The sequence below is a fragment of the Simochromis diagramma genome, unplaced genomic scaffold (genome assembly GCF_900408965.1).
Source record: "Simochromis diagramma unplaced genomic scaffold, fSimDia1.1 OVJJ01000514.1, whole genome shotgun sequence".
NCBI classification, from domain to species: Eukaryota; Metazoa; Chordata; class Actinopteri; order Cichliformes; family Cichlidae; genus Simochromis; species Simochromis diagramma.
The window spans coordinates 760,400-904,578 of record NW_024387346.1 but is presented as its reverse complement, the minus strand read 5'-3'; the positions used below and the strand labels follow the sequence as shown (position 1 = coordinate 904,578).

The window sequence follows — 144,179 nt, the reverse complement described above, 5'->3', positions numbered from 1 at the left end:
CAGGATAAAAATGTTAAACATACAATATCACGAGCTGATATAAGTGGTTCTGTGAAATGCATATAAACCCCCAAAGCGACCTATTTGAGTATGTCTCATTTTAGCTAATAAAAGTCAGATGTCAGATCAGACTTTACATTTTCTTCTAAATCAGAATCATGTGTAACAGTAATAAAGTTTGATTTGGCAATTTTTTTTGTTTTGTTTTGTCTGTCTTGCATCCCCTATTGGGCTCCAACCTTGGATCTTTTGCATATTATGCAAATGTAAACCACTAAAATGTGAAGCCTCTGTGAAAAATAGTAATAATTACCAAATTAAGAAATGCATGTTCCTACCTGAAGCTTGATTTGCTGTTGATTGGTGGTGTTTCCCCACGAGTCTGCAGCACCCTGTAAAAGAGACACAAATATGTACCATGCCCCATATTTTTAACTCTCCACCATTACACACAGTAGCATCCCTGGCTGTACCTTGGCTGGGCTGGCAGTGCGTTTCTTCTTAGCAGGACTGGCCTGCGGATCTGCATGATTGCTGGCAGACTGGCCTCCCTCCCCTTTACAGGCCTAAAAATGGATCACAGACAGTTTGTGACTACACACTGGACTATCAACAACAGTAAAGCTGCCCCCCCCCCAAAAGTAAGCTAAAATTTAAAAAATGAGCCCTTAAACAAAAGTATCCAAACTTTCTCCACACTGAGATCAAAGGACAGGGTCCATACTACACATTTACATGCAAAAACATTGAGCATTTAAACAATGCTTGTATGGCAATACTCTGATATCAAATATGGTTTACCTTAATCTAAATAACTGAGATGGATTAAGGTGGTAATCAGAGTATTCATACTGTGATTATTATGTGAAACAATGTGCTATTTGTTGCATTTAGGGCTGTAACTGGATATTTGATAATGAAACAGTTTTTGTTGGGTTCAGGATTCAGATATGAGGAAATAAAAAGCCTTAGTTTCTGTGCCTGACTTCCCACTCTCTCTCAGCAGTGATGATCATGTTTCACTTAACCCCAATGTTGCCAACACAGCGACTGCCACTAGAGTTCTGTGACTTTCAGATCTCTTTAGCCTTTTCCTTCCAAAAAATGCCTGGCAAACAGTCTATAGCCAGCAGTCGAGTGCTTTGCATCGGCCTCTTGTTCACCTGGCACTGACACAGCTCTCTCTCCCTCTCTTTCAGAATCCAAAAAGTAAAAGCAAGCTTGAAGTGGCTTAAATCTGCATTCTTTGTAATGGCGACGAGGGGTGATACCTGTGGTTGTGAAATGACTAGTCTATGGATAAACAGCCCTCGATCCTGATGGGTTTAAATGCTTTTCCCACGAGCTTATGGGCTTAGTCACGCATTTCAGGTCACACTGAGTAAAACAATTTTGGTCGTTTGACTAAAATCAGATTGCAGCCACTGTCTTTAATTCATGTGAATCCTTGATTATTCACAGTCTGTTACTAAAATCGTATTGAGAGCATCCCTAGTTGCTTTACAGGAAAGTAGTTTGAACATCTCATATTCTGTTCATGTAAAGTCACTAATGCAGACAGGATATCACTTGGTTCACTCTGATCAATACTTAGAATCACTGAAAATGACCTCGTTATTGTTGTGGCACAGATGAAGCATGATGCAAATATGGTGATTTGAAGCCAAAATGAGGACTTAAGGATTTTACTAACAGACAAACAGAAAAAACAAGAAGGGTTAAAACTGATGTGACAGTGGTGGAGTTGAGCCTCAGTCTTTTTTTCTAAGTCAGTTGTGGCAATCAAAACTCACGTATGCCATTCATGACAAACACAGGTCAAATCCATGCATTCGTACTAATCCATATGCTACGCTCATTAGACATGCATTTTCAGCATTTTCTGTTGCAATGTCTGCATAAGATTTGTGCATTTTTGTAAAAAAGATAAAAGCAGTGTGGCATGATGAGTTCTTTGTAGAAATCCTCAGTAATTCTAACACGTGCCTTTTGATGAGAGAGAGGCTATGAAGGGAAACTGCACTTTAGCAATTAAGATTATTGCAAAATGGGCCTCACTCCAGTTCTTTCATGCTGTTTATCTTTGGATCCATATTGAACACTGATGCTAGCCAGAATTTTGGAAAATGACTATGATGTAGTTAAATCCTCTAAAAGTATGAGGGCAAGGCTTAAACAATCCTCTTCAATTTACAGTTTAACTAGTTTATAAGAGACTGGAGTTTCCTTTATAAGCTGGATCTCACCTGCTGTGTCTGTGCAGTGTTCAGGGTCCCCTGCCTGGACGTGAGCTCAGCAGGAATGGGTAGGCTCCATGCCTCCTCAATACTAGGAAGCATTTTACTCTTATTCTGCAGACTACCTGGTTGTAGGTTACACAACTGAGCCTAGGAGAAATTGTGTAAGACACAAACTTTAGTGCTGAACTTGGGTTGGACAAAAAAAAAAAAAAAAAAAGGTACTAGAAAAGTTACTGCTCGTGTACGTGCTGTGATCAAAAAATCTTCAAAGGAGCCCATTTAAAAAAACAGAAGAAGATAAAAACACTTTGGCTGGTTTTAATTTGGCTGATCTCTGCTTCAAAGTCACCTTTTTGTGGATGTCTGAAAAGCTTGTAGCTATTTGTAGGTAAGCAGAAGTCCCATTTTGACCACTTGCACTTGCTAGTAGGGTAGATTGTGACACAAGACTATTTTCTGTAGCCAAAAAAAAAAAGTATTTTAATTTGTATCTGCACACAGCCAGATACATTTCTCTGGTGTTATAGTAGAACTCCACACCGAGAGTCTGACTCTGGTGGCCAAACTCAGGGGAACTTACTCAATACTAAAAAACTCACACGCCCACTCTGGTTTTACCTCTCCTGAGCTTTTGACATGTTGTGAATTTTCAAGTGAAAACTGAAGCTGGCCCAGCACTCAAAACCACAGTTGGATCAGTTTAAAACTTGATTGGTTGATGTTTGCCGTCTTTGCTTGAAGATCGCAGGCGTGCAAGTGCAAGACGGGACTTCCAGAGAGCAATATTACAAATGCAGCCATGCTGAAAACATTCTGACCTCCACAAAAAGATGACCTTAAAGGAAAAATTACAAATTTGGTAAAGTTACACTTTCTTGGGGCAATTCTCAGATGTTTTTGATCACACCTTATATAGGTGATATACTAAAATGTTCAATGCCATGAAGGAATGCTTTACAATAAAGTGAGGGGAAAACGCCAAAACAAAATACCAATATGAATTATTATTCATATCTCTGTTACCAGAAATCAAAAGGACAAACACGCAGCCTGCAATTCAAAAAGCTGATTGCTTTGGCAATGTTTGGCACTTAACACGTCACTTTAATACACGCACACACCAAAATGCACAACACGTAACAAAGTGCGTTGGGTTTATGTAAAGGCCAGCTCTACCTGCAGCAGCTTGATACGTTGTGTGAGTGCAGCAGTGTTGAGGCAGGCCTTGCTGCGAGTAGCGTTGATGTAGCACTTGATAGCGTCGTGCGGCTGGCCGCAGGATTCGTAGAGAGTGCCCAGATCCATCCAGGCGGCGGCGTGGCTGTGATCCAGTTGAACAGCACAGATGTAAGCCTGCAGTGCATCCATAGGCTGGTTCTGCTGCTGGTAAAGCACCCTGGACCCAGAGGCAAAGATAGGAAATTATTCTCTTGCCATCTTCCAGGATTTAGGTCATTATCCACTTACAAACTCACAGTTCTCAGGGGACCTAATCTGTTCTTCATAATTCTAACAATAGATCCTTTCACACTTTTTCCATGTCCTCTATGCAGCTGCTGCTTCTCCACCAGCCATTTTGAGTCAGACCTAAAGATCTTCACCTTCTTCGTTGTGACCTTAATCATACTTCTCAGCATAGCCAACACATGACAAATTTTGCTCTTACCCTATAGAGCACCAGGTGTCAGCACTGGCCTCCGATTTATCAATGGACTGCCGGTAAGAGATGAAGGCATCCTGCACCTTCCCAATACTGGAGTAGCACCTTGAGGAGAGGAGACAAAGAAAGAAATAAGGACCAAAGAACAGTTGAACTATAAAAATATGACTGGTACCATTCTGGTGACCAATTTCTACCCTAAAGCAGACAATTCAGGGTTTAGTCTGATGTTTGTTTTTAGGAACAAATTGACTGATATGAAAACATTCAGAAGACAGTTGGGCATCTACTGGTTATGTGTCAGTTTACGCTTACACAGCCTACATACAACAGTTTATGTTGTAGTTTAAAATACAACACTACAAAACTTCAATACAGTACTAATACAGTGGTTTGCAATGCTACCTTACTTTCCATCTCATCCATCTGCAACATTGTATAATGGATGGGTTGCTAGACGGGACATGTAAATGCCTTTGTGCATTAAATTTAGTTTAACCAACTAGTTTTTCTGTTGCCAACTAGCAAAGGGAGCAACATTTAGCTATCTAGTAGATGTTGCTGAGGAAAAATCTGCACTGAACTTTGTTCCAAAACATATTCGCTTTCTATCTTTCTTCATGCATCTTAGCCCGCTTTTAAGACACCTTTTTACACCAAGCCCCTTGATGTGCAATCGACCGAGTCAAGTTACTTAAATTAACCAAAAACTGTCCTGTAGAATTTCCTGGGCTGTGAAAACCACACAAAACAGTTTAATCATTCCTGTTTGCCCATGCATAAATGTAAGAACTCATGACAGAGACAGATACATTTCCCATGCTTTTAGGTACTTTTTAACTAACATACACACGTCTGTGAAGGTTCTCAGTCATCCAGGTCATCGTAGTCTAAGGTGCTAGGAAAGAAAAGTGTCTGGAATTCTTTACGTTTCCTTGAAGACGTTTCACCTCTCATCTCTGAAAAGTTTTGAGATCCCTTCTCATACACCTTAAAGCCCACTCACATCCTGGGCCATTTGACCTTAATAAATCACATGATAGGGTGGGGCTAGGTTTCATAATGGGTTCACCCGAAACCTTGGCTGATTGTGAATCACACACACACACACACACACACACACACACACACACGTTTTCACACCTTGGCTCGTGTGATTAGGCAGAGGATCAATAGGGGGTCCATGGCCATCTTGGGGACACTCCCAATAGGGCTTAAATCTGGGACTCTCCACCAATTGCACTTATAACTGAAAAAGCTTCTTGGATGAGAGGTGAAACGTCTTCAAGGAAACTCCAGGCGCTTTTCTTTCCAAGCTCCTTGGACTACCAAGCACATGGTCTCACTCAGATGGCTATATCAAGAGCAAGAGCAGCTTTCAGCTTCCAAGCAGTAGAAAAGCTTTTCTACCTAAACAGCTACTTGCCCTAATGAAAGACCAATAATTGGTCACATAGGCTTGTAAGTCTTTTAATAATTGGCAAAATATTAAGAATACCTGCTGTTTGCCCAGATCTGGTGAGTGAAATTCTGGTATTTATTAGTCTGCTGGTTAGCACCAATTACCAGACGTGTGTTGCTAATCTATACAGTTTACACATGCAGCCTGCTAAGCAAGCTGGTAACGCTACACACTGTCCACGTATGATCAACTGTTTTAAAGTTGAGGCTTCAAAACACAGAGTCAAAAAACCAGTGCAGATGGTGTTTTATGGTGAAGTGATTTTACAGTGTTGAATGCTGACTATTGTGCAGCAAGTTTCAACTTATTTTCCTGAATAACTAGAAACTCTTTCAGTCGGTGAACTGAACAGCACCCTGATCCAGAGGAAGGTCCATTTATGTGGGTCATCAGGCAAGGCCGATTCTAGTGCACCAACATAGTGACTCAAGTAAAGACTGCTTAGTCTAAAAGGAATATTATGCAAAGACCAATAACCCAGTTAAGGGATGCCTTTTTTTGTTTTTTCCCTGCTTAGGCTGTAACCTCAAGGACAGCATTGGCCCCATGGTCAAGACTGGGCATCTACTACATTCAACCGAAACAGCAGCACAGGAGCATGCATTTTAACATCCTGAAGCATTAGCTAGATTTTAAGGTTGCTAAAAAAAAAAAACAAATTATCTTGTGATGCCTTCTAACAGTGTTATGTCATGTTTTTGGCAACAAGTGTTTTTTTTTTGTGATGAAAAGAAGATGACAACTAAATAAAAACTAATGAATTTGAAGAGATGAGATCCGATTAAGTTGTGCAGAAAGGTGGGACGAGTTTGGAAGTGATCCAATCAGAAATAATCTTCATATACAGTAAGGTCAGCCAAAAGACTACGACTAAAACTAAATCAGAATTTGCTGTCAAATGCCGTCTAATTAAATTTCACAACACAAGACAAGATAATACGCAAACAGCCGCGTCCTTTGCTTTCGTACCTGCCAAGAAAGTACCAAGACTGGCCAGAGTTTGGGTCTGCCTCTAAAGACTTTTGCAGACACTGGATGGCATAGCTGTCCTTGGTGCCTTTATCCCCCAACTGTTCCACTGTGTGATGCATCCAGCCTGAGAAGAGCAAAACAAAACATCAGCCTTCACGATTCAACTGTAACACACCTCCTGGCTTTGTTTTTTTATTTAGTGATGATTACATACCAAAGGAGAATACAAGTGTTATAGATCAAAATCCTCTTTTTTTTTTTTTTTTTTAATGTAAGGAAAAAGGTAAGATTTCTGATAAGATTAAGTTCTGTCTGCCAAAGGAGGAAAAAAAAAACAAAACAGATCAAATAAATAAAAACTTGTTACTTCCTGAAACTTTAATGAGAGTAACAGTGGAAAAAGTCAAAGAAGCAGTTATATTCAAAACGCTTAAACATCTGATATGAACCAGCCTTTACAAACAGCTCCTCCCTGCATTCAAGCACACACACGCACAAGTACGTGTGCGTGCACACACATAAACTGGGCAATTTCAAGCAAACACAGAGGCTCAGGAAGACTGTAATGAGCAATGACAAACCTCCCACAGCTCTTCTCCTATACACCTGTGTAACCACATATGCGTACTTATGTGTACTTGAGTTCCCGTGTACTCATGATACGTCATCAGTCGGAGACCAAGTACTGTTCCAATTCAAAGTACGCATCAAGCCGAGAACGCAAAAAATTCCCGGATGTGTTCTCACTCCGCCTGTTTTATCGAGTGTGCCTTATGTATGAATTCTGGTTGTGCTTACTGACCTCGAACCTATTTTTGCGTGCAGAAATCTGTTAAAAAAATGTTTTGATGGATTGTCAGAGCATTACGGCTGCCGTAGTGAGGAGCTTCGCGGAGTAATCTGGGTCCAAAACTCCGTCGGCTTCAGGTCCCAAAGTCAAACGAACACAGAGTTAAAAACTGTCTAAATTCTTTCATCAGCGTTGCTGCTTTACCAGGTGTAACAATTAAGTTTAACATCCATGAAAACAGAATTTATTCAATTTAACGGAGTGAGAAGTTAGCAGGAAGTTAGCTCGCTAGTTTCCACCTAAACATGACATAGCATGTTCTGACTGAGAGATTTTTGAAACTAATTAAAACGTACAGCTCTGCTACCACTTCCAACATAAACAAAGACAGAAAACTAAACAGCGATGGCGTTTGCAGGGTTACTGAAGTTGGACTACCTGGTATATAATGTTGTGCTACGTGATTGCTAGCGACACAGCTATGTTAGCATAACATTAGCACAGTGAAGCTGGAGGATGAACGCCAACGTTTTTTCCACTCGATAAAAGTTAACGTGAGGGATTCTGGTGGTTAGGGACAAATGCAATCGCATAGCAGGATGCTATACACGGGCCAAACTTCAGTCAGGACAACAACTGAGATTATTCATCCACAATACGAGGTTAGTTATTAATATACTGCAACAACATGGGAACAGAACAGCTGCGAGAGAATTCAACATTAATGAATCAATGTTACGGAAGTGGAGGACGCGCAGTGTTTGGCTTTCCCCCCATTTCAAAAGTGCTTCATCTCTTTGCCATTACTGTCGCCTGGCATAATTTGCAGATGATAATGGTTGTAGCCGCTGCGATGCTTTCGACCAAAACAGGCGCAGCTTGATGACATCATCAACATGCGCTATCACGATAGAGCGGTATAGTCAAAAAGCGGTATCGTTTCTATCATATATCGTTTATATCGCCCACCCCTACTTGACAGCAATCTATGGCAATTCCTAGTGGTCTCACAAGGTTGGCAGGGCTATTGCAAGCATCGTAAATCATCTGTAATGGGAAGTTTTAGCCAAAAACCAATTTCCAGCAAGTCCTGATAGGTGCAACAGTGGCTACCACAACTATATACAAACATACTAAGCCAAATACACCAAACAAACTAATCTGTGCGCCTCACTACCTTGGTTATCTTGGCATTTTGGTGAACCTGTGCAAAGTATACTGTCAGTTTCTGCTGTGGTCTTCTGCTGCTGTAGCCCATCTGCTTCAAGGTTCAACATGTTGTGCATTCCTGCCTTGGTTGTAACCGGTGCTTATCCCGAGTTACTGCTGTCTTTCTATTAATTCAAAACATTCTGGCCATTCTTCTCTGACTTCTGGCATGAACATAGATAACTGCTGCTCACTGGATAGTTCCTACCAGACCAGTCCTCCTGGCACAAACAACCATGCCATGTTCAAAATCACTAAAATCATCTTCCTTCCCCATTCTGATGCTCAGTTTGGACTACAATAAGTCATCTTGTTCTTGTCTACATACCCAAATACAACGAGTTGCTATTCTGTGACTCACTGATTAGATATCTGCATTAACAAGCAGTTAAATAGGTATAGGCAATACAGCAAGTGTATATAAAAAATTTACCAACATCATCACAGTGTGTGTGGTCCTTTAAAAAAATTTTTTTTAATATAAATGTGTGAATTTTTTTGATTAATACTGACACACACACACACACACACACACACACACACACACACACACACACACACACACACACACAGAGAGAGAGAAACCAATGCCTGAGTAAATAAAGCCAGAATTATTTAATCAAACTAGATAAAAATCCACTTATTACAACATTTGATGTAAAAATACAACGATTATAGCAATCACTGGTTGCAGATGGTTTTTTTTCCCCCATTCTTTGCAGGATGGTAAATGAGCATGCAGACTAGGGGAAGCCGGGAATCGAACCAACCGAGCCTGAAGATACTTTCAGCCAGTTTAATCCGGTACATTTCACATGTGGACATGAGCATCGGCCTACATCAGCAAAGGTCACTCACCAAGTTGTTGCAGTGTGGTCGCCTTCACTTGTGCAGGAAGATTTTCCGTCTGCAACAGACTTTCATACGCTTCCTTCGCTGCTCTGTATTTCTTCTGCGGGGAGAACAGGAAGAGGAGGACAAGCAAGAGAAGTAGACATGGGGGTTGTTTAGGCCAGACAGGAAAGCCAGTGTTTTATGGTTTAATCTAGACAGACAAAGACTTTAAAGACCTCCTCACACTCATAGTGTCCTTCCATACACAGACAAACACACGGGGGGAGGGTCAGTGTGAAAGAGCACAGGCCTACCAGACTCAACAAGTCTGGCAGGTGTGTGTGTCTGCACTAAAATGTTTGTGTGCTTTAACAAAAAGGAACGGTTTGTATTTTGGGGAAATCTGAGCTGCCTGCTGGTGAACCAAGGGTTTGTTTTAACTTAGTGGGCTTACTGACCTTTTGTCTAGATCATCAGGTAGAGTAATGTCAGTGCATGCACAGAATCTTCTCTTATCAGGTCTAAAATAGCCTTTTAAAAACCAACCCACCAGTCTGTGTATGTGCAGACCTTGCACATACAGTCTGGCTCTAGACTCTTCCTGTCTGCACACAATAAAAACACCTCTGGGCAAACACTGACACTTGGGCACACAAGCGAGAGAGATTCTTTAATGTTCCTTCCTGTGTCGACTAATGATTGTCATTAAGGCTGAAGGCAAATACAACCAAATGAACAGCTGCATTTGGAACTCCTACAACTGAAGAATTGCAATGGGGGGGGGAGATTGTTGGTAATGAAGCCCTGCCATTACCTACAAGATCTGACATTTAGAGTCATTTAGTTTTAGATAATACTTTAACAAAACACTGTTCTGTAGTTAATTGACACATTTTCCCACAGGTCCTGATCATGTTGTTTCAACATGATAGTAACAGTAATGGTTCTTATATAGCGCTTTTCTATTCTACCTGAGCACCCAAAGTGCTTTGTACAACATGCCTCATTCACCCATTCAAAAAAGCACTTTTTTTTCTATGCCTAAGTGCTTTCTACCTGACATACACACATTTACACTCTGATGGATGCATCAACTTGGGATCTGTCCCTTGAGCAGCCAGGGATCGATCCAACAACCTTCCACTTAGTAAATAACCTGCTCTACCCCCAGTGCAGCATATTTTCATAATGGCATACTGAGGAGTGCATTAACATATTCAAACTTGGCCTAAACAAGGCAAAGGGACAGATACATGTAAATAAAAACAGTACCTAGATATAGTAACTCATCGACACCAGTGGTCTAGTACAAAGTAGGGGTGTAATGTACCTATATATGCCTAAAAAAAATACATTAATTAGTGCCTTTGGGTTTTATAAAGCACAGCAATGCTGAAGTCAGAGGTATAACAGTTTGAACAGTATGCCTATAATCATTCCCAGCAGCCTTTGAGCCAAACAATAATAGTTAGAAGTTAAAGCTTTATATTACTGGTGTCGTTCATCATAATTTTTTAATAATTGAATTCTTTTATACTTATGAATAAACAGTACAGTTGTTCTTATAAGCCACAGTATCTGAGTTCTTAAAAAGGCTGGATTACACTGAAGGTCTTCCCTTGTCAGAGAAATTGTTAAATCAATATAAAGTTATAGCAGGTGCATGATGCTATATTAATTGAGTACAACATGAAATTGTTTGGCCCACATTTATCGATTGCTTACCTGGATCTCATATAAATGAGCGATGTGGAACTGAACTGTGGGGGTAAAAAGAAGAGAAATTAGAAATTAGTGAAATAAAACAACAACAAAAAAACCCAAACAAAGAGAGAAATTAAGCTAGATAATGGCTCCATGAAGCTCAGTGGGTACAGACTGCTAGCACTATGGAGCACAGATGGGAGGGGGAGTAGGACACTTTCCCCAGAGTGTACATGTAATCTGAAATCACAGTGTGTATCTGCAATGTGCTTGAAAGCACTTCCAGCTCGCTCTCTCTCCTTGTGCTGTCTCCTAGGCAACCCCAGTCTTGGGCAGAGTCAGCAGGGAAACAGCAACAGAGAGAGAGAAAAAAAAATCTGCTCTGTAGAAATATTCCTATGCCCTTTCAATATGTGTTACATACCACTAGCAACACGGCACATCATATGTGATCATACTTTACGTTGTAGCGTGTGACTGGTTGGCTGGAACAATTATAGCACCTATACTTACTTTCAGCTTTGGACAAAGTGCAGAGTTTGGAGTCGATCAAAGCCAGCTGAAAATGCTGCAGAGAGGGGAAAAAATGAAATCATTTTAGTGTGAAAGCAAATTCACACAAATCAAACATCTCTGTGACAAGATTAAAAACAAACAAACAAACAAAAACTATTTAACCTAGTTTTTTCCGAGAGCACAGAGCACAGGAGTGATACTTTTAAGGAAATCGTGGAGAAATTTCTATTCTTCTCCAACTAATGTGCATTACCCAAATCCCCAGCATTCCTAATAAACCATAAATGAACTCCTGCCACTGCAACAAGAGAGGACACTGAGAGCTGGAAAAGCTAAGGCACAAATCTCACCCCTCCTTTCTCCTGTCTAACTTGTCCTCAAAACGAGACGCTGATATCCAGTGGCAGGCTATTAATGGCATCCAATTCCATCATCTGAACTAGGGTTTCTGGGTAAGGCAGATGTCTGCAGAGGCCAAGGCGTGCCACAGTACCAGGAAATGCCTTCTATATGGGGTCACTGAACTGATTAGCCCAAGTCACACAGCTCTTCTGGCCTTCTCGGACTCCCTTTAGTTCTTCCACAAAATGCCCAGATGTTGCTGACACACTGCTGTAATTTTAACTGTATTCAAGTTCATTATACGAGAAAGTGAAATGTAAATTCCAGCAAGATGTCCTGTCTATAAGCGGCTTCAAGGTGACAGTTTTCATTGCAGTTTATTTCGGTAGTTAACTAATCTGCCAATTTTTCTTCAATTAGTCAACGATCATTTCACTTATGCTTATCCCCACTTCCAGTGGGTGAACCTCCTCTTCTAGGCTCCAGTGTTTCACCTAGTCAAGTCTTCCCACCTGTGAATATCACTGTGTTGTCTCGGCCCACAGCAAAATAAAATAATGACCCAGAAACTTGTACTAATTACTATTCAGAATAAACACTAATAATAATGTGAGAAAAAAACAAAAAACAAACAAACTAGCATACAGGAGTAGCTACATTATCGCATTTCACTCTTTAGCTGACAAAACTGAAATGGTGTTCGCTTAGCAAGCATCATGCATGAGAAGGTTCCGATAGGTAATCTAACATAAACATTACTGGACAAATTTGAACATAAAGTATTAACGCGATGCACTGAACTCCCTAAAACTGAAGCATTCAGAGCTGACGTCACAGCTCCAGGGTGCCGGCGTTTTAAATGCTCGTGCACAGCAGTAGTCCTGTCGTGGAAGGAAAGTGCCAGTTTGGACACTCTGCAAATAACTTTTGTTTAAAATCTCAGTTTCCATTTTCTTCCGTCCTCCTGTTTTGCCGTTCGCGCTACGTTCTTCTTCGTTAGTATTGTCTGCAGTCTTGGCAGACGATATAGGCGATACTGCCCTATAGCTTCCTGTAGTGTATTGCAGTTACAAAAATAAATTTATGATATGATGCATCGACAATAAAATTCCCCTATCAATTAATTTTTATAGTTGATGTCATCGATTATTTGGACGAATCACTGGAGCCCTTTTTCAGTCCCTAGGGTTGCTGCACTGTAACCCTATGCAGTCCCAAATGATGCTTTGTGCATTTAAAAAGGCACCACTAGAATCTGGGTCAGTAAAACCTGTCAGCACCTGAGCACGAGGAAAATCCCAAAACCTTGAACTTCTTTCAATGGCACGCACACTTTTGGAACAAACTGTACTGCTGCTGTTGCTGAACTGGTCAAATCAAAGAGGATTTCTTGCTTTAACCTTAAAAGGCAAGCACCGGTATCAGCGGTCCATGCTGGGGAAAAAGACAGCTATAAGCACAGGCACACACATAAAAAGGAGGCGCCCGCTGTCTTGGAGCGACAGCAGCCGCACAGACGGTCAATGTCAGCCAGATAAAAATCAAGAGCCGTCCAGCTGGATCTTTCTTTGCATGCTTCACCCTGGGCCAGTGGAGCTTCACACACACACACTTACACATGCATGCGCACACACGCAGACACACACAGAGGACCCTGCTTAGGACAAACTCCCTTTTAAACAGCGCTACGAGCCACTAAACACCAGACTACTGCATCCACATGCTTTAATGTCAAGCAACAGAGGCAAAGACAAATGCTTTTACCTAGATCGCTTTCACATCACACTCCTCGTGGAACCCCACAGCATCCTCCAGTAGATCTCCGCCTCAGCCTCTTCTATCCTTTCCCTCCTTCCCTTTCACACTTGCTCTACCATCAGGCAGATAATGCAGCAGGATTGTCAGCTTGGCATTCCACCTCCCTCCCCATGTCTCGCTTTCCTCACTCTCTCTCTGTCTCTTTGCAATCTTTCTTTTTGTCTCTCTCCCTCCCTCTCTCACGCCACCTCCTTCCCCCTCTTCTATCCTGGTGTCACTGATTACTATTCAGCAGACGGCTGCGGTGGAGAGTGCTGAGAGATGACACACAATACCTCAAAGCTGGAACAGGCAGGGAAACACCACCTCTACATCCCCCCTCCCTCACCCAACCCAAATCTCACCTCTCTTTCTCAGCTCAAAGCTCTTCTCTATGGCTACGCAGCTCTACAGAAGCAGCCAACTCATATAACCTCAATTTAAAGCACACTGGGGCCAAATCATTTCCTCTTCTCTCATTAACCACATTAGCAGACACTAATGGGATGAAATTGTCTGCGCTTTATGGTAAATCCAAGTTTGGTGCAGTTACATGCAGTGATTCACATTGCAATGTGTTCTTAGAAACTCAAGGCATCTCAGTCACTTGATGCTCTGCGCCTTGAAACATGCATCCTTCAGGAAAGTCCATTTCTACATTCCCTCCCTCTCCCTCCTGCACGCATTTACTACAGAAAACAGTTTCTGATTCCTTTCTCATTTCTGTTTCTTACATTTATTCAATCTCAGCTCCTCTGCGTGAGAGACCACCCCTCCCTTTAGATAAGTGGGGCAGTTGTGTGTGTATATGTGTTGGCAGCGAGCCAGAACAAACAGGGAGGGGTGGCCTCCAACACCGAGTGAAGACGTGCAACGCGTGCAGCCTAGTTAGCTCCACAGAGCACCATGTGTATAAACTCTTAAAACCTTTGGTAATAAACTGTAAACTGAAAATGTCAAGCTTTAGGAAATACTTCTTTCACCATTAACCAATACAGAATATTTTCTTGATATAGTTAAGACACGTGTCATGCATCTTAAATTCCGAGTGTTGCACACTTCGTTTCTTGCACATATACAGGACTGTCGGTATTGTTCTGGAAATGTAATTCACCTTGCTGACTACATGCACATATTTACATCACTTCCTCTTGTGTCATCTTATCTGTTAATCTGATGTCGGTGTGTTTTCTTTGGAGAGAGAATTGTTTAAATGTGTATGTTGCAGCTTTTTTCTATCAATGACAAATTTATTTGAATTCATAGACCTCTGAACCATACAGCTCAAACGTGTTTCGGCAGGATTTCTACTCACATTCAAACTAGGTTACTTAGTCTGACTGAAAAAAAAGAAAGTCAGGGAGATCAGGCAACACTAACTCACAACTTACTTTTAAGAAAATGTGACCACCTCGACCTTTTTCCTTCTAGATCCTCCATGGCCATCAGAGGAGAGGAGGAGCTCCTGTGCTGCTGACTGAGATCACAGCGATATGTTTCTGAGTTTGTGTGTCTGGCACTTATTATACCTTCCCCAAAAGATGTATGAATAGGGCTGTGCAATATGACCAAAATCTCATATCCCGATATAAAACATCTATCGTCCCGATAACGATATAAATCACAAAAAATTTAATATTTTCTGTAAATTCTGTGAATCTCGGGTAGGTGAAGTGTTTCCAGCTGGGCGTCGTGTACCTGGAGTCGAGTGTTTTAACCGATGCATGAAACTACACATTTTTAGACATAAGTTTTAACGGCCGCCGTTTTCTTTGTGAGTATTTATTACACGGCATGCTGCGGGGAAAAGCCTGTTCTAATGTTTGAGTCTAAGGTTTATTTTTTAGCACCTGACGGCTCTTTTTTGCTTTTCATCCGTAAACACTCTGCATACTTTTTCACGTGATTCAGTTTATTTTGAAAAGGTTTATGTGGAAAATAAACAAGCGGACATGCGATGGTTTTACCGTCGTTGTTGCTAACGACAACCCATAAAAACAGGCGCTTGTCCATCCGTAGTGTGATTATATTAAACATAAGCGATAGAGAGAACTTTAAGAAATTAATATAGCCACTACAGTGACCATCAAAACCATGAAAAATATTGCCGTAAACAGTTTATTTTGCGATACCACGAAACAAACGATAGCGTAAAATGAAACGATAGACGTTTTTATATCGTCATCCGATATATATCGTTATATCGAACAGCCCTATGTATGAACTTCATATTCTGTAAGCCTGGAAGAATGTTACTGCAGTGCTTCCCCTGCTATTTTCTGACTGTGGTCATTCAGAGTGTTAAATACACTGATGCACCTATTGCTGCAATATTGAAACTTACTTGTAACTTATTGGAATTTAATCTTTTCTTAGTTAGTTTTCTATTCTTAGTTCTGGTTATTTGAACTTTTATTTCATAAATAATCACCATGAATAAAATCCTCTGCGATGGCAGTGTAATAAATATTACTTTTGTATAACTTGTAATATCCAGTTGGCATGTCTAAACTTCTGTAGTGCACTGGCATAAGTATGCTAGTGTGACATAACGTCTGAAACAGGACAAAGCCTAGGATCAGATAGCAATCAATCCCCAAAGGGATTCCCGACAACAGATCGGCAGCTAAAAGTCAGAATGCCTTTTTCCTTTTGTTACTGTCTCGACAACTCACAAGTATCCGGGGATTACAGACACACAGGACAGATGATCCTGCAGCCTGTGTTGATCCAAAGGACTAGGGAGGTCAGAATTATCTAAAAAGTTAAAAGGCTCTTATCTGTGACTGTACATCGGAATTCATGAAACTTAAGTGGCATGAATGCAAAATGATTCAATTGTTCCAGCACTCTCATCAGGCAAGGACACTCTGCTGATGACTCGAGTCAAAATGTATATATTTGTTCTAGCTGCACTTCTATCAGCTGTGGGTGCAGAACCTTTAGATGTGCAAAGAACAAAGTAAGACTGTATAATACACTTAAACACCCACAATAGCAAATGCTTCCAGTATCCCTCCAATATTAGCTGATAAGGTTGTTATGACAACATTACAAGATAAGATAGCTCGCCTGCTTCCCTATGGCTTTACTTCTGACTACATTTATAAAATCACGTCAGACCACAGCCAGAGATGTCACCCCAAGTCCTTTGTGATGGATAGTTCAAGATATTTAGAATATTCCAACTGAAATCAGTAACTTCATTATTAAAATGTGTGAGACAACATCTGTTCAGTAGTCCTCTACAGTGCATCCTATTAAGTTGGACATTGTTCTGCAGCCTCAGTATAGCAACCTCAGATCACCCATTTTATCTGTGCATGCATGCTTCAGTTCAGTCCAACATATTTTACCATCTCAGTGAAAATACAACAACACAAGGTGGAAGATATGACACCACTGAAATAAAATCCTTAAAACACAGACTGGATTCTGTCTCAAACTTCATATCTATTTATTAGGGGTGCAACGATACACAAAATTCACGGTTCGGTTCGATACTTTGGTGTCACGGTTCGATATTTTTTCGATACAAAAAAAAAAAAAAGTTCATGCCTTTTTAATTTGTCATTTATTAAAATTATAAATATATATTTTAACTCAAAAGTACAGTTTTTAAATTTAATGTTGCTGAAACAACAAAGTAACAAAATAATAAATCTGATTGAGGAATCACTCATCTTTGGAAAAGCGAGTTTATTACAGAGAAACGGCTCTTTCCAAAATAAAAGCTATACGATACGCTTCTTCTGGGCTATATTCTCAGCAGCATATTAAACATATCAGGTCCCCATAAGGAGGATCATGTGCTAACGGCTGTCTAAATGACTCGGGTAAAGTTTGTAGCATGCGTGCTTGTTGTTTTTGTCTGCTTCCACTTGTCTTTGCACTAGAATGATGTCGGAGTAAATGTGCAGTCATATTCGTTGTGTTCCCACTAGTGCTGTCAGCGTAAATCTCGTTGAAATGACGTTAAAGCCACAACATGTTAACAAATCTCCGTTAACGAGCTACCGCGGATCGCCCCGTGCATGGGGCTGGATGGCCAACACGTTAATGAGCTAACTGCGCTAACGCAGTAGTTCCCACCCATGTAATTGAGCATTGCGTGGCACATCCGACATACTGTTTTACTTTTGTCCATGACGCGCTTACCTTCAGGGTCATACTTCACATGAAAACCAAAATAGTTCCAAAGGCCAGATCTGAATGAGGGTGGGGGAGGTTCAGTTTGCCATGTTGCAAGGAGAGCTTAACTTCTGTCTGGCTAGCTTGTGCTGCGCTCAGTGAATCTGCGTTCGACTACTCCGCCTAGGCTGCACTGTCGAGCGCAGATCCACTGAGCGCTCAACACAGACAGCATAGTCAGAAGGAAAGTTGATAAAATAAATTAAAAATTTTGTATTGTTCGATACATATGTGTACCGAACCGAAAGCACTGTATCGAACGGTTCAATATCGATACGAGTATTGTTGCACCCCTACTATTTAGATTTACAGACACTATCTCTACTTTTAAGATTAGGCTTCAAACTTTCCTTTTTGCTAAAGCATATAGTTAGGGCTGGACCAGGTGACCCTGAATCCTCCCTTAGTTATGCTGCAATAGGCATAAGCTGCTGGGGAACTCCCATGATGCATTGAGTTTTTCCCTTTTCAGTCACCTTTCTCACTCACTATGTGTTAATAGACCTCTCTGCATTGAATTGCACTTGTTATGAATCTCTGTCTCTCTTCCACAGCATGTCTTTATCCTGTCTTCCTTCTCTCACCCCAACCGGTCGCATCAGTTGGGTGCTCCTCCCTGAGCCTGGTTCTGCCGGAGGTTTCTTCCTGTTAAAAGGGAGTTTTTCCTTCCCACTGTCGCCAAAGAGCTTGCTCTTAGGGGGTCATATGATTGTTGGGTTTTTCTCTGTATCTTTTATTGTAGGGTGTACCTTACAATATAAAGCACCATGAGGCGACTGTTGTTGTGATTTGGTGCTATATAAATAAAACTGAATTGAAACTGAATTGAATTTACCTTTAAGCTTGACTCGTAGTCTGTGTTGACTTTAAACATGAATCCCAGTCTCAGATGAATCTCTTTAGCTCTTGAGAAACTGGGATCGATGTAAAGCACCTCCTGGAATGCCTTGATTGCCCTGGAAAAAGACCACGAAAATAGGAGGATTAATAAGAACAGAAATGAATACAAACAGTTAACCTAATAAAATATGCCAATATAGCCCATGTGGAGACTTTACTACACTACCAATCAATAATAATAATAATAATAATAATAATAATAATAATAATAATAATAATAATAATAATAATAATGATGATATGGTAATAGGGGCAGCACGGTGGCACGGTGGTTAGCACTGTTGTCGCACAGCAAGAAGGTCCTGAGTTCAATTCCAACATCAGGCCGGGGTCTTTCTGTGTGGAGTTTGCATGTTCTCCCCGTGTTTGTGTGGGTTCTCTCCGGGTACTCCGGCTTCCTCCCACCGTCCAAAGACATGCAGCTTGTGGGGATAGGCTAATTGGAAAATCCAAATTGCCATTAGGTGTGAATGTGCGAGTGAATGTGAGTGTGAATGGTTGTCTGTCCCTGTGTGTTGGCCCTGCGACAGACTGGCGACCAGGGTGTACCCCGCCTCTCGCCCTATGACAGCTGGGATAGGCTCCAGCGCCCCCCGCGACCCTGAAAAGGAGAAGCGGAAGCGAATGGAATGGATATGGTAATAATATGGAGTATAAAAATCTCCAAGGTAACCAGATAAGTGTAAATACTACTTTGAAAAGAAAAAAAAAAACAAAAAAAAAAAAAACTTGGAAAATGAGTGAAATCCCATTTGTAAAACCATCTCGGAAATTAGGTTGAGATAAGGGATGAGGACCTAATATTAGCCATTTAAGGCAGCAAGATGCAACTGTGCAACTTAACCCATACATAACATAACAGCTGCTAAGCTGTAAACTATTCTAGTGTTGCGAAACATTATCCAGGTTGAGGTAGCCCAGATAAGGCTTGATGCTACTTTTACAACAGAAAAAAAATCTTAATCATTTCACTTTACAAACAGCTGCAGGCAATTTGTTTACTTCAATTAAATAAAATGGCTTCAGCAGTGTATCAGTATATTGTACTGTAGCCTTTATGGTCAGTGGACAGTGTCTTCCCTAGTATCTTCCCATTATTCTTCAAGGTGCTGCAGACACTACTGTATATTGGTATCTACCAGCCCAAATCTATGATACACATGGGTTCCATGTGAGCTTCACGCATGTGTCTTTTCCCAAAAGTAAATTTTTTTTCCTCTTTGCTTGCTTGCAAAGTTCACAACAGGGTCAACTATGTGGAGGCCCTCATCACTACAGTAAAGATGGAGTTATGTGCACTTTGTTAGCTTACTATATTCATAAGATGATTTTTCATGTGGTCTGGTGGGAGCCAGAGGCGTCTCACTTGAGCTGTTACATGTTTGCATACATATAGAAGCATAACTTGTAGGTAAAGAAGCCATTTCAGGGCTACAACATTTCATTGAGTAATTCCAAGAAAGAAAAATTTCTCAACACGAACTTTGCTTCGATGCTTCGGTTAACACATGGCTCTGTATTGCGCCGATGTGTTAAATGATGTAAACATGAGGGTTTCACGCGCATGTGCGACTAAAAATGTGTTTAGGAGCAGCGTGTGAATAAAAGGTCTGACAACATTAAGCCCACACAGGCCCCAGTTTTAAACAAAAACAATGATAACATAACAGCAGTAGTGATGATGCTGGCACAGTTTAACGTGGACCCAGAGTATGTTTACACACCATAAAGAGCAAAGAGGCGGAGCCATTACCGAGCTGGTGAGCTCGGGTAGAGTGAAAGAAAAACGTGTTTCTAGTGTCGTAAACAGCAGTGCTGTTCCTGTGATCACCATTAATGCATTTAGTGGAAAAAGGCAAGCAGGAGTCCTTCATCGAAACACCCGATCAAAAACTCTGATGCAAAGAAAAGCAAAACTTTGTAGCTGCTCCATCCACCGCTGTTTGTTTTTACATAAATAAAAATCTGCAGTAAATCTGAAGAAATTGTATAAAATTGTGCAGATGAACAGTTAACATAGTCTGACACCATGTTTAAATTGTACATTGTGGCTTCAAAGTCAGGGACCAGGGTCTGAGACCACTTGTAGTCAACTTGCCCGTCTTCAAATCAACACTGGTGTGTCAATATGGCGGTAGAATGGGGATAAAACAGCAATAAGACCGAGTCGGTCGGCTACCACTGTTTTTTGGGGGTGGTTTTTCTCTGAATCAGTTCAGGAACAAGTTGGCACTTATGACATGTGGTTTAACACATTTGTTAAGCACTCTACATGCAATCTGTTTGTGATAATACTGCAATCTCAAATCTGTTCCCGCCTACATCCGACCTGCAGAGCTGTACCCTGGGCCAGGGACAGACTTGCCAGCATTGGACCGTGCAGAATCAACTCCCTCAGGCTGGGCCAGATCTAAACAGGGCAAACAAGTAAAGACGCAGCAAACTACAAGCATTTCACCAAGAGCAAAAGTCAGGGAGCAGGTAACAAGGCTGAAGAGGAATCGGTAAATATGATACAAGTGTGAACACTTCTGTTTGAAATTGTCGGTAACTGTGTGAAGGCTTGAGGACTGAGACTCGAGTGGAGCGCAGGATTTGACCTTAGAGTTGCTTTATTGCAAACTGTTCCTCCATATAAGCCTGAAATCCATGTGTAACACCTGACATATACGATGTTTAGAAGAACAAAACATTATTTATTGTCAGTTCCAAGCTGTCCGCATGTTAATGAAGATGCTCTTACTGTGCCGGGTGTACAAATATGATTGATCAGGGGTATTCTACAGTGTGCGAAACCTAACTGATGCTATGCACCGGGGCTGCAGTCTCACATCCTACAGTTAGAAAGCCCTGCTGTGAGAGGATCTCTGATAAAATGTCATGCAAAGTTTATTGGCTTTGCAAATGATGATGCAACTGTTGTGACGGGCCAAGAAGAGCAGCCGAGTGAAAAAAACTCAACCCTAACCCAACCATCATTCACTGCACACTTAGAACTTCCAGTCCATGGTGATGGTGTGAAACTTGCTACAGATGCAGAGTAATTATACATATTTATTAACTCTCAAGGTAACTGCAGACTTACAAAATAAAATAAATAAATCCTCCATCAAAGTAGAGTGCTTTCTTAGGACTCTACTGCGGTGTAACATTAACTCTTTCTTTCTTTAACAACATCTTGCCATTACTTCATATTAAACATCGAAGTTGAGTGGCACAGCTGGCTAAGTGGAGAGGGCGTTTAATTCTTACAGATTATACTTTTGTATTGTTGCGTCTGACTTCGAGTGTCTGAAGAGGAAAGCACACGACTTGGAATATTCTGCATATTAATTTAACTAACACTGACCCTTTTGTAACATTCAGACACACTGGAACCTGCTCTGCTCACTATAATTTAAAATAAATAAAATAAAGACAGAAATTAAGCTGAATCCTTGTATGTGTCTTGCATTAGAATTCTCCTCCTTCCATTAAGTTGAGTTTACTTCTACTGTTTCAGTAAAATGCCAGCATCATTGTGGAGCAGGAACATGTGGGACTCGGCTATAAACACTGAGGGAAGAGCGACAGAAGAGAGCTACAGCTTTAAGCCATCCAGCCGTGCCAATTACACACTTGTTCTGGTAACATCTTTCCCTCTCATTCCAAATAAACAGTCCAAGAGGCAACTACACACATTGGCACAAAATAAGACATGCTTTTCAGTGCCCGAACAGTAACTCAGGTTTGTGCTATTCCATATGTGATTGAGCAAACCACTGATTAAAATTTGTTGGCAACTTGTCTGCATTTATAGATTAGACGGCAATTAACAGCAAACCTTCATCAATCTACTGAAGAGGGACTGGAGTCTGCCCGCCTTGGACTTCCCACCCAGAGGCTGAGCAGTTGCCTTGCGACCAAAGTTGGGTGCCCAGAGCAGAGGGCACTCAGCCTCTGGCCTCCCAGAGGGTAACTGCATTGACTTTCAACTGTTCCCAGACAGAAAAAACAAACAAACAAACAAACAAACACACCCAAAAGCCAAGCTTATTTACCAGTGGTTTTTCCTGGTTGCACAGTTTGCCATCCTACTTTTTTTTACTCTAGTCTGAAACAGGTTTCAGTTCACATAAACTTGACGTGACAATGGTATAATGTTCCATTAAAGCTAACAAGAGGACTTCATATCTTGGTCCCTAGTTGCCAGCAAAATGCTGAACTAATTTCTCAGTTCAGCCCAGAAAAAGGCAAACAGACTTTCCGCTGTACCGTTTTGTTTTTATCTGTAAAATAAAAGCAAAGTGCACATGCAAACCCTCCCTCCTTTTTTTTAAACAAATCCATCCTTGTAATGTCAAATACAGCACAGCCAGCAGAAAATGGAGAGCGATTATTTAAGAATGACAGTATGCTCAGCAGTTTGAAAATTCAAGTCCCCAAATTTCTCTTCAACACTTTTGCTGCAAGCTAAAAATCTGTCATTCAGTAACAGTATCTGCAGAGTGGATCTTGTCTATATCGGCGGGTCTGGCTTCACAAGTGTAGTGTATGTCAGAGCAATCGTAAATTTGCTAGCATGACAGCAGCCTTTCAACATTTCAGCACCGATCTCTCAGCAATATTGAAATAAACTAACCTACAGAGACGAGAGCACATTAAAACACAGACAAATACTAGTTTCCAGTTGAAGCCACTCACTGTGTAGCTATGACAACAATAGCAACTGCATATCAGCACGAAGCCCTTCTCCTGTATGGCAGGGCACTCAGCTCACTGCTGACTGTGTGCAACACACAGATACACGCACACACAAACGGCAGCCTGACTGAACTCATTGCCCTCCTTCCCTCCTCCCTGTTTATCTGGGCCCTCCCTCTCTCCCTCCCCTCTGTGTTCACCCTCCCCTCCCTAAATGGCACAATCCAAAGTGAAGCTGCTCTACCAAATAGGCTGTGACACACAGCATAAGGCAGACTCGAGCCAAAGGATGAACAGAGGGCGACCCAGGCCTTTAGAAAAGACCGTTCAACAACAAAAAGGTGCATATCTGAAATATGGCTACTGGTTGGTGACCATTTGAAATTGAATGTCCAACATTATTTCAACATCAAAATTAGCATGGCATTAATGACCTCATATCTTATCCTTCCATTATGGCTTTCTTTTTATTTATTTATTTTTATTTTTAATAAACACTAAGAATCAAAGGATTGTGATTCATAGGCTAGCATCCCTCTCTGGATATGCAAAACTACAGCGTTATGAAGTAACATTCACCGTTTGACAGCTCAGCATTCCTTTGGGCCTCCGGCTCAAATTGACGTAATCTGACCTTAAGGTCCCAACATGACATGCTCCCCTCCCCCATTAACATCCCCCAACACTCACAGCCGTTTTACACAAACAGATTCAAAAACCTGTCAAAACCATGGTTTCATCTTAGTGTGAATGAAACATGACTGTACAGCTCTACAACCACTGTTTGCACTGAGAGACTCAGAAAGCACTTAGGAAAGGAATTACATATGGCGAGCAAGAGGGCAAAGGATGAATATGCAGGCTCTGCAGACAACCATTTCTCTGCAATTCAGCAAACTCAGACATAGTTTATCACTTGAAACATGCAAGCAGTCTAAGATTAACCATTTAGAACTTCACGTAAAAATCTTTTTCCTCTTTATTGTACACAGACTTTTTCTGCGCAGGTCTCTCGGCTACACTAATAGCCCTTTCCAATAGTACCTTACAAGCTCGGCCCGATCCCCCTTTTGGTCGTTTTTCCATTAAAATTGAGTACCACCTAATGCAGGTGAAGCCCTTTCCCTAGTTGCCTGGTGTTAAAAATTAGAGTTTTGAATTTTGTGAAAGAGATGTGCTCATGTGACTCATCGTCAGTCTGTTGATGTCACATTTTCAGATCGCTTGGAATCCCAGTACTAAAAAATGGAGTACTGGGTACCAGTACTCCATAGGAAAATACTGTAACAGCCACCCAATCATATTTTTCTACTCCTGAAACTGATGGAGCACAGACGAGTAGTCATTTCTGATCCTAAAGCCTGACAGGTGTATATGCAGCCGGTGCACTGCAATGTATAATGTAATTTTAAATTTGATAGGAAATATCTGCCTTTGTCTAATGACCAACCAATGATAATGGTCATTAGACAAAAATGCTGGACATTACTTAAAAGTATTTGATCTTAAATCAAAGTAAAAGTTCTACAATGGGGATTCAGTGAAATAGACCCAGGAACAAGGTGGTCCCTTACAGGGCAAAAAGCACTAATGTAGTAAAAGACTTACTAAAGAAGGTTTTCGAGCTTTAAAAGCTTGGCTTAGGCTAAGGGAAAAAAATAAGATGTTCTGCTGGTGTAGCTTATGAAAGCAATAAAATCAACAGGCCCAAAGGTAACAGGCACAGACACAGCAGCAGGTCAGCCTCTACAGCCTGGTATATAAGAAAGCTACACCCCTGGTTTCCATAAGTCTGGTTACAAGATTTGTTTGATGGGACTTCAGTCGGTGCAGCAAAATGACTACACTCACATCACAGACTTATCTACTACATTCTAATGCAATAAGTGTCAGCGCTCATCACGTCTTTGCACATCAACACCAGCACAGGCGGCAGCAGAACAAAACAATCTGAATACAGTCTTAGCCTCCAAGATTTTATACAATCACAACACACAAGTGGAAAGTCTGTTGTGCTAGGGCTGTGCGATATGACCAAAATCTCATATCCCGATATTAAGACGTCTATCGTCTGATAACGATATAAATCACAAAAATGTAACATTTTCTGTAAATTCTGTGAATCTCGGGCAGCTCGACTTGCGTGAAGTGTTTCCAGCTGGGCGTCGTGTACCTGGAGTCGAGTGTTTTAACCGATGCATGAAACGATACATTTTTAGACATAAGTTGTAACGGCCGCCGTTTTCTTTGTGAGTATTTATTACACGGCGTGCTGCGGGGAAAAGCCTGTGCTCACGTTTGAGTCTAAGGTTTATTTTTTAGCACCTGACGGCTCTTTTTTACTTCTCATCCGTAAATAATCTGCTCTTTCACGTGATTCCGTTTATTTTGAAAAGTCTCAACAGGATCTTGAGCTTTATTGTGAAAGGTTTATGTGGAACAAGCAGACACGCGGTGGTTTTACCGTCGTTGTTGCTAACGACAACGCATAAAAACAGGCGCTTGTCTGTCTGTAGTGTGGTTATATTAAATATAAGACAAAGAGAGAACTTTAACAAATTAATATAGCCACTACAGTGACCATCAAAACAATGAAAAAATATTGCCGTAAACAGTTTATTTTGCGACAACACAAAACAAACGATAGCGTAAAATGAAACGATAGACGTTTTTATATCGTCATCCGATATATATCGTTATATCGAACAGCCCTAGGTTAAAAGGATTTAAGAAAGCAAAAAAAGAGTCAAGAATATTTTTACCAGCATGTGTAATTTTTAAAAAATTAAATGGCAGAGGTGGTAATAACTTACACCAATTCCACAACCTTGAGGGTCAGCCAGTGCCTCTTGGCTTACTGGGAATATTTAATGGAATACAAAGACATCATTCATAACACACAAAGTTTCTCTAGTGCAAAAGATGTAAACATTTAATGACAAAAAGTGCCTGTTAACAGCATATAAATCACATAAACACAGAAAAGTGTACTTCCAATAGCTGGGAAAGCAATACTTCAACAAACACACACACACAACTAATGCCTGACAATAATATGTCAAGTGCCTATTGAGCACTGGGAATTCAAAAAAGGATTTCTCTTACTCTTATCTGCATATTAGCTTGATACATGAAGGCAGCCTTCAGTCCAGAGGGGAACCTTGCCTTACAACTGTTCTGTCTTTCCCTGAAACCGTTCTGGTTTTATCAAGTTTCTTGGTCCTCACACAAAGTTGGGGTGACATAACGTGCGTTTATTTACCACGAGGTCAGACCGTTACACAGCAAAGGAAAAGGATTTTTTTTTTAATCCCCACTTGGTTCATGGAGAAACCAATTATAAAACTGGCAGAGATCACACATGCAATGAGAAACTTTTTTTTTCCAGAAGTACTTACCACTGAAATGCATTATAATGGAAGTAAACCATTCCAAGGCCATATAAAAAGGCAGCATTCTGTGGAGAAAACCAAAGGTTGGAAAATTGTTGTTAAGAGCAAAACAGACGTTTTTCAGCTCATTGTTTACTGTACAGAATTTAGCACTAAAGTAAGAGCTAGCAAGGATAACCTTGATGGCACGAAAACATGTTTATACACATTCAATACTAGTTAAATGTATGACTTTTCAAGGCCTTTAATACCACTTTAAATGAATTCTTCCCTGAGGTGAAACAGAGAGCAAGATAGAAGAGAGAAAGTAGCACCACATTAAACAATAGCCAAAAAAAGAAAAAAGCTTTCCATTTTCAATTTTGGGGCCCTGAATCTTTCTTCTTATTTGTTTTTTAAATGTCAAAGTGCTCTGCTTAGGCTGCTGCCCCCGCGACCCGGCCCCGGATAAAGCAGATGAAGATGGATGGATGACCATTGAAAGAATGGCAACTGAAGGCACTTCTGCCTTGGCTTCACTTCTCAGGTCCACCGTTTGTTTTGTACCATCTATAGCAACCCCATGTTGCTTCTAACTTTCTATCTCAGTGATCCTTTTATATGGAAATCTGGTTTAGGTTTTGTGTTTAACTCATGTCCAAAATCAGTCATGAGTCATTGTCTCCCTTCCCCCATATTAGTGCAGTAATCTATACATGGCACACAAACGATGCATTGTTACATAAATAAAACACCGTCTTTCTGTTACAGTATTTATTTTTTTATTTTTGCTTTGTTAAAGGGAGGCAGTCTCATTGGGACTGGCACTGAGTTGGGGAAATCGAGACTACGAGCTTACATTATCACTTCACTGTGGTGAGCTGTAAGCAGGGAGCTGTCAGGTCTGATCACAATCGAACTCTCAACACCTCTGTTTAACGGGCGTGCTGAAGCACATGAAGAGCACGGACTGGAAACTATCATAACATAGATGACTGGACAATTTGACTAAAGTTCAAATACTGCTTTAAGGAAAAAAAACTACTGATCTGGGGTTTAAGCTAACAAATTACACAATGGGGGACCATGATTATGGATGAGGTAATTGTGGACGGGTAGACAGAAATAGAGCACTTTTTGTCTCCTTCCCCTGAAGTGCTTTTGTGATCCTCTTTCTCACCATATTAAGTTTGCTTTTCCCCTCACAATATTGTCTGTGATCCTCCTGAACAATACAAATAAGTTAATGTGCTAGTTCATGCCAGGCATGATACACTTGTAATTTAGCAGGACAAGCTACGCATTGTCCTGCTAAATTAAGAGGATGCGCGACACTTCACTTAACCTTATTGCTTTTAGTTTAGACAGAATACAGGTGCAAACTCTCAGCACAGCCGCTCCACTTTCCAAAAAACTTGGGATTACTAAAAAACTGCACAAAGACAACAAATCATATGACCACACTGGAGAAAAACAAGCTTAAAACTGTCATGCTATGAACTTGCTTCAAAGCAGTTAGCAACAAAATACTGAAAAAGTTGTGATGATAGGAGAAAACAAAATCATAACAAACGTAGTTCATTTGTAGCATAGCAGTGTAAAAAAAATAAAAACAAACGAGCATCCCCAAAAGGGGATTCATTACACAGTGAAAGACTAATGTTCAACTGGGCATGTACCGATCCAGTAGCTGGACTGGATATCAGTCCAATCCGGACTTCAAAAACTGGCTCTGATACCAATCAATCTAAAGTCTATTCATTCAGTTCTACACTGCACATTAGCAACAGAGCAATGGCCGCTAATGGGACCACTAAGATAGCTTGTTTTGCAGGCATATCTTGATGCATGCTCAGTCATCCAGGTAAGTAAATCCCAAAAGGTTGATTCTGTTCATCTAGACTCCAGGAGGGGGCCTAAGGGTACATCTTTCGCCATCTTACACTGCTGTGATTGCAGCCATTCCCCAACTCACTGAATGGTTCTCATGGCCATTAATCAGTGGTCTTTCATCAATGGTTTTCATATTAATGACCAAGGAACTGACCTCACAGCCCATTCAGTGGGCTGGTTTCAGTTATTGTGCAAATGTACTGTTTATAAGGCTGGGGAAACCTGCAGTCAGCTGAGACTGAAGAAGTCACTTGGCTGAGTGACGAAACGTTTCTCCCACTGAAAATGCTACGTCCAGGTGAACAGAATCAACCTTTTGGGCTTTAAAGACATAGTTCTTCTTTAACCAAAAACTGTGATTAAGTGAGTTGATATGACTTAAGGCTCCAGCAAACATGCTTACACCACCTCTCTCTAGCTCGGTCGCTTTCAGTGCTGAGGTGAAACCAAACACCAGCATCTCTCTCTCTTACTTGTTGTGGTTATAGGAAGTTTGAAACTAGCTAAACGTAAAGTAATCCAGATGATTCCCTGCTAGCCACTGATTCCGCATTACTTTGCTCCGTTAATGAACGGTTTTGTGTAGACTTTGTCAAAAGAAATCGACATATGAACCAGAACACTAAATAACCACATTGTGGGCACTAATCTACAAGGAAAGAAGGCTGCTAGTGCTACCTGCAGCATCATGTGTCCAGTGTTAGGCACAGCACAATGAGAAAGACATTTCAGCAACATTTAAGACAGAATTTCTTTCCTGAATTATGTGACTAATGGTGGCAAAACACACATGCTAGATCTGGGACACTGTTTAACCTCGGTTAAATCAGTTATCTTGTTGATTAAATTGTAACCGTTTTCTAGACTCTACTGACTCCTTTAAAAAGCAGCTGAAGACATTTTTATACAAACGGGCTTTTAATTAATTTTAACTTGTATGTCTGATCTTATTGTATAGCACTTTGTGATTTTTATCTGTGAAATGTGCTATATAAATACATTTTACTTACTTACTTACTTATAGACTAGCTGACTAGCCTTATTTCTTTATTTTATTCCATTCAGTAGTAAATTAGTTACTGCTGTAAAGCCATGGTTATTCTTGATGCAAATTGGATGTCACTGGAACTGCAATTTAGGCAGGTTGTCATCCTGCTACAGTCTCTTCCTAAGTAATAAGCGACTACAGTAAAAAATCCCAAGTTAGAGGTGGAACAAAGCCTCCCACCAATGCACATTTAAACCTTTGACACAGCACAGAATAACAAAATCCCCTGACCTCTTAAAGGCTATGAAAAGCGGAATTGCGATAGTTCAAAACAAACAGTAGAAAGGAGCCTTTAACCTTCATGCCACAGCATTTCCAAAGTGACTCTGGTCTCTGCACAGATATAAAAAAAACACAAACTAGCTGGCAACATTTGGCAAACTTCAGCTTTCAAAACGGTTACATAATACTGCTGACTAAATGACCTGTAATCAAGCCAGTTTATATGAAATCATGTTTGCTGCTGTCTTTGCAAGACTGTTACATTTAGTTAACTGCGTGCTTCCATCCATCCACCCCATCTTCCTGGTATTGTATCCAATTCAGAGAATGCACTTCAAGTTTCAGCAGAATAACTAAACAGCAAAAAAGAATATCCACACTATATTCACACTGACATGACTACCAATCTCCAAGCTCTATAAACTAATATCAAACTGTCAATCACAGTATCTACTCCAGCAGTGGCTCTGGACTAGGAGTGAATAATCTAAAGCAGGTTGCTGAGGCGCATTTTACAGGCTAACTGTCAACCAGTCAAGCATTGTTTGGTATGTGCACACTGTTTAAGGACAATGACATGCTGAACATTCTTGCATCTGAGCAGTTGTTAGCCTCTACCGCCCCTCAGTACCTGCAGCGCATTTAAGGCACCGTTTCTGATGCTGACCTGTACCTTTCTGCCAGCTCAAAAACAAAAGCAGTAGAAAAATCGGTAATAGGGGATGTTGTGTATCCCAGAAAAAAATCAGTCCTAGCAAATTAAAAAATAAATAAATGAATACAGCTTTTTAATGGCTGTGTTACCTATAAGAGTCATGAACGCTTACCTTCCAGTAGTCCGACTGTGAACTGAAGTACCTCTGGTATGCAGATAATGCTAAATATAAGAACATAAAGCAGAGAGAGGGAAAGACTCAACAGGATGTAAACAATTAGTGACAATGTTAAAAGCTAAAGATATTTAGCTCAGTTACACTTCAACGCTTCCCAGCAGGAAAGCACAAATGACCTAATCTGAATATTTTATCATCAACATTTTTTCCAAGCAGAGTAAAGAAACAAGAGTGAAGTCAAATTTTTATTGGGAAAAAAAAAGATGTCTTAGTGGATCCTAAGAAGCAGATTTGACAGGAACAGGGAGCCATCTACACTCTGGTCTCTCACCTTTTGAATAGTCCTCCAGCAGAAGGTTGAAGTGTCCAAGCTGGCAGAAAATGTCAGGGTCCACTTTCCCCTCTGCTTTCAGGATGAGGGCATCATAGCAGCTAACAGCCTAAATAAAAGGGTGATAGCAATGAAGAGTTTAAAAGGGTGCGACTGACAACAGTAAGGTAGATGTTCAGTTTGTCCTGTGCATATTACAGAGACGTTATGAGGCTATAAAGGACCGATATGACCAATGCTTAGGTCACCGGATGAGCTATATTGGAGGTAACGTTCTGACACAGTTGACTCACATACTATCAAAGGGATATCCTTTTCAAACCTTCTAGACCTGCTTTGCATAGTACCAGCTCTGTGCCCAAATATGGAGCTGGAAAGTCAGTATTTAAACAATGGATATACAAATTATGCGCTATAGCCCGCGCTGCAGTCACTAAGGACAAATGATTGATGAGTATGACTGTGTGCGTACATGAGAGGGTAAAATAAAGGCGGAAAAACAATTGTATCATTTGGAACCGCTGAAATAAATTAAATGTAACTCAACTGACAAAAATAAATGGTAAGTGAACTGAACAGAGTGTACTGTGAATTTGGGCATACAGAATACAGTCTTGTTGAGCTGGTAACAGTCACAGAAAATAAATTGTAACTTGACTGGTGCTTATATAGCGCGTTTCTACTCTGCCTGATTACTCAAAGTGCTTTACAGAACTTGCTTTATACCAGCTACAACTCAACAATAGGGCTGCCACAAACGATTATTTTGATAGTCGACTAGTCATTGATTATTTTTGCGATTAGTCGACTAATCAGATCATGCATCCATTGGACGTACAGCGTACAGCTTATTGCACCAGCATGCGTCTGCTCTTATATAACTATCATTAGCTTACAGCTTTAAGTGTTTAAGGTATGTGCTAACTAAAAATAAAGACAAGATGATAGTTTATTAAATTTTAATGAAATTTGCAGATTCTTTCGTTGGAGTTTAATAAACTCAGCCGCCTGCTACTTGCTATCTAAAATATAACAGGACACCGGAGTATATTCTCGAGCATCTCACACTTCTGATGATCAGTTGTCTGCTTGACGTTTATTCAGCTGTGTAAAAACTATAACTTTAATCTCAGCCAAACCGATTTACTCAGGAACAAATAAAATACTGAAAAAAGCCAAACAATAACATTTTTAAGTTATCTAAGTGACTTATATATGTTTAACCTGAGTAACGAAAGACGGCTGTGGGTTCGTAAACGATTTGTTGGGAGTCCGGTGTTCTCACCGGCTCTAGTGAGCCTTGAATCCCGGCTAGCTATCGAGCTGGTGGATAACAGAAGTCTCCGAAAACGTTGGAGCACTTTTGAAAATATGTGGTGTCTTGATAAACTGAAGTTTACACAGCTACATTCTCGCCTAAAAAATATGTTAAACGTTTATTTTGTGACCCAGAAAGAATAATAAGAGTAAAATTCAAACTAACTAGCTGCCGCCATTGTTGGAAACTGAGCAGGGCCACGCTATGAATTCTGGGATAGGTTAGGCCACGAAGTATACACCCGACCCATCCTTCAAATCTGGGGAAATGAAGGGCGCATTTGTCGGCCGCATTTGTCGGAGTCTTTGAATTTGGACAGTCTTCGTTGTGTCGTTGTAACGTAATCAGCCTACAAATGCGGGCACAGGAGGATGCGGTTCCTGAATTTGGACACAGCTACGATACCGGACACTGCTTCTTCTTCTTCAAGGTTTAATAGCAGCTGGCATCCTTGTACATGCAGTGCTGCCATCTTCTGTTTCAGGCCATTGTTACACTCTTAAATCCTACTACTTATTCCTGCGTCTTTTGGGATCTTACAAAGTTTCAAATGACGCGTCAACTATTAAATTAGTCGTCGACGATTTTAATAGTCGATGTAATCGTGACTAGTCGACTAATCAAGGCAGCCCTACTCAGCAAAGAACTAACTATCACTGTCAGGTTAGGGTCATGTGATGTGACTCAGATCAATATTTGAAACACAGCAAAAATATCAGTAGTATTTATCTATTTACAGTTTAAGGCTTTGTCTTTTAGAACCTGTTCTAAAACACTGGCACTATCATATTGATGGAGCTGAAGCTGAAAGCATTGATCTCAGTGGCTATTGGAGAAGTCACTGCAAGAAATATAGGCAGAGCAAACTACAGGTATCTTACCACCTTAGTTACAATAGTAGATGACCCAATGTCTGCAAGCAGAGCTACCCAATAACTAGTTCTTAAAACGCTCAAATTGAGTCTAGAGGTCTAATGGGAACCAAGGCAGAACTGGCTACACACCAGCACTATGTTGGTGGAAAAGAGGTAGTAGTGGATAATGTTAGTGCAAGAACTGGAAATCAGCCTGGTAGCAACAGCCAACACAGAATGGTTCCTTATTTTTGGTTTTGGTTCTTGTTTTGCAGAACTCGTGAGCAGCACTCCATCCTTCTGAATCCCATGCACGTCGGTCTAGCATAGACACTTTTTTTTCCTGACAGGTGTACTTTGCAAAACAATGATATCCATCTCACTGTATGGCTATGTTGCGTGCACAATGTTGCTGCACTGTTTTTAGACAGATATAATTAACTAGCTGCACTGATCCTGAAAACCTGCATAGTGTTTATCTGTGATCAGTTCTACTGCTCTGCAAAAAAGGCAACCTTCCATATATGTATGCTGCTTGTTTACAGCAGAGGCATATTTTTCAGAGATTCTTGCAAAGTACTTTTTCAGATAATTGACTCAGTAACTCTTCGTTATTACAAGACCTTATGAAAAAAAAATTGAAAACATTATTCTTGTGCACCATGCACCTTATCTAGCGGTCTAGAAGAAAAACATTCCCGCATGATTCGTCACTGCACATACAACTACGCTAACATAAAAAGGGCTGTGATGTATCATTAACTGGTTAAAAATCCATGCACATTGAAACTATTGTTGTTCTGCTCACGAATTCTGCTTTTGGTGCAGCAGTGAAGTCTGTAGAGACGGTGTCAATCAGCAAGGACCACTTTTGAAACCATTTAAGCAAATTATATACTCTACGACGACAAATCTACTTGTTTTTAATATTCACCATTCAATGAACAGAGCATCGTGCAAAGAATTAGTCACACCACATTTTAAAATGGTAGGATGCGGAAAGAATATAAGAAGAATTAGGTAAAGTGCACTCATTTCGGAAGACACAACTGTATTTAATGGGATACAATCTAAAACACCATCACCAAGAAAGACTCAACAACCAGACGTTGTAAGTTTAACGTTATGATGTTGAACGGTCAGGTTGTCCAGCTATCCAGCAGAGTATGAAGGACAGCAACACCACAAATGTGCAAAGAATGAGTGTAATGGCTCGGCCCTAATCTGAAAGTAGACCCTGACAAAACAACGTCCCAAGAAACCGCTTCAACAAGAAACCCAGAAGCCACATGTTGAAGACACATCCAGCACAGGCAGCTCACCTGTAGTAACATTGACTGAATGAGCAGGGTTGATGTGTTTGCAACAGACACCGTGCAATCAACTGTAAACCCTTCTTTGCACTTTAATCGTGCACCTTTGTTCTAAAACACTGAACGCCAACGTCGTTGTATCTTTTATGCGAATGGTGGTTAGCCTAGCCACCGCTGCTAGTTAGCCAGTCAGCTAGCAAACCTTTGCTAGGTATTTTCTCCCTATCCCCGCCATCTTGCGCCAAGTTGAGCAGCCATTATTTTTGCAAGCTTAAATTAATACCTAACATTGTGTTTTTCATTCTTAGTGTTCTCCAGGTTATGCCGTAATAGCTAAAAGTGAGAGCAGGAAGGGGGTAGGGGGCGGGTAACCACTGGACAGTTAGCTGCTACATGCTAACAGAGTGAGCTGACGCACAAACCAAACTCTACCTGCCGTTACTGAGGAGGGGACGGACGACATAGTGCGACACTGATATTTCTGTTAACGCCTCTCGGTAAAAGTCAAGAAAGTCGGCGTTTACCGTATTATTAGGCTCGCTGTAATGCTTTTAGATACGAAACACCAAGTTGGCTTGGTAGCAAAGTATTAAATTTGTTAGTCCTACAGTTTACAACGTGTGCTTGACTATCTAGCAATACTTAACTAGTAATAACCACTGTAATACGTTTTTTCACCCATACACGTGCCTTCCACTTATTGTGAGTTTTGTTAAAAGCAATATTTTTGCTACGCCAAGTATGTTTTCAACACTCCATAAAACGCTATGTATATGGTACCTACTCTCAACTACCGATGACACCACCGATTTGAGCAGGGTGGAGATTGCCATCTCCCTGCAATCGTACTGTAGCCCTGTCGGCTAGTTTGGGCATGTTTAATACTAAACATAGTAATAAACATAGCAGAAATACACTGGAGTTGGCTCGCTGTGTACCTGGCACTGTACGTGTTGTCTTGCGAATGCAATGATGTAAAACTGAGGGCTGGTTTGTACATTCAGCCCGCAGGTTCAGCTTTAAAGTTGGGGAAATTATGGTTTGTGTATGTCGCTGCTAGCCTTATACCAAGAGTGGCGTTGGGAGGTCTGTACCACGTATTTCATATGGGATATGCACTCGTCTGTGGAGATAACGGAGAGCGGCAACTGTGATCCTATTCTGTGGCATACCTTTAACAGCAAGGCCTTCGTTCTGGCGCCATCTTCTTGAAGCCTATGAAATCCAAACAGTGAACTGCAAGTAGAGGACAGACAACACAGGCGGTTCCGTATTACTTGGAGGGGAGGGGGGGCAATTGTTGTTTCCAACTGCGCGAAGAAAATTTATTAATTGCAAAAAAACTAAGCGAATTAAACTATCCACACAATAGAGCGTCTAACCTGTCAATTCCGACCAAGCTCTCTTTCTCTTGCGCTGTTAGCTTCGGAAAGTCCTCTTCGATTTCAGTCGCTTTTCCCGACGCCATTTTCTCCTCGTCATTACCAGCAACGCCGAGACTCCGGGCAGCAGCAGAGGCAGCGGCGGTGAGCGACACTCCGCACGATTTCATGGAAAAGAACTGGGAAAATCAACGGCACCGAGCAACTCCGCCAAAATGCAGTCACAACGAAAGTGTTGCACACCTATCCAGGATTAAAACGGGGCGTAGTGTAATTCTTGCCAAATCCTCAAGGAAATGATCCCTTCAAGTTATCTTCCACACTCCTCATTGTACATCAAACTCAACGTGTATTCCAGTGCCAATTTATGCATGAAGTTGATGTAATGTTGGGTTTTAGGACTGAGTGTTATTTTATAATATCGCAAACTTCCCCAACCATCGGCTCAAAGTTGTTGTAATTGTGTCACACAGGCAAACGCATGCCGCCACCTTCGACACGCCCTCTGCTCATTGTGCCCAATCAGCACGCGGCATCCGCGGTCACGTGGTGGTCTCCTGTTGACGTGTTGCGAACACGCGAACGAACACGCGCACGTACACATCAAATCTGTTTCCAAGTCCCGCCTCACGTCCTGCGATTGGTTCTTCAGGCTATATTATGATTACGTAACTGTTTTTGTAGGTAACGTATTGGTTAAAATAACTGTCATATGTGCCAAGGGTATTTGTTGCAACGTCGCACATGTACTTTTTGACTGATAGATAGATAGATAGATAGATAGATAGATAGATAGATAGATAGATATTAGCTCAAGAAACTGGGAACTCATTTTCCTCCAAATAACACAAATAAACATGAATTTAAAAAAATGAACGACTGAAGAAACTGTGAAATGAACCATAGAAAGTAAACTAAAGTGAAGCAGTCCAGAAAACTATAACTATTCCCTTTTTGAAGTTTTGTGCCGTGTTATTTATAATATGTTTTTTAAGCTTCAGGCCAGTTAGCGAATGAACACAATGCCTTGGTGTTCCAAAAAAACGATATAAACAAATCCCCATAAAAAATAAAAAGCTATATAAAACTTAGTAATAATATTTTTAATATATTTACTATCGGTTCTTTCTTTTGTTTGTCTGTTTTGTCTTTTTCTACCACTAGGCACACCGGGTTATTACGAAACTCATTCATGGATTTGGTGCATAAGCCACGGCAGAATTTCTTCTGCTAACTTAATAGTGCAAAAATAACCTAAATAAATGAAACCTGTTATTGTCAGGAATTAGTCAGGAATTGTTTTCCTAATATCAGTTAGGAAAATAGGGGGCTAACCATCTCCACTTGGAATGCACTCATTTAGAGTTATTCTTAAAAAACAAAATAGTCACAACCAACACACCTTTAGCTTCCCATACCTGTGTCCTAACAACCTTCAGTGCACTGAGTGTATTGGAGGTCACGCGAAACCTGGATGGAGTTGCGAGACTGGCAAAATCTCCAAATGTTTCATAAGAAACAAAAACATGTATTATTATTATTATTATTATTATTACTACTACTACATAACGTATAACATTGCAGTATATGTAGGCCTGCCCATGTCTCAGTTTCTTTTTCACCGTCAAATTTATGCAAATGACGCCGGACGTGAAAGCAGCTGAGGACAGACCAGTGCACTCCAAAATGGCGAATAGCAAGGGTAAGGAGGCCTGTAAAGTTATTGCATGTTATTCGGATCCAGGACGGTCTCGACACCGTGGGTGCATTTAGTAACGTTCGCGTTGCTGCTAAGAAGCCTTGAAGACGTTTTCCCGTTTCTTCTGTAGCGTTGACTGTGTCCTGGGCCGCACCATTTACAGCTAACATTAACTTTTCACCTGTTAGCTTTAGTTATGTAGTCATGCTAAGTTATTGTTAGGCCCATGAATTTTAGTGAGTTGTAATGGAGCCCGTAATGAAACTATTGGTATCTGCCTCTGTCATGATAAATCTTAAGTAAAAAAGCAGGAAACTACTAAAATTGATCGTTGAGTTATGGATAATAGCGTCCAGAATCGTGTGTTGATTTTGTAGCATTAATATAACTGTGCTTGTAAGGCTTCTCGCTGCTGCATTCATTGTTATTTCATGCTAGCTGTCTTTTATTTTTCCTTGTATGTACACAAGTGGAAGATGAGATTTACGACAAGGTCGTGGATCTGACAGAATACGCTAAACGTCAGCGATGGTGGAACCGCCTTTTCGGAAAGAATTCCGGCCCCATAGCTGAAAAATACTCTGTGGCCACACAGATTGCAATAGGTGGAGTGAGTGGATGGTAAATATTCTCATTAAAATTATGCTGCCTTTAGCGTAGTAAATATGAATGGCTGAGAAACACCCCAACGCAAAATGAGAAAATCTCAAGATTTAGATGGTTATAAATTGCTCTGTGTCTCATCTTGTTTACAGTATATCTTCTGTTGGCTGATTGGACTCGGATGTCTTTATTTCTGTACTGTGCAAAAATCTCTAGCCACCCCACATTCCCCTTTCCTAGGAAAATATGAAATGTGTGCAGACATTATTTGAAACATGCAAACATGTATGCCATACAGTGTATATAAGCAAAACAGAGTTTATACAATACTCATGACCTTTTAAGTGATCATGGTCATGAGTATTCTTCAACAGCCTGAAGTCTCCTCAGAAAGGTATCCAGGTATGCCTTTAGCAGCGTGTATGGCAGCAGTTTCATTCTTTAGTTTCAGTTTCCAAATCAGACACTTTTTGAGATGACATTGGGTGGTGGATCAAAGAACATTTTCTGTGTTCATGAATTTATTACTTTTGACAAGTGATTTACAATCCAGTTCTTGTGTCATTTGGCATACCTCAGAACTTGGAAAGGAAAGTCCAAAGAAAAACATTAAAAGAGCATCAGAAGGGCTGGAGAGCTACTGCTCAAGGCCGCTTTAAAAAATGACCAGGAGGCCTGGCTCTTTGGAAGCAAAATATAAAGAAATGAGGAGTAGCTCAAAATGTTTTGTACAGTATTGTATTACATATAGTGCATGCTCATCTTGCTGTTCACGTGTTACTGTAGCAGAGAGACAAAATTGTATTTTGCCATCACTTAAGAAAACAAATTTCACACTCCCAACTTTATAACTCGGCAGTTAAGGTATCTTGCAAACAGTCTTAGTTACACTTTATCAGTGGAACCTTTCACATCATGCAAACCTTATGACAGTGAATGGCCACCTTACAATGGTCATTGTTAGGCTAACTTGTGTCATTATTATTGTTAGATCAGCTACTATGCTCTCTTTTCAATTTGCCTTAGGTGTGCAGGTTACCTCTTCCAGAAGGTTGGAAAAGTTGCTGCTACCGCAGTGGGGGGAGGTCTTCTGCTTTTACAGGTATTATTGCATCGCCCTGCATAAATATGTGCAGGTTAAGCTTTTCAACACATTGACATTGTTTTCATGAATCTGTCTTTCTTCAGGTAGCTAACAACAGTGGCTATATCCAAGTGGACTGGAAGCGAGTAGAGAAGGATGTCAACAAAGCTAAGAAGCAGTTAAAGAAGGGAACAGATCAGGCAGTCCCTGAGCTCAACACATTTGTTGAGAAGGTAATTTTTTTGTGAGTTGTCTGGTTGACTGTGAGATCATTTTCACCCTCCCATTACAACAAAAAAGCGACTGTGTCATATGAAATATGGTTTGTGTCTTTCAGTCCAGAGAGTTTGTGAAGAAAAACATTGTCGTCACAAGTGGCTTCATCGGAGGATTCCTGCTCGGCCTGGCATCTTAGGACCTACCGAATGAGAAGAGTTATTGGGGTTTTATGTGTTATGTTTCTGATGTTATAAAACGCTATAGGGGATAATTATAAGTCTTTGCTGAAAAGTTCTCAAGTGTTTTAACAGCAAGTGACCAACAGATACCAGTTTAGCTTGGAGCTCTGTGTTTTTACTTAAGCTGCATTGCAAACCCTTCTGTTTATAACACCATACTTGCAAGTATTGTTGATATAGACATGGGACTTATTTATTAGTCCAGAATGGCCATCTTGAAACACTCCAGTTTTAACGCCAAATAATAATACATATCATGTAAATTAAATCAAAAAAGGAAACCCAGCAGAATGTTTCTGTTATTATGTATTTATTAAAAAAACGGGACAGTGTTCCAGAAAGAAAGATTTCCCATTGTGGTTGTGCACAGTTGGGGCAAATAGATTTCAGTTCACCTACACCTGGCAGGGGATGCATGTCTTTAGGGTATTCCATCAGTGCCACTGTTAATTTTTATATTTTGGTTCAACACATTATAATCAATCATCTTCAAAGTAAAAACTGGGTTACACCAGTCTTTGCGGTCTCTGTTTTTTATGATCTATTATGTTTAGCATCGCTTTGGGTACTGAAAGCTGTGGTCTGACTATTATGTAAGTAAATAAAAATAAAGAAATATGTTGAATTGTGTCTAATTCAATTTACAGTGCAGTATACATTCATCCATGCTTTGGTTTACTTTCACTTGGATTTTGTAAAATGTTTTAGTTTGCACATATAATTAGAAACAAAAATGAGCTGCTACTCTGGCCATTTATTTTTGTATGCCCTACAAGCATAATAGTTTACAGTTTATAAAGAAACAGGATGTGTTATAATGTATTCTTAAGTCCAAGTATAATTTTTGCAGGATGTGTGTGGCATACATTAAATTATAATTTCTTAGGTAGACACAGAGGGCTTTTAGATGGCGTAAAAGTTCAAGCAAGAATTATTTCCAAATCATCAGAATGTACAGTAAACTCTAAACAGCAAGGTATTATTTACAGGGATAATTACTTAATTACCTTACCGGTAGTAGTGGTGATTATATTATGCCAACTCTGATACTATTTGTAAACTTTAATATATAAATAGTACATAAGTACACAGTTTACACTCTGTTGCACTTTTTAACTTGTAGGAAAAATAATGTGTTTATAAATTCTTTTTTATTTAATTGGCTATGTTAGCATCAAAATATACGATGAACAGCAATAATTTGAATATTGTTATGAAAATAAAAATATTTCATTGGTTCTTTTTGTTGCTAAGAGACGTGTCCCCAAAAGACGTTTCCATGGTAACAGACCGATAACAGACCGTTGGAACTTCAGGGCCGCTGAGTTTTATGGAGAAAGTAATCCAACAGTTATAAGTATTACCACCATGGCTTTACCGTTTCTGCCAGGGAACTCTCCCAATGAAAGAGTAAGTTTACGACACTTCGTATGTTTCTCGCAAATTACCGAGTTTCGTTAGCAGGCGACTTCCTTAGCTAGAAACTAACCCCAGGTCGCCTGTTAGCTAGAGAGCGCTTAAGCTCAGATAAAAGTGGTTGTACGAGTGGGTGAGTGATGTATGCTGTTTAGAAAGCGCTTTGAGTACTCAGGCATATAAGAACCAGTCTATTTAACATGTTTTTAATAGAAAGTGCTCAGATATACTTTCTCCTTTCTGTACCACAGCTGGGGAAGGAGAGATTCCACAAATCCCAACATTTTGACTATTCCAGTGGAGTCCCTATGCTGGTTGGGTCTGAGAAGCCAGGCATTGGAGGAGAACATTTAGTTGGTCAGGAGATTAAACCAAAGTACTCCGTCTATCCCATAGGAAGTGGTACCGGTTTACCACCATGGGTAACCTTTGACAAACAGGTGAATAATCAATCAATCAATCAATCTTTATTTATAAAGCACTTTTCATACAAAAAAATGTAGCACAAAGTGCTTTACATAGTTAAAAGCAGCCCACCCCACCCTCCAACTCACTCCCCACACTCTCATTAACATAAATGATGTGAATACACACATATCCCCCCACCCCCACCCCACACACACACACACATACACACACGCGCACACTTAAAGAGTAAAAATTGGGCTGGGCTCGCATGAGCCAAGTGAGGAAACACTATAACAGGGAGCCGTCTGCACCGGGAGCCGGTCACAGACCGCAGCCTCCAGGCTGGGCACACAGCAGGAGGGAGGCCAAGGAGCCCCCCAGCCAGGCTGAGAGGACCCCTAGAGACCCAGCAGCCACGGTCAATCACAGCCCCGGTGCAGAGAGCGCCCTCCGAGGAAACACTGGAGATATGACACAATAGGATATATACAGGATAAAATAAATAAGAACAGGATACAATATAAATATAAATATAAATAGAGTAAGAAGATTAAAAAATGAATAAGAATAAAATCAATAAATATTAGGTAAAGCCTAAATTAATAATAGAATAACAGGATAGAATAAATAAGCATAAAATAAATAAAGGCTAAGTAAAAGCTAAATTAAAAAGGTGGGTCTTGAGCCTGTTCTTAAAAACATGTACGTTCTCTGCGGCCCTGAGCTCCTCCGGCAGGCTGTGAATAATAGAAACTGATTTTAATTCTCCACTCAGACAGACATGGTATAGCTTTATGTTATTTTTTTTTATGTCTGTTATTAAGGTTTAAAGCTTCCAATAGCTTGTGTTACTCATTCAAGTAAAAAAAAATTAAAGCCTGTTATTTTTTAAAGCCTGTCATCATCTCGCATTTGTCATTTGAGTAATTTTAGCCACAAAATATCACTTTGTCCTTCTAGGTTCTGTGTTTTGATGCATACTTCCAGGAGACTGTACCTGAGGCTCAGTCTGAGACGTACAGAATCAGAAAGTGTAAGATCTACTTCTTCCTGGAAGACGATACCATACAGGTTGTGGAGCCGGAGTACAAGAACAGTGGCATTCCCCAAGGTGTCTGTGATATAACAGGAAATATCTTGAGAATATTGCTTAAATTCAATTACAGCCTCAATAAATAAATAAACAATGAGACACTATGCAAAATATAAATGGAAACAGAATAAAATGAGTTGCAAATCTGATAAACTCACATTTTACTCATAATAAAAACTTGTAACATTTTTAAGGAAAAAATAAGGTCACTTTTGAATTTGATGGGAGGAAGATGAAGAAGAAGAAATTCAAATATTGCATTTTAATTCGTCTGACTACAGATGCAGTCTACTTTGCCTCTCTAAATTTTAAATGAGTGTTTGCTCAGAGAAGATGGTGGCGTTGTTCACATACAGCTTCTTCTCTGCATGATTGAGCTTTAACTGTTTCTGCCAACCATTTGTGGACAGTGAACAGTGATTTCTGGAAGTGTTCCTGAGCTGATGCAGTGATTTCCATGATAAAAGCATGCCTGTATTAGATGCCTTCGGGGTGGCGATGATCATGGGCATCCAGCATTGATTTTCAGCTTTGTCTCTTGCAAAAAGACATTTCTCCAGACAAATATGGGTTTATGAGTTTGTCAGTGATTGCATTCTGTTTTAATTTACATTCTATACAGCATCCCAACTCTTTTGGGATTGGGTTTGGATTTTTGTTAATCTTATGCTTTTTCCCAAGTGGCCCAAAAATCTGCAATATGATGAGAGTTTCCAGACTCATTTGTTACTGTGTTGGTGATCCCTGTCATAGGAACACTCATTCGTCGCCACCGTATTCCACTGCCTCCTCCAAATGAAGGCCAGTTCTACAACCTGTTCCATTTCAACATCAACCAACAGATGAAGCTGTACTCTCGCACATTCACTGTGACTGACTGTGACTCTTTCACAAGGAACTTTCTGACAAAACTTGGGGTGCACGTAAATAACCCTACAACTGTACCTGAGGACCCCTACAGCAGCCTCCAGGAACAGGTGGGCACCCGAAATACATTTTTTGTTGTTTGTATTTTATTTTAACTCATATAACTCTGTCGAAATATATTTTAATCCTCCTTTATTTATTTTTTTTAAAAGAAAGTTATAGCGAATAATCTATTTGTTTCACGCTCTCAGCTCAAAAAGAGTATGCAGCCACTTCGGCCATATGAGAGACATGATACGCTGAAGCAGTTCTTGGACCATGACCGCAAAGTCCTGCGCTTCTACTGCTTCTGGGATGACTCACAGAGCATTTATGTTGACTTGCGGGAGCTCATACTGCACTACTTCCTGGTTGATGACACCATAGAGATCCGTGAGGTGATCCCCCCAAATTCTGGCAGAGACAAAGTGAACAAATTTCTTCGTCGCTGCAGACTACCTAAGGTAGGTAAAGCAGCGTGATAAGAGCGCGATAACAGCTGTCGAGAAATGAGAGAGTAAGGAAAAAAAGCACAGGCAGGGTTATACAAAAGGATAAATAAGGGCTTTTTTGAGCTTGAAGTTTTGCTATTTCTTTGTTTTTGTTAACTTTTAAAGATGGTTACTCCTAACCTAAAGGCTTGCAATGTCCCTCTTTCTGGTTGTGTTGCTTCTTTTCGTCTTCCTGCTTTCATGGAGACCTCATTCACTCTGACAGGACTGCTTTAGCACCCAGTTTCCCTCAAGCATGTAGGCTTTCTCCTCCAGTTACTGACTGACCAAGCTTAATTCATCCTGAAGGACATCCAGGCATCAATCATGTCAGTGTATAACTATGTGTTTTCAGTCCAGTAACGTTGTTTGCTCCGATGCCTTTTTATTAAATGTCAGCCTTAAAGGTTGAGCAGACTTTGCCATCCAGTGGGAAATCACCGTGTCCTTAACGACAGATCTCGTTTCCTTCTTCAGTCTTATTTTGTTGATCTGCTTCTCCCTCTCTCTTTCAGTCTTTTATCCGTCTTTTTATTTCTCTTACCAGTTGTGTGCATGCAGAATGGTATTTACTTATAAAGAATAATTTTTGTTTAACAGTTTCTGTATTTTTCCTGTCCGCACTTGTTTCCCTTTTGCAGCATGTTCCAGCCAAAGTCAAGCAGCCTGGAGAGATAACAGACCGCACGGTGCTCAACGTGCTCACCTCCAGTACTATGGGAAACCGCTACATACTGGACAGCCTCAAAGTATGTCCTGTCTCAGCCACGCTCACACTACAAACATGCTACCGGGATGTTATTTGAGAGGTCACCAAGAGGCTAGGCAGTTAGCGAGATTTTCATGAATCTCAGAGGTTAAACCTAAAACGAGCTATTAAGACACTCGATTAGAGTTAGAGGATAAAATATGCGTCAAATTACAATCCAGTAATCCAGTCTAGGGGAAGGCCGCTTCCTTTTTCAGTTAATACAATACTGTGCAAACCTCTTGTGTCACTCCTCATTTCCTCCATATTTTGCTAGGAAATTGGGAAATAGAGGCAATTTATTGAAACATGTGTGTACATATGTGGAAATACAATATATAAGGCAAAAACAGAGGATGTACAACACCTTGAAAGTCAAAGTATGACCACCTTTATACTTCACAGTCTGAACTCTCTTAGGTGGGTTTTCTTCTAATTTCTTTGACTATCCTTTAGGAATAGCTCTCAAAGACTTTCAAAGTTCTTCTTTGGATGTTGGCTGCTTTTTGTTCTGTTCTCTGTGAAGATGATGCCACACTGCTAAAATGATTCTGCTGAGGCCAGTCCATGACTGATAATGTTCCATTGTATGTTTCTCTATTCAGATATGCTTTTACTGCGTTGGCAGTGTCATGCTGAAAAAGAAGCTGTTGCTAATCAAACACAGATTATGTTTGACCACACTTTTCTGTATTAAATAATAATTCCATCAATTTTCAGTTTTGCCTGTATGCAACCATCAGTCTTATCAGAAATAAAAGGTTTCCTGAGTTTGACCCAAAATAAGGTTTTAAAATGCTTCCACAGAGCGTTAATCTTATTCCACCATTTTTGCTGACATAATTTCTGAGGTGGATTTTAATACAGGATTCTTCGATCACCATGTCCCACTCCCTGTATCCACTCAGCACCAGGCTCTTAATAGATATAACCATCCAATTCATGTGTGTTTAAGTAATTCAATTCAACAAGTAAGATTCTATATAAGTTTTTGTTTTGTTTACTCATGTCATTATCTCTATTCTCACCTGCAGACAGGAGCTGTCCACGAGGAATTCTACAAGGACTGTGATTTAATCATAGGTGGGGAAGTGGATGTGTGGGGCAGGAGAGTAATCCTCGCTGACTGTGATGACTTCACCAAACACTACTACCGCGCCAAATATGGCATCGGTACGGTAAACACTACTGCAGTGCTGTTGATTTCTTTATTTCAGTATTACTAAAAATGTTTGCATTGTTTCTTTGGACAGGATTGTCAACTGAAAAAAAAATTGCATTATGTATACACCTATGGAATAACTGATGTAAGAAAATGCTTACAGTGACATATTTTTTCCTGGGGATTTTCACTTGTGTCTTGCATTGCATTAATCTGAACACTTGGGGGCAGTAAGAGCAAGCATCTGCCAAAGCCGTCTTTCTTGTGGAGGTGATTCCTGAATCCAATGGTACAGGATAGATTTGCTTGGATAATGAAGTCTTTCTGTCTATAGAGAGCGCTTATTGCTTGACGCTTATTAGAAAAACAGAAAGTGTTCAACACCACTGATGAACTGACAAAAGACACCTGGGCCTCCAGTTAAAGTTAAAGGCACTTACTCCCCGGCAGGGAAAAACCTTATAGTGTATCCTTGCTCACTGCCACCCTGGGCAGGTTTTGGGGGCTTGCTGCATTAGTCACAGTAGGAAACAAGACAGAGGCCCCGCTGACAGGTCACTGTGATGGAAGTGTCCCTTCTTGCTCTGAGTAGTCAGGGGTCAGCTCAGGGATAGATGACCTGTTTCATTGTGATCATTTAAGCTCTCCTCCTGGGTTTATTTTCTTCTTTTAAATGTTTTGTCTCTTCTTTCTTCTGCTTCCTCTTAGAGGACTTCACCCCGTTGCAGTACAAAGCTCCGCCAGCCCCTAAGCCCCCGAGACCTGTGCCCCCCTACAACGGCTTTGGCTCAGAGGAGGACTCGCTGAGCTTCTGCCAGCGCCTCCTGCCCAAGCCACCACGGAAAGACTTCCAGAAATTTATGGCGAAAGACAGGTTCGATGAGTTTAAGTCACAGTCACAATCAAATTAGTGAAAGTTTTTTATCTCTACTCTATCTCTCACTATATGTGTGTTAGTGCTAGCCCCGAACTCTACTGTGAGCCTGTCTCCACAGGTATGGCTTGGACAGTAAAGTGCTGAATTTCCAAGCTAAGATGATTACAGCTGATCCAGTTGACAGAGAGCGGGTCTTCATCATCTCCTTCTACCTCTCCAATGACACCATCAGTGTGTTTGAACGCCCACAGAAGAACTCAGGTAAAAACTTTCCGTCCTCATTTGCAACAGAGACACTCGTAGGACCTGAGATACAAATCGATGACCCTCATGGTTCGGATACATGTAGTTAAGTATTACCGATGCTTTCTTTCTACACTCTGTCCCATGTTGTAGGTGTTCTTGGTGGTAAGTTTCTGGAGCGCGGTCGTGTAAAGAAGCCAGGCCAGGAGCTGTTTAAGAGTCAGCTGTCTCAGTACTTTACAGCTCAGGATCTGTATGTGGGAGCTACCCTCTGCCTTAACAGCATCAACTTCCAGCTTCTGGATGCTGATGAATACACATTCAAGTACATGGAGCAACATGCTGAGGAGGTAAAGAGGAAAAATAAGAAATCAGCACAAGCTGGTTTTAGTTTTTTGTCTCGGGGGCATGAAGCAGTCCGCTTTTCCTTAAGTGCTATTAAGCATGTTTTCTGTGTTACCCTTTAAAGTTTCCCAGAGCCAACATGGGCATCATCATTAGCAAACTAAGGTCCCTTCCGGAGGAGAAACAGTGTGAGATCAGGAAGTTTCTGACTCTCAGTGACCCCAGCAACACTGGCTTCATCCCTTTTGAGTCGATAAGGTACAGTAATGAAGCAAAAACACTTGCAGTTTAATCTCTTGCCCGCAAGTGTTGAAGTACGTGATCAATGTATTCAGTTCTCCAAGGGGAAATTACTGCCAGCACCTCCTGTTAGCAGAGTGTGGTAACTTGGACGAGACCGAGAGAAGGGTTCTAGTTCCCAACCATAAAGTGATGAAAAGGACAGTTAATCACTACATATGTGGAGTTTAAATAGTGATTTACTGGAGACTAATTTGTTCCTATCCAATTCTAGGGATGTAAATATAATAAGTGACACATGAAAGCAAAGAGAAATCCTGTGCACAGTATATTAAGGGTGTTTTCACATCTGCAGGGTTTAGTCAGTTTAAATCAAATTCTAAGTCGAACTCTCTTCGTTTTATGGAAAATGGAGAATAAAACAGTTAGTATGGGCCAGCTATAAATTGAATGTAAGTTCTCCATGTTATCCACTCAGCGAGAACATAACCTCAACCTCTTTCCTCTATTTACTTTTGTTGCTCCAGACACATCTGATCAATAAGCATACTACACGTTCTCACTTATTTTGTAGCAACACATTTTGGTTCACTTGCAGTTCCCCTTCGAGTTTTATCTGGTAACCAGAAACCAAATCTTCAAGTTTACAGACTCATGAGCTGATTTGGACCAGAGTAAGTGAACTGTAGGTGTGAAAACAACCTTAAAGGATTGTGAGATGTGGGTTAGTTCATTTGTCATCAGTTTTTGTGTATTTTTTCTCCCCACATAGGAGCCTGCTGCTGGGACTGGACTGCAATCTGTCTGAGCACGAGGTGCTGGTGCTGGGCCGGTGTTTCTCAGAGCGCGAGCAGACCCAGGTGGACGTGGGCTTGATGCTGGCTGTGGCCCAGGACTTCCTCAAGAAGAAGGCCTTTGAAGAATTCCCTAAAATGGCCAGAGCATTCGCGGATCACGATCGACACAAGTAAGGCAAAATACTATTGCAACATAAACACAGACACACACAGAAAAACACACTGGCAGATAGCGTCACAACAAGGCATCAATCGTGCAGCCTGTGGCCCCCATACCTCAGAGCAACGATTAGTTCCAGCAATGCCATAGCGGAGCATGGGAACCAGATGGATCCTTAAGACCTGTTTAGCCCAGTGCGCGCGCACGCACACGCACACACACACACACACACACACACACACACACACACACACACACACACACACACACACACACACACACACACAGTCTCCTGAGTCTATTATGTGTGTTTCTCATTGTCTGTCACCTTCATTTTGTTTTTGTGCATAAAATCACATATTTAATGCGCACACACTGCTCATCCATTTGATAGGACCTTTAACCCACTTTTGCTGATTTGTTTATGTGACACAAGTGTAGACACCCTTGATAGGCATCAACTTGTTCATCAGCGTCCCTGTAATAAGGAAGGCATGACAAGAACGGCGCCTCTGGACTCGCGGTCATTACTGTGGAGAATAAGTGTTCTTGCAGGACAGACATCCTCTGTTTTACACACATTGTCCAAATACGATATCACTTTAAAACGTTTTCCACTAGCACTGAATTTATGTCAGTCCTTATGGGAATTACATGTACTTTATGTTAAACTAACAACAAAGGCCAGCTCATGTTGCTGCTGATGGCACATTGTCTCTGATGTAATGTACTGGCCTCTAACCAACATGTTTTGTTTTGTTTTTTTTCTTAGAGCCTTTCTCAAATGTCTCTACAAACAGCAGGCTCACAGCCAATGCGAGTCTGAACTGTAGCTGCAGCTTTTGGCTCTACCATATGTTGGATATGTTGTGCGCTTGTTTTGTTTTTTTCTTTAGGACACAACGTCTCTCCACAAAAGCGATAAGGACCATTTGTAAAGCTTTCCACCTTCCCGTGCCCAACAGCCTGCTCGAAGGTCTTCTCAGCAAGTAAGAGCCCACAAATCAGTTTAGAGTAGAGCAGTTCAAGGTCCCCTCAAAAATGTCAGAACATTTTCAGAAGGTTTTTCAGAAAGATTTATTTTCACCGAGGTGAAGTGCAGTCCGCAGTCTGTGCCCGGGATTGTTCTTGTCATACAAAAAAAAATCTCGACCGAACTGAAAACCACAAAAATTAAGAAATGGTGCCTTGTTACAATCTTTTCAAGGACATATCTTATAAATATTTAAAGGTGTGTTCTGACCAGAGTTGTTTTTTTTTAATTGAACTTGAAATTTTGGTTTCTATTTTCAGTTGGTTTCCAGTGTGCGTTTGATTTTTTTGTTTCAGCTTGATTTATTTAGTTTCAGTGTTTAGACTCAGTTTTGTTTTTATTTGTTATTATTTGTGTTGGGGGTATTTGACTGGGTAAGAAATATAAGACATCAAGTAGACATCCCAATCACAATCTGCACTAACATCTCCTGATGGTTGAGAAAACTACATTTTAAAAATCTTAAAGACAATTTCTACATATTTTTTTGGCTGCTTTTGTCAGCCCAGAATATTGTTTGGTAGTTTCTGTTTTCTCTGAAGTCTACATTGTTTATTTTTATTCCACATTAAAAAAAAATCATACTTGGCTTTACAGTTGTTGTTACAAGTTGCGAAGAAAAGTTTTGAAGTAGTGCAGATACAGTGCAGAAATATGGGTTAAACTTGGCCCAGGTGGTGTGAATACAGTCCAATATGCATCCGTGCAAACTGAAAATATTTCAACTTTCAACAAAAAATGTATGAAAGCCACAGAGATTCTGACTCAGACTGGATTTTCCAGAAGCCACAGACAAACAGAAAGTACATGATTATTGTAGCACCTTTGGGGCAGCTGGAAATGGAAGAATAAGCAAAAATTGCAGGAGTCTGATAATTAATGTGTAATTCCATCTGTGACTTATTTTTGAAAAGGAAGCAATTCTTAAATTTTAGTTTGCAAAATGGTTCAATAAGCTCCAGCGACTGTGATCATGAAGCACAAAAAAAACAGTTTCTCAAGTGGATGGCATCTTTTATTCAGGTTTGCAGATGGAGATGAGATTGACTACTATGCCTTCCTTGCTGGTATTAACTGGTTAGAGCACCCTGCTCCACCCGTGATGCCTGAAGACACCTTAAAGGTGAGAAAAAGCAGGAACTATAAAGCAAATAAAGCAAGAAGAAAGAGTCAATTCAGTGAGAGACAGTAAGTGATTTCACAGCATGTGCACAGATTTTTTAAATAGGGGTAACTGAAAATGAGTTTACGTTCTCCTCTAACCTGCAATCACTCAGTGGATGAGTGAGCCAAAGGCAGAATCAAGTGAGCGGAAAGGAACAGTCATCGGATAAGAAGACAATCTGTGTGTGTGTGTGTGTGTGTAAGGCTTGAGAGAGACATGCATACAGAGGTGGTCAAAAAGAAGTAGCTCTTCTCTTCTTCTCTCTTTTACTTGTATCTTTCCTGTGTAATACAAATTCGGCATGCTACGCTACAGCCAAATCTAAGCAGAAACAGGTGAGCAGGAGAGATATTCACCAGACTTGCGTGAATAGAACAAGAGTGAAGGAATCTGTGTATGTGCTCACGGTGTGTGTGTGTGTGTGTGTGTGTGTATGTGTATACTGACACTGTGCTTAATTTATTCTCCATTTTCCTCTGCCATGGTTTCCAGCTGCTTTTTTCCTCGCCGGCTTCTAAGCCCAAACTCATTGCTCAGTCTCTGCTCAACTACTCTGCCGTCCTAAAAAAGCTCCAAGGTAAACCCTCGAAGAGACCAAAAATGGCCACTGCACCTTTTTAACATTTTTTAAGGTGTCAAGAACAACAGGAATGTCACGTTGGCAGGTCCAGACAAACTAACTTCTCCTTGCGTGCCTTTTTGGTATTTGCTGCATTCCAACTCGCTGTTTAGCATTGCTGATTTTCTTATTGCCTCTGCTGTTATCATTCTTTTGTTCTGTTCATTTTACTTTATCTTGGAAACAATTCAAAAAAAAAGTGGAAAGTGCTAAATGGCACTTTTGTAAGCAGGATTTTCCTTTGTTTCCTAGGGTTTAATCAGTATAATGGAGGTAAAAGACAGCCCTCAGTTTTGTTAACGTTTGAAAAAGCAGTGCTATTTTAAATAGCCCTTTTGCTACACTCTGAAATGTTTCATTTGTGCAAAAGTGCATAGTCAAGTCATAGTGCAGAGTCAAGCAAATAAAAGAACAATAAAGGAGAGCGTTATCACAGAGAAGCACAAAACAGTCACAGAGGAGAGAAAGAAATAGTAAAATAAAGCTGGACACCAGAATGATCAATTATTTACAACACTAAATATTTGAATCTGCTCAAAGTGACGTGTGTGTTCCTGTTCCTGTTTCCAGTTTGAAGTCGATGTGGGGTTTGATGGAGGCCGAGCAGCCGTGAAAAACATCAACTACTCTGCCTTCCTGCAGGATGCATTCAGCTTGCCCTCAAACAGCAGTGACACCTCAGCATAGACACATACCCTTACCCCATGGACACAAACACACACACTGCTCATTCCTCAATTAAAGGACATGGTACATCACATAACCAGCCTCTTGTGTCTTCATCATGGGTCACAGTGAAGATGTGTAAAACCACAGGAGAGGTGGTATGCATGTGTGTGTGTGTGTGTGTGTGTGTGTGTGTGTGTGTGTGTGTGTGTGTGTGTGTGTGTGTGTGTGTGTGTGTGTACAGTTTGGCAGCAGTGGTTAAAGCGCAAAGCTAAAACAATTGAGTTAACTGGAAAATTGGTGCTTTAGGGGAGAGAAGTTGTGAGAACACAGATGGTTTTTTTTATGTACTTGCATGTGTTAGTGTGTGTTTGCGATTTGGTTTGAACTTAACCAAGATATGGTTGAAAAACACATGCTGGCCAGAGCTCTGCTCACAAACATATTGATTAAACAGTATTACCTTTACAAGAAAAAGCTGACATTTGGCAGTCATTTTGTTAATGATACCATGTTGTGTCTGCCTTGCCAAATGATTAAACTAAAGGACAAGGACATAAAAATTTTAGGTACTAAACTTTATCATTTAACAACTAAATAAGGTTGTAAAGGTAAACATGCTACACGTTGTTCAAAGTCATCAGTGATACTCCTAAACCTAACCCTGGGAATTCAGAACATGTAGTTAATGTTTTTGTGAAATTCCTTTCCCAAATCTTGGCAATGATGGAATTTAGAAAACAGTCTGACACACATCAAAAACTATTCACATTTTTACAGGGTTATGGTAGGGTTAGGCTGATGACTAAGCCCTCAGAGGTTTAAGCTGCTTTAACCCTTTGAGGGCTAAGGTTAAGCCTAATTACAGCTCCCGCAGCCTCTGCAAGCTGCTTCGCAACCCTACCTCTACTCCAGCTCTTCCATTTCATACTATTTATGTTGTTTCTGACTTAATCAGTGTCATGCTTGTTGTCACTGATGCCTGCCAAAGATAAATTACTGCAGACACGGTGGTTAACACATTTGCCTTGCAGCAAGAAAGTCCTGTATTTGAATCCACCAGCTGGCTGACGCCTTTCTGTGTGGAGGTTGCACATTCTCCCTGCATGGGTTCTCTCCAAATGCTCTGGCTTCACCGCCCAGTGCTCCACCCAAGTCAGATTAACTGGTGTTCAAAACTGGCCACCGGTAGGAAAGTGAGTGTGAATGGTTGTCTTTCCGTTGGTTTTGTTGACAGACTGGCAACCTTAATTCATAAGAAGTGAACTGAAGTGAATGACCTCAACCATACAGCTCTTTACTTGGTATGAACCTTCTAGTCACTGGACCCTTTTCTATCTCCTCTAGAGCTATAGAAAAAATGTGCAGATGAGATCAGAATTATTAGACCCCTATGAAAAAAAATGTATTTCCCAAGTACTGTTAAAGAGAGCAATGGGTTTTTAACACAGCATTTTCCAAACATCCTGGTTTTATTTTGAATGCTTACATTATTTTGCTTTGCAGACAGAAACATGATTATTTAACAAAAAAGCAAAACTAGCAGCTTGCAGTCATTTCTTGTAGTTTTCAATAAGTCTCCTGACCAATCGCAGCTCACTCTTCTTTGGCAGATCTCAAGCTCCTCCAGATTTGATGGTAGTGTGGCTTGGACCTTGGCCTTCCATTCAGTTCAGTTCAGGCCAGGCCACAGGCTTTGGGGAGTCCAATCAGTAACATGTCGTTGGAAGATAAAGCGACAACCCAGGCCAAGTTTTGCTGCTGACTGCAGTTTTCTTTCAAAATCTACAAATATCCTTCTTTCTTCATTATTCCTTGCACCTTGACGAGATTCTCAGTTCCAGACATACTGAAGCACCCTCACAGCATAATACTCCCACCACCATGCTTTACTGTTCTATTGGTTGTACGCCTCAATCTTCTTTCTCTAAATATAAGCAGTGTCTTTGTTGTCGCTCTAGTTTCATCTCATCTGACTAAAGGATGAACTTCCAGTAAATGTAATCTTTCTCCAGGTTGTATTTAGCATAGCTCAGTGTGGCTTGAAGGTTTCTCTTTTGTAGAAATGGAGCTTTTCTTGGTCTGCAGCCTCACAGTCCATTCCTTTGGGGTTCTAGTAATTATCGTCTTTGACACTAAAATTCCCAACTTGGCTAAGTCATTCACTCGTGTCTTGGCAGTTGTTCTGGGTACTGGACACAAAATTATCAGCCCTCCTGTTAAATCAAAAGTTTTCACAGGGGGCTGATCATTTTGCCCTAATCCGTAGATGGGTTGTAATGATCCAAAATCCAGAAATTATATCCAGGCCTTATATGTTTATGATCAAGGCAAAAATTTTCAAAGTAGAAATGTAAATAGAGAAAACAAAATGGATGTTGTTGTTTTTTGTTGTCTCTCTTTGGCTTCAGTTATAAATTCCCTGAGGCTCATTCCGGCATCAGTGACTTATTGTCAGTGATAGTTGTGGGAATTCTTTTCTCATACTAAATGGATGAAAACATCGCAAAGGATATTGGCAACACATAGAAGTGAAGAGTGAGTTCTTCATAGGTCAGAATTACATGGAACTACACTCTCATGTTTGCCTGTCTGTATGTGGCACTGTTGGAATATGAAAAAGCACAGGTTGTTCAGGTTGAGGCGCCGTTGTAATGGGAGCCGGCGTTGCAAATTATAGTAAGGGGATAAGTCAAACATTGGGTAATGAAACACCGAATCCCCTTTGTGTAACCACACACACACACACATGTCTGTGAAGGTTCTCAGTAACCACACACACACATGCAAACACACACCATATGTACCGCCTCACCCCTTTCACACTGAGCACAGAAACAGTGCATTACATCACTCAGGGCATTATCAGGTCCTGTCCGCCTGCTTTCACACGTACTAAAATATTAACCTCCACAGTCACCCGCCACCAAAACACAACGAGTGACGGTGATGCGGTCAGCAGTGGCGGGGAGCTTCCTGGGCACATGCTTGGCTTTTTTTTGCTTTCTGAAACATGAGGTGAGAGAGAGAGGATAATGAGGGAGGAATTTCAACGCCTCCACCACCCACACATCGTCCAACACTCCTCTTCCTCCTGTCAGTTGCTATGCACCCACACATCCCATTTTCTGCCCTGTCACGGTCTGTGGCACAGCAACAGCAGATTGAATGGGTTGCGTCATCATCATTGGGCTTAGAAATATGGATGTGACATATGAGGTGCACAACGTCCTTGAGGAGTAGGCTGGGTTTTTAAAAATATAGAATATTATAGTTTCAGCTGAAGTATACAAAGTACTTGCTGATCAATGATTTTTGATTGTCTTTGGATGTATTCAGAAAATAAATTACGCTTTGCGACAAACAATAAGTTTGTTAGTAGGATGCTTCTGTTATTTAAAGTGGGGAGGAAGTACTCAGACTTACTGACATATGGGGAAGGTCATGCAGTGAAAATATCAAAGGAAGTTATTATATTCAGGACAATGTATTACTACTTTCAAAAAGTGCCCCAGGCAGAGTAATGGTCACTGTGACTGTTATGTGTACTGTATATTAGATTATAAATATGCATTCAGTTAAAAACAAGCAAATAATGATTGTGTTCTTTACAGATTAATCACTAATCATTTCCCAAATGAACCCATTAAATGTAGAATAGAAAGTAGTGGAAGACACTCATCTAGTTATGAACCAAATTTCCACTTACTGACTGCTGCTTTTTTTGCAGATAATCAGAACATCCTGAACTTTAATATATATATATGTGAAAGAACATATATAAATGTGCGGATTTATATACATCCAGACCAGTTACAGAAGGGAATCAAAAACTATGAAAAGGAGAGAACAGCTTATTGATCTCAGATCTTTTGCTTCTGTGTCTGACACAAAAGGCAGATGTCTGTCAGGTTTCAAAAGCAGTTAGGTCGATCCTTCAGAAAAGTAGTGTATCTTTTTCAGGAGTCCTTCCGTTTGTGTAGGATGGGCCTTCTTGGCACAAGTCGACAAAAGGCAGTAATGTCAGCTTGGATTCTGTTCAGGTTCACATTTGGAGGGTTTACCCCAAATATTGCTGTAATAGCAGACAGTGCAGTTTTCCCCAAATTGTAGAAAACTTTCAAAATCTTGACATCAGAAATGTTTTAAATTTGGGTACAAACAAAGACAGTTTACAACGATCACATGTAGTCTTAAGGTCACAGTAAATTTCTGTTAATTAAATAATCTGACTTTGGCCCAGTGAAGCCTGTGTATGGTCTTAAATTCGATTATTTCGATTATTTCACTTTGTGCCACTCCCATCTTTGTTTTGAAGAGTGTAAAGTTACAAGGCAATGAGCATTTATTAATTTATTCCATTGTTTCAAATGCGTGCTACACTTTGAGGACAGCATCTAAGAGAGAACTGAGGGAAGGGGGGAACACAGGTAAAAGAAAATTTGATCTAAAAAAATTTCTTTCTCCTTCATCTGTTCTCATCTGTACTGAACTCAAATCTATGTGAGAATTGTGCAAAAGAAAAAGAATTTTTTTAAAAAGGTGCAAAGCCCTCCTTTATGCTGCTTTTAACAGATTTCAAGGTGGCTGTACATTTTTATAGCATTTTTAAGCAAAAGCGGTTACACAGACCTCACCCTGAATTTATTTTAGATTCTTCTAGGCTATGTCTATGGACACATTTTAATGTTTAAACCACACTTTTGAATGATTGTTTCAGATCTCAACAACCACTCACTATGCAATGGACTAGAGTTCCTCATTCTGTAGTGCTGTCCAAATGAATTATAAGTATTATCACAATATCAACCGTATTTGTGCTTATTAATTTGAGAAAATGCACGTCTGTATTTATTTGTTTAGCAGATGCTGAGTCACTTTTTAACAATCCGACAGAAATTAATGTAAATAACAATGTTGCAAAAATAGCTGCTTCATAGTGTAGTGCTTTAAACATTCAGCTAGCATACGAGATGGTTAAAGACTGCCCATGGGATTGCATCTGGTGTAAAAATCAAATCAAATATGTGGAGCTGTCTGCTGTGAGGACCCCTTCTGTATAAGTTAGCAGCCAACAGAAGCTCATTTTGGCTGCTGAGAGAATGACAGAAGTAGTTTTTGAAAGTGTTTTTAAGGTGGTACATGAACTTATTGTATAGTCATCCGCATCCCAAAGAACAAAAGTCCTTCTAGAAGTGAGTCTAGCTGTTGGCTCTTATTTGCGCAGTTGCTTTAAAGCATTATCAGACTTGGGGTGGTGAACCTGCAGCTCCACAGCCACATGCTGCCCTTTTGCTCATCTCACATGAGACAAATTTAGCAAACACCAAAAACAGTTATAAGCTAAATAATTTCAAGAAAAATCAGGATATTGCTGTATTTACAGGTCCCACAGTTGATGACTGTCTACATGTAGCTGGAGAAAAATGAAAAGGAATCTCGCATATTGAACTAGACTGTCTACTGCAGATTAGATAACTGGAATAAATTGGATGGATGGAGTCCACAGTTGAGCAGAGTAGTCAGATGTGTTAGTAGGTTTTGATTTACACGAGTTAGAGCTTCATAGAGATTTGGGGGGTCAAAAGTTGCTCTTTTGGATAGTAAATGTACTTTATTTTCAGCGCAACTGCATGCACAGAATCATAGCAGTGAAAACAAAACACAACTACTGATATCAGTTTGCTGTCTTTGTCCTGAAACATGGCAGCTGAATATTGTGCCATGTGTCTCTCTTGCATTAGGGAGTAGGTAGTCCTGAATAAGTAAATGATAAGATTCATCAGCTGTTAAAAAAAAAGGAAGTTTCTCAAGAAAAGAAAATTACAAATTAAAAGGAAAAAACTTCTGTTTAGCTGCAGTTGTCCACACAGAAAACAAAAGCTAACAGGCATTAGCTTCCATAATTGTAATGGACCCTACCATGGAGTATGGTTAACTCCATAAAATTCTAATCCTTGTGATGAGCTTTCATAAATGTATTTATTTATTAACGTCACAATTTTTAAAAGGACTTTTATGTGAATTGATATTTGTCTGCATGCTGTATAGAAGGTTAATGTTGCTGTTAACGTTTAAGAAAGCGTTTTATCAAACAGCACAACGAGGAACATGTGACTCAAACTTTGCAGCAAACACGGAGGACAACAGTGAATCACCCTGTGCGATTCACTGTTTAGTTCATGTGGTTTGTGTTCTGTTGCCTCTACTCAGCACAAACGGGACACGGTGGCTTGTTTTAAAGAGTCTGCTCCCTTTTTTCTTTTCTTTTTTTTTTGTCCTCATTCTACTTTACTGCTGTTCTGCTCAGGACCATTGTACTGTAAAAACCGATACGCAGGAAATCCATAAATGTCTCCTGGGTGAAGAGGATCTGAGTGTGCGGCGCACGTCCAAATATGCGGGTATGTCTGCGTGCACGCACTCTATGTGCGTGATTGGCCTAATGCAAGTCTGATGGAGTCATGGCTAATCTATGAAGTCTAAACAGATATCTGAGAACAAGAGAGGGGAGTTTCTGTTTACTGGCTGGGTGCCTTTCTTTTCTCATGACAACAAATCTTAAACCTGGAACAACACACACACACACACACACACACACACACACACACACACACACACACACACACACACACACACACATCACAAAGCACCTGTGTTCAGATGTTGTTTTCTCAGAACTCTTCCCCCAAAGCAGCAGTTTTTGGCCCTGCACTTAACTCGGAACAATCTGCCAGTAATTGGTATAATCTTTTAATCCGTCCTGCTAATGATTTTCTACACAACTTAAGACTGTAGTTGTGGAAAATTATCAAGTTTGTTTAGCTAAAGTCATTACCTACACAACATTTAAAAAAAGATACAGGCAGGGCATCAGACTTACGCCATCTCACGCTATCCCCAGCACCGCCCTGCTCTGTCACACCAACCCTCTGCATGTCGTCCTTCAGTGCGTCCATAAATCTTCTCTGTGGTCTTCCTCTTGCCTTTTTCTTGGCAGCTCCAAATTCAACATCCTTTGTTCAAAATATCCAGTATTCCTCCTGCATCCAAACCAGCTTTTTGTCCAAACTGCTCAACCTCAACTGTCCCTCTGATATACTCATTTTACTTCAATTTCAAAATATGTGTATATTTAATTTATTTGTATTTTTTATTTTATTTTTTTTTTTTTTTAATGGTCCGTTGGCCCACTTTCGGGCCTTTTTGTCACATATTGTAATCTGAGGCAAAGGATAAACATGCATATCTGAAAGACTGTTAAAGATAAAAGCCTGAATTTTTCATTGCCCTGACATACATCAAAGTACGTGTACATACTGGCTAGGTAAAATATGAAAGAAAAAAAATTCAAGCCAACCTGTAAAGTCTCACATTGTGAAAGACAATTCACAAAACTGTGAAATAAAGCATGCAGAAAAGCTTTTAACATGAAATACTTCATCACGAAAGACTGAGCAAATATGACAAAAACAAAAGTATCAGTAGATTGTCGCGTCTAAATAAATCAAAAGTATGACATTTACAGGTGGGACTTTAATCACAACTCAGAAAATAATTTTGTTAAATATGTATGTATATTTTTTCCATTTTCTTCTTAAATCATCACATTTTTAAAAACATTTTCTGCATTTAAAAAATGCCTCGAAAGTTTATGTTTCAAAGGTTGAACATATGTTCTGATTGCTGTGAAATTGTAGCTTTATGTATCAAATACTTTCAAGATATATTTTGGGAGAAATGGTCCATTTATCCATTTTCAGGTCTTTTTTTTTTTTTGCACATTGAAATCTCAGACCATGTTTGAACACGATTATCTCAAAAGTGATTAAAGATAAAAGCCTAAAACTTTCATTTGTATTCAAATATCTGAGTATTTACTAGTTAAAATATATTTATTTAGAATTATGGGACTATAAATAAGTCCTATAATTAAGAATCCACAAATAAAAAACACTTTACATTGCAAAACAAAATTAGTGACAATGTCTGAATAGTTATATTTTCCAAAAATGCAAAAGCAAACGTAGAATATTTTTGAACATGAAATTGTTATTCACAAAAATAAAGAAAATGCTGTTTTTGTTCAACTTTCATGCTGGATTGGGGAAATATAACAAGTTTTACCACAAAAACAAAATATGAGCAGATAGTTTAATCCAAATAGAACAAATCTCTGTTTTGAGTTCTTGATCATCTGATTTGAGATGGAATGACGATGTTGTGATGAAAACTTTGCAAAACCTTTGGAAATGAGAGCTAGATGGTATCATGTTTGTTGGCTGGTTTTTGCTTTTGCCTTTTGAACACAGGTAGAGTGTTTTTGTAGCACAGCTCAAACTACCTTCACTAAACGTGATGCCTTTCCACCTGTTGATTCTGACTCAGAAGTCCCAAGTGGGCTGCAGAGGTAGAGCAGCTACTTTAATGTCCACTGCAATGGGACTTCTATGGGAATGAAGTGAGTTTAGTAGATTGTTTTTTGCAGCTCTCCCTCATTTCGGTGATTGCTCAGTGCCAATGGCCATTGGTATAGAGAGAGGGTGGAGGTAGAGAGGGCTAAGCCTTGGACCCCACTTTACAGGGTCAGACCCTGCCCCAGGTGCACATGGGAAAGCACTTATTTGCTCTTTTTTTTGTTCCATATCTCAGAATCTTTTCACTTTCTCTCTTATATCCCTTTATTTGTTCTGATTTCCCATGCAATGTCATGCACACAGCTATGTGTTTTGGGTTTAAATGAGTGTTAAGATCATTAGCTACGGTGTGGTCTGCACTCACTGCGCCCTCATCGCCATTTGAGCCGTGCAGTTTCTCTTTGATACCAGAGTTTTATTGCTGTACTAGACAATATCCTTTGATTCTGAGCTAACTGTGCTTTCTCCCTGAGCTCCATAGGCAGACCTGGTACGCTCATCAGACACCAAGTTGTCTTTGGCAGCTGCTGTGACATTACTCTACCTGGTCAAGAACAGAGAAAGTTATTCTACACCAGCTTTAAATTACAACTATGGGACTATTTTTGTCAGGCATTTGGCTCCCAGTGGGGACCACTTTTGAGGCAAACAGGCCTGTTTTTCTGTTGCACACTGGTCTGCATAAATCTCCAAAAATAATAGCCCACTTCTATTTTTTTTCATCCAGCTTCAAATAATACTGAAAGTCAAGCTTCCAAATGAAGACTGAATACGTGTGCGTTCACCATCAGTCAGCCTGCTGTTTTATGTGTCTCGCAGACGATATGAAGTGGCTGGAAATAAGCTGCTCCGAAGGAAACGAGTTAAAAACTGACAGATATCAATGTTTACATCTTTGGACAGGGCATCAGAGCTTCATCACCACCATAAATTCTTGGCTGGTGTTAGGATACCATGCCCAAAGGCCAAAAAATGTCTGCCTCAGGTGATACGATGTGACCCTGCCCTGTTAATCCTGCTGAAGACCAGCTCGAGTGCCGGTGCTCACAGGGACAGCAGGATCAGAGTGCCTACAGCCAAGGTGGGACTTAATAAAGACATGGACCGCTGTCACATGCAACTGAAGCAAAAAAAATCTTAAGGCGTGACACATCACTAAAATGGAGCCGAACAAAGAGAGAAACGAGGTGTAATTTTAAAAAGTAAGTTACCTGCCAGCAGCTGTCACATTATTTTTGCTTTTTATTACCGCCCGTTTACCAGCTAAAAGTGCAGAGAGTGAGAGGGTTTGTCCAAGTTGTCAGGAGGCTGCTTTTGCAGTGGTATGTCAGCTCAGTGCATCCCTCTTCAGCTCAATATGTCTTCTGGCCTTTCTCCTCCGCTCTCTGCCTCCCACCCCACCCTCTTCTCCCCGCATATGGGATTCACATTTGGCTCCACTGACCGTTTTCTTAATGTGATATTATGATACATTATCTGAAGCCATTTACTCCCTGTCACCACCTCTCGTGTGGACACAAGCCGAGTTAAGCCAAGGAGAGGCTGAGTCCAGGTGAGTTATGACCATTTAATTTGACACCATTCACAGCCGGCCCGATCTTTTACAATGCCTGAAAGTGCAATCAAAACACAAACACAAGACACTTACGTGTGCTTCTCGCTCTCACTCTCTAGGAGCCCATTGGTGGCATATAAGTTTTCACCCCCACCTCCTGCTGCTGGTTGTAAATCGCCTCTGTCGAAGGTGTATTTGTGCGAGAGAGAGAGAGGGAACAGAAGGTGAGAAATTTGGGGGTCAGCCGAGGCCTTCCAGGTAATTGTGCTTCTTAAACTTTTGACCCTGTAAGCCCTGCTTAGCGTGGTGCAGCTCGCTCCCCTTATTTCCCCTGAGAATTTTTACTCCCTGTACCAAGGACATGTTCGTGTGCGATACAATGACAATCTGAGCATATGCTGTCACCAAACACGTGTTATTCTTTTACACCTTTTTTGGGGGGCCATGAACTCGTTACTTATTTCATGAGGCGATGAAAAATGGCACGAGCTTGTCCCTTAATAGGCTCTGCCTCCCTGTGCCTGTGTAAAAACTGTGAAATACCCTTTTCCCTCTGTATCCCAGTACCACAAACACATCAGTTAGTTGTCATATTTCTGATATTTCTCTATCCAGAAATGCTGAAAAGGAAGCGAGGTCACTGACGTAATCGACTGCAATAATCAGGCGACTGTTGTGCGCGCAGCCTCAGAGAATATATAACTTTCAGGGCAAGCCTCATTATTTGCCTTCTCTTCACAGCAGTGTGCCCCTTTAATATTTCCAGGGTCTGTCTGTCTTCATATTGAGCCGCTTGAGAATGATGGATGAGGTTATTACAGTTGGATCCACTCGGGGCTCTCCTATATTGCAGTTTGTTTTCATCATTTCTAAACATACAACTGGCTTTAGGTTTGTGCTCATATTTCCCCTCCCCTCCGGGTTGTGTGTCTGTGTTTTAAACACAGAGTGATTTTTGGCAAATAAGTCCTTCATTCGGTTATGATTTGGCGCTTTTCATAATGTCTCCTTTTTCAATATATTCAGCGTATGTGTAGCTTTGCTTTTCTAGTAGAAGTAAATGGTATCTCAGAGTTGCAATCCCAAATATGCTTCTCTCCTTCCCCTTCCTTCCTCCCCTCCAAACCACCACCACACCTGCGAACCCCTCCGCCCCTACCCCCTGTGTCACGGGGGGGGGGGGGACGCCGCGTGAAGAGGAAGGGCCGCAGGGGCCAGTTGTTTTTAAATAAACTAAATCTGCTAACAGTTTTATAACCCTGACCTCGTAAAAAACTGGCTGCAGCTTTTGGTCAGCTCTCTCCTGATGGGGCAAGCAGAGTCGTTCCAAGCCTGGAATTCCCATTTGCCGCTGCGGAGCATGTCGGTGCGTCAGCTGGTGTGCCTGCGAGAGAGAGGGAAGAGGTAAAAGGGCGTATGATATACGATTGCTGTGTCACGATCCACATGTGATGAGCGTCCTCACAGGCGGGGAGCATCCAGGCTGCTCCCTCTGTCTGGTGATTTCCCTGTTAAAGAAAAGTAAGGGAGAGGGGGGCAAGGGAGGGAGAAAGAGAGAGAAAGCAGAGGTGAGAGAGAGAGAGAGAGAGAGGGAGGAGAGAGGAGCGCTCAGACAATCAGTGTGTGTCTGTGTGTGTGTAAGTGAGAGAGAGAGAGAGAGAGAGAGAGAGAGAGAGAGAGAGAGAGAGAGAGAGAGAGAGAGGTAGAAACAAGAGGAGAGAGGAGCTGGCTGGGAAACAACAGTTGAACAACAAATCCAGTGTTGCATGCAGCCTCTCCGGATACCTCTGCTGTCTTTCTGCTGCCGGTCACTGAAGGTAAGACCATCAGGCTGGGTGTCACACCTCTGAATCTGCACTCCTGCAGATTTGGGTGCATCCTGTTGTCTTTTTTTATAACTCTGTGCGCTGCAAATGTAGTTAATCAAACTCTGTATCAGGCATGCCATCGAGGATCCAAGTATTCACTGCTATACCCTGGATGTGTTTCACGTGTGTGCATTTTTACGTAGCTGTACGTGCATCACACATGGGCTCGCTCAAAGAGAGTTTGAGTGACACTCCTGCTCACTTTTTTTTTCTCCCCCCCTACTCCTCCCTTCCTCTGTTGCACATCACTAAGCTCAGGTGTGCATTCCTGTTTTACTGCAGGGCGGTTCTACACCGTGTGAGTCCATAAACTGCAAGTGGTTGTGATTAGGACGCAGTGTGACATGATTTGTAATAAGAGGAAACATGTTTGTGTTGGCGCCGGTGGATTTGCTAATCAGGCAGTGACAGCGAGGCTGGAAGGATAGTGGGAACCCGCGTGGCTTGCGGGACATTAATAGTGCGTTAATAGTGAACATCTCCGGAGATGCATGAATATGTGTTTTACAGGTGTGTGCGTTCATGGCTGTAAGTGTATGATTGACTTGGCCTGTTATGTTGGACCCCGAGGCTGCTGGCTTATGCTAGAAGTACATGATGACAGATACAATAGACTCTGTGGTAGGTAGGAGGAGGAGGAGGAGGCGAGCTACCACTTTGATTTGACTGAGGAGGAGAGGCGTGTGTGTGAGAATGATAAAGGGAGAAGGTGTTTAAATGAAAAATGAAGTGGCTACAAAAGAGTGTGGGATAATGCGAGTGGGGTAGGAGAAGAAGCCCAAGTAGGAGGAAAGGGAAAAAAAAACATCTGAGAAAGAAAGAGACGGGCAGAGCCAGGAGGAGGACACAATAAATAGGAGAAACAGAATGAAACTGAGATGTGTGAGAGAGGCTGAGAAAAGAAGGGCTGGAGGAGGTGAGAGTGAGAGAGCATGACACAAGACGGGGCAGAAAAAAGAAAGCGATTGAGACCGTGTGATGCAAACAGCCCTCCAGACATCTCCGTCCACTTCCGGTGACACCAGATGAGAAACAGTTTGCGCGGCAACGAAAGAAGCGCCGCAGACTCTGAGAATCACCTCTGAACTGTTTGGGGAAGAGAAAAAGGCGAAGACGAGGAGTAGGAGGTGTGTTTGAAACACTGCACATTCAGCCAGGTGCAGATAGACAGCAATACTCTGGCAGAGCAGCACACACTTGGTTTTGTGTCTCATGTTTCATATTCTCTCTCACACACACACACACACTGGGGCCCATTGTGAGTATATTTATTTGGACAGTGCTGAAGCTCTGATAGGCAGTTCACAATGTCTCACTGCCACAGGAATGTGCTTCTGACAAATGGATGCTCTACACGAACCTGAGGCCATCAAGGGGATCCTTAACACCAACCACCCAGACGAGCATGTGGCAGATATCTGCTGCCCAAAGAAACCCGGTCCAGAGCGATAAAACAAATGCGTCCACGACTCCTTTCGCTCCCTCTTTTTCAAAAACGTCTTAGGCCTGGAGCTGCATTGAGGATTGATCTAGTTACATGCGCAGCTTTTTTAGCCCACAGCTCACCACAGCTTTTCTTTCCCCCCACTTCTTTCTGACACGGATGGAGAGAACAGCAGAGGAGATGGAGTTGGGATTTGAGGTGCATGCGTGTTGACTCAGGAAGATTAGGGGGTTCTGTTTTTATCAAAGCGGTCAACAAACAGCTCCCACACTCTGGTTAAATGAGAAGAAAAAGAAACTGGAGAATATTTACACAAATGCCTTCCCTGTGTATTCTCCAATCTCAGTGCCTCTTATTTCCCACTGTTTCTGAGAAGCCTAAATTGTAAAGCTAACACAAGATTAGCTCCAGCTCACACGGCCGCCTGTCATTGGCTGTACAGTGCTCTCAAATCCACACTGTTTGTCTTATCTTTACTTGGGGGGGGGGGGGGGGATATATATTTAGTGAGGAGCTTAGCTTTTAGGAGAGTGGCGCGTGGGGAGGGTAAGAGAGGGTGAATGTGTGTGTGTTTTAGACAGAGAGGAAGAGTAAGTTTGTGTGTGCGTTTTGAGAGCTGGCGTCAGTAGACAGTGGAAGAGCTTGGCACTCTGCATGCCAAACTGTGTGTGTGTGTGTGTTTGTGTGAGTGTGGTTGGACAGGTCTTTGGTTCTGTACACCCCCACCCCCCCTCACTTCACTGCAGTCAGGAATCTGCCCTTTAGTTTATTAAAAGCTGGTGAAACAATGGAGGGGGTGAGGTTGGGGATGAGGGCAGGTGGTGGTGAATAGAAAATCATGACGTAAACTCTGGGCATGATACAGAGCCGTGGCAGATCAGCAGCGAGGGTGATGATGTAGCAGTAAATGTAGGAGAGAAGGCAAGATTGAGTTATTCATGACAGATCATAAAACAACCTTTTCCCCCGCTCTACCTGTCACCTCGCCCTCACTCCATCTCCTCCATCGTCCTGTGATGCACCTGTTTTTCTCAGCAGGGCAGTGGGGGCTTAATACCCGAGCTCCCCATTGTGACTGCAGACAGGCCCATCACTGGACAACAACTGTGTACTCAGCTGCCGCCAGGCATAGGTGATAAAGCAGAGGATCCCTCAGAAGATCCGACTCCTCTACCCAGGCCATGTGCCGTCACACACCAACATCCCACCAATGTTCAGAGCCACAGAGCAGGAGCATAATAACACCCACGAGAATACCACATGACACAGCCCTTATGTACATATGTGAGGGTTTGTGTGTGTGAGATGAAAACCCATAAGTAAGGTGGGCAGGGGATATTTATACTTGCACCCCACTGCTAAGAAGAAAACATGGTAACAAGTATTGTGCAATTCTGTTCTACACAACATACACTGGGGCGTCAGCGCAGTGTCACTTTTCATAACAGATTTTTGAGATAACGTAATTGTTTCACTTGTACCTCTTGAACAAAAGTTTTCATTATGACTTGTGTTTGTGTATCTTAGAGCAGTGGAAAACAGGGAAATCAGTTTTTGCTGTCACTGATCTGTGTGAACTGATCGATTGCTTGGTTTTATAAATGGTAAGAAAATAATGAAAACTGTTCACCACAGATACTCCAAAAGTCGTCAAAAACCTGAAGCAGATCTGGCCTGCCTGTATTTCAGACCCGTCATGATCGGTCTCTGTATCCCAGGTGAGCGTAGGGAGGCATCTTTCCCACAGTAGCCTCTAAGAGAGGCATCACAGTGTCTGCACTTCTTAAGCTTGGAATTATCTTCTCATAACTAGCTGAAGCCAAAACCTTCAGACCACACAAACTGTGGGGCTGTGTTTGTAGTAATGTGGTTTGGATTCCCACATATTATATATTTAACCCAGTTTGGATCTCTTTGCAGGTCCAGAGCCCTTTTTTAAATTAGCCGCCCTTTGGCTATGCTGCTAAAGTTATATAAAAATGAAGGAGAGTTTGTTTAATTTGATTTGTTCTATGACAGATGATATGTCTTTTTATAAGCAATAAGCACAGATCTAGATATAGGCCTGGAGTTACAGTGCAAATAATACATGCTGTGTAATAATTTCGTCTGCCTCTGGGCCTCCAGCTTTGGCACTCTTATTAGTTTCTGAGCACTGGGAATTTCACGTTGGTCAGTTGAAGAGGAAAAGAGATTGCTTTAGATTTGGAGGCCTTTGTGCTAAATTACTGAAGTTCCAATTTGTTTAAGTAAGACCTGAAGCAGTGGACGCACTCTACCAAATCACACCAACAGGCGCTTTATATTGTAAGGTACACCCTACAATAATACATACAGAGAAAAACCCAACAATCATATGGACACCCCCCCCCAGTGACAGTGGGAAGGAAAAACTCCCTTTGGTGGACATCTGCCGCAACTGGTTGGGGTAAGATAGGTAAAGGATAAATAAAGGTAATGGATAATTGCCATTTACCTGGTATAGGCCAAAGAAGCGGGATGTTCACGAAGAATCTAAAGCTAAAACTATTAGCTTTTTGCTAAATGATTTTACAATCATTTCTTAGTAACTCACTGTCATCTCAGGTCTGTCAGGCTCTGAATTTCTCCACGTGAATGATGTGAATGAATTTGTTAAAAAGAATGTCATGTTTCAATAAAAGGGTTTAGAGTGTGCTTCCTTACTTCACAAGTCAAAGCGTACATTCATGACGCTGCATTTTCACCTGACCCCATGAACTCAGTAGCTCGTAGAACCACCTTTAGCACTAATAACGTGAAGTAATCCATTTCCACATAGCTTTATCAGACTCTCACATTGAATTCTGGCACACTCTTCTTTTCAATGTTGCTTCAGTTCATTGAGGTTTGTGTGCCTTTGTTTATACACAAGTCTCTTAAGGTCCCGCCACAGCATTTCATTTGGGTTGAGGCGTATACACAGGCGTTCATGGTTTACTCAGTGACTGTAAGGTGCCCAGGTCACGTGGCTGTAGAACAAACTCAAACCATCACCCCTCCACCACCATGCTTGGCATTTGGTATGAGATGTTTGTGCAGATATGCTTCACCAAACGTGGTGCTGTGCATCACGGCCAAACATCTCCACTTTTGTCTCGTCTGTCCAAAGAACATTGTTCCAGAAGTCTCGTTTTTCATTCAGGTACAGCTTTGCAAACCTAAGCTGTGGTGCTATGTTCTCTACAGAGAGAAAAGAGGCTTCAGGCAACATTTCCAAGTAAGCAATACACATTAAGGCTTTTTATAATCGTAATTTTTGTAACTACTAACGTTGGTAGTATAATATAAACTAAGTAGCCATTAAGTTTATATCTAAGACCTCTTTTACGCGCCAGCTGTACACATTAAAGAGTTAGTTCTAAGCAGTGTATTCAACTTACTTGTGTAACCATCTTAATTAAGGTAACATATTAAACAATTTAATATGTTGTAACTGTACTTAGTTGAAAGTTCTGTCTTTATTAGTGGTGGTCTTAACTCAATATATACATAAAAAAATCACCCCACAACTCTATCGTTCTCCTCTTGTAATAATGCTACTCTGGACTACTTGTTTTTGCCTTAGACTTGGCAATATTGTGATAGCTAATTCAGCATATCTCCCCCATGTCCCTGGCTTCTGTAGAACACAACATACTTTCTCCTTCTTTGCTAGAACAGTACAAGTCTAACACTCTGAAGCAGCGGTCCAGCTGCTGCTTCCTGTAGTGTTACCTCATGCAGTGTTCCTATTCCACTAAGCTCTGAACATGGATTCCTGTCACGGATATCAGGACACAGGCTTTCAGTTAACAGAACTAAGAACCTGGATTTGTTAAAGTAAAATCAATTCGAGTGATGTATGTGATACACCAAATGGAAGTTATCCATGTGATGAGGATGAGGGACGAGGTGGTTTTTTTGCTGGAGGTTATGGGATTGGACCTGGTCTTGCAGCAATTTTTCTCCAACGATCATCAAAGGAGGTTGTTTACTTTAACTGAGGTGAAATTTCATGGGTAATTCAGAATTAATGACTTGTTGTATTGCTCACATAGCAGCACATTATAATGAAAGCAGTAAGGACCCAAGGTGACATAATGAGGTTGTATCCAGCACTCCTCCCAGAAATAATCATTTCTATCAGACATCAGACGGTACCGGTGCAACTGCTTGGTCTTGGGGATTAAAGAGAAAGATGTGATGGGAAAGGAACGATAGAGGGACTGTTTTTGGGAAAAGGAAAAGGTTCAGGTTTAAGTGGAACACCATGGGGATTTGTTTTTGTAATTATATCAGAAAGACAAGCTTGGTTGGACTTGATGATGGGGTTGATTCCAAACAATAGATCCAGGAAAGATATGGACCGTAACGGTCTCGGGTTTGCTGGTCATTATACTTGAATCGGTTGGGGGAATGGGGTGGAAGGGGCAATAGAGCTTGTTTTTCTAAACTCTAAGATCTCTATAAATATGAATTGGATAGGTGAGAGTATAAGGTACCTGGCATTTCACACATTAATAAGTTCTCAGTTTGTACATTCACAGTGCAGTAATGAAGTCACTCAGCCAGATACAATCTCCATATATTATCCTGAAAGCCCCCATTATCTGAGTCAGCTGCCATTCGTAGCTCTGTATTGATACGACCAGCTTTCAGAGTTTAAGCATGAGTTGCCAAAAGAGACAGTAATAATGATGTGTGGTCACCTTGCAGTAAGGGCACGTCCCTGCTTGCATAGCAATGATGTTAGAGGGAAGCTGCCTCAGATGGATACATAACAAGCAGACGACAGTCATAGAAAGTCATCTCCCTGGTGCACATAAAAAGGTGGAAATGTCTGGCTAGCTCAACTAATTAGTAATCAGAGAGCGCAGAGCTGGCTGGAGACCAAAATTATGAGATTTAGGGTAAAATAAAGTTTGCTTGGCTTGTCCTGGTATTTACTAGGCGGTTCACTCCTGTCATTATCTTTGATTGTTTTGCTTCATGGTAAGGCCTGTTGTCTAACAAAAACACATGTTCTGAGCGGAAATTTTGATTTATGAGGAAACACTGCGGATGTTTTTCCTGTGAAAACACCTCAATACAGTTACATTGTCATGTTTGATCTGAACTGATTAAACACATTTCCCTTAAAAAGTGGGTTAGGAGATGCTGCAATCACATATGCTTTCTGTTCTTTCATCCAAAACCAGACTGTTGTCCAACTAAGGCAGCATCCAGCTGTCACTGAGCGCCAAAACTACAGGAGCCAGAAAATTCACAGATTGACTGCATGTGTACTTTTAATAAGCAATTTGAAAGGGAAAATCAGTTGAATCGTCAATAATTCATTGTTTAGTCAGTTGAGAGCAGGGAAACCATATTATCATAATTGAAGCTGATAATGACCATTTTATCCAGACATCTGTGTGTTTGAATACAGTAGATATTAAGCAGTATTCCAGTTCATTGTAAATATGTCTCTCAGCCCATGCTGAATGTAGGTCTGTAGTGTAAAGTCCTTTTAAGTCGTTGTCTCCACTGAATTTTTAGGAAGGTATCTGACTTTTTAACTGCTATATGCACAAATTTGTTTGCCACCTGCTCACTAAGTTGCTATGCTTCTTTGAGCAAACTCTTTCCTGTTGCATTGATCATTTCAAGTGTTTTAGAAATATTGATTATGGAGGCTGGAAGAAAGGTCTAGTTCATTTTTTGAGTTCACATTGCTTAGATTTTATAGGGTAGTAAGATCACATTTACTGGAAAATAAACCTGTTGACCACATATTCGGCTGACGTGCAGAAAACCTAAGAACTGCTTTACCACTTGAGTATTGGTTGTTTTCTGGGTCTCTGGGGACGTAATGAAGCTGTCATGTGTACTCTGTAGTGCGCACTGCACTGAAAGGGAATTTGGAGGCCACGGGGCATGCAAGGTGTGCACAGAGGCATAAGTGAGGGTAGTCTCGGGTCAAAAGGAGCCCGACAGCAAATTTTTGTCTCACTGCCCCTTTGCTGCTTAATCTGGTTTTTAAATGGATCAGTTATCATAGTTTTGTATTTTCGAATTCGCTTTTATTTTGTATTATTTTCAGTTAGTTTTCTGAGTGGATTTTCTTGTTTCAGATTAGTTTATAAAATGTTTACTTTTAGTTTTTAATTAGCATCAGAGTTTAAGTCTATTTTAACTGTTACTGTATAAAAGGGAATTGTCAGAGGCAAGATTTAGGAAAATCTGTACAATTATTACAATAAAAACAAAACTTTTTGAAAGCAGTTGACTCTTGTGGACAGTCTCGATAAACACGTCCCTCAGTGTCATCAGGCAAGCTGTAATTAAAGTTTTACCAGACACTAAAGGATATTTCCTCTATATTTCTATTTTATTTTCGTTTTCAAAGCTCACAAAATCATTACAGTTAGTGTTAGTGTAGTGTAATTTTTATTTTTTTTCATAATAGATATTTTTTTTCATGTCTAGTTTTATTCTACTTTTTGTAAGCTATATTCACATGGGTGCACGTAAATATGTAGATCATGTCGATCTAGTAAAAACAAGCCAACATCTGCTTCAATGTCCACTTTGGCTGATGCCTCTATTTTCCTCGTTTACTCTGTCTTACATGGGAACTGAATTGATTCCACTGTACGATTATCAATGACTTGACTGTGTAATTTCTAAGACATGCACACTAATGATGCTGATAGCGATACCAGCAGCAGAGACGGGGATAACAGTGTTCGTTCTAACGGTATGGCTGGCAAAGCTGGAAGTGCTGATGGGTGCTGGCTGTCTAAAGCATCCTGTTGCATGAGCCGACTGCAATGTAAACCCTGCAGCACATGTTCGACAAGCCAACGAAACATCTCGGGGAATATTTATTTTAACAGGCCAAATGATACTTCTATTTCTCTCAAGAGGAATGTTAAGGTTAAATGATTCCCCCTTAGAAAGAAAAACACTGGGGTTGAACTAAAGGGGAGCTGAAGATGGAGAGATGGGGTAAAGGTTTCGCCCGAACTAGTTGCTTGGTTTTAGTTCAGAGGAAGAAGTGAGTGCAAGATGGTGCAGTGTTGAAAAGGGATGTAATAAAATGATAATAACATAATTTCATGTATTCGTGTCTTGTGAAAGTATTTTCTCTGTTCATATTATAACACATTTAGTGCAACTGACCTGTTTGGGAAGTTATTTTGAAATGTAGTAGGTCACAAATTGCTAGACATAGCTTTAAAACGCAAGACTATAAGTAATTCAGTCATGTGCCAAATGCATTCCTTGTAAGTAATAAAACAGGAAAGTTCTCTACAGGCTGAAGACGTTCCCTTAGGTTTGATCATTTTAGTAGCAGTACCAGCCACTTGCTGCAAATTATTGTAAATTGTTTCTGGTGATTAAGGACCCTGGAATATACTTTATTCCACCCTTGGTCAATAGCGACTTCTTGGCTTTCAATATATTACCTCCCCTGCTGGTACTGCAGCTTCTGCATGCATGTCCTTTTCATGCTTTGGAGAGGCAAAGCGTGAAATGGACACGGTGGATGTCTGTTACACGTTTTTCCATGATATCGGGTGGAACTGTGACTAGGATAAAGCAACTAAAATAGTGCATATTGCATGAGAAAGGCAACTGGATGCATAGAAGGCTCAGGTGGGTGATTAGCAGATGTTTGAACACACACTCACAAAAACACTAATGCATTAAAGTTACATTTTCATTTTCTACTGTAATGTAACTCCACTTCTTGCATAAGTATGTAACTAAAAGCAATTGACTGAAGAGCTAGTTACAAATTGTCTTGAGTTAAAAATTTCAATAATTTCCAAGTATTATCAAAGTACTATTCAAATAGGTTACATTTCACAAACTTTTTAAGTAGACATTATCACTTAATAACTACTTGTACCCATCATATGTCAAGAGGTGTCCACACAGGAAGCAACAACCAGCAACATGGCAACCTCAGACCATAGAGAGCAATTAGGTCATCTTACCATTTACACATTTACACTGTCACAAGTGACGGTGAGGGAAACAAATGTCAGCAGCATGAAGTAGGCTAGTCATTTATGCTCAAACGTTAAACTTTTCTCAACTTCAAGGATTAAAGCACTTACCGGTGGCAATGAATAACATATGATTGACATATGACAGAGTGTAAAATATATCAGTGGGGTTATATAGTTGTCCCTGAAATTAAATACATATTCATTTAGTTGAGGAGTAATAAGGAACAGAATATTCATCTGACCACTTTATATAACCTGGAATTTTTCTAACTATTGTACAATCAACATCAGACTACTGATCTCCAAAAGTTGATTTTGTTCATCTGGCCGTAGCGTTTTCAGTGGGAGAAACGTTTCGTCACTCATCCAAGTGACTTCTTCAGTCTCAGCTGACTGCAGGTTTCCGCAATTCTTATAAACAGTACATTTGCATAATGACTGAAACCAGCCCACTGAAGGAACAATGGGCTGGGAGGTCAGTTCCTTCATCAAAATTATAACTTTCTTCTCATCCCAAAGCAACTGTGTAAAAGTCATATTTTTCCACAGCAACACTAATGAGCACCTACATTTACAAAGCCACGGTTTACACTTGACTTTAATTGTACGTGTTTAAAAAAAAAAAAACACTTAAGCATAAATACAGCTCCTGCAACTCCATGTGTAACCACTTCTTTGTAAACCTTTAGCACACAAGTATAAATTGGGTCAAAGTATTTAAAATTATCACAAAGCATGAATTTATGGGTAGCTTGTGAAAATAGATAGATAATAATAGTTAATAAACTTTAACATGGCTATTTTGCTCCTTTCGCCATCTCTCACCCTACCATGCACTTAATTCACAACACATTTCAACATACCTGCTGCAGCCAGAACCAGGCTCACTTTTAACACAAACCCTATTGTCAGAAGGACTATAAAACTATGAAGTCGAAAAAAAAAATTACCTAAATAAATGTGAAAATATGCAGAGGGCTTGCAGTCATGAGAGGGCTTGTTGGGAAAGTGAATTATTTTAATGAAAAAGTCATTCCTGGGGAGAGGAAAAGGCCCGGCTGCAGGCTGTTTGTGCATGGCTTAAGTTTCTCTTCTGTAATAAAAGCACAAGGACTTATGTGTCCACATGTGTGTGCCGTGTGTGGGTGTACTGGGTTGAGCTTGGAATAAAGGAGACAAAGTAGACGGCCAGTTTCTTGAGACACACACACTCAAATAATTAATCTCAAAAACTGGCAGAAAAAAAAAACTATGTCTGGAGATAGCTTCATCCACTACACACGAATTGTAGCATTTGGAACAGTTTGACTTGTGGACAAAACATAGAACGGCCACACGCAATATCGCTGCTTTTTCTGGTCTTTATCTCTTCATGTTTCCATTGATGCAGTTATGTTTGTCTTCTGCTTCCAGACCCTGATGGATTAAGGCAGCGGGGGATGGAGCAGCCTGCCCAAGAAACCCTCCTACTACCTAAAGCTTGCTGAATTTGAACCTACAGTGAGCTGACAGGAACAAAGCAGAGTCAAAGATAATCTCCTTTTGTGCAGCCTTGTGACAGAACAGACTCTGTAAGGAGGAGGAAGAAAAGCAACTACGTTACACGTTGGACATCCCGTGAGGATCAAGAGCCTCAGGGTGGCCCGATCATGAAACCTTCTATCTCTGGGGGCTCCCCCTCTGGTCTTCTGCTGGTTCTAATGTGCTGCCCCCTCCTGGGCTTGGTCCATTCTGCCAGCAGCAGCAACAAGGCCAGCGATAATGGACACGCACACCTGGGAGATGCTGACCCAGACCGCTGCATGAGGCATCACTTTGTGGAGACCATCACACACCCAATTTATAAATGCAACTCCAAGGTAAATACACCTACCAACACACTAAAAGCCAACCTTTCATATGAAATCTAGATAGTTGTCAATGTTTGTTATGTGACTTTTACTTTGTTTGATGTATTAAATGTTTATTGTTGCCAGTGTTTAAATGGAGTGCAATATAAGTTCAAAAATGAGACCATCCCCGAGTCTCTCAGTTCCCTCTGTCAGCCGGTGGTGTGATTTCTGTGTGAACGATGTGATTGAACTTTTCCACAAAAACCCAAAGGATGTGACAATTATTCTACACCCCACGTAGCTCAGTGCCTGCCTTCTAGTGCAAGTGTCAAGAGCAGAAAACAACAGCTTAGAACATAAGTCAACTAATAAGCCCTGTCATACACTGCAGGATGAAACATAAGGTTAGCTAGCTACCTGGTGTTGGTATCAAGTTGTCCATGTTAGCTGATGAGCTGAAATTAGCCAGAACACAGTTTTATTTAAGTTGGATGGTCTGGAGATGGAAGTGGAAATTTGACTATCAGGGGAAACTGTGGTGGACTTCAGGATGTTTGGTTTTCAGAGTCACGGACAAACTGCAAACAGCAGGGTCTGCTAATTAATCTAATAACTTAGCTGGACATTTTAAAACGACTTTATCTGCTAATGTTACCAAAACTGAGTATGGCTAATCACATCTTGCTTGTCAGTGAAAATCATATCTGAATGTAAACGCTAGTTGGTTAGCTTGCCCAGCTAAAGTGATTCAATTCAATTCAATTCAATTTTATTTATATAGCGCCAAATCACAACAAAAGTCACCTCAAGGCGCTTCATTGATTATAAAGTGTCACATGGTACTGATTTTAGTAAATCATGCAATGGCAAAGATATCTATGAGTAATATTTACTTTATACAAAATATGGTTTTCTTTTCAACATGGAGGTGGTTAGCAAGCTGTCTGCAATTTAGCTTTGATGTCTTTATGCTGATACGCAGTGTTTATACCAGTCTCCTGGTTTCTGTTCAAGATACAAGAAATACAGCAAATACAACAGAACAACATTTTTTTGCAGGACAGTGTTGACTGGCGAAAGTACAAGCTGAGCATGAACCTGAGCTATAGCCTACTGATCACCTGGGTGAAGGTGTCAGCAATAACAGTGGTTTTCTAAGGTTGCACAGAGCTCCTTAAGGTAATGGGCCATTTGCTTCAAATCAAGCTCCTGAGCCTAAGAATAATACCCAGCAATGACTTAAGAGCCATTTTTTCTCACAAATTCCTTCCTTTCTACTAGTATTGCTCATTTCCCCTTGAAAGCCTTTCTCCATTTGACCATTCTAGTGTATCATTCTTTCCTTTGCTCTCTTAATCTCCATCTCTTTTAGAAGAGTCACATAGGACTGTGTGTATATGTGTGTGTGTTGGTGGTTCTGGAGATGGGCCACGCTGCAGACATATTCTGCACCTCAGCTGGGGCTCAGATTTGGCTGAAGCTATCGTGTCGCTGTTAGCCTGCTCGCTCGTGCACTGCCAGGTGCTAAAGAGGGGGAGAGAGAGAGATGGGGTGAGGAAAGAAGAAGAAAAGTGGAGAGGCAGTGATTAAACAATGGTGTGGTGTGTATCCTGACAACTTAAAGACAGCCACTTGACGTAAAGAGACTGATGATCCCACTGAGTAGCACCAAACATGTGAATGCTATTGTGGGAAGGTGCTGTCGATTTTCCCTCTTTCCTTTTGTTGTGCACCAGTGCAGTTGCTTGTCGAGCGTGAGTGATCTGTTCTTTGGTCTTTTTTTAATATTCTGACTCTGAGTGCATCAAGCAGGTGGCCAAACCGCAACTCGGCTCAGGCGAGGCAGGGCTGAACACACACTCAGCATGAGCTTGGCTTTCTATTACAGCGCACAGAGAGCCGAGTGGAAGCCTAACTGAGCAACTGTTTTACACCTCAGGCCTGATTTAGACTTCTGTGGTGAATCTTTGTAGCGCCTACAATGTAACCTACGTAAGTGGCCGACTTCTTGCCGGCATTTATGCCTGTGCTGGTGCGTTATGTGCTAGTTAGCATGTGGTCGTGTCCTTTGTTTTATATGCGGTGCCAGCGGATAGAAACCAATAAAACGATGGGCCCTCATGCTTTGTTGTGTTCTTTTTTGTTGTTTGCTTCTTTTCTGGGGTAAACTATATTGGTTCCTCGAGTCTTTCCACTTTCATATTTTGGCTGTGTACAGTACTGTGCAAAAAGTTTGAGCCAGCTGTCATTTCTTTATATTTTGATTCTGCAAAGCCAAACTTCCCTGTCCTTTTAACCTCTTAAGCCCCAAGCCTAACTGATCTCCTGCCTTTTGTCCCCCAGTTTCCTTTTAGAGGAAACTGGGGGACAAAAGAAGTGGCAGGCTTAAAAATATACATCAGATAAACAGTATCTGAAAGGCCCGTTCTTAAGGAACAGGAAAAAGTCCAGTAAAAAAAAACTGACACAAGACCTGAGCGATGCATCTGGCACTCCAGTTGATCCAACTTCAGTTTGATGACCATCAGAAATGGTCTCAAGAAGGCAAGAAGGAAGAGAAACAGGGAAAATGTACTTATAATAACTTTATTTATATAGAACAGTTACAAAGGGCTTCATAGTTTGGATAAAAATGCATTAAAGTTAAGTGCACATGTTCAACCATGCAGGCACACAGTCGCTTTCATTCCTGCATACACAGTCCTATACACGGTCCTGCAGAAGAAAAAAAGGCCACAAATAGACAGCAAAAGATTAAGTAGAAGCTAAACTATAGAAATGAGATTGCAGCAGATGTTTAAAACAAACCCCAGATTCAGCCAACCTGAGCTACAACCACAAAATCGTGATTACCACAAGCTTTAAGATAAGAGCAACAGTTAGGAGACCCCGATCAGATGAGGTTGGCTGCAGTTATGATGTCTCAGTAGCTCTGCTTTATACGCAGGAGCCCGGTCATGAAGGGCTTTATATGTTGTTAGTAACATTCTTAAATGGATTCTGAATGACGGCTAGTTTTTGTTTTGTTGCATTATGTACCAACTGAAGACGGGCTGAGGAGGCTGAGAAATGCATGTGAAAAGTGAGCAGCAATAATCAAGGCAGAAGAAAATTGTGTGTGCACAAGAAGTTCCACATTATTTGGAGGCAATTAAGGTTTGATTTTTCAAATGAATCTTAAATGAAAGAAACAAGACTGGATGAGGTATGCCAGATTACACAGTGAACTGGACTAAAAAATCAGTGGCACCAGGTCTTATAGAGGTGGATCTTTAGAGGATTTGTATGAACGAGAGAGGGGGACAACAGCGAATGTCTACAGCCATCTGTAAAACATTGCTTGGGGCCAGTAGTGTTGGGGATCAGGCCTCAACATTATTGAAGCAGTGTGGGATCACCTTGACAGAAAACAGAACAAAAGGCAGAAACATCCAAAGAACAGCGTTGACTGACCTTCAAAAAGCTGAAAATAAGAAATAACGAAAGCTTTAAAGGTGGTCATAAAAGTGGCCATACAAAACACTGACTTTGTGTGTTTTTGCCTTCTATACTCTGTGTATTGTTATACATTTTTCCTGTTTTCCTAGGAACAAAGAAATATGGGGCAGCTCAAGCTCAAGCAGTGCTGTATGACTAGAACAAAAAGCTCTCTCTGCTGTCTGCAGCCCAGGTGTTGAGTAATATTCTGGTAGCAAACTCCTCCATTGTAAATTTGAACTTACACCATCACTACGCTAATTCCACAAATAAAGTTGAGTTTACAGGGTGCGAAGAGCACAACTCAGCCAGTGGAAGCAGTTGTATAATGTCCTCTGTGGATCTGAGGGGAGAAGAAAAATAAACCTGGGGATTTCATTATGGTTATCTTGGCACTGTGCAGCGTGCAAAGAAATAGGATTGGGTTTGTTTTTGAATGACTTTCCTGCTTAGATGCTAACGCAACTCTTGTCTGAGCATCTGTCTCAACTTATTAGCAAAAACATGATGAAAACACACAGGTTAGATCCACAGTGTGTGGTTTCCTGCCAGTGCTGAACTGCTGCTTTCTCGGGTTAATGTAAGTAACATCAGCAGTTGTGACCTGTTTCACCGGAGCTGAAGAAAATTTCTTCCTTAATTGTGAAGGAAAAAAACAATATTTCATACACTGATGTGGTTATTTATTGTACTTTTTTTGTGCACAAACATAAAAATTGTACTGTTTTGTTTTTTTGCAGTGCAGTAAAAATGAGTGAAAAATTGTTCAAGATGTTGATTTTTTTTTCTTCCCTCTTTGTTCTCTGCTTATTTTCACCCCTGCTGGGTTTTTGGTGTTGATGTGTGAGTATACTGTACATTGTCATTTATGTGACACTAAACCAACTATAGGGTTCAGTTATTCAAAGAAATGTAGAAAGCCATCTGACAAATGGATTTATCAGAAATTGCCTTTGATTTGTGTTCAAAAACACAGAACACACTTACCAGTTATTACCAGTGTAAAACTAGTTCTTCACCTTGAGTTTTATTTAAGCCTGTAAAGCCTGAAAATTTCCAGAAAATTCCTTTCTTTCAAACTATTGTTTGTCGACCCTTCTGACGAATTTGCATGTATAAGATTTAATTTGTATCATTTTTGCTACGTCCAGGATTTTTGTGCAATTTATTTTTCATAGTTTGTTTATCTTAAACCAAAAAAACATATTAGAGGGTTATAGTTCTTAAAAACTGATGCATCAAATCTGATATACTTGGCATTACAGGGTTAATTATAATTTAAATGCATTTAAAAAAAATTCCAAGGTTAAAATTTTTTTTTTATAATTAGGGTTCCAACTAACTATTACTTCCACTGCTGATTAATCAATGTGTTGTTCAGTAAATGAAATATCAGAGCACAGGAGAGCCTGAGGTGACCTAAGGCTATAAAATCAAGCTTTCATATGAGAAACTGAACTGAACGTGTTATTCCTCTTAAGTATTACTGCCCTCACAACCCAAGCACAATGGGACAGAAGAGAATGTGGAGACCACACATGATTTTCACCAAGTGTTTCACCAAAACGTTTAACATGGAGTGAGTTCTTCGGTTATGTGTCTTGTGTGAACAAGTGCTGTGCAAGTAAACCAAAAAAATAATGGTGACAACGTTCAGTCAAAACAAATAATCTGGAGGTCAGCGAGCAGCTGAGTCCGTAGGCCCAAATTGTATATCTGCAGATGAGCAAACCAGGTGTCAGCCATTACTCCCAGGGAGCCATTCCACACATCCAAGCAACGACAAAAAACAGGAAGTGGATCTCGAGACCCTCTAAAGGCCAAGATGACACTTCAGCCTCTAAAACATTAAAACAAACTCTATAACATATTAAATGCATGAAAAAAATATTCTTGCTGTAAGAGACTACAGTAAGCAAACACAATCCCCCATCCCCACACACAGACAAAAAAAAGAAAATATTTCACATGCCCCATGCATCTGAATGGATCAGTCACACAAGCTATCCATTTGACGACAGCACAGATTACTGTGTCGACTCTGGATTTTGTCTTTAGGACATATGGGACTTCCTCACGGGAATCACAAATATTTCAGTGCAGGGTTGCAGAAAACTCATCCTTCATTTCCGAGTATCTTAGTTCTTAACATAATTACATCTGTCTAAACTTGGACAGCAACACTGCTGCGGACATGCTAGTGGATGACAAAGTTTTAATGCTTTTATTTTGAAATTTTGGTTATTAATTACTTTTATTTTAAAAGACAAATGCTTACATTCTTTATGTCACACTGTAATTACATTGTTACCTAACAGATCCACGTGCATTTAGCAACCCCGGCTCAAATGAAGTCCAATGCTGCTCAGTTTTAGTCTGAAAATCCAAGCAGTGACTTTTTTTTTTAAGTAAAACAGCAGCTGTTGTTGGAAACACTGAAGTAATTTCAGCCAAAATAAGCACCATTATTCCTAATTACAAAAGTACTTGAGTTTAGAGCATAAAACCGCAAATTCAAATTAAAAACTGCCAATAAAAAAACCAAAGTAGGAAAAAGTAACCACAGTGCCTGTCACTAAAACACAACAGACCGATTAATGCAAGGTTCATGTCATATTGGAGTTTTCATGATTAATCATAGCTAGCTTTTCATCGTGAGAATTCAAGAATTTAAGATAATTCTTTTAAAAATTATTACACAACTAACACACATCCAGCTCCAGTACTTTTGCACTCCACCTTCAGTTTTTTACTGTCATGTCCTATTTAATTTTATTCCGTTTTATTTTATTTCTTTATATAGCACCAAATTACAACAACAGTCAGTTTGATGTGCTTTATATTTGCACTGCTGACATTTCTACTATATGTATAGAATTACATTTATATACCACCCATCAGACCAGGGGCACGTCCAGAGGGGGCCACAAGGTGGTACAAGCCCTTTTGAAAATATATAATACTTGTATATTATATAATTTTAAATAATTATATAAATAATAAATACAAAGCTAGTCTTGTATTTACATTTTACAATATAGTTCAAAGGAAATTTACAGTTTGTTGCAAAATTACATACTACTACTACCGCAAATCAAATTGCAGTGATGATGATGATAATAATAATAATAATAATAATAATAATAATAATAATAATAATAACAATAATAATAACAACAACAACGACAACAATGATAATAACGATAATAATAATAATAATAATAATATTATTAATAATAATAATAGGGAAAATGAGCCTGACATGTTGCATCTAAAATAATAATTTCTTTTTTTCTGTATTAAAAGAACGATCCCTCCGACAGCAGTATATTGTCACTAGATTCTGTTATTAGTGATGTTTTATTTTCCACTATAATAAAACATAATCATACATAAAATTAGAAAAAACTGATAACGGTGCAAATTAATAAAAAATGTACACTGTACATCTTGAAAATTTGCAATATAAATTAACTGACTTTTTAAATAAGTTTCCTTTGGGAAAGTTTTGAGTTATCAGAATCTCCTCCAATAACCTTTTCTTGAAATTGAGCCTCTAAATGTTCCTCAAGGAACCTCCAAAGTGAACAAAGTTGCTTGAATGAGCCCATGATGACTGCTTAGTAATGGTTTATATCACTTTATATCACTTTTAACAGGAAGAAACCTCCAAAATAACCAGGCTCAGAGAAGGGTGGCCATCAACCGATGAGAATGGAAATATACAGATGTACAAATTGAGTCATTTAAAATGGTGTACGTTCACCCGATAATAGTTCATTATGGCACTTGAACAGTGCTGTGTCAGTACTGAAGCTTGCATAGGTTTGTTTAATGTAGCGGCTCATGAGTAAAAGGAGGAGCAGGAAAGGTGCAGACAGAGAGGAGGCCAAAGTTTGATAGCCTGATCCTTTGCCAGGACAAAGACAAATGGTCTTAAAGTGGCGACAACACTCTTCATATGTGTGTGTGTGTGTGTGTGTGTGTGTGTGTGTGTGTGTGTGTGTGTGTGTGTGTGTGTGTGTGTGTGTGTGTGTGTGTGTGTGTCACCCATACATGGCCCCAGACAGGCCTTTATCAAAGTGGGTACACGGGTGGCGACACACAGCAGCTGGCAGAAGGACATGACACAGGAGTCAGTTTAGGGAGGCGACAGGAATTCAGTGACCTACAGAGGAATGCCGGTCGGACAGTCACAACACTAATCAGGCTGGTGATGTGTGTGTGTGCTGACTGGTTAAACTGGGGAAAGGTTTCATATGCTGGCTTTGTTACCTCTAAACAGCAAAAAAAAAAAGTGGCCAACCACGCACACATAAACACACACAGAGCCCAAACATCTTTTTACTCCCCTTAAAGAGCCTGAAGGTCAATGAAAAATGCTTATCTATATTTTTCATAACATCGCCTTTTCGCCTACTTCTTTCTTCCAGATGGTGTTGCTGGCGCGCTGCGAGGGCCACTGCAGCCACACGACCCGCTCCGACCCCCTCATCTCATTCAGCTCAGTGCTCAAACAGCCCTTCAAGAGCACCTGCTCCTGCTGCCGGCCGCACACCTCCAAGCTGAAGGCGGTGAGGCTGCGCTGCACTGGCGGGACTCGCATTACGGCCACTTACAGATACATCCTCGCCTGCAACTGCGAGGAGTGCAGCTGAGCAGACAGCAGCACCCTCCCAGACCCTCAAGACTCTCAAGAGCCGGCAGTTTTCTTGGCCACAGACCTTCCTCTCAAGCTGTCCAAAGCATTTTGGTTGATTATTGGATCAGAAAACGGCCCCAGAGATACTGGTTGTTAACTTGTGAGTGATAGTTTGGAGCAGTCAGATCAGCCTCACGTGGGCCTTAAAATTGACCTACAGCCCTTGGGACTCAGACAGAACATACTATACCCTTTCTATTATGTGCATTCAATCAGTACAAACAATGCAAAGCATATTTCTTCAGCTCACAAGGCCAGACACCACAAACTGCAGCTCCCAGGAGCCCGCTGGAGACCCTCCTCGCTGCAGAGACACACTGCACTCATTATAAGCCTCCGTAATTCATAACACACACGCTCAAGAACCACAGAATGAGAGCTCATTGCAAATATCTGTAACAGCCTTCTCCCTGCTCCATAAAAAAAAGAAAAAAAGAAAAGAAAAGAAAAGAAGCGTTTGACGACTAAACAAAATGCCTCGTTAAAAAGCAGCATGGGAAAGGACAAGCGGGTCCGCGTGAGCCCTGACATGTGCTGGATCTACAGTGGAGCACCTGCGCCGTGCTTACTCACCCAGTAACATTTTACACACTCCCTGCAGACTTTCATCTAGCTGTGTAAAACATGACTGATGCTGACAGGAGAGCTCATCGAATGAACAGTAGAAAAAAAAAAGAAGAAAAAAAAAAGAGTAGCGTAAGAGGAGCCCAGAGGATGCAAGAAGACCACTGATGAAGGTTTTAGCAGCCTCTGGGTCAGCGGCGTGGACTGTCAATAGACTGCCAAGGGTATCAGTGCTCATTTAAAGTATAACCTGTTCTACTTGGATCTTTGTGATGTTCATGTTGACGTTATTGTAACTGCCGCTACTATCACGCCGGATTGATTAAACTTGCCGCTATTGCCTGTAACGTATTGTTAGTAATGACATGTCCTGTGTCCAACATGATGAATACAGAACTTCACACTCACTATTCATACTCTGTGTGCATTTGTGTATGCGTGTGTGTGCCGCAGGCTCATTTGCAAAACTTGCGGTCACTTTATTTGAATTGGAATTGAGTTTTTTCCATCATTAAGGCTTCAGTTTTTTTTCAAACCACAAAGAATTGAGAGCTCACTTTTAGGATTTGAGCTGAAATAATGGGTGGTTGGAAGCAAAGAAAGGCCATGGTAGCTTGAATTTTAAATGTTTCTTTCTAAATGCACAGCAGTTATCTTCACTGCTTTGGAGTATGCTAATTTATGTCATACATGTTAATTTAAATCCTGTGTGTCTGGCATATACAGCAGGACGTCCTTTCTTTCTTCTTGTTTTGGCTGCTCCCTTTAGAGGGTCACTCCAGCACATCATCTGCCTTCATTCTATCCCCGCATCCTCCTCTGTCACACCAACCCTCTGCATGTCCTCCTTCTTTACGACCATCTTCTCCATCTTCAACATCCTTTGTCCAATATAAAGTATCTACCATCCCTTCTCTGCACATGTCCAAACCATTTCAATCTCACCCGTCTAACTCTGCCTCCTGAGTTAACAATCATAACATCTTCACCCGCTCCACCTGCAACTGTGGCTATCCAAAATCCAAATCTCCAAATCATACATCATAGCAGGTCTCATTACAATCTTGTAAACCTTCCTTTTCACTCTTGCTGCTATGCTTCTGTCACATATCACCCCTGACACTCGTCTACACCCACTCCGCCCTGCCTGCACTCTCTTCTTCACCTCGCAGCTACTTCTTGTAGTTTCACCGTTACTCTCGTCTCCCTCTCATTCACACACATGTATTCTGTCTCGACTTCTTTTCTCTTTGCTGCATACCTCCACCCCTCCAGGCTCTCTTCCACTGGCTCCCTGCTCTCACCACAGATCACGATGCTGTCTGCAAACGTCATAGTCAGAGAAGGCTTCTGTCCGCCTCTCCATCACCACTGCAAATAAGAAGGGTCTCAGAGCCAATCATTTATGTAATCCCACCCAACCTTGAACTACACATTAAAGACACACTCTGCAAACATGACCACAGTCTCACTGTCCTTGTACATATATTTCACTACCCTCACATACATGTCTGCTACTCAGAGATAGTTGGTAGCACTCTCAAAATGTCTGGTCACTAGGGAAAAAGTGATTTCCCGACTGGTTGAGGAGCAGCTGCTGATTGTTGCTGGGTGAAACTGATCGAAGAGGGTGTTGCTCCAAAAACCTCTGTGTGATCACTTTGGTCACTGGCAAAAGTTTGCAAGTGTCTGCAAACAAACACTCTTCCATACAAACTAAAGGTGACTGTAGCCATCTGCTTGCAGCCACAGCAATCACAATGAGGTTTTCAGTGCAGCACCGTATGACCAGCTTCACCTAGTAACTCCTGCAGCCATGAGCTACCTGGACTTACCTTGGGGTCACTGACTGTTTTAAGCCCTGCATGAACGATCATCAGCAATCAGTTTCACAGTGACTGCCAGCAACCACATGCAACCAGTCTGGGAGTACTTATTCTTCCCCAGTGACTGGCAGCCATCCCATCTGCAGGCCTGTGTGACTGGTGCCTTAACAGATCACTTATCAGTTTGTGCAGTTCACTGCAGAACGACTAAAATGGATAAAAAATTAAAAGCCAGTCTTAGGAAATGGAATAGTTGTTTGATGTTCTGCTATTAATTAAACCTCTACATGTCATTAAATGTCTTATCAGAAAATTTAACACTTCAAAAATAAGAGAAAGACAAACTTAATGTGGGATAAATAATATGTTTTGTGTGAATTTCTTTCACTTAAAATGAGAAGGAAAAGTTTACAAAATGAACTTTTATTGATTATGAACTGAAGCAAGTACAAGTTTTATTATGATTTTTTTTTTTTTTTTACTGAGATACAAAGGAGCAGATGTCTTCTCAAAAACATCCACACAGCCAGAAGTCCCTTTTGCAAACACATCTAATCCACTAAGATGGAAGTGGTGGAGTTTAACACAGACACTGGAAGCTAGTCACCTAGAGGTGATGTAGATATCTGTGGGGATTTTTGCCTCTTAATACATTTCCTTATTTACCCCATGCAAATCAGTCTGCTGAGAACAATATGAGGAAACTGATCTGACTTCTTGTTCTGTCAGCTCTAATCTAAGTCACATAAACCCAGACAGAGAGGTGACTGCTGATCCTATGGTCACTGGAATCCCACTTTGTAAGCTAAAACATTTCAGTGCAGTCAGTGGTAGCTTAGCAATGACATGTGCTGCTTGTAATATGAACTTCATCCAGCCCTGAAACAGCTGGAGAAGAGAAGCTGATCTTAAAGGGAAATTAAAAACAGTAACAGTGGATTATATGTGTGCATCATCCTTTGTGCATCCCTAGTGCTCATAGCAGACATTCAAATCCAGAGCAGGAACCATAAAAGTCAGCTGCGTGCAGATGAATTCATAGAACTGAAAAAAGAAATGAAATACAAAAAAGCTTTAGGATTGTGACTGCAGGTATTTAATGGTTTGCTTCTATACAGTTTTGCATCATAACGCATAGAGAAGACAAATATGAAGTTACCAACGGGTAGATCCGTTTCTGATTTAGGTTTTGATCAAATTGCCAACATATACATTTTGATGAAACTCAGATTGCTCCTTCCCAGGTTGTGGCACAACAAAGCTAAAGAAAAAGAAAACACATGCAAACGAAATGCAAAAGAAATGCAAACGATAAAAAACTGAAGGATGGATCCTTTCCCTCACACACCCAAAGCCCACTGTGTGGATTCACCGAGTATCCTGTAAGATTCTTTTTCAGAGAAGTGTGACAGCCTGGAACACAGAGCTCTGACACTTACAAAGCGTATGTGTTTTTTTCTGCTTGCAGTATCCACTCCCTGCATACATGTGTTCGCTGTTTTCAGACCTGTACCCTGTGAAACAGCACAACACGCTGCTCTCTGAACACTTCAGTGCCGACAACAACTGACAGCACGGCCGGCTGCTTCACACGTGAACCTCATAAAAATGGCTTTACCTTCCACTCCGGAGATTAATCTGCCTTTCTCTGCTGTCTCCTCTCACTGTGGCTCACCTTTCTCGACACACGCGCGCAAAAGCGCCGGTGGTGAGGAGGCACGAGTAGGTGTAATTAACAGGAGAACTGGTGTGACAGAATGAGAGAAGGTTCAAGGCTGATGCTAACAGCTCTCTTTTCAGGCTGTCCCAGCAGAACAAAATAGGATCGGGGAGACTGTTGTTGGCCGGGTCCAGGCCTTCTAATTAAAGCAGCAGAAACATCATTCATCAGGTCCACTTTCTTCATTTCCAGGTGTAAGGCAGCCTGGCAGGCAGATGTGGTCATTATATAACTCTTCACATCAGCAGACATCACACATTTATTCAGTCTCGAGCCTAATCATAACCATTCAGGCGTTTGATAAAAAATCGTAGAAGAGAAGCATTTCATTTGGACTCGTTTAAAAATAATCACCTCTGTATGTTTAGCTTTCCATCATAATGCCAGACGTGAAGCGTGGACAACAGCCATGTGCTGGAGGGTTCACAATGTGACCATTCACTGCTTGAGGTTTGTGAGCGTGCTGTCAGCACTTACTTTACTAAGGAAATATGAATACAATGGCAGTGTAGGGTGTAGGCTCACAGTGTTTCAGGTCTCTCTCTGAAAGTTTCGCTTGTTGTTTCATTTCATTTTATTTTTGTGACCAGGGCTGTGCTCATTAATCAACAACACAATAAACTGTAAAGACAGAGCCAACCCTCTATAAGCTAATTCTATTGTCTCTGGCAAGCTCTTAAAAAGGCAACCTAAAATTGGCAGCACTCTTTGTGATCATATTTTCTTTAAAAAGTGTTTATGTCCTAAAGTATCCAGCAGAGTTTATCTTAACTTAATGTGAGGCTTTGGCAGTCTGCGCTTTGTGTCTAACCAGAAAGAATTTCGTCCTGAAACTTTGGAAATAGCCACGTGGTTTGATTAATTGGGGCTGCTCAGGCATCGTTAACTTCAGCTACTCTCTCCTCACTTTGATGTGCCAGTATGGTGTTTGCTTTTAATAATAAACAGATTAACCAAATCCACAGTGCAGGAAAAGTTGTTTACTAGGATTGTAATGTGGGAAAACTGGGATGAAAAGTTAATTTCCAGTAAAATGTGTTTTTGTTTGTTTGTTTGCTTGGTGGCGCTGTCACTTGGTGTTCGCTCGCTCTGCGGTAGAGTATCACTTCCTGTTCCTGCTCAAACACAGTGGTGTTTCTGAGTAGCTTATTTGCTTAGCAATTTAATTAACAACTTTTAAATACATTCTTCTTTCATAGTATAATCTTCACGTGCTTCATCCGAAGCACACTTTCTATATACTCACTACCTAATTTATAGCCAAAGTATTCACTCACTGTCTCTGTACTGTTTCGCTAGCTTAGCTTAGCTCGTAGCCGACTCGTTAGCACCATGGCTACTTCACCTGTCCCTCCTGCACTTTCTTGCTCATTGTGTCAGATGTTTAGTTACTCCTCGGCCTCCTTTAGCAGTAATGATATCTGTAACAAATGTAGCATATTTGCAGCTCTGGAGGCCAGGATTACTGAATTGGAGACTCGGCTTCGCACCCTTCATTCACCCGTAGCTAGCCAGGCCCCTGTAGCTGGTGCAGCCGAAGATAGCGTAGGCCCCGCTAGCTGTTCCCCGGCAGACCCCAAGCAGCTGGGGAAAGAGGGCGGCTGGGTGACGGTGAGGAGGAAGCATAGTCCTAAACAGAAGCCCCAGGTACACCACCAACCCGTTCATGTGTCTAACCGTTTTTCCCCACTCGGCGACACACCCGCCGGGGGTCAAACTCTGGTAATTGGTGATTCTGTTCTCAGACATGTGAAGCTAGAGACACCGGCAACCATAGTCAATTGTCTTCCAGGGGCCAGAGCAGGCAACATTGAAGGAAATTTAAAACTGCTGGCTAAGGGTAAACGTAAATTCAGTAAAATCATAATTCACGTCGGCAGTAATGACACCCGGTTACGCCAATCGGAGGTCACTAAAATCAATATTGAATCGTGTGTAACTTTGCCAAAACAATGTTGGACTCTGTAGTTTTCTCTGGTCCCCTCCCCAATCAGACCAGGAGTGACATGTTTAGCCGCATGTTCTCCTTAAATTGCTGGCTGTCTGAGTGGTGTCCCAGAAACGATGTGGGCTTCATAGATAATTGGCAAACCTTCTGGAGGAAACCTGGTCTTGTTAGGAGAGACGGCATCCATCCCACTTTGGATGGAGCAGCTCTCATTTCTAGAAATATGGACAAATTTATTAAACCCCCCAAAATATGACTATCCAGAGTTGGGACTGCAGAGTTGCAGTCTTACACGCCTCTCTGCAGCTTCTCTCCTCCTGCTACCCCCCCAAAACCCCATCTCCATAGAGACTGTGTCAGCTCCCAAACAGACAAAAAACAAACTAAAAACCAGCAACAAACATCTTAAACATAAACAATCACAAAGAAAGAACAATACAGTATCCACATCTGAACCAAAGAGTAAAACAGTGAAATGTGGATTATTAAATATTAGGTCTCTCTCCTCCAAGTCTCTGTTAGTACATGACTTAATAATTGATCAACAAATTGATTTACTCTGCCTTACAGAAACCTGGTTGCAGCAGGATGATTATGTTAGTTTAAATGAATCAACACCCCCGAGTCATTCTAACTACCAGAAATCTCGAAGCACAGGCCGAGGGGGCGGTGTGGCAGCAATTTTTCACACCAGCCTATTAATTAATGAAAGACCAAGAAAAACTTTTAATTCATTTGAAAGCCTGATGCTTAACATTGTCCACCCCAGCTGTGAAACTCAGAAACCAGTCTTACTTGTTATCATCTATCGTCCACCTGGGCCTTACACAGAGTTTCTGTCTGATTTCTCAGACTTTATATCTAATTTAGTTCTGAGCTCAGATAAAATAATTATTGTGGGTGATTTTAACATCCATGTAGATGCTAAAAATGACAGCCTCAACATGGCATTTAATCTGTTATTAGACTCAATTGGTTTCTCTCAAAATGTAAAAGAACCCACCCACCACTTTAATCACACTCTAGATCTTGTTTTAACATATGGCATAGAAACTGAACATTTAACAGTGTTTCCTGAAAACCCTCTCCTGTCTGATCATTTCCTGATAACATTTACATTTACAATAATTGATTACACAGCGGTGGAGAGTAGACTTTATCACAGTAGATGTCTTTCTGAAAGCGCTGTAACTAAGTTTAAGAATATAATCCACCCACTGTTATCATCTTCAATGACCTGTACCAACACAGAGCAGAGCAGCTATCTGAACGCTACCCCAACAGAGGTCGATTATCTTGTTAATAATTTCACCTCCTCACTACGTACGACTCTGGATACTGTAGCTCCAGTGAAAACTAAGGTCTCTAATCAGAAGTACCTGACTCCGTGGTATAATTCTCAAACACGTACCCTAAAGCAGATGACTCGTAAGCTGGAGAGAAAATGGCGTGTCACAAATTTAAAAGATCATCATTTAGCCTGGAGAAATAGTTTGTTGCTTTATAAGAAAGCCCTCCGCAAAGCCAGAACATCTTACTATTCATCACTGATTGAAGAAAATAAGAACAACCCCAGGTTTCTCTTCAGCACTGTAGCCAGGCTGACAAAAAGTCAGAGCTCTTTTGAGCCAACCATCCCTTTAACGTTAACTAGTAATGACTTCATGAACTTCTTCACAAATAAAATTTTTATCATTAGAGAAAAAATTACCAGTAATCATCCCACAGATGTAATATTATCTACAGCTACTCTTAGTACCATTGATGTTAAGTTAGACTCTTTTTCTCCAATTGATCTTTCTGAGTTAACTTCAATAATTACTTCCTCCAAACCATCAACGTGTCTTTTAGACCCCATTCCTACAAATCTGCTCAAAGAAGTCCTGCCATTAATTAATTCTTCGATCTTAAATATGATCAACCTATCTCTAATAATCGGCTATGTACCACAGGCCTTCAAGCTGGCTGTAGTTAAACCTTTACTCAAAAAGCATCTCTAGACCCAGCAGTCTTAGCTAATTACAGGCCAATCTCCAACCTTCCTTTCATATCAAACATCCTTGAAAGAGTAGTTGTCAAACAGCTAACAGATCATCTGCAGAGGAATGGTTTATTTGAAGAGTTTCAGTCAGGTTTCAGAGCTCAGCACAGCACAGAAACAGCTTTAGTGAAGGTTACAAATGATCTTCTTATGGCCTCTGACAGTGGACTCATCTCTGTGCTTGTCCTGCTAGACCTCAGTGAAGCGTTCGATACTGTCGACCATAATATCCTATTAGAGCGATTAGAACATGCTGTAGGTATTACAGGTACTGCACTGCAGTGGTTTGTATCATATCTATCTAATAGACTCCAATTTGTGCATGTAAATGGAGAGTCCTCTTCACACACTGAGGTTAATTATGGAGTTCCACAGGGTTCAGTGCTAGGACCAATTCTGTTTACATTATACATGCTTCCCTTAGGCAGTATCATTAGAAGACATACCATACATTTTCACTGCTATGCTGATGACACCCAGCTCTATCTGTCCATGAAGCCAGATAACACACACCAATTAGTTAAACTGCAGGAATGTCTTAAAGACATAAAGACCTGGATGGCCGCTAACTTTCTGCTTCTTAATTCAGATAAAACTGAGGTTATTGTACTCGGCCCTGAAAAGCTTAGAAATATGGTATCTAACCAGATTCGTACTCTGGATGGCATTACCTTGGCCTCCAGTAATGCTGTGAGGAACCTTGGAGTCATTTTTGACCAGGACATGTCCTTCAACGCACATATTAAACAAATATGTAAGACTGCTTTCTTCCATTTGCGCAACATCTCTAAAATTAGAAATATCCTGTCTCAGAGTGACACTGAAAAACTAGTTCATGCATTTATTACTTCCAGGCTGGACTACTGCAATTCATTATTATCAGGATATCCAAAAAACTCACTGAAAAGCCTTCAGCTAATCCAAAATGCTGCAGCAAGAGTCCTGACAGGGACTAGAAAGAGAGAGCATATTTCTCCTGTTTTGGCTTCCCTTCATTGACTTCCTGTTAAATCCAGAATTGAATTCAAAATCCTGCTCCTCACATACAAGGTCTTAAATAATCAGGCCCCATCTTATCTTAATGACCTTGTAGTACCATATCACCCTATTAGAGCGCTTCGCTCTCGCTCTGCAGGCCTACTTGTTGTTCCTAGAGTATTTAAAAGTAGAATGGGAGGGAGAGCCTTCAGTTTTCAGGCCCCTCTTCTGTGGAACCAGCTTCCAGTTTGGATTCGGGAGACAGACACTATCCCTACTTTTAAGATTAGGCTTAAAACTTTCCTTTTTGCTAAAGCATATAGTTAGGGCAGGACCAGGTGACCCTGAATCCTCCCTTAGTTATGCTGCAATAGACGTAGGCTGCCGGGGGATTCCCATGATGCATTGAGTTTTTCCTTTCCAGTCACCTTTCTCACTCACTATGTATTAATAGACCTCTCTGCATTGAATCATATCTGTTATTAACCTCTGTCTCTCTTCCACAGCATGTCTTTTATCCTGTCTTCCTTCTCTTACCCCAACCGGTCGCAGCAGATGGCCCCCCCTCCCTGAGCCTGGTTCTGCCGGAGGTTTCTTCCTGTTAAAAGGGAGTTTTTCCTTCCCACTGTCGCCAAAGTGCTTGCTCATAGGGGGTCATATGATTGTTGGGTTTTTCTCTGTATCTATGAAGCGCCTTGAGGCGACTTTTGTTGTGATTTGGCGCTATATAAATAAAATTGAATTGAATTGAATTGTAAAACAAAAAAACCCTTTATATTCATATCTAAACTCACTGTGTAACCAAACACTTCACATATGTTAGGCTTTTGTGGTGTTTCATTAAGTTACAGGGCAAATGACAGTAAGGGACGTTGCTTTTGTGTTTCAGATATGAGAAATAATACGCCTTGCTTTTATTTACAGGTCATTCTCGATAACGCCTAAAATCACACTTGGTTAAATTGAAACAAAGTACAGGTGAGCTCAGATAGGTTTTAGTTCAGTTTTAGTTGACTTTCATTTTGTAATAGCCTGATGGATGGATGAAATAATGGATACTGATTTCCAAAGAATGTTACCAGAAAACCTCTAATATAACCCTGCTTACAGTAGGTCAGCAGCAGTCTTTGACATTTTAAGGCTTTGTCACCAAACTCATCTTGGACCTCTGCTGCCCTCTGCTGACAAACCACCACACTGTGCGCACCTCTGTTTCCCACTGAAGCGGCACACAGTGAACATTAAAGATTGAGCATATAGCTGGAGCTTACTCTGCACACTAAATATTACAGACATGTTTTGGAGATTAAAACACTTCATGTCATGGTAGCATTCCCACCGACTCCTTTGGTCTGTAGTTCTTTGTAGTCCCTCACCTGTCCACCACATTCACACAGCCACCACAGCATTCTCCACAAATACACATCATCATTTAATGGAACAGGAATTTTCAGTCACACTTAGGAAAATGATTTAGTGTTGTTTTTTTTCCCCAAAACATCAAAATGCCAAGGAGCCGCTGACTCACCAAATTGCTTCCTTAGGAGCTGTTATAATATTAAAAAATAATTTAAAAATAAATAAATAACTCTATTCTTAGGCCAGGAGAAGTACTCAGAAGTATTACACAAATTTAACCTAACCCAGTCTTCAGATGTTTTGAGAATACAGGCACTGTTTTCATGGAATAGAGTGCCACATAATGAGGAATTATGATGATTTTAAAGAAAGAATACAGCATCACTGATACATTACAAGAACACATCAGAGAGTTACTGCTGATGCTGTATTGGACTGCATTATATTTAAAGATGCATCTGATTACAGGAATACAGCACAACCAGACTGTGTGGGATAATGTACAGGAACATCTGTGCTGCGTATGGGAGAAGTCCCCAAGTCCTGATGGGACACACCTTGGAAGGTGGTTGAGAACAACAGGGCTAAGTTCCTGTGGGACTTCCCGTTCCAGACAGACAACCAGCTGGTGGCCAGCCAACCAGACGCTGTGGTGGCTGACACGCAACAGAACACCGCAGTTATGATAGATGTGGCAATCCCAGTGGACAGCAACATCAGGAAGAAGGAGCATGAGAAAACAGAGAAGTACCAGGGGCTGAAAGAACATCTGGAGCAGATGTGGAAGGTAAAGTCCAAAGTGGCCCCAGTGGTAATAGGAACATTAGGAGCTGTAACCAGCAGAGTACAGGCACAACATCAGAAGAGCGCAGTCCCAGGAATAGCTAACATACAGCACGGAACCCTCAAACTCCCAGGCCTCTGTCATCGCCGTGTCTGCATCGTTTCTCTCCATTCTCTCCCCGTATTCGAAATGTACAATACATAGATTTAATATATTTAATAATTTATATTTATTCATTTAATAATTCACAATACAAAATTGAGATATTAAAGGTTTTTCAAGAGATCCCTAAAGTGAACAAAGTTGCTTGAATAACCTCAGAGTCCCTTGATGCTTGCTTAATGACAGCTTTCTCTGTTTCTCAATCATCAAGTTTTAAGTTTATGCACAAGAAAACCTTGAGCAAGTTTAGCTGAAACACAACCAAGCTATATGGCACACAGCTCAAACAGCACATGATGTGGCTGTGTGCACTCCACACAGCGTGTGCAGAGATGAGTTCTTGGCTAATTGTGACAAACCAACCACAAGAAGGCAACAGAAACTAAAGAATACAACATGACGGTTGCATGCATCACCTATGATAATGCTGCTGAATCTTTTAAAGACAGAGGAAAACAAAGTCATAAAAATATAAGGCAATAGCAGTGCCCTTGAGAAGGAGATAAAATGACTATGCTGAGAGACTCCTGAGTATCCTAGATAATTCGTTTTTTTCATTCAGCAGTGATTTGGGGAATCTTTCAAAGATAGATAGGATCTGCCATAGCAAGTATAAAGCTGTTCTGTCTCTTTGTGCAGCCAGATGCATTCTTTGGATGCACCTCACGCTCTACTTAGCTTTGTGTAAAGGAAGATGACGGTTAAACTTGAAAACTCAGTGTACACACCCTGGTATTATATAATACTATGCTGATAAGAAATATGCTGATAAGCCTTTGGCCAGACAGTTACAGCACCACAGTCAGGGACATCTGTGCTTTTACAACTACTGCAAAGCATAAAGGACTAAAAAGAAGACACACAGAGCCACGGAACTGTAATGGGTTTTTAAATTTCCTAGTGAAATGTGGGTCTATAGTAAGTAATCTGTACTTTCTTCTTCTTCTTCTGTTTTTTTTTTTTCATTCCATAAATTGTTTTCTCTAACCCTCCAAACCCACAGGGCAGCGCTTTACTATGGGTAGGCGGAGTCTGCAGGGAGTGGGCCTGCCCGGCGCTTTTTAATCCAGATGCTCTCCGCCGTGCACCCTGCGTTCGGCAACGAGCTGACACAACCAAGAGGTGAAAGAAGACACACCACCCAGCAACATGACTGCACCCAGCAACACCTACGATGTTATAGTGGTCGGCGCGGGCATATCAGGTAGGCTGCACGTCAGAAAACTTTAGTTTTGTGTTCAGGCTCCGCGGACGAGCTGAGCAAATAAACTGATTAAAGCCAAAGCTCCGAGCAGAGCTGGTAGCGGTCAGATGCGCTTTGTGGAAGGTTAACTACACAACTGTGGCCGTGAGCGAGTGTGTGAGAAGACGCGGCACATCCTGTATCCACAGCTGACTGTGTGCAGAGCTGACAATGATGGAGGTTTTTTTTTTTTATTCGTAGTGTTTTTCTTCTTCACGGTGTTCTTCCGTGAGGCTGCCTCCCCTCCCCTCCAGCAGCTAGTCAACCTCTGTATCACCGCAGCAACAGCAGAGCAAGTTGAGTAACAGCTAATCAACCAGCGCATACTTTGTGTTACATAAGAGGACGTGAGCTGGAGGGGTTCGCGTAAATGATTGTTGCTCGCATCCATAAGGCTGACATGTGTCTTGGCTCGAGTTGTTGGATTGTACAGATAAAAGCAGCTGGTTTGTGTTCGCTCTATGATCCAGGTGGAGACTGGCCGTGATGCTGAGGAGGAGTCCAGCAGCCATGTGAAAAATGACGCGATGTGTGGATTACAAACGTTGCATTTGACGCAATAGGTGTAATATTGCACACTTGCATTTTAAGTACAAGTTGGCAATCCCCCCCCCCCCCCCCCCCCCGAGTAGTAATAAATAATAATAACAATGATAATAATGCATAGGAGGGGAGGGAAATGCACTGGGCGCCTTCTGGTACTAAATACTCCTTAGAAAACAGGCTGTGTGCTGTTCTTACCTAACAGGGGAAACCTTTACTATGAGGATAGGGAATGTTCTCAATCCTAGAATGCAAATCTTTGTACATAGTGTCATTTGGTAGGGATGTGCTGATACATCAGCTGAATATCGGTGTTGAGTCAAAAAGTGATTTTATGTCCAGTATTTTTGCTTATGTATGTATGATAAATAGTCTGCAGTCAGCAGGATTTACAAAGAGGTTATGTATAAAGTAAGGAAATCCGTATCTTTATGACTCTGCAGGATTGTACCTACTCTGTGTTCTACATTATAACCGATCCAGACCTTACATAACTGTTACGTTATAGGTTTTGCAATTTCTGCTGCCTTTTTGGCCAGACCTCTCTTGAAAACAACATTTTTAATGTCAGTGACACATTTACATTCATAAATAAATGATCTAAAAAAGTCGCTTTGCCCAAAACTGCTTGTAGCTGTCACTTTGTGACAGAAATGTTCTTTCTGGCTCAGACTGGCTTGATACCAAATCACTTCTTGCAAACGATCACTTTTTGGCATAGCACTGGTATTGGCAAAAATATCTGCAAATATGATGGTGTATTGTAGCCAGTATTTATCTGGTGTTGCATGTCAGTTTTGCACTGCCTAAATAGTTCAAAGTTGGGCTGGGTGTAGGGCTATTTCCATTGGACAAAAACGGAAAATAAAATCCACAAAAACATTCAAGATTGGGAAAGAAAGAAAGAAAAATAAAGGGAATGGACTGCCACTTTCTAGTACCGCAGGTTTTTTTGTTTTGTTTTTGTTTTTTGACTGTCTTGCCCGGTCACACTAGGAAAAATTGGTGATTTTTGATTTTTTTTTTTTTTGCTTTTGAGTGATTGAGGTGGTCAGATGATCACCCAGAGTTTGAGCCTACTGTACAACACCCTCAACTTCAGCAGGACCACTTTCCATATCAAGGCGATTGGAAACAGGTTGCCTTTCACCAAGTGAGCTGTTTCCAATTGTACAACTTGGACTGAGTGCAGTCCCTCTCAGGTAGACTGGCAAAGGTTCGCAAACAATTACGGTACCCTTTAATTTATAAATGCAGGCAGATTGCCAACACATTGTGATCCATGTGCAGTGACGAATGCTACAGCGTGTTTCTGTGCAGTGGTGGACTCGACTCAGTCGGTTATATTCTGGTCATTTTTGAGATATTACCACAAACAGATTGCATGTAGTTGTCAGCTTAAACCATTCAGTAGGAAACTGGTCGCAGACTTTCTCCCAGTCTTTGATGTTTTCTCGCCATCGTGACATTTTGAAGATGGCAGTTGACTGCGAGTGGTTTGAAACCAGGTCCTGTCTTAAATTTAAAACATTTGAATTCATTAAGTCTGGTAAGAATAATGAGCTCTGAATCAAAGACGCTGATTGACATACTGTATGTCAGCGGTCCCCAACCTTTTTTGCGCCGCGGACCGGTTTATGCCCGACAACATTTTCACGGACCGGCCTTTAAGGTGTCGCGGATAAATACAACAAAATAAAACTAGTACCGGTACCGAAAAAAGAAGATTTATTCATAACACACTGAAAAGACCCAGGAAAACCGAGTTAACGATAAAAGCTATAACAAAATAACGCTGAAAATCGATAAAAACCCTGAAAACCATACATTTCACACCTGAGCCTCAACTCTCGCGGCCCGGTACCAAACGACTCACGGACCGGTACCGGTCCGAGGCCCGGGGGTTGGGGACCGCTGCTGTATGTGGTGTAACGTCAAAACTTTGAATCCCTGTTGTTCCTGGCTGTTTCGATGCAGCTACACAACTTTCAGACACACACTCCTGCAAATGAGCAGTCAGGTTGGCAGGTGCAAAACTTCAGGCCAGGATTTTAGCATCTGTGGCGTTGGTGCAGTGACTGAAGTTGTTTTTCCCGATGTGAGTGAACCTCTGTCCTTTCTGTTCCCCATGCCTGACCGCTGCCTCGCTCTCTGTTAGTCTGACAGTTCCATCGACTGCCTGCCTGCCTGCCTGCATGTCTGCCTGCATGTCTGCTGTCAGGCACTAAAGAATTTAGGTCAGTGTCAGTTCAAATACCAGTCACACAGACAAAAACAAATGCTACAGAGAAAATGCAACAACACCAGAAGACTCTGCTGGCTTCCCTCTGCTCTGACTTTCCTCACTTTCCCACATTAGGTTCTTGTAATTACACCATTTGTTTGTACTGCTGCCCTTTGCGGGGTTACAATGAGGGCCACATATAACAATCACTGTCCAATCAAAGCACATATGAAACAGGAGGAAGAGGGAGTGCTCTTTTTGCCCCTTCAGCACCTCTCCACTAAGATGTGTGTCTCTCTAATTTGCTTGCAAATGCAATTGTCTGTTTTCTGCCAGCCAGGACCACGGACCTGGTGGGTTCGTGGCCCTCAAGGTGCAGCCAACACTTTCTGAGAAAACATTAAATGCTTGTGACAGCCTGTTATCAAACCAGCAGCCAAGAGGATGCCAAGGAAAAGGAGTGGAGGAAAGGAGAAGGGGGAGGAGGAGGGTCAGATAAGGAGAAATAACAGGGAAGGGACGATTTCCTCATGTTTTGCCTGAGCAGCTGTGAAAGTGGACAAGAATATGTCAGGATTAGGGAAGCGAGAAAGGGAATAAAGTGTAAACTGGGAACTTGAGTTGGTTGTGAAACAGCAAAGAGGATGGAAGTGGTAAAACAGACAGTTCAAAAGTAAGTGGTTCACAGGGCCTGTATCTCCCAAGCTAACTTAAAGCTGTCATGCAGTGCAGCATAGTTTCCCCCATTAAACTGCACAGTAGAGGATTTAGAAACTTTGGCTGCACTTTGTGGTGATGAACTCTGCTCTGGACTTTTACCCGGAGAACTGGCTGTAAAGTTAAATGACTGTAAAATCACAAGATAAAATTACACATGTGAGCACATTAGGGCAGGCAAGGGTCCAAGTAAAGTACATGTCATAATCAGACAAAGAACCAACATGCTTCCTGCACGTGTCTATAGCGTAGTTTCACAAATAGTCCTTTCTTGGTGTGTGACTGTTTATGTGTGCTTCCAGAAGGGAATATAATCATTCCCATTCAGTGTAGTTTTCCATGTTGTGTATACTTTAAGAACATTTTAAGCTAACAAACCGCAAAACATAGAAAGCTTTTCAACCAAAGTGCTTGTCTGTGTTTAGAGGGTGTGTTGTGCTTTTATACTTGTTAGAAGTGAATGCACGTCAGACATTGGTTCACCCAGCCGACGTGAATCGTTTTGGTTCACTCGGTGCACCATTTGTCATCGAGTGACAATGTTGTATTTGTGCCAATAGAGGGGATGCATGCTCTATTACCTCAACTGAGGCACATCCTTACTTTCTTAAATGATGTGTGAAATGCTACATGGAATTTGTGATGATAAATATAGAGTAAATAATCAGCTGCCTCACCAGTGACTCCCTCGTCTTAGGAAGAAGCTAACGTCATCTGTGGTTGGGAAACACGAGATGGCAAGGACCACAGCTCAGGGTTAGTTTAGGGTTCTGTACAATCATCCCCTGTGAGTCGCCATCAACTAAAAATGGAGGAATGGGTTAAGGTGCATCTATTAAGTATTGCCATCCACTCATTGTGATAAGCACTGTGTGGCCCAAATACAAAAAAACAGCAGCAGTGAGAGAAGTTATAGCCCTCTTGGTGAGTAGGTTAGCAGGAGAGCCAGGTTCACATCTAACAATGAATGATATAGCCTACTGTGATGAATAATGAATAAAGCAGATTCATCCGAGTGGACATACAGTATATCAGCTGAACAGTATTAAGTTATCATATTATTATCAATAAATGTATTATTGATTTACTGTCACAAATTGAATAGATCGGATAAGGAGCCTCATATTTAATGATGCAGGCTTTATTTGAATGATAGTTTGACTGTAGCATTGTGGTTGCATAATAACTACAGTTCCCTCTCTAATACAAATAGAAATGGTTCAGCTGAAATTAGGGCTGCCACGATTAGTCGACTAGTCACGATTACGTCGACTATCAAAATCGTCGACGACTAATTTAATAGTCGACACATCGTTTGAAGCTTTGTAAGATCACAAAAGAGGCAGGAATAAGTAGTAGGATTTAAGAGTGTAATAACGGACTGCACTGCATGGAAGATGGCAGCACTGCATGTACAAGGATGCCAGCTGCCGTTAAACCCCAAAGAAGAAGAAGAAGCTGTGTCCCAGAATTCATAGCGCAGCCCAGCTCAGTTTCCAACAATGGCGCCAGCTAGTTAGTTTTAATATTACTCTTATTATTCTTTCTGGGTCACAAAATAAAAGTTTAACATGTTTAGGTTAGGTGAGAATGTAGCTGTGTAAACTTCAAAATATCTGCTCAGTTTATCAAGACACCACATATTTTCAAAAGCGCGCCGACGTTTTCGGAGACGTCTGTTATCCACCAGCTCGATAGCTAGCTGGGGGCAAGGCTCACTAGAGCCCGTGAGAACACCGGACTCCCGGCAAATCGTTTTCAAACCCACCGCCGTCTTTCGCTACTCAGGTTAAACATGATATATAAGTCACTTAGATCACTTAAAAATGTTATTGTTTGACTTTTTTTTAGTATTTTATTTGTTCCTGAGTAAATCGGTTTGGCTGAGATTAAAGTTATAGTTTTTACACAGCTGAATAAACGTCAAGCAGACAACTGATTATCAGAAGTGTGAGATGCTCGAGAATATACTGCGGTGTCCCGTTATATTTTAGATAGCAAGGAGTAGGAATGGGTATCGTTTAGGTTTTATCCGATACCGGTGCCAAACCGGTACTTTTGAAACGGTGCCGGTGCTTAAACGGTGCTCAAACCGGTGCTTAAAGAATGGAGAACACAAAATTGGTCCAAAAACCTCTCATGTTCAGCTGTTTTTTTGTAAAAAGATAACAATGTTAGCCTTTTCTGCAGCTATGGGGCATATATGGTATCATTCTTGGCAGGAAGCAGTGCTTAAACAATGGAAAAAACACAAACTTTGTCCAAAAACCTCTCATGTTTAGCTGTTTTCCACTTTTTCTTTGGTCATTTTAGCCTTTTTAGCCAGGGTGAAGGGAGTATCTGCCATCAAACAAGAAGACAGCCGCATGTAGCTATGATGATGTTTGCTAGTTCACCTTACATGCATTAATGTAATAACGTGGTTAGCGTACTCAACGTAAATTACTACTCACGCAGAGAAGAACGGCTGCTGCTGCCATCATCATCCATCATCATTTCTGCTACACTAGCAGGGCTAGGGGCCAGGACTCTATTCTTCGTGTTTTTGGGGGATGTTGCTAACTCCGGGTCCGATAACAGGCACCACACCCGCAGTAGATGTGCTCGGTGTGAGGTCTCGCAGCAAGCTATCAAATACGGCGGATTTCTCGCTATGCGTCGCCAGGTGTTTCATTGGATTTGAGGTGTTACCTCCTTTGACAGTATCACAGTATCAGCTTAAAGCACTTGTTGCAGGCTGCTGAGTTTGCATCTTTTGCTGTGAAGTACAGCCAGGCTTTTGACCGCTTCGCCTTGGGCATTTTTAATCTGTAGCTCTGCTCTAAAAGAACGTACGTACCTGGCCCCGCCTACTATCCTCGGAAACGTAAAATGATTGGCTAGAATCTAAAGTGTGTCACAGCTCAGGAAAAAAAAAAAAAAGCACCGAAATAAAGCACCGAAGTGTGCGCTGCTTTTCGGTCTGGTTACTACCGTTTATGTCAGAACCGGTGCCATGATACCGGTACCCATCCCTAGCAAGGAGTTTATTAAACTTCACCGAAAGAATCTGCAAATTTCATTAAAATTTAATAAACTATCGTCTTTATTTTTAGTTAGCACATACCTTAAACACTTAAAGCTGTAAGCTAATGATAGTTATATAAGAGCAGATGCTGCTGGTGCAATAAGCTGTAGGTTTTACGTCCAATGGATGCATGATCTGATTAGTCGACTAATCGCAAAAATAATCGGTGACTAGTCGACTATCAAAATAATCGTTTGTGGCAGCCCTAGCTGAAATGTATGTCTGTGTTTATGGGTTTGTTGTTTTCATTTAGCCTTTGTGAGACACACTCTAGTTCTCACAGGTTTGTTGTTCTGTACAAGTTTATCATAGTTAACTAACACTAAACTGAAAACAAGTTTTAAGTTAAATTAAAAAATAACTGGGAAACACTTTTGTAATCTTTGAAAACTAGCTAAAAAATATAGAGGAAATATCCTTAGTTTTGGTATCTGTTAGTTTGGTGAAGGTTTTATTGTAACTTACCTGATGAGGCATTGATGGATGGTTTACTGAGACTCTGAATGTCTACACGACTCTGGGTCAACCACTTTCATAAAGTTCTGTTTTTATTGTAATATCTGTGCTGATTTTTTCAAAATGTGGCCTCTGACATATGACCTCCATACAATAATGATTCAAAATATGATTGTTCTGGTTTACTCAGCACAGTACTTCCTATAGAATTATATTCCATTGGTGACAGTGGAGTTGATGCATGCTGATGTGCATGCATATCTGTGAGCTTAAATTGAGAAACACCCCCACTTTCTTAAATTATTTATTTTATGCTAAATTTTGTGATCATAGGTAAATATCAGTGGGCCATAGCAGCACATGAACCGGTTCTCCTTCTCCTCATAGGGCCTGGTTAGAATGGCCTTCTTGATTGCAGTGATCTTCCAGACAGTCCAATGACTGCATTTGGTATCTTGCATGATATTGTACTTGGAGTCTGTCTGAGCACAAGACAAGACACTTTCAAGTAAGAATGCTGAATGATGTGGTCATCCTGCCAGCAGGTAACACGAGATGGAAAGTTTCCATTGCACTAAAGGCATTACCAGATACAATTTAGTTAAAGGATTTTAGTAAGTGCAATCCTGGTGATGGCAGAGGATGGCATCTTTCCGGAGGACGTAAGTGATAACTTATGTCCTCTGTAAAGATAACTGTGACATGAGTGAGAGCTGAGCTTTAAATTCACCAAAAGTCTCTCAATTCTACGTCCTACGTCCACCAATGAGATAGCAGTGATATAAAAAAGATAAAACTCTTGTATATAAATTACTAATTGCAGATGGTGAACTTTTAGCAAGAAGACCTGAAATACCTAATGTAAAATCACTCGAAGATAACCAAAATCCACCTGTTTCATGATGTTACAGTGTTGCAGCAAGTTACATTAAAATTAAAACAGTTGGGTTAGAGACAGTAAATTGTGAAGTAGAAGAAAAACAAACAAAAAACCCAAATGAAGTATCTCAAAACTGTGATAGACTTTCACTTTTTACATTTTTACTGACCCTGATATCCTAAGTATTCGGTTAAATTAAATTAAATGTTATTTTATAGCACCAATCACAACATCAGTCACCTCAAGGCGCTTAGTATTAAAGACCCTACAATAATTCAGCGAAACCCCATCAATCAAACAACCCCCTATGACCAAACACTAAGTTGAGAGTGGGAAGGAAAAACTCCCTTTCAACAGGAAGAAACCTCCAGCAGAACCAGGCTCAGGGAGGAGCACCCATCTGCTGCGACCACTTAGAGGTCATCCAGATCTTTATGTCTTTAAGACATTCCTGCAGTTTAACTAATTGGTGCTTATCATTTGGCTTCATGGAAAAATAAAGGTGGATATCATCTGCATAGCAGTAAAAATCATGCTGTGCCTTCTAATGATACCCCGGACCCTGTTTTCTTCCCACTGTTGCTAAGTGCTTGCTCATAGGGTGCTGTCTGATTGCTGGGGTTTTCCCTCTAATATTGCAGGATCTTTATTCTACAATTTAAAGCCCCTTGAGGCAACTGCTGTTGGCTCGGTGCTCTAGAAATAAAACTAAATTGAATTTAAGTGGTGCGTTCAATCTCATAAATACATTTCTAGGACTCATTGCACCTGCTGTGTTCTAAATATATCCGTCAACGTATGTGAACGGTCCATATGTGAATAAATCCTCACCTTCTCTGGCAATTTAGCTTCATTATGGCTTCAATCCTAGATAACCACTTTCTCTGTCCAGCTGTGCAAACAACAGAGCCTGTTGTGTGTGCGGTCTGATTCAATCATTCGATGGACAACATGTAATAAGTGCATTTCTGCATGCCTGCGCCTCTGTGTTTGCCTTGTGTGTGGCAGCTAAAGTCATGAGAAATGTCAGGTGTGTTAATGTTACAAATGCTGACGTTGGCTGTGTGAAAAGTGCATTCAGCTGATTGATGTTTGCACACCTGGAAAGCCCTCTTCTCTGTTTGTGATATATTTTAATTGAAGGATTTAGGGTAGGCTTATGAGGTCCTCTGTTTTTTTGTTCACTGCTTGACTGACAAAATTATCTGTCTGCCTGATGGTATATTTAACGATTGCATGAAAGGAAATTTACAACTTTAAAATGATTTGCTATACTTTTGAGGGCACTGCCCCTTTAAGGAAGTTGCTATAGATAGAATCACATGGGAAACTGATACAACTCACATGTCTGTATTGCACATGCACAGCTACAACACTGCCTTCCAGCCAGTTCTAACTCAGCGTAGAATGAAGACAGCAGCTGTAAAGCTCAGTTGTTTACATATTATATCTTTGGTGTTTAGTTCATATAAAGCAGAAGAATTAAAAGGTTCATTGCTGATTTATGGTGGGTTGTGTTCCAGACTGTTTCTTGGCAGGGAGCAGTCATTTCCTGGAATTGGTCAAGTACTGTAGAGGGCTGATTACTGATCCTAGAGTGGAAACTAAACATGAAGAAGGCTATTTTAATTATTGCACACCAAACTTTCAAAGCATATTAAACCTGCTCTGACCTTTGTAGCAATGAAACATCAAATTAAGACCACCTGCTTTATGAACCAGGTAATGGGTACCAGCAATGTTCCCTCTAATTTTTCATGTGTCTGAGCGAACACACAAACTCCCTGAGCGGTCCCTTGGACCACTGTGAGCAACAGCAGACGTGTGCACTGTGGTCACACCAGCATCGAATCCATCCAAGTTACATGGTTTATTAAAATAATCAAATTACAGCATTTACATTTATGTTAGACTACTTTTAATTAACTGCTTTAGCCCACTTACAATGAAAATTTAAAAAAAAATCTAGTCATTGACCTGTGTAGTATGTTCCCACTATTGGAAGTAAAAATAACTTGAACTCCAAAACACAACTTAATTTTTCTTTTTTTTTATATAAAGCTCTGACTTGTATTATGAGTATGAATCTGTGGTCTGGGAGAGAGTCCTGTAACGCTCTGTCTGCAAAATACAGTAAATAATGACCAATGTTGGGCAATTAATTTTATAGTTACTTCTTCAAAAAAGTAACTGAGTTTTGTAAACAAAGTTTTTTGCAGCTGTTTAACTAAAAATGCAGCCAAGACGTTTTTTTAAATGAACATTTCAAACCATTTACAGACCAATCAGCTGTTCTGCATCAAATTTGATGCCACACAAATTATTTGTGCCACTCCGAAAAATAATTTCTGTCCACTATGAGATAAAGGAGAACAACAGCCTGATACCTGCAGGCCTGACAACAGGAGATGTGTCACTCCTGTAACACCTGTAACATTCAGCAGTCGCCTCATTGTTCTGACGCACACAAGAAAACTGTTGACTACACTACACACTAACTACACAAGATTTGCACTAAACATGGCAAACCTCTCACATCTCAAAACACCGCGTCACTCCTAAAACTTCCCCCTTCCTAAACAACTAAATACCATGTTGCCATATCATCTTTTGATTGGTCGACTGGAAAATAACTCAAAATGTTAGAAATATTCCAGTGTTAGAAAATCAGCACTGCTCAGTGTTAGCCATTGTTAATCTTCAAAACTGACTAGGTTACTTTTAAACATATAACACTGTCAAAAGTGTTAATTTAACACTCAACAGTGTTGTATTTAACACTCAGAGGTGTGGACCCATATAGACACTCTCCAGTGTTAATTTAACACTGGAGATTTTGCTGTGTAGATATATATATGCTTTAAAACCAAGTTAACACTGAAAGTACAAACATCACTAATATCATACAACTTTGCCGACATGTGGCCAACAGTAATGTTTTAATGTTCTTCGTTATGAAACATTCGCGCATAAATAAGTGACATCATATTCAGTACTTACTTTTGACAGTTCACTCTTCGGCCGCTCCCTTCTGCCGTGTTTTGCGGCAAAATTATCCACACCCACCGCCGCGCTATGAATTGTGGGATATATGGGCAGTGTTGGGAAGGTTACTTTTAAAATGTATTCCATTACAGAATACAGAATACATGCCCCAAAATGTATTCTGTAACGTATTCCGTTACGTTACTCAATGACAGTAACGTATTCTGAATACTTTGGATTACTTAATATATTATCATGCTTTTTACAACAACGTGAATGTACTATTGCTGTGTGATTTATTACTATTACTGAAGGTCCGCGACTCCGAACTGTAGTAAAGGGACCTCTGACTAATACGGCGGGGTCCCTGTCGGCTCGTAGCCGAAAAATAGCTTTACTTTGTTGTGTGAGTCAACTCTGCTTGCCAGAGACAGAGAGAGGCGTTGAAAGACTGCTCCAACGGAACTTATTGTTTTCGGAGGAAAACACTAACACAGTGTACAGTCGAGTCTTAATAGCTTACTTACAACTGGGCTCGTCAGGCACTCTTCTTGGCTGAAGTGGTTATTATTATATTTACATGCTTCCAGCTCCCGTTTTTCCTCGATGACAACTCGTACCTTTCCACTCCCCTTTCTCTCCCTCCTCGCGCTCACAGACCCATAACGTGTATGGCAGTCCATTCTCCCTGCAGCACGGACTACACTGCCCATGATGCTACATTCTTTAGAGCTATGCTTGTAGCATTCTGCCTGTTAGCTTAGCACAACAACAACGAAAAGGCGCTCTCTCACCCAGGAAACACACAGTCGCAGAGAGAGAGAGAGCGTCGCCCTGTAACCATGGCAACCGTAACGCTGCCGCCTGGAACAACAGCACGTAGCTGTCAAACAAAACCCAAACAGTCCTGACCCGCGACAAAATGAAACAGGAAAGTACCGCAGTGTAATCCATTTATTTCAACAAAGTAACTGTATTCTGAATACCACCTTTTTAAACGGTAACTGTAACGGAATACAGTTACTCATATTTTGTATTTTAAATACGTAACGGCGGTACATGTATTCCGTTACTCCCCAACACTGTATATGGGACCACGAAGCGTGCACTGGACCACGCTTGATATTTGGGGAAATCAACGGCGCATTTGGAGTATGCATTTGAAGTACACTTGGAATTGGGACAGCCGTCGTCGCGTGGCGGTGACGTAATCACACTTAAAATACGTACTTCAAGCGTGCAGACCCTGAATTGGGACACAGCCATTGGGTACCAGACCTCTAGGGTTCTCTTGGTATCTGACACTTGCAGTGTATCTTTTAGGGCCTGTGGGTGGGGCCTCCGTGAATCTGATCAGTGATATGAATTATGCTTAATTAGCTCAAGATATGGGTGGACTGCACACTTTAGACTCTTTGCGTTCAGGAAGCTTTTTCTGAGGCGCTTCATCAAAATTTAAATGAAAAAAAAGTCGTTCACTTAATGCATAATAAAAATATAATATATAGAATTTGGGAGTTTTGAGTGGAAAAGCAACTTTTTTACAACAGTTCTCATTTTTTGAGATACACTAGTACACACATTTTTTGGGTGGTTGCAAATGTAAATTTCCAATAATGTTAGTAACAGTCAGTTAAATGGTAAATGGACTGACATGTATTAAGCACCTTTCTACTCAATCTGAGCACTCAAAGCTCTAATTTTCATCATTATAAAAATCAGGACCTAGGTAACCCTAGGTCAAGTTATCCTCATCACCTGTTTCCTGACAACACACACAAAAGAGAATATTCTCGTGTGTAAATTTCAAGCTATTCTGTAATTGCTTGTCAGTAGTATTGCTCCTCAGTTTGTTGCTCGTAAAAACCAAATTAGTGTCTGCATGTTGAGAACATGAGATTGGGAAAATGTAATTGCAGCACATCTTGTAATTGTCTCCCCCTGCGGATCAATATGTAGCCTCATTGGGCTCCTATTCAAGTGTCTCACTTGTCACTCAGACACTATTGGATTTTTTGTTTGTGTTCCTGTGAAAAGAACATTGTCTGGGCGCAGACACACTGAGACACATGGAGAAAATCAAATGTCACACACTGACGGTGTGATTTGTCTCTCTGAAGAACATGTTCTTCAATATTCTTAGAAAGCAGGTTCTAATTTTCAATTTAGGGCATAACATTTTTTTTAAAGAAAAATATTTTACTCAACATTAAATAGTCTCAGATTTATCCCTTTAAAAACAACTACACCCCTCATGTGTAAAAGATGACATAATTTTGTTAACACCAGTAGTGAGAAGATAAATACTTTTATCTGTTTATGGCATTGTAAGATACAAACTAACTGCTAGTCATCGTTATTTAGCAATTAGATTGGACAGCTGGATGTAGCCACCATGTCACCAACATGTTTATGAACTTCTGATTTATGATTCCAGTTTGGCCTTTTTTTCCTCATTGCTATATTGTTTTTTTTCCAGCCTGTATGATCATATTTTGCTAACTGTAATTACTGCTAGCATATAAAAAAGTAATAATAGAAATTAATTCATCACAAAAACTGACAAACTGGAGCACTGACTCTCTAAATAGTTGGTAGAAGAGTTGGTACAGTTAACGACACAGTAAGTTTGGATCATTTCTACTTGTATCTCGTTTTGAATCACTCCGAATGTGCATATTGATTTGTCATATTGTTTTAAACCCTCATTTGTGTTTTACCCGTGCATTCTTTGCTAGTGTTTCTCAGGCTCTTCTTTTTTCTGACAGCATGCTGTATTTTTTGTTCACCCTCTGCAAGTGCATCAAAATAACTTTTGTTTTTCTCTATCTGGCATTTGGGTTCTCTTTTTGCTAAAAATATCAGAGCAGGTAATGTTATGTGCAAAATAATTGCATTACAAATGCTCCAAAAAGCACCAACAACACAAACATGGTTGACTGGTCTAGTTACGTGAATACAGTGAACTGTGGTGAAGCCTAGCAGGCAAACAGCGGCTTATTTGTCCGTACTCGTTTTTGGAGTGGGCATTTGAGCGACTGCAAATGAGACGTGCAGTTGCAGCTAGAATGAAACAGCTAGTGTGTCTCTTGATTTTTATAGCTAAAAGCTAATCTGCTTACAAAATTGCTATGATTAGGGATGTTACAATACCAGAAATTTAGCAGATGATACTAACGCACATAGAATCACATACTTACTTCTCTACACCCAATTTAATACCATGGTTTAAAAAAATACAAACAAACAACAAAAACAGAGTGATTATCCCATCTCTGACACAGTGATGGCAGACCAGTTATTTAAAATTTTACCATTATAGTTTGTTGACATGACAGACTAAAATGTTAGGATGGTTGCAGAGTAGCCTTGTAACGTTACTATGAGGTATGATGATCATTACATAATGTTAGCCTAAGCTTTTGTATAACAGTAGCCATTGCGAAACATAGTTGATTTTGCAGTATGATAAATTGCACAGTATTTCCATACCTGACTCTTATACCTTTTTTTCAATCAAGGAGTCAGGGTGGCGCCATCACAATAGCTGCACTTTTTAAAAAAAATTTCCACGTGTAGGTTTTGCTGTACCATTTGTACTTTTTCCTGTCCTTCTGCAAGTCCTTCTTCTTCTCCAGCGAGTAAGAGTTGACACAAACTGCAGTTGTCTTGGCCAATTCCAATTTCTGACTTATTTATCTATGTATGTCTGAATTTTGCAGATTATAATTTTTATTCTAAGAACTATAACTGAGAGCATACAAGTAAAAAGAAAATGTTCTTCAATGCCTATTAGTATTATCATGATAAAAAAGTTACTAAACTAAATTTCTCACAAATTACAGCATGTTATAGGCTACACAGATAATTAACTGAAATGAGATTTTACCTTACTAAAAAAGCAGAGCTTGTGGTTACCTCTGAGCACTGAATAGCTTATCTTCAGCCACTTTGTCTTTGTTAGCGTCTTTAAAATGTCCACATTCAGCTGGGTCAAGGTGATTTAATGGGGTTCCCAGTCAAAATATCTTTGTGGAATGCCCCACCAAACTTGGATTTCACACTTGGAAAGTCAGAGCAGATTTACGTACCACAAGTTAGCGATCCAAGATGCAGGCACTGGATGTAAAAAGTAGTAAAACTGTAAACTTTTAATCTGTACTGCAACTGTTGTGGGGTTTTTATTGACTTACTAAATAAGCCATCTCAGTGCACTGAGTACTTTCTATCAGTCTGTCCATGAATGTGTTTTTTAGCCGCTTTGCTAAGAACCGAAACAAAACAAATTTTCCCCAGCTTCTTCTGGATCGCACTAACTTAGGAGTGACATCACTCCAGAGTTCTGACATGTGAGTTCCAAGATATCTGGAACACAACACAAGTGTCTGAATAGGTTTGTTGTTCTGTACGAACTGTACGGTTTATTGTAGGATCTACTGTACAATATAAAGCGTCTGCTGTTGTGATTTGGCGCTATATAAATAAAATTGAATTGAATTGAATTGAACGTTTTCAAGGTGGCCCCCTTATGGTTTACTTTGGCAAACGTTGTGTCTTCACTCACTTTAAAGACCATCCACATTAATGATGCATCTCTAACACGAACACGAGGTATAGTTCTGAAAAAACAAATCAACTAGGTGCTGTCACATTTTTAGAATTTTGGTATCCTAAGTATCAGTTCTAGTGACATCTCTAGTGTGAATCTTCTTATCTAACTGTCAGCTAGACAAGAAGACAGGTGATAGACTGAAAAGACAAAAAAAACAGTGCCATTTAGGAGTTGTTAGTTGATTCTGAGCTGAATGTCTGTCAGCTCTCATCTGGTGTAGTTGAGGGCTGTTAATGTGATTGGGGCTATTAAAACTACGAAACACTGGGGGGAAAACATGGCAAGAGCAATTAGAAGTGAAAAGACAAATGGCAGGTGGTAAGCCAGAGGTGGAATGAGGGAAAGTCAGATGATAGAAAACAGCAAGCAGCAGAAAAGAGATAAAAGCAGCAACAGGAAATGGCCAAAGGAGTGCAGTTTTGAAACATTCACTACAGTCACAATCACATGCTAGATGGACAAATATCCATTACTCCCACCCATTACTGATAAGAAGGATGTTATGTGTTGAAGATTACAGGTTTAGTGTAGGTAGAGCAGCTATTATGGCACAGGAATCGTATTAGTTCTCAGCCAGATTATTTAATTCTTGGAATGAATTAAATAATCAGAGACAAGAAGCAGAAGCTGAAGCTGCCTGGTTTACATGGCCACACCTATTCCCGGTCATAACCCATATCCTGATTTTGTCATGTTTTGTCATGTCATGGAAAAATGATGTTAAATTAAACAGAGAGAAGCTCATGTCCACACTTAATAAACAGGGCATGACTGTGGCAAATCATAGGCAACCAGGCAGACCTTGTCTTTTGTAGGGTAGACCTGGGTTACAAATGGGCTTGCAGGTGAGCAATAGGTGGGCCCCTTATGAGAAAGCAGATTGGATATGTAGAAGGGTGTCACCTGACATTGAAGTGAGCTGCTCTGCAGGGATTGTGGCTGAGCTTAGTTGTGGCAGCTTTCTGCAGTACCTGGATTTTTGTTTTGAATGAGTGTGAATTGTACTGGGAACGTTTACTTTCAGAAACCGTGGGAGACAGGCTGATATCTTTATACACACAAACACACACACACACACACACACAGTATACAAATACGGTTTGCTCCTGCCAAGTGACCAAATCTTAACAATTACTGTTGTCAGGGAAACTGTGCCTGCCACTGTCTCTTTTTCCAGCACAGAGGGCAGAGGGATGAAAAGAAACGTGTGTGCTCCTCATAGCTGTGCAAAAAGCTTCGGAAACTTACTCCACTCTATCAAATAAGGTCCAACCCATAAACAAGTAGTCTCAAAACTTACGTTAGACTCTGTGTCCAATAAAAATATAATGTAACAGTTAGTTCCCCCCCCCCTTTCAAATGTCTCAGAGACACCAAGCAATTAGGTCAACCAGAACCCTAAGGTGCTGTGGTGGAGAGGAGAAAGGCAGTGGTGGGAAATCAGGGGAGAAAAACATATACAGGGATTTTCTGGGAGACAAAAACAGGAGTACAGAGATGGGAAAAGGAATCCAACTGCACTGGAGCGCACAGCAGAGGAACCAATTCACACTGCATTATAGCTCTAAATTGCGCTGCCTTATGTTTGTTCACATGCTTTGTATATATATATATATATATATATATATATATATATATATATATATATATATATATATATATGTATGTATATATATATATATATATATATATATATATATATATATATGTATATATATATATATATATATATATATATATATATATATATAAAACACCCAGCACGCCCCTGCGGGCGGTTTTTTTTATCCTTCAAGCTCGGGTCCTCTACCAGAGGCCTGGGAGCTTGAGGGTCCTGCGCAGTATCTTAGCTGTTCCCAGGACTGCGCTCTTCTGGACAGAGATCTCCGATGTTGCTCCCGGGATCTGCTGGAGCCACTCGCCTAGCTTGGGAGTCACCGCACCTAGTGCTCCGATTACCACGGGGACCACCGTTACCTTCACCCTCCACATCCTCTCGAGCTCTTCTCTGAGCCCTTGGTATTTCTCCAGCTTCTCGTGTTCCTTCTTCCTGATGTTGCTGTCATTCGGAACCGCTACATCGATCACTACAGCCGTCTTCTTCTGTTTGTCTACCACCACTATGTCCGGTTGGTTAGCCACCACCATTTTGTCCGTCTGTATCTGGAAGTCCCACAGGATCTTAGCTCGGTCATTCTCCACCACCCTTGGGGGCGTCTCCCATTTTGACCTCAGAACTTCCAGGACATATTCGGCACAGATGTTTCTGTATACTATGCCGGCCACTTGGTTATGGCATTCCATGTATGCCCTGCCTGCTAGCATCTTGCACGCTGCTGTTATGTGCTGGATATGTGCTTTATCCTGTCTTCCTTCTCTCACCCCAACCGGTCGCAGCAGATGGCCGCCCCTCCCTGAGCCTGGTTCTGCCAGAGGTTTCTTCCTGTTAAAAGGGAGTTTTTCCTTCCCACTGTCGCCAAAGTGCTTGCTCATAGGGGGTCATATGATTGTTGGGTTTTTCTCTGTATCTATGAAGCGCCTTGAGGCGACTTTTGTTGTGATTTGGCGCTATATAAATAAAATTGAATTGAATTGAATTGAATTGATTGTCTCTGGGGCATCTTTACACAGCCTGGCACCTGGGGTCTTGCCTGGTGTGATGTCAGTGGCTTCTATCTCCTCCTTTGGCCAGCCTATTACCCCAGCAGGGTACCTGATCACGGGCAGGGCGTAGGTGTTGATGGCCCGGATCTTGTTCTTACCGTTCAGCTGACTACTCAGGACTTGCCTGACCCTCTGCAGGTACTTGGTGGTTTCAGCTTTCCTAGCGGCCTCTTCATGGTTCCCATTCGCCTGTGGGATCCCCAGGTACTTGTAACTATCCTCTATGTCTGCAATGTTGCCTTCTGGTAGTTTGATCCCCTCTGTTCTGACTACCTTCCCTCTCTTTGTTACCATCCGACTACACTTCTCCAGCCCGAACGACATTCCGATGTCATTGCTGTATATCCTGGTGGTGTGGATCAGTGAATTGATGTCTCGTTCACTCTTGGCATACAGCTTGATGTCATCCATCAAGCTGTATGGACAACTGCTCCATTCCGTAGTTGGTATCCGTAGCCAGTCTTGTCAGATATCTCACTGAGGGGGTTCAGGCCTATGCAGAACAGCAGTGGGGACAGAGCATCTCCTTGGTAGATCCCGCACTTGATGGTGACTTGTGCTATGGGCTTGGAGTTGGCCTCTAGTGTTGTACGCCACAACCCCATTGAGTTCCTGATGAAGGCATTTAGGGTCCTGTTGATCTTGTACAATTCTAGGCATTCCAGTATCCAGCTGTGGGGCATTGAGTCATAGGCCTTCTTGTAATCAATCCAGGCAGTGCACAGGTTGGTCAGCCTGGTCTTGCAGTCTCGGCTGACTGTTCTGTCTACCAGTAGCTGGTGTTTTGTGCCTCTGGTATTCTTGCCCATCCCTTTCTGTGTCCCGCTCATGTATTGACCCATGTGCCTGTTCATCCTGGCCGCTATGATGCCTGACAGGAGCTTCCACGTGGTGCTGAGGCAGGTTATTGGTTGGTAGTTGGAGGGGACCGGTCCATTCCGGGTGTCTCTTGTCAACTAGCAGCTGGTTCATATGTGCTGCCAGGCACTCGTGGAGTGCAGTCAGCTTCTTCAGCCAGTAGGCGTGAACCATGTCAGGGCCTGGTGCTGTCCAACTCTTCATACTGGAGACCCTTTCTTGGATATCTGCCACGGTGATGGTTACTGGACCCTGTTCGTGGAGGTCGCTGTGGTCTGCCCTCAGATCCACTAGCCACTTAGCATTGCCGTTATGGGTTGCGTCCTTCTCCCATATGCTCTTCCAGTATTGTTCTGCCTCCAGCCTTGGTGGTGCTGTTCTCATATTGTTCCCCTGCCACTGAGAGTACACCTTTGCTGGTTCTGTGGAGAACAGCTGGTTTATTCTCTTGCCTTCTATCTCTCTGGTGTACCTCCTCAAGCGGCTGGCCAAGGCTGTGAGCCGTTGCTTGGCAGTTTCCAAGGCCTCAGGTATGGACAGCTTCCTGTACTTCTTAGGCACCTTCCTCATCATGCCTTTCTGCAACTCCGATAGTTGGCTAACCTCCCTCCGTGCTACCTTGATCTTAGCCTCTAGCCTCCTTCTCCATGGAGGGTACTGCCCCTTGTGGCTGTTCAACTTGTAGCCAAGCATCTCACTGATCACTACTGCCGTATTGTAGATCAGCTTGTTAGTGTCGGTAATCATGGCTGTAGGTATTGTCCGTAGAGCTGCATTAACATCATCTAGCAGACCTTCTGAGGGTACTTCACGTAATCTTGGTAACCGGCTACGGGGGGTCCAGGTTTCAAGCTTGGCCATGATCCTATCTTTCAGGTCAGTTCCTCTCGCACTCAACGATCCTTCTCCTATCGCACTTGGGGCTTGGTACCCAATCTCGGGTGGGGGTGATGATATCTCCCCCCTGACCTGGCGTCCTGGCTCCCCCTTGCCGTAGCATTTATGTTGTACCTCGTCAATCTCTAGCTGTGAGAGCAGTCCCTTCTTTCGAATGTTGGAACACTGAGCTACTAGTTGTTTCGCCGTCATTGTGGATGTTGAGTATCGAAGAATCCATAGGTCCCTCATCCTATTCATGTAACACCTTCCGCCAGGGTTACCTTCTATTTGGAAGGTCACCTACCTTCCAATTAGTAGGTGACCTGCTCTACCTCCTGAGCTACAGTCACCCCAAAGCTGAAGTGTTCTTGCACCCTCTTTCCAGTGTCCTCAAAATCATTCACCCTTCTCAATCACAAAGGATGTTCCAGCTCCTAAAAACACCTCAAAGAGGCAAGGACAGGTGAGATAAGTGTGTCTGGAAGAGCTAAGAGCGAGGGAAGCATCCCTCAAAAGGACAGGATCTCTTAAGACTAATACTATAGAAGCAAGGATTTCTCATTTTCTCTCCTGTGTTCTTCAGTCTTGTTCATGGATGTCTCCTGCACATTTTCACTAAGACAGAAAGAAGAGATGAGATGGCAGGAAGCGAGGAGGCAAGTTAACATAATTAAATGCACCCAGGTGTCCCAGGGAGCGATCCATAATATAATACTTCTACTTATACTACTCCTCCTCTCTTGTCTGGTCCCTCGTTAAATACATCTGCACAAAGGATGAGAAGCACCGCTGAACTGACACCAGCTGTTCCTCAGATGTCAGGAAGATTGCACTTCAAGGCAACTACATCTGTTTGATAAATATCAAGCTCGTCTTCTATTGCTCATTACCAGCTATATGTGGCCATAAGTGAAGGTGGTAATGTCCATTGACCTGTAAATCCGCAGTTTCAGCCGTCACTTTCAGCTTTACACCGGAACAGCTGCACCATTCATCCTCTGCATCTAGAAATTCAGAACCAGAGACCAAGTTTTATTCAGAAACATTGTTAGCTTATCTCCATAAAAATGCCATTGTACATTGATTTAAGGTCAAAATTCGTCTTTCTTTAAAATGTAGAAAGCAGTTCAGATTTTAGCTTAATTTTTTGTGAGCTTCTAATATTTTTATTGTATTATTATTTGCCACCACCAACATAATTTCCAGACCTGACTTCTGACCTTTTGAATGTAAAGCATAACTTTTTTTATCCCACTAGACATTTGTGTGGAATGCATTCATAATCAGCTCATAAATTCTTGAGTAACAGCCAGAGAACTTCAGTGACGCTGAATTTTTACCTTTGCACCCCAAACTACTGCAGTAAGTATTGCAAAAAGACAGAAATTCAAAAACATTTTCTATCTGTATAAACAGACAAAAAGAGCAAATGCATGAAGCAGTAGTGAAGAAAAAAAGTAATTGTATGATTGGTTTTGATTTCTGACTGAGATTCTTGGATGGTTTCTATTTTATTTTCTTTCTTTTTCTTGCCTCATTGGCTTTTTGGTCCATGAAGTAGCTCGGCCTGAGTGTGTTCATTTTCTTTATTGTTGTTGGGGGAATGGAAGTAAACATAAGGGGAAAACTCAGCCGGCATCCTTTTGAAGTGATGATCACTTTTTGATCTATTAGTTGCTTTTGTACCATGTTTTTTAATTGAAGAAAAGGGGGGATAAAAAGTGAAGCCTTGATTTGGATAAATAAGCTTTCTGATCAAAGGACTAGTCCAACGGGAAGCTACTTTTGCAGCGATTGCTGTAGGCATAAACAAGAGATGCAGACAGATGTTCTTTGTTTTCCAAGACAGAGAGTGACCTTTTGAGCCGAGTGTAGGTTAATAGCATCAATTTAATGGAGATTTGTGAGCCTCCTCCTGGTCAAGTCTAATGCTTTCTGCAAAGCCTGACAGGCTGAGCGCTTTTGTACATGGAGAGGAGGCTGACGCTGGGTAATGCAAAATAAACTCTGTTTAAACTAATGTAAACCTTTCCAGATCAAATAGGGCTTAGTCGGATTTGGCAGGAAAGAATATAGGGGTGAAGATGGTGAGGCCAGAAGGGAATTTAGGGCGAAAGCCATGAAAACATTTGCACAGATGTGGGTACCTGCTGACAGTAGAGACATTTTGCTCTGTGCTGTTTTCTATTACAAGTTACCCCCTTCTTCTCTGCTCCTCATTTATCAGTGTCTGCTGATGCACATGCAATGAATATAACATGCAGTATGTAGGCTTTTGTGTGATTTTTGGCATGCTCATTTTTGTTTTATTAAAGAGTGCCTGTTTTTCTCTTTAACATTTTTTTCTGTTAGACTCCAGTAGCTTTGCACAGTTCAACAAAGTTCTCAGCTCATCCTCAAGAATAAAACACGCTGTTACCTTTAAGCCTGACTTTGTTCCAAATTGGCTGCCCCTCACAATCAAAAGCCGGTCATCCGCCATTTGTTCACTGCCACTTCCTTTAGTCTCTTCCAGTTAAAAGGGAGTTCTTCCCCCACACTGTCACCAACTACTTGCTCATGGGCGATTCTTCATCTTTTTATTCACAGTGCCATGGTGGATTGACATCTGAAAGTACTTTTCCACATTGCCAGTTAGGGCTGGGCCATATTATACCGTTCACGGTAATACCGGTATAATGTTAGGCAACGATAGGAAAATGAAATATTGCGATAGAATATGAGTAAAACGCGCATACGCGGTGCCTTTGTTTTCATACACACATGGTCGATTGTTGAGTGAAACAGATGAACCAGAATTGGTTTGTAAAAATGGTGCAACTTCAGTGATGTGGAACTGGTTTGGTGTTTGTCCGTCAGATACACGACAAAGCACATTTTTTGCAGAACATACAATCGGCCGTCGTTATTGTCGTATTTGTCGGACTAAGATGCTCTTAAATCTGGGAGTAATCTGGGTCCTAAACTCTGTATGATTCAGGTCAAACAACACTGCAGCATCACTGAGAGTTAAAAACTGTCTAAATTCTTTCATCTTTAATAAAACGATCAGCATTGCTGCTTTACCAGGTGTAACTATGAAGTTTAACTTCCAGGCATCCATGAAAACAAAATTTATTACATTTAACGGAGTTAGAAGTTAGCAGGAAGCTAGCGGAAGTTAGCTCGCTAGTTACCTAAGCATGATATTGCATGTTCTGACTGAGAGATTTCTGAAAAAATTCAAACGTACAGCTCTGCTATCACTTCCAACATAAATGAAGACAGGAAACTAAACAGCAGTGACGTTTGTAGGGTTACTGAAGTTGGGCTAGCTGGTATATAATGATGTGCTACGTGATCGCTAGCGACACAGCTATGTTAGCATAAACAGTGAAGCTGGAGGACGAACACTAACACTTTTCCACTTATTAAAATTAACGTTAAGGTTCCTGATAGTTAGAGACAAATGCAGTCGCATGGCAGGATGCTGTAAACGGACCAAACTTCAGTCAGGAGAACAACTGAGATAATCCATCCACAATACAAGGTTAGTCATTAATATACTGCAACAACATGGGAATAGAGCAGCTGCCAGAGAATTCAACATTAATGAATCAATGGTACAGAAATGGAGGAAGCAAGAAGAATGAGTTTAATAAAGTTTGATTTATGTGACTGCTTTGTTTTGCTTAATGTGCCTTATAATCCCGTGCACCTTACGGTCCGAAAAATATGTACTGCACACTGCAGTTTAATGTTGCAAAGCACCTCTTTTTAACTTCAGTGGATATTATACATGGTTATGCTCAGGATATGTCAGCCCATTTCTACTGGAAATGCCTTTTGGTTAAACTTTCAGCAAGGAATTTGCATTTGCACTGTTACATTTTTATAAAGCTTTAATGTACATAAAAACCAGCTTCTTGTTTAACTGAAAATAAATGGAAGGTTGTCTTTTTGCGCTAGTAATGTTGTGGAGTTGTATTTTGTCTCGCATCAATTATATCGTCAGTTATATCGTTATCGCAAATTTTCAAATATATATCGTGATAAATATTTTTGGCCATATCGCCCTGCTCTACTGCCAGTAATGCATCCCCAAACCATGGCAGAGCCTCCACCACCTCGCTCCAGACTCTGATGTCCACATTGACAATGATTTGAAGCAACATTTTCAAATTTGAATTGACTCTCAGTCTAGCTGTTTAATTTGGTGTACCTTTTCTCCCAGTTTCCCCTTCTAAAGAACAGCTTCTTAACAATATTCTGTGTGTTTAGCAGCCCTGTAGATCAGCGCTTCAGAGCCATATGCTGCCCTCTAATTCTCTGCATGTGTGTGTGTTCATGCCTAGATTCATTTAGTAGTCTTATTGAATTAAAGTATAACTAGGAGTGCCAGAGGTCAGTGTATGAAAAGCTGTTTTTCTTCAGTATACTCTGCGGTTGCTAAACCAATGAGTACTCAGTGCTTTTTTTGTTAGCTCTTCCTCCCCACATGATCAGCAGGTTGGCTGGTTTGTGATTCCCCAACAGCCCCCACCCATCCTTCCCCCTCCATTTTTCCCAGAGCTCTCTCAGTTCATTTGAAAAGCAAATGTTATGTAATTGTATTTAAGAGTTGCATGCCTACCTAAAAGCTAATCAGTGTAAATGCACAACGGAAAACAATTAAAGTGGGAATAGCTGTTGATGGTATAACAATGTCCTAACTAGCATTAGGATTTTTGGAAGCCCTTTTTGTCATTAATTTTAAAAGACCTTTAAAATCCCTGTGTGCCTTTTGCTATTGCTTTTTTTTCAAGTACAGAAAGCACATATATTGCTTGAATCCTTATGTTTAAGTCCTGTTGGTGTCTCTGTCCTTCTGCAGGTTTGAGTGCTGCAAAGCTGTTGAAAGCCAGTGGGCTCGATCCTGTAGTGTTGGAAGCCAGAGACCGGGTTGGTGGTCGTACCTTCACTGTGCAGGTAAAGCAAAGAGTGTCAATACTACTGTAGGAGCGGCTCATATAAGAGACAATCAGTAACAGTAATATAAATACTTTCCAGCCTTTTTAATTTTACAACCAAGATAGTGTATCTATTGCTTTTAATGGGCATACAGAAAAAAAATGACATTTACATTCAAGTCATTTATGAGCGTAGAAGTACAAGCATAGATCAGTTAGCCTTTTCAGAAATATGTGTGACATTTCTTTCTTTCTTTTTTGTCATGATCTAATTGTGAGTATGTGTCTTTTAGAATAAGGAGGCAAAGTGGGTTGATCTAGGCGGTGCCTACATTGGACCGACACAGAACCGCATCCTCCGTCTGGCCAAAGAGTACGGCATAAAGACCTACAAAGTCAACGAGCAGGAGAACTTGGTGCATTATGTTAATGTGAGTGTCTTTTTTTTATTGCAGATAATTTTCTACTCCAAGCTCTCTGGGTTTATGTCATCTCTGTGTACTCAGTGACAGATGTTTACTCATGACATGTTCCAGATGTATTCTTCACTTTAAGTGATGGAGTAAATGATGACAATGTTCAGAAGATGATGCACCATATCTTGAGTCTGACCCATTATCCAATAGAAAGGAAATCCAAGTCTCTGCTACTTTTCTGGCATCATGCAGTAGGCATGGCAACAAGGATCTTTATCAACATTTTTCAATTGCCACTTTCTGCCGCTGGCACTTTTCCTGTCAGTTTGACTTTTTTATATTTACTGACCAAGGTTGCAACGTTAATACATTGCATGAGCTAACAGAGCTAGCCTCTTTGCCATCAGCAGTAGAGTTTGAAGCATTTTTTGGGAATCTTTTTGTTTGCACTAACAACGAAGTAATAACTTGTTATGTTATCATCATTGTTAACTTTAGTTCACTTGACTGTAATCAAAAAAATTAGCCACTCCCCCCACACACGGTCAGACAGAACATATAGCAGTGGAGGAGCTTGTTAATGATCTCAAGACTGGGACCAGTTACCAAGAACACCAATGGTAACACACTGGTTATAACACCAGACCTCAGTCCTGTAGAAAATGTGCTGTAGGCGGCTTTAAAACCTAAAGCATTTAGAGATTTTCTGTAAAGAGGGCCAAAACCCTCCTGAGATGTGTGCAAACCTAATGACCAACTACAAGGAATATCTTTTTTTTACTCTTAGTTTTAGTTTTTTTGGACAGTGGTTTGGGGGAAAAAATGAAATATGTGGAGCAGAGCCACCTGGCTAACAGGAAGAGCTACGTGAGGATGCCCTTCATGGACTATAACTCCACATTCAACTCTATAATCCCAGACATCCTTATCGCCAAACCGACCTCCTTCAGATGCCCCTTTCCCTCTTATTCCTAGGTTAAAGCTCGGTAAACACCCTGGTAAAGAAGACCCAACAGCGGCTGCACTTCCTCCATGTCCTGAGGAAGAAAAACCTGGACTAGAAGCTACTGCTGGGCTTCTACTGCTCCTCAGTGGAGAGCATGCTCTGTGTACACAGGGCCCACAACTGAGATCAGAAAGGCTGTGCAGAGGGTAATTAATACTGCCAAAAAAAGGCTGTCCTCTGCCACACCTGGAGGCCATCGCCAGATTCTCCTGTCTCAGACAAACCAGGGCCATCACAGGTGACCCTGCCCACCCCCTGTTTGACTCGCCAAACTCACTAACAGCTTCTTCCCCTGGGCCATTTGGACTATTAACAAACACTTCGCCACAAAAAACTCCACTCCTGCCCACCCAGCCACTAATCTGAGCCATGGTCTGAGTAACCCTCATCACTCAGGCCACTCACACACAGACTTTCCAACTTTTGCTCTAATGTATGTCTTTTGTCTCTTGTTTGTATATATTAGTCTTGATTTTATATATTTCTCATGTTTGTTATTTATTCCTGCTGTCTTACTATTTAAATTTTATTCCTGCAAAATTGGCATGGGGCACCCACAATTTTGTTGTACATGTACAAATACAATATGGGACTTTTCTATTCTATTCTGGCTGCATTTTCAGCCCTAAAGTTTGCCGTTTAAATCACTATTGCCCATATATCTCCCCTATATTGCTTTCCAGATTACTTAAAGAAGACTGAGGTACTATGAAAAAGAAAACCAAATGTTCCTGTGGTTTCCTATATGTCTACAGAACAGCCACCACTCCTCCCTTCTTTAGCATTAGTGACTGGAGATGTTAATCTTTGCCAGAGGGATTTTAGTAATGCAGTTTCTCTTTTCTGAGTGGTTGAAAGGCAAACAAAAAGGAAAGGAAGAAAGAGACACTCAGGCTATATTTCTTTGTTCTTGTTATTCTGTGCTCAATATCTCATTAGTGAGGCCGCACCACTGTCCTTAACAGAGTTGTGTTCTTCTACCTGATTTAATTTTCCATTGCTACTATGTCCCCTGGTGAAACTACCCCTATTGTAAATCACTGGGCTGAGTAACGTGGCTGGGAGCTTTCTCTCTGTGTGTGGATGGAGAGTGCCTATGTTGGCTATCTTCAGTCACTGAATTATAACTTCAAAGCCAGTCCAATCCGGTCGTTAAGTCTGACGTCACTAGCCGTGTCTGGGCCTAAACTCCGCTGCAGGTCCATATATCAAACGATCACTATGGCATTACTGAGAGTTGAAAAACTGTCTAAAGTCTTTCATCTTTAATAAAATGATCAGCGTTCTGCTCTACCAGGTGTAACAATTGAGTTTAACATCCAGGCATCCATGCAAATGGAATTTATGACATTTAACTGAGTTAGAAGTTAGCTCGCTAGCTTCTATCTAAATACAATATAGCATGTCCTGACTGCGGGGTTTTGGAAACAAATTAAAACGTACAGCTCTGTTATCACTTCCACGGTGACGAGTGTTCGATGGTTCTTTCTGTTTTTTTAAAAGAACCATTACTTTAGCAAAAGAGACAATAAACCACTATGAAAACACCTCATTACACGTATAACTGCATTGATGATTGAAATTGTGGATAAATCATCAAAAGTAAATAAATAAGTAAAGTAAAAGTAATTATTCTACAGAAAAATGTTCCTTGTCAGTGTTTTATGGACCACAACTAATAGTGGAAATGTTTAAGGCTAAGGTAATTTCAAACTCATTTAAAGCTTTTACTCTGTTTAATCTACAGTAATGCATGGCATTCTACAAAACCACAGAAACACAGGCCTACATTTGATCTTTTAAAAAGAAAGAGGAGCTAGCTACCTTTAGCAGCAGTTTGCCTCACATGCTGGTCTCCCACTAGTCTTCCACCAAATACCAGACATTTATCTACATTACACACAGGAAACGTGCTACATTTTCCAATGCAAGCCGTTTCCAAGGCAAACAGAGCTTCCAGCGACAGGCTGGAATGACAGAACGCTGTTTGAGATGAAAGGAGAGAGATTGCTTTCACCTTGGCACGTTTTAATTAATGCCAGTTTTTAGATTTGACTTGGAAAGCACTGCTTCCCTCGCTTTTCCAATTCTAGCCTTAAAGTGAATTTTATGGTATGCCACATATGCCATGCTTCCTTCCTCTAACCGAGAGAGATTGTTGCTACACTATGCATAGCTCACTGAAGGTCCAGATTTAAACACCATGGAGTAGGTGTTCATTTGCAGGATTAGAGTACACTGGAGTGGCAGCTGATGATATTGCTCTAGTATTTATTTGTCAGAAAGTACTGGTTATTTTTAAAGGAGCACATTATTTAGCATTATTTAGCCTCTGTAAACCTGTGTTCTTTCAAACTTGCACAGCTGCTACTAAAAAATACAGTCTGTGCAGAACAATACTCTAGATAAGGGGTCGGCAACCCTAGGCACGCGTGCCACAGTTGGCACGCGAAGGGTTAACTGATGGCACGGCCATAGCTGGACTGGCCATCTTGCATAATGGGCATTTGCTCGGTGGCCCGATGATTTTTTATTTTTTTTGTAACGGTATAAACAATGAAAGGTGTTGGATTGGCCAGATGCTGGCCGGTGTGTAAAAATAACTCAGTTGTTTGGTGGTGGCATCATGGAGCTTCCACAGATTCAGTAAAATTAACAAGTGGTGGAGGCTGCACGTGGATGAGGGAGAACGGAGGCAGGACGAGGAGAGACCCAAGGCGGCCGCCGGTCCGAGCGTCAGGTGAACTGAACTTCAGGTAAGAAGTTATGACCTGCAGTCTATCTGGGTCAGATATAAACTAAGTTTGGGTGGAGTTTATTTTCGTTATGCTGACTTTTTACAGTCAGTTACAATAACTCGTACTGCGTACTAGCTAGCATGACGGAGTTTCTATACAGCTGGGTGGGTGCTATGATGTTACTGATAGTGAACTTTATTTTATTCATAAGGTTAATTAGTAGAGTTGCCAACCGTCCCGTACAAACGGAATCGTCCCGCATTCAGAAATATTATTACGAGTTTCGTGTTGAGCTGAAAAGGAACACAGTTTGTCCTGTACTTCAGCTAGAATGAAAAAAGACACAAAGGTGGAGTTATTCTGTGTCTTTGCTGCACAGCTGCCTCTTCTTCTCTCATTCTCTCCTGTTGCTACTTCAATCATGAAACTGATCAATGATCAGCTGATCGGCTTTTCTCTCTTGTTTATTGCCTACTTTGCGCCAGAAAGAGGAAACCGCTGGATGTCGCGCTAAATAGCACGTTTAAGCTTCATCAGCTGTTGTTAGAATTTATTTAATATTAATTTTTAGTATCAGCTGATGTTTGCTGGAGCCACAGCCGTAAAAGCTGCTGGTCATGATGTCGATTTGGATATGTGGTGAGAGGGAAACATGAAGATGAAACCAGGAGATGTCCTTACTGAATCATCAGAGCTGAACAGGTGATGGAGAAACAGGTTTACCTTTTAGGTGACATGAATGAGTTGAAGGGACGTTATGAACTGTTTCTGAGAGACAAATAACACCAGGGTCCTTTTTTTATGTAGCTGACAGCTGGTAACTGTGCAGTGGCGGATCTAGCAAAGTTTTGCCAGGGGGGCAGGTAGCGCATTAACAGGGAAAGGGGGGCACAAAGAAATACTTTTTTTTGTTCTTCTCATTTAAAATGTCTGGCTGTTATTAAATAATTATCTGAAGCTTACAACCAAAGTTTTTATCTGATGTAAAATGTATAGAAATCATACATATGCCAACAAGATTTTACATCACTGTCACAACAGCATTTGTTTTCATTCAAAGGCTTTATGACTTTAATACCTTTTTTTGTCCCAGTCCAGCCCTGGGCACGACACACAGTAAATTAATCTGAGAAGGTGCATCAAAAAATAATTGGCCGCGCCAGCGGTGCACATAGCAAATCAGCTTGCATAGACACATTAGTTGTGCCGCTTCTTAATGACAGTATCTTAACTAACAACCCCAAGTACCAGATTCAACTTGTAATTGGCTAAAAATAACTTAGCCTACTGGTGAGAGGGACGTTGTTAGCTTTCCATATTCCGACACTTCAAATGCTTCAGGAGCTGTCCGCTCAGCACAGCATCAGCACCACGGAGATACATGGATACATCCGTAGACTCGAGACACAATGCACTTTTGGGCCTTTCAGGTGTATGGACCAATGTTTTATTTTCTGATCAAACCAGAAAGGTTTAATGAGCAGCTAGATTTGTCTCGCATTAACTGGCTGAGTTAATGCCAGTTAATGCAACATCGAAGCAGCTGGAATCCACAGCTGTGCATTTTCACCTGCTGGACATCACTACCTGACAAGTTTAACTGTCTTCAGAACATTGCAGAAGCCTTATTGACAGTATTTGGCTCTACATATCTGTGTGACCAGATTTTCTCTCACATGAGTGTCCTCAGGTAGCCGTCTGAATGCTGGACACTCGGAGACCTGTGTCTCTGAGTGGGAGACCAGAGATCACATTAACATGTGTGTCTCTGTATTAACAAACATGCCATATTGGCTTAGTTTATTTTTCCTTATCATTCTTGTGAGGAGACCATAAATAGCATTTGTATTTTCTGTTGTACAGTTCATTTGGTGTTATTGATAAAAAAGTGTCTTTTTTTGTTTCAAAATAGCTGATAACTATTCGCTGATAGCTGCCAACATCTGCGAACAAATATCATTCTATAAAGTGGTTCTATACAGTGGGGCAAAAAAGTATTTAGTCAGCCACCGATTGTGCAAGTTCCCCCACTTAAAATGATGACAGAGGTCAGTAATTTGCACCAGAGGTACACTTCAACTGTGAGAGACAGAATGTGAAAAAAAATCCATGAATTCACATGGTAGGATTTGTAAAGAATTTATTTGTAAATCAGGGTGGAAAATAAGTATTTGGTCACCTCAAACAAGGAAAATCTCTGGCTCTCACAGACCTGTAACGTCTTCTGTAAGAAGCTTTTCTGTCCCCCACTCGTTACCTGTATGAATGGTACCTGTTTGAACTCATCATCTGTATAAAAGACACCTGTCCACAGCCTCAAACAGTCAGACTCCAAACGCCGCCATGGCCAAGACCAAAGAGCTTTCGAAGGACACCAGGAAAAGTATTGTAGACCTGCACCAGACTGGGAAGAGTGAATCTACAATAGGCAAGCAGCTTGGTGTGAAAAAATCAACTGTGGGAGCAATCATCAGAAAATGGAAGACATACAAGACCACTGATAATCTCCCTCGATCTGGGGCTCCACGCAAGATCTCATCCCGTGGGGTCAAAATGATCATGAGAACGGTGAGCAAAGATCCCAGAACCACACGGGGGGACCTGGTGAATGACCTGCAGAGAGCTGGGACCAAAGTAACAAAGGTCACCATCAGTAACACACTACAACGGCAGGGAATCAAATCCCGCAGTGCCAGACGTGTTCCGCTGCTGAAGCCAGTGCATGTCCAGGCCCGTCTGAAGTTTGCCAGAGAGCACATGGATGATACAGCAGAGGATTGGGAGAATGTCATGTGGTCAGATGAAACCAAAGTAGAACTTTTTGGTATAAACTCAACTTGTCGTGTTTGGAGGAAGAAGAATACTGAGTTGCATCCCAAGAACACCATACCTACTGTGAAGCATGGGGGTGGAAACATCATGCTATGGGGCTGTTTTTCTGCCAAGGGGACAGGACGACTGATCCGTGTTAAGGACAGAATGAATGGGGCCATGTATCGTGAGATTTTGAGCCAAAACCTCCTTCCATCAGTGAGAACTTTGAAGATGAAACGAGGCTGGGTCTTCCAACATGACAATGATCCAAAACACACCGCCCGGGCAACAAAGGAGTGGCTCCGTAAGAAGCATTTGAAAGTCCTGGAGTGGCCTAGCCAGTCTCCAGACCTCAACCCCATAGAAAATCTGTGGCGGGAGTTGAAAGTCCGTGTTGCTCGGCGACAGACCCAAAACATCACTGCTCTCGAGAAGATCTGCATGGAGGAATGGGCCAAAATACCAGCTACTGTGTGTGCAAACCTGGTAAAGACCTATAGTAAACGTTTGACCTCTGTTATTGCCAACAAAGGTTATGTTACAAAGTATTGAGTTGTATTTTTGTTATTGACCAAATACTTATTTTCCACCCTGATTTACGAATAAATTCTTTACAAATCCTACCATGTGGATTCATGGATTTTTTTTTTCACATTCTGTCTCTCACAGTTGAAGTGTACCTCTGGTGCAAATTACTGACCTCTGTCATCATTTTAGGTGGGGGAACTTGCACAATCGGTGGCTGACTAAATACTTTTTTGCCCCACTGTATATTGTGTAACTGTTCATATAGAGCGTTATTAAATTTACTGCTAATGCAATCATATGGCGAAATGACCTTTGAGGAAATTTTAAATGGCACTCGCCATCAGAAAGGTTGCTTACCCCTGCTCTAGATCTCACTTGGCTGCTTTTAAAAAAGCCACCCTGTGTTTTCCTTGTTGAATTTAAAACATCCAGGCACAGGAAAAGATGAGAAGTCTTCTGTGCTATGATTACTTGGGTAACATATTGTGGTTTTTGTTTAGTCCATTTATTTAGCGACTGATTGACAATGAAGCATGGTTTCGTGATCTTCACCACCCTGTCCCTAGCACTGATGTATTATTGACTTAACCTACTTACAACAGCGCTGCAAAATATCACCAGCATAACACAGACAGCAGTTAGAAAACACATTTCTCTATTTCTGCTGTTGTGGCATGTTATGTGAACCCTAAATGAATCCATTCTGGTGTATGGGAGCTCCCATGTGACTGTGTCTCCCTAGCTACTATCTCTGTAAGATCCACTCGAAGACTCAGACTCACACACGCCACTCGTAGCTTCCTGGCTGGTTTCCATGGCAGCATGCCTCATCAAAAGCAGCTCCCACCTATCACTGTCAGGCAGTGTGTATGTGCTCTGTGTGTGCACATGTTTGTGCTTTTGTGTATGCATATTCTAGTGTTACTGCTCTCACAGCTTACACTGATATACACGTTCACACATCAACAAGTGTTACAGTGGTCCAAGGTGGAAGTTAAGAGTCTTGCTCCTTCTCTTCTCTCCATTTTTGCATCTACTCGTAGCTGTAACTAATGCCTTTTTAAAGCGCTAAAAATGGGATGGGATGCTCACATTATTTCCCTTTTACCAGCTGGTGGACAGAGCTTACCATTAAGCTGTGATGGAAGTGGCTACTATGGCTTTGGCTACCCTGTTATGGGTGTGGCGAAAAGACCCAAATGAAAGGCTCTCAAGGCAGAACTTCCATCCATCCATTCGCTTCCGTTTATCCTTTTCAGGGTCGCGGGGGGCGCTGGAGCCTATCCCAGCTGTTCAAGGTAGAACTTATTAAACAGAAAGAAACAACCTATATTAAGGTGAAGTAAAGGAAGTCTTAGAATGCTATAATAATCACAGTGACAAGCAAAGTCAAAACTCTAGTAGCTATTCAAATGGGGCCTTACAGAGAAAATGTCAGGGTTTTGGAAACCATTAGATATTGTAAAACTGTTTGCATTTTATGTTGGCCAATAATGAATGCCCTGCAAGATAGAAATACAAGAAATCTTTAGACTGGCTTCAGAGGTGGTGTTTTGATATGATTTATTATCTTACACCTGAGAACCAATCCCTGCATCGGCAGTTCACAGCAATCAGTCTTTATTACCTATATTTTTATCGTGTGTGTGTGTTAGTGTTTTACTACACCTTTTTGTTTGTCAGTAGCTTTGAATTACAAAAGAAGAAATTCAAAAGAATAAACTCATAGTTTCATATGGTGACACAAGTCTTTAAGACTTTATATGAACAGTAAGCAGTGATCTAACCCATTTGACACCCTCTACATTTCTTCACAGAACAAAAGCTAGAGTCATTGTAAATCAGCATGTGTCCCAAGCCATTGTGTAATTACAGCTAGCTTTCAAGCAAGCCATGTAGCTAATCAGCTTTTCTATGGCAGATTGTAATCCAAAAGGCCAGTACTGCTTTCCCTTATCAGCAAACCACCGCCTAACAGGCAAATGCAGCTCTCAGCACTGGATTCATTAATGAGGGATCACTATCAGAGACGGGGAAACAGACTTTGATTAAATACTGTGCTTGCTTATCAGAGATTGAGAAAGAGTCCGGGATTGTCCCTTGGATCCTGCAGCACTTTGGATGCTGTGCATGTTTGCACGTTCACAGGACCAGTGAGGGAAACGGCCGTACCAGCTGTGTCTGTTTAGCTTGCTTTTAGAGAATGCCAAGTGCTGCACATTCACTAAGAGGCCACCAGCTTGTGAGAGCTGGCAAAAAGCAGAGGGAACAGCCATCTGATACACCAGTTTGTCATTTTTAGACACACTTTGACATATTCAGATATATTATTTGGAGTTGCATTATTTTGCAACCAAATCAAATCTGTTTTTCTGATGTTTTTTGGCAAATATGAGACGAGCCTTTATATTCTTTTTGGTCAACAGTGGGTTTTGCTATGAAACTCTCCCATCGAGACCATTTTTGCCTTATGTAGTTCTTACTGGATAAATCATGAACACCTTAACTAAGGCAGGTGAGGCCTGCAGTTCTTGAGATGTTGTTCTGGGTGCTTTTGTGACCTCCTGGACGAGTCATTGATGCACTCTTGGAGTCATTTTGGTAGGCTGGCCACTCCTAGGAAGTTTTCTCAATTTTTGAATAACAGCTCTCCACTTGGTTTAGTCTTAGAAAAGGTTTTCCAGACTGATAGATGTCAGTGGCTTTGTCTTTCAGCTGTTTTTTTTGCATTTCTATAGATCAAGGCATGACGTGTTGCTTAGCTTACTTCACTTTGTCAGACAGGTTATATTTAAGTGATTTCTGGATTAGTGTGGCTAGTTGAAAGTGAACTTTTCAAAGGTCAGCTTTCCAAAAAATGTGGCTGATCAAAGTAAATTCCCAATTTAACAAGGGAGGGCAACTACTTTTTCAAATAGGACATGGTAGGTTTGTGTAGCCTTTTTCCCTTATTAAATGAAATGATTAGTTTATCTAATCATTTAATAATTTACTAAATTTTAAAACTAAATGTAGTTTAAAAAATAAGAAATCAAGAAGAGCAAACATTTTTCCCAGTACTGTATATTACGTTGGGCAATAAAATATTTATTGATCATAGATGTTTGTTTAGAAGTCAGATAAGAGCGTACAATGTAATTTGGATAAAAGGCTAAGGGCAGTGATTAGCGATTTCTGAGATTAATTGAAATCTTTATCTTTATATGGTTGTCATAAAATCCTCCTACTCTGAAGTACAGTCACCTTTGTCTTCAAGCAGTCTTCGTTTGGTCCTCTGATTGAGGGCACTTCCCTGCTCGCTGATGTGGAAACAGATGTTGCCATGCTTCGTCTCCCCCTCCTCTTCTCTCCTCCCTCTATATTCTCTTGGCCGTGGTCACCATGGAGACAGACCTGTTGTTCTGTGCACAGAAGCAGATACAGTATGCTGCTGTGAGACACATGATCATCATCATCCCTCTCTGTCTATCACTGAATTCTGTGTAGCAGTGAAGAACAGACTGTGAATACTAAAAAACAAAGGTGCTGTCACCTTGCAGTGACACACACACACACACACACACACACACACACACACACACACACACACACACACACACACACACACACACACACACATCACATTTTAAAAACAAACAAACAAACAGGTGATCATTTTATTTCAGTAAATGGCTAAATCTAGTAATATCACAAATGATTGTGCAGCTGCTTTTACATGTTTTAAGCAGTGAAAGTCACACAACACTTTGCTGTGCTATTTTTATTCAACAGAAGTCTTCTCTTTCATTGTTTTTGAGGAGTCTGATCTGAGAAATGTGTGAGCTTATTATTGATCTAGGGTTCTCAAAGAATGTTCAATTGTTTTCTGTGGCTCTCCAGTGAAAATGACAGAATTTGTTGATACCGAATTTGCCATGCCGTGGGACAGTATGAGAACAATTTGCCTTTCTTTTTTTTTCTTAATTTTGTGCATTTTTCCTTTGCAACCGTCCATCGAAATTTCAGAACCCTTGCTATAGATAATATAATTAAAAGTCTTATTTCTTATAATTACCCCTTAGGAAACACTTTATTGTGCTTACCCATGTACTTTTTTATGCTAATCTAACAGATTTGTTTTTTCTTAGCATAATCATACTTTTTGGTGATGCCACTACAGTTGAGTCTTGTAGTTTAAGAGGTTACACATTTCTGTTTCTGTAATATTTATTCATTAATAATGATTTTCAATGATACTGAGAGAGTTTTGCAAGGAGAAAAAAAAGAAATATTGCTACAAATTTGACATTAGACTAGCTCAGTAACGGATTTACCTTTAACCGTGACAAGAAGATTTTAGGGCTACATAACAGCTGGACAGTTACAGCTGCATTGTTGGACAATGAAATGAACAACTAAACACTTTTGATATTTGTTTTGTTTTTTTCCTTTATTACAGTGGTATCACATTACACAACACAATAAGTTAAGAGAATGTAAATAATAGGAGACATTATTAGTTCAATACAGCTGCAGACAGCTGCAGTGTCTCTGAGCTAGCAGCTCTGTGAGGCTGAGGGCATTTCAACAAACAGTTTGTGTTTAATGGGACTTGAAATAAATGTCCTTGTCAAGCTAAATGCCATATTACGGGAGAGATTATTTGAGGTTACATCAACACGTAGCTAAGAGACCATTGCTAGAAAGCAACAAAAATGAATCTCTAGTTACAATTGTGGTGTGGCAACACTTTAGTGGTTTTAAACCCACTGCATCTACCCCTGACTGTCACCTCTGTGTTTGTATGTCTTTGTGTGTGATTGAGAAATGCAGAAATAAACTAGACCAGGCATAAAAATTATGGCTGTAGATTATGGCTACTCTTATCACATTTAATGATTCAGTATCTCTGATTCAGTTGTAAACATTGCACAAGCTATTACTCCACTTTCCCCACCACTCTTCAAACTGCTTTCACGGTCAGTTAGAGGTCAACTGAAACAAATCTTTAATGGAAAATGCTGAAATGTTGTTCTTTAAATGCTGCCATCATTAAGCACAGCTTTTATAAGCAATGGTTATTTGATGATTGAAGAATATTGTTTTGGTGATGATGGCTGCAATCATGTGTCCAACAGGGAAAGTCTTACCCGTTCAAAGGCTCCTTGCCTCCCATGTGGAACCCCATCGCTTTGATGGACTTCAACAACCTCTTTAGAACAATGGATAAGATGGGCGAGGAGGTAAAGCAGTTCTCACTATTAATGAGTATTCTTATTAATAAGCATTCTAGATTGGTTCACTGGACAGGTTGCACACCTGCTACATGCCTGACTCATGCTGAACATCCTCCTGCATTTCAGATTCCCAGAGACGCTCCCTGGAGAGCTCCCCATGCTGAGGAGTGGGACAAGATGACCATGCAGGAACTCTTTGAAAAACTCTGCTGGACCAGGTAACATGTTCAAAATGTTTCCCGTTTGTGCAGAGAATAGGTCTAGCTATTCATCCTGTTATCTCTGAATGTTTATATCCAGGGTAAAGTTGTATTGCTAAATCATATGACATTTCAATTCAATTCAGTTTTATTTATATAGCGCCAAATCACAGCAACAGTCTCCTCAAGCCGCTTTATATTATAAGGTAGACACTACGATAATACATTCAGACTCAAATGTTGAAGGTGGTCTCTTACAAAAGTTATATTTGTTGTTTTATTTTCTAATACCTGAAATCAGTCAGCGAGGCTAGGTTATAAGCTAATGGTAGCGAACTCAGTTAGCAAGGTATCTCATAGGGTGCATGGATGCAGCATTCTGCACAATTCCACTCACCAGAGCTGGAAGTAGAATTAACCAAAGAGCACATCATGCTATTTCCAATAAAATGATCTAAAAGGCTCCAACACCACAGTCACAGTTAAGAGGTCCAGTTCAGTGACTCAAACTTGCAGAGGTGGAAATGGTTACAGCTTCCTGTGTCAGCACTAATAAGAATAAGAATTCTCATCCCTGCAAACACTTTGAAAACTGATGCTGAAGGTTGTAGCTGTTTCATAGAGGTTTTTGGTGGAGAAGCTTCAGTATATGATGCACTGTGAGTGAGAATGTTTTTGATAATCTAATTACTGTGTAAATTTAAAATATGCAGCTTGTAAAAGTAAATTACATTTTTGTAACAACATAGAAATAACAGTCCTTCACTAATTAAAAGATTGTACTGCTCCTGTGTTTGAATTACTACTCAAATGTACATTACATGCAAGTCTCTGCTGGAAAAGTAGGACAAGGAAACAGAAATCCCTGACATGGTGATTTATTTGTGCTTTGTTCACACTCTTACAGAATATAAAAGTTGTGACTGGGGTACATGTAGTATTTAAAGACTTCTTACCTTCCATGTAATCCCTCCCAGAACTGCTCGTCGCTTCGCCACACTGTTTGTCAACGTGAACGTGACCTCTGAACCCCACGAGGTGTCGGCTCTCTGGTTCCTCTGGTACGTCAAACAGTGCGGAGGGACAATGAGGATCTTCTCCACCACCAATGGAGGACAGGTATGTCTGCCCAAAATTATACCTACTGATTCAGAACAACAGACTGAAAGAAGACAAAGGATTTTTTTATATCTATGTGAGCAAACAAAATACTCTCTCAGCTTTCCATTAATGCTCTACAAAAAAGTACAGACAGCGTAATGGGGGCGTGCCAAGAAGTGGACTTGCGTTCTCTGCCTCTCACACAGATTCATTCAGTGATTCAGAGGAGCAGTGTGAACATCAGAGGGAGATCCCTCACAGCCCAGTCTCCTTAGTCTGGCCTGAATAAGATGCTGTCCACACAAAAGATGTTTTCTTGGAATACTCAGGGCGTCTTTTCTGCTGCCGTTCCTCAAGCTGAGGGCCTTGTTCCCATAGCCACAAAGGCTTTGGTAAACAAATGACAAACAGTAGTGCAGTCGGCTCCTTCCTGTTTGCTTCACATTTAAAGCTTACACGCCTTGTGGCTGGTGCATACATAGGGGTGTTTGAAGTATTTACACATAGTCATCTTAAACATATGGATATGCAATTGGTATGCATTGCTCCGAGTGCAGCTGCACTCCTCCTGCAAAACTGCAAACGTGTCTTTAATCAAACAAGACAAGAAGAGGCTCACCTCGTTTCACCGCCCAGGACTGATTTAGGTTTAGCTCGTGCTTTCTCAGCAACTGCTTGACAAATTCATCCAAATGCCACAGAGGAATGCACACAATGTGTTTCTGGTCAGGGATGAGAGAGATGTTGACACTAACCACATGGAAATGGTCAGCACTGATTTAGTTTTGTGTATCGGAGCTTTGACAGCCCAAACCTCTCTACCTCCTCACCATCATCTTCATCATTTAACATTTGCTGGCCTGGCTTTATGAACGTGTTTCTTTTGAATTAAGATGCAGAAATTTGTAGTGAAGGAAATGAAGGTGGACTGAGGATAACCGGTGTGTATCACCAGGATAAATCAGGGGATTTTATCGGCTTCATTCCAAACTGGGAGTTTATTAGCCTTGCTGAGGGGTACCCAGAGGGGGATCAGAGTCACTTCCACCCAATATAAATAGAAACCAGTGTTGCTGCATCTGCTCTCCCTGTTGGTGCTCACTGAACTCTGCTCTCTTTGTGTCTCAAGGAGAGGAAGTTTGTAGGGGGTGCGAATCAGGTGAGTCAGTGCATGGCGAGGGAGCTGGGAGACCGAGTGAAGCTGCAGTCTCCAGTCTACAGGATCGACCAGACCGGAGACATGGTTGTGGTGGAGACCGTGGACAAGCAGACCTACAAGGTGAGTTGAGTATATCACCAGTATTTCCTTTGAAGTACTATTCTTTAAGGACACTTTTTATGTCTTTCCTTACATATTCTGCTATAGTCAGAAATATAATATTGAGCTGGAAATGAGCATTTAAAGTCCAGTCTAGTAAATATTCGAGGAGCTCGATTAATGTTTATTAACGGCATCTAGCACCAAATCATCTCATGGCACACCGCACTAAATGGTCAAAGGGATTACAACAAGATGGAGAGAAACCCAAGTATTCCACCTTTGAGCAGATCTTGGCTACAGTGAGAATAAAGTAAAGAGAGGAAAATAGAGGAAATGCGCTCAGGGCATCTCTGACCACAGAACAGTTTCCACTTTGCCTCAGTCTGTTTAAAATGAGCTTTGGCCCAGAAATGATGGCGGTGTTTCACCATCATGTTCACATGATAGAGCTTTAACCTGTATTTGTGAACAGTACAGTGTTCATAGACAGTGATTTCCAGAAGTGTTCCCGAGCCCTCCCAGTGATTTCATGACAATCATGCCTGCTTTAGTGCAGTGATGCAGCAGGGCCCAAAGGTCACGGGCATCCATTATTGATTTTCAGCCTTATCCTTTGTACTCAGAAATTCCTCCAGATTCTTGGAATGTTTAGATGATATTATTCTTTTCAGTTTGATGTTGAGGAACATTTTTCTGAAATTGCTCCACAGTTTGTAGACACAGTTTTGGGGTTTTTGCAGAGCATCTCTGAGATGCTCTTTTTATCGCTGGTCATGTCACTTTGAGACATGTCACTGCCATCAAATTCAAAGTGAGCTTTTTGGTTCTGTAAATGATAATAGTAGATTTCTGATATTTTTCTGTATAAGTGAATAAAAGATGGCTTTCTGAGATCGGCAAGTCACTGCATTCTGTTTTCATTTACAGTTTACACAATGTTACAACTTTCTGAAACTGGGTTTGTAGACACAATTGATTAGTTCAGTCCAGTGGTTCCCAACCTTCAAATGGCCCACAAAACAAATAGTCAGAATGACTTTGCTTATATGGATACATCACCGTTAACGAGCTGATAAGATAATGAATAATGACGCTGCTCTTATGTTTCAGTAGATTGTGAATGCAGGACTTTCCTTTTACTGTTTTCCTGTTACTGCAGCCATGTTTCAAATAACTGTTATAGTGTTTGTTTGATTTTATTATGTATTAGGAAATGAAACAGATACTATATTTATACACTAGGTAATGTGAGATAATGCAGTCTGAATATGAAACATCCATGTATCTGTAAAACAGTAACTGCTTCACAGTGTTACTCACAAACTCACTGGCACTGCTGCTCTTTGGCTGCCATCTACTGGCTGCTTGGAAAAAAGCAGTTAAAATGTACATGATCTGTGTTACTTTGTTGATTAGGTTGAATGTTTTCATTTATGGTCAGATGTTCCATTGTAATGAATTATGGGACAGCGTTTTCTCCTCTCTTTTCATAAAGGATAGTCCAGTGTATCCTATATTAAAGGAAGCACTGAAGCCTCTTTCCTTAGTATTTGGAGAATTGCAACATCTCTTACTATGGCTGATGACTACCATGCAGATACTTCTGGGTCACATCTTTCAGTTATAAACGGACTATTGGAACGCACTGTGTACTGTCTCTGTCTCTGTGTTAGGCCAAGTATGTGATCGTGGCCACACCACCTGCTTTGAATCTGAAGATGCACTTCAACCCTGAGCTGCCCCCGCTGAGGAACCAGCTGATCAACCGTGTTCCCATGGGCTCTGTCATAAAGTGCATGGTCTACTACAGAGAGAACTTCTGGAGGAAAAAGGGTACGCAGGAAGTGAAAACACAGAGAGAGCGAATGCTGTTCAAGATGATGCCATTTCTAACGTTTTATTGTGTTACCAGGTTACTGCGGCAGCATGGTGATAGAGGAGGAAGGCGCTCCCATCGGTCTCACCCTGGATGACACAAAGCCTGATGGGACTGTACCTTGTATTATGGGGTTGGTACAGAGCTTCAAACAGTTCTCTGTAATTGTGTATATTTTGTATTATGATTAGGGATGGGTATCGTTTAGGTTTTATCCGATACCAGTACCAAACCGGTACTTTTGAAACGGTGCCGGTGCTTAAAGAATGAAGAACACACACTTTGTCCAAAAACCTCTCATGTTTAGCTGTTTTTTTTGGAAAAAGATAACAATGTTAGCCTTTTCTGCAGCTATGGGGCATATATGGTATCACTCTTGGCTGGAAGCAGTGCTTAAACAATGGAAAATAAATCAAACTTTTTCCAAAAACCTCTCATGTTTAACTGTTTCCCACTTTTTCTTTGGTCATTTTAGCCTTTTTGGCCAGGGTGAAGGGAGTATCTGCCATCAAACAAGAAGACAGCCTCATGTAACTACGATGGTGTTTGCTAGTTCACCTTACATGCATTAATGTAATAACGTGGTTAGCCTACTCAACGTAAATTACACATGAACAACATTAAGCTACTCACGCAGAGAAGAACGGCTGCTGCTGCCGTCATCATCCATCATCATTTCTGCTACACTGGCAGGGCTAGGGGCCAGGACTCTCCTCTTCGGGTTTTTGGGGGATGTTGCTAACTCCGGGTCCGATAACAACCCGCAGTAGATGTGCTCTGTGTGAGGTCTCGCAGCAAGCTATCAAATACGGCGCATTTCTCGACTTTAAAAAAACGCTATGCGTCGCCAGGTGTTTCATCAGATTCGAGGTGTTACCTCCTTTGACAGTATCAGCTTAAAGCACTTGTTGCAGGCTGCTGAGTTTGCATCTTTTGCTGTGAAGTACAGCCAGACTTTTGACCACTTCGCCTTGGGCATTTTTAATCTGTAGCTCTGCTCTAAAAGAACGTACGTACCTGGGCCCGCCTACTACGCTTGGAAAGGTAAAATGATTGGCTAGAATCCAAAGTGTATCACAGCTCAGGAAAATAAAGCACCGAAATGCTAAGTGATATCAGCAGCCCCAAAGAAGTATACAATGCGTCACCATGATGAGTGCTTTAGTCAGGTTGAAATACACATTTCTTTCACTAGTGATTATCAGAGGGTTACTAACTGGCCTGTAGGCTTGTGTCTCAGCTTTACCATCTGACTCTGACCTAGTATTCTCGCATGAGCTCCTACAAGAATTTCCATACTGTGTAGAACTTGTGCTTGAATGGAGCTAAACACAAGTGATAAAGTCATCCAACCAGCCACACATGCTCATGTAGTGTTTTCTCATTTCATTCTCCCCCCAGATTCATCCTTGCCCACAAGTGCAGAAAGCTCTCAAGCCTGTCCAAGGAAGAAAGGTAGACACCAGTGGACAGAGATGGAAAAAAACTCTCACGAGCTGTGAGATCAGTTTAATCCCAACTCCTGTGTTGTTGTGTTTAGGTTGAGGAGGATCTGTGAGATCTACTCCAAAGTGCTGGGCACAGATGAGGCTTTGCATGTGAGTTTGGGTGCAGAGTGGCACACAGTCATGTGGATACTGTGGAATCTGACTGACTGCTCATGTGCCTGCTTGTTTCCTGCAGCCGGTGCACTATGAGGAGAAGAACTGGTGTGAAGAGGAGTACTCTGGAGGCTGCTACACAGCCTATTTCCCCCCAGGAATCCTTACTCAGTTTGGCAGGTGAGTCTCTCTCTCACACGTGTACACACACAAAAAAATAAACATAAATATGAAAGTGTGATCTTTTCATTTCAATTGACTTCCTAATTTATTTGAATGTGTCAGCTGCTGGATATTAATGGCTAATGTATGTTTCAGCAGGATTTGTGATTATTTCTGCAAATTAGCGTCACTTCTCCTCCATGAAATGAACCTGCCTTCCTGTGCACGGTTTCAGAGGGGACTCACTGAGATCACAACACTTTGTGTTGGATTATTATGTTTACCACACAAGCAATACTGTGAACTCATATTTCATCTGAATGGTGTTATTGCAGTGTTTTTTGCGGCATTTCATGGGTTTTATTGGAGTGTGAACAAATGAATGCATTTTCAGTACAGCAGGACGTGTCCCCAGGATTTGCCCATTTGCTCTATAGCTATACACACACATAAAACACAATGCAGTGTGTCTGATGCATTGCGGCTGGTTTCATTTATTAGCTGCTTGTTGTACAGATCCTGGTGCATATGTTCACTATTAGAGTTTTGTTAACCTCCATATGAAAAACTGAAACTCCTTGTTAACCGTCATGTGAACCATATTTCATGTCTAAATGTCCTCACCAGATGTGCAAATGTGTTCTTACTCACAATGAAAAGTAAGCTGGAGTTGGAAACCTAACATTGTGCTTTTTTATACAGAGTAACTGTTTCACATACCGGGTGGCCCTGCAAGAAATAGAGTTAAAGCAAAAGTCCTTTCTTTGGTTCTTTTACGTTGAGCACAGTGGGGGTGGGAAGATTAATCCAAAGGAAATTCACTTTACGTTATATAATCCCATATTGCACTTATTCAGGTGAGATGATATTCTTAAATGAAGTGAATGCATGCTAAAGCTCAACGGTCAGTACAATGCTGGTGCATACATTACAAATAAAACGTGTTTAAAACCTGTAAACCAGTTTAACCTCTGAAGCCTCTCCTGTTTCTCTCGTTTTTGCTCTTCAGAGTGCTGAGAGAGCCGGTGGGCAAGTTGTACTTTGCAGGCACAGAGACGGCCACCGAATGGAGTGGCTACATGGAGGGGGCCGTACAAGCTGGAGAGAGAGCAGCCAGAGAGGTCAGAGAGCATTTAAGTACCTGCTTTTCACTGCTACGTGTTAGCAAATACCAGTTCTTACCAGTTTAAACACACTTAGAGGCAGGTTACTTATATATACCAGGTGGAAACCACTTAAATCATGCAGCTGGCACACCTATTAGTCACACCTCAGTCTGCTCCTGGTGTTGTGGATGCTCAGCCAGCAGTGCTGGGGGGTCAGCTGATATCAAATCATGACATCCTCGCCTTTTCTCCCCTCTCATTTATGTCTGAGCACAGCTGACTGAAACAAACCATAGAATCAAAATGGTCCTCCCCACTCAGTCTTCTAAATCTCTCTTTAAGACACTCGCCTGCTGCTTGCAGTTTATGTCCTTCTTCCAAGGCATTAACATTAGGTTTGGTTTCCTAAGATACTCCCCCATGTGTTCATGTTCCTCCATGTTTCTTAGCTCTGGCTCTGCTGCAGAGTAGGTCAGTTACAGTAAAGGCCAGTCAAGCCTGAGTAGATTATCTGCATTAAACATAAACATACACTTATTCTTCTTTTTATTACTTAAGTTAAGTTGCTGTGTCGTCGTGTTGTATGTAGTGCCAACGTGGGACAGTTCCCCAATTTCATTGTGCTATTGTACTATGTATGACTGTGCAATGATAATAAAGAGTTATCTTATTAACATCACCCAAACTCAAAAATGTGTATCATGTTTAAAATTTAGACTGTTAGACTGTATTTTGATCCTTTCGAAGTCTTTGACTGACACCACCAATGTCTTTTCGCAGGTCATGTGTGCGATGGGTAAACTCCAACCTAATCAGATCTGGCAACCTGAGCCTGAGAACGATGTAAGAGAAGTCCTTATGCACCAAATTACAAGTTGGCCTTTGATTAAAAAAATGAACAATCAGTGGAGAAACACTCTGAAATCTCTCGTCATGAATCCAAAACACTTTTTACCATAACTGATACTGTGAAAAAGATCATCCTGTAATAAATGAGAAAAAAACTACCAGGCAAGACCATCATGTTTCTTGGGGTTGTAAACCAAGAGAGGTCATTTTCTCCCTCGCTTTCTATACAATCATTTGCAAGCAGAAGAGTTGCCCCCTGCTGGTCATGTAAAAAAATGCAGGTTTAAGACACCTATGCATTGTTTACACATTTTGGACCCAAGATTACATAAGTTGTATATTGCCAAATCATCTATCAAGTATCTAGTTAATATCATGCATATGAAAAAGGCAGATATCTGATATCATCATTCCCTCCGTCCTGCAGGAAATCCGGGCACTCCCGTTTGTTACCACCTTCTGGGAGAGAAACCTGCCTTCGGTTGATGGTTTCCTCAAATTCTTAGGAGTCTCCACATTCCTGTCTGCTGCCGCCGCAGCTGGCTTGGTGGCCTACAAGAAGGGCATCATCCCCCGGAGTTAAACCACCCTGTCGTCTCACTCCTCCACATCTCAAGGGAACATGTCTCAATAGACACTTGTGTACTTCTAGTGCTTTATGGGCCCAAACTACAGAGTAGTGACCTACATAGGGTATACATTGTTTTTTGAGAAACACCGTGATGTAAGAAGGACTGCTCAGCTCATGCAAAAACACTAACACACTGTTACTCTGTCCACAAACGAAAGAGAGAATGAAGCAGGTGAGAAGGGCTGACTGAAAGGTGTTTGAGAGGAGGGACGAAAGCCTAACTTCAGTTTAAAACATGCAGACTCAGATTGTGAATCCAATGAAGGAAAAAAGATCAGAATCAGTTCGTAAGGGGAAACCTTCTCTGTCACTATTACTATCCCATACAATGCCAATGAAATCCACTGTGTCGATTATATGTGAGTTTATAAAAGTCGCCATGCTTACTGTGTGTATGAGCCTCGTCTGTGTCGCATGCTTCGGTGAGCATGCATTCGTGAGCGTGTGGTCATCAAAGTTTCCGTACAAAGTGTGCGAGCGCGCGTGCATGAGTTTCCACTGTGTGTCTAATTACCGCTGCCTATTTTAGGTGCCGATTTATTCTGGCCAAGCAGCCGTAGCTGTTTGATGAAATCCAGTGACTTCAGAAGAGAAAAGAGTCAGTATAGTGACACTGTCCACATAGAAAATCAGAGAGGAGGTTCAAGGACAAGTGGGGGGGAGGGGCTTTTTCTGTCAGCAAATCCCATGAAAACACAAATGAATAGTGAATTTTAGCATTGTCTTTGTAGCTAAAGCCAGATGTGAGTCGCAACCCTAAAGTGAGTTGGTACCATGTGAAATGGGTTTTGTTGTTTCTCTTAAATTTAAATTTTATTTACATCCCAAAGCCCAAATTATGTGCCCTAATATGAATCCTAATATGTAGCCTAATAATGTCATATTAGGGCACTAAATGTGTATTATTCCCAATGAGCGATCTGTGCAGTTGAAGGCTGGCTCCAAAAGCAGGTTTTTCCTCACAGACTCCTATGTTAAGATGTCTAGGTTTCCACCTGAAAAGGCATCTTTAAAGCCTGGGGCAGTCTTTGTAGCTAATTGTCTCCTTCATGGTGACTCCTTTCATATAAATCCTCTGTTTAAACTATAGTAAGTCTTAGGTATCAGCAAACACAGGCTACCAAATATGGCCACCAAAAATTAAGAGGGTGCCAGTCTAAGTACTGAACCCATAAATTTAATTGGTAATCCATAAACTAATGGTGACAATAATGATTATTATAAATAATTATTAAACACTTCTCAGTTATAGTTACTTGTTGTTTTAACTCTTTACCCCCTTGTATAAATCGACCAGGAGCGACCTTGAATGCTTCAGGCTTATAGAACAAAACGACTGGTGTGCATCATAAGTTAGTGCGGGTGGTCTCTCCCTGTGCAACTAAACTTAGAAAAACCCAGAAACTCTTCTGATTGTCTTCAAACCACAACTTTATTGATATATGCTGAGGTGTCAAAACTCATCATCAAGTCTACAAAGCGGATGTCGTCAGTGTCTCTTTATGGAGTAAAGAGTTAAAGTTTATCCAGACTGAACACAGAGCAGGTACAGATGTTCAACAAATAGTTATGTTTTCTATATTTTTAATCTTCAAGTATACCAAATTTTTCATATCCATAGATAAAAGTGTGCACGTTTTATTAATAAGAGCTCAGAAGTGGGGCTAGAAGGTGAATGCAGCTTAGCTTTTTGTGACTTCTCAAACAATCTAGTTTTTTCCTGTAGTTTCTCTTCAACAGGAACTCTAGGCTCACGTACATAAGCCAGGAAGTGGTAAGACAGACCAGTTCACTGTTAGAATTTGTGGGATTTGTTGACAGACAAAAAGAAAAACTCATCCTAAGAATGAGAAGAGTCAGCCT

General features: G+C 41.0%; 5 protein-coding genes across 8 annotated transcripts in view; 4 read left to right on the top strand and 1 right to left on the bottom strand.

Annotated features, from left to right (window-relative positions):
- kdm6a (lysine (K)-specific demethylase 6A) overlaps positions 1 to 36,514 on the bottom strand; it is a 45,616-nt gene extending 9,102 nt beyond the window's left edge. The window contains exons 1-15 of one of the 3 annotated variants that reach the window (XM_040006697.1): positions 35,866 to 36,514; positions 35,656 to 35,719; positions 30,999 to 31,107; positions 30,662 to 30,711; positions 26,699 to 26,757; positions 18,553 to 18,673; positions 11,385 to 11,439; positions 10,893 to 10,927; positions 9,192 to 9,285; positions 6,332 to 6,458; positions 3,907 to 4,005; positions 3,417 to 3,636; positions 2,247 to 2,387; positions 474 to 566; positions 339 to 392 (exon numbers count right to left, since the gene is read on the bottom strand). In XM_040006697.1, the coding sequence (XP_039862631.1) occupies positions 339 to 392; positions 474 to 566; positions 2,247 to 2,387; positions 3,417 to 3,636; positions 3,907 to 4,005; positions 6,332 to 6,458; positions 9,192 to 9,285; positions 10,893 to 10,927; positions 11,385 to 11,439; positions 18,553 to 18,673; positions 26,699 to 26,757; positions 30,662 to 30,711; positions 30,999 to 31,107; positions 35,656 to 35,719; positions 35,866 to 36,035 (1,491 nt within the window). In that variant the 5' untranslated portion in view covers positions 36,036 to 36,514. Of the gene's footprint in view, positions 1 to 338; positions 393 to 473; positions 567 to 2,246; positions 2,388 to 3,416; positions 3,637 to 3,906; positions 4,006 to 6,331; positions 6,459 to 9,191; positions 9,286 to 10,892; positions 10,928 to 11,384; positions 11,440 to 13,493; positions 15,166 to 18,552; positions 18,674 to 26,698; positions 26,758 to 30,661; positions 30,712 to 30,998; positions 31,108 to 35,655; positions 35,720 to 35,865 lie in introns of those variants that run through there. The other 2 variants (XM_040006698.1, XM_040006699.1) reach the window with 2 other exon arrangements.
- Positions 36,515 to 37,437: 923 nt separating this feature from the next.
- On the top strand, positions 37,438 to 40,334 carry fundc1 (FUN14 domain containing 1). The gene is made up of 5 exons (XM_040006702.1): positions 37,438 to 37,567; positions 38,035 to 38,185; positions 39,194 to 39,269; positions 39,356 to 39,484; positions 39,589 to 40,334. The coding sequence occupies exons 1-5, from the start codon at positions 37,498 to 37,500 to the stop codon at positions 39,664 to 39,666; spliced, it is 504 nt and encodes a 167-aa protein (XP_039862636.1). The 5' UTR covers positions 37,438 to 37,497; the 3' UTR covers positions 39,667 to 40,334.
- A 610-nt stretch (positions 40,335 to 40,944) lies between these two features.
- efhc2 (EF-hand domain (C-terminal) containing 2) lies at positions 40,945 to 52,172 on the top strand. 2 transcript variants are annotated; one of them, XM_040006701.1, is made up of 16 exons: positions 40,945 to 41,119; positions 41,377 to 41,565; positions 42,494 to 42,644; positions 43,380 to 43,603; positions 43,745 to 43,996; positions 44,665 to 44,772; positions 45,806 to 45,944; positions 46,642 to 46,807; positions 46,929 to 47,071; positions 47,207 to 47,403; positions 47,523 to 47,656; positions 48,411 to 48,605; positions 49,492 to 49,584; positions 50,652 to 50,751; positions 51,286 to 51,370; positions 51,983 to 52,090. In XM_040006701.1, the coding sequence occupies exons 1-16, from the start codon at positions 41,078 to 41,080 to the stop codon at positions 51,985 to 51,987; spliced, it is 2,223 nt and encodes a 740-aa protein (XP_039862635.1). In that variant the 5' UTR covers positions 40,945 to 41,077; the 3' UTR covers positions 51,988 to 52,090. The 2 variants fall into 2 exon arrangements, with proteins under 2 accessions (XP_039862635.1, XP_039862634.1); XM_040006700.1 differs by lacking the exon at positions 51,286 to 51,370 and having other exon boundaries at positions 40,954 to 41,119; positions 51,983 to 52,172.
- An 11,547-nt stretch (positions 52,173 to 63,719) lies between these two features.
- LOC120718357 (norrin cystine knot growth factor NDP) lies at positions 63,720 to 84,344 on the top strand. The gene is made up of 3 exons (XM_040006874.1): positions 63,720 to 63,867; positions 74,776 to 75,221; positions 83,105 to 84,344. The coding sequence occupies exons 2-3, from the start codon at positions 75,012 to 75,014 to the stop codon at positions 83,327 to 83,329; spliced, it is 435 nt and encodes a 144-aa protein (XP_039862808.1). The 5' UTR covers positions 63,720 to 63,867; positions 74,776 to 75,011; the 3' UTR covers positions 83,330 to 84,344.
- An 11,201-nt stretch (positions 84,345 to 95,545) lies between these two features.
- LOC120718297 (amine oxidase [flavin-containing]-like) lies at positions 95,546 to 143,644 on the top strand. The gene is made up of 16 exons (XM_040006773.1): positions 95,546 to 95,673; positions 95,759 to 95,959; positions 120,736 to 120,830; positions 121,105 to 121,242; positions 133,431 to 133,535; positions 133,656 to 133,747; positions 134,707 to 134,848; positions 135,960 to 136,109; positions 137,765 to 137,924; positions 138,004 to 138,100; positions 139,369 to 139,422; positions 139,508 to 139,565; positions 139,651 to 139,748; positions 140,740 to 140,851; positions 141,617 to 141,679; positions 142,113 to 143,644. The coding sequence occupies exons 2-16, from the start codon at positions 95,905 to 95,907 to the stop codon at positions 142,266 to 142,268; spliced, it is 1,575 nt and encodes a 524-aa protein (XP_039862707.1). The 5' UTR covers positions 95,546 to 95,673; positions 95,759 to 95,904; the 3' UTR covers positions 142,269 to 143,644.
- Positions 143,645 to 144,179: the final 535 nt, after the last annotated feature.

Coding starts and splice junctions, on each gene's coding strand:
- fundc1 (XM_040006702.1), top strand. CDS start 37,498: ATGCAAATGACGCCGGACGTGAAAGCAGCTGAGGACAGACCAGTGCAC. Junction 38,186..39,193: donor ATAGGTGGAGTGAGTGGATG/GTAAATATTCTC, acceptor AATTTGCCTTAG/GTGTGCAGGTTACCTCTTCC. Junction 39,485..39,588: donor TCAACACATTTGTTGAGAAG/GTAATTTTTTTG, acceptor TGTGTCTTTCAG/TCCAGAGAGTTTGTGAAGAA.
- efhc2 (XM_040006700.1), top strand. CDS start 41,078: ATGGCTTTACCGTTTCTGCCAGGGAACTCTCCCAATGAAAGA. Junction 44,773..45,805: donor ACATACTGGACAGCCTCAAA/GTATGTCCTGTC, acceptor TCTCACCTGCAG/ACAGGAGCTGTCCACGAGGA. Junction 45,945..46,641: donor CCGCGCCAAATATGGCATCG/GTACGGTAAACA, acceptor GCTTCCTCTTAG/AGGACTTCACCCCGTTGCAG.
- LOC120718357 (XM_040006874.1), top strand. CDS start 75,012: ATGAAACCTTCTATCTCTGGGGGCTCCCCCTCTGGTCTTCTGCTGGTT. Junction 75,222..83,104: donor TTTATAAATGCAACTCCAAG/GTAAATACACCT, acceptor TCTTTCTTCCAG/ATGGTGTTGCTGGCGCGCTG.
- LOC120718297 (XM_040006773.1), top strand. CDS start 95,905: ATGACTGCACCCAGCAACACCTACGATGTTATAGTGGTCGGCGCGGGC. Junction 139,749..140,739: donor ATCCTTACTCAGTTTGGCAG/GTGAGTCTCTCT, acceptor TTTGCTCTTCAG/AGTGCTGAGAGAGCCGGTGG. Junction 140,852..141,616: donor GAGAGAGAGCAGCCAGAGAG/GTCAGAGAGCAT, acceptor GTCTTTTCGCAG/GTCATGTGTGCGATGGGTAA.